This window comes from Cinclus cinclus, chromosome 26 (assembly GCF_963662255.1).
Source record: "Cinclus cinclus chromosome 26, bCinCin1.1, whole genome shotgun sequence".
Classification (NCBI taxonomy): domain Eukaryota; kingdom Metazoa; phylum Chordata; class Aves; order Passeriformes; family Cinclidae; genus Cinclus; species Cinclus cinclus.
In genome coordinates this window covers 2661362-2804200 of record NC_085071.1, presented here as the reverse complement: position 1 = coordinate 2804200, position 142839 = coordinate 2661362, and the positions used below count along the sequence as shown (strand labels likewise).

Here is a 142839-nt window from a genome sequence, read left to right as displayed (position 1 = left end):
TACTTCAAGCAAAGAAATGGTGTTAATTAAACTGAGACCAACAAAGCTCTATTGTGTGACACTTGCAAAGGAGCCTGTGAAATAGGAAATGTCAAAGATTAAACGAACCTCTTTTAGAGCCAGCTAAGGGGAGAGGTGCCACTGTTTATAAAATCAGAGCCAGGAAAAATATAATAATTAGAATAAAACAGGTCATATGGAAAAATAATATCCAACTTGACAATTTTTCATGCAGATATGATTTGAAGTTCATTACTCATTGTATTCCTGTACAGAAGGCTTTTTGTTATTCTTTGTGCTAAGTAATTTTTTAATTTAAATGGAGATGGAGATGTGTTCAAAGGAAATTTTTAAACAAATGAACCTAGATGCATTTCATGTCGTTTTTGATATAAAGGTTGAATGAAGCTGCAGGGAAGAAAAACTGCATCTAATTAATTTATAATTTTTTTTTTCACAAATAGATCTCTTTCTGACCACTTTCTTTAGTATTCATGTGTGGTTGGTACAGGGACTACATGAGGTTATTTCCCCATTTGAAACCTGGTTTAATTACTTCTGAAAAACATAACAGTTGAAATTAAGCTCTGAAATGTAAATATGTGTATTAATGTAGAAGGAGATGATGGGAGATTTTTCACTGGCTAGGTCTCCTCACATGGAGCCAAATGATATTGTAATCTGAGATGCTCATTCAGACGTAAGACACATATCATTAAAATGCACTTTAATCCTCTTCTTTGGTGCTTAGAGCTATTTTCCACCCCAAAAAGTTGCAGTGCAAAATATACAAAGAGACAGTTCCCTCCTCCCTGCCGCTGCCCATGGCTGGGTGCAGTGAGATGAGGTAGAGCATCGCTCCAGAGCCAGCCCTGCCAAGAGTGTGAGGTCCAGCCGGACAGTGGGGGAGACCTCTGCCACCCTCTGACATCCCCACTCGTCACAGAATTCACAGAAATCACAGAAATCACAGAAATCACAGAAATCACAGAAATCACAGAATCACCAGGATGGAAGAGACCTTCAAGACCACCAAGTCCAACCCCTGCCCTAACACCTCAACTAAACCACAGCACTGAGTGCCACTTTTTAAACACATCCAGGGCTGGTGACTCCACCAACTCTCCAGGCAGACCATTCCAGTACTTTATTACTCTTTCTGTGAAAAACCTTTTCCTAATATCCAACCTATATCTCCCCTGGCACAGCTTGAGGCTGTGTCCTCTGGTTCTGTCAGTGCTGCCTGGAGAAAGAGACCAACCCCACCTGAGCACAGGCACCTTTCAGGGAGCTGGAGAGAGTGATAAGGTCACCCCTGAGTCTCCTTTTCTCCAGGATAAACAACCCCAGCTCCATCAGCCCTTCCTCACAGGGTTTGTGTTCCAAACCCCTCACCGGCCTCGTTGGCTCCTCTGGACACACTCAAGTGTCTCAAAGTCCTCCCTAAACTGAGGGGCCAGAACTGGACACAGCACTCAAGGTGTGGCCTCACCAGTGGCAGGTACAGGGGAAGAATGACCTCCCTGCTCCTGCTGGCCACACCATTCCTGACACAGGCCAGGGGCCATTGGCTTTCTTGGTCACCTGGGCACACTGTCCCAAACTCTTCCCCCAGCTGGGGCCATGGGAGATTGTGTGACAATCCAGCACAAGCCTGATTCCCGTGTCCTGATTCCCGTGTCCTGATTCCCGTGTCCTGATTCCCAGGTCCTGGAGAGCGAGGCCCTGTGTGGCACAGCACCCTCACCAAAAGCTGCCCCAAGTCTGCAGGACCATCCAGCCTGGATCATGGACTCTTCCCTTGCTGGGGAGCAGCTGAATGAGCTGCTCTGCTCATTTCTCTCCCACAGCCCTTGTGTTCAGCACCCTTAGACAACACCATCCTCTTCAGTCCACCGGGATGACCAGAGGGATGCAGCACCACTGCTGGGAGGAAATGCTGAGTGAATTGTTCAGCTTGGAGAAGAGAAACCACTGGGGAGAAACTTTGTGGCCTTTCAGTACCTGAAGGAGGTCTAAGAGAGCTGGAGAGGGCTTTGGACAAGGGTTTGGAGGGACAAGACAATGGGCAATGGCTGCCCACTGTCAGAGGGCAGGGTTGGATGGGATATTAGGATAAATTGTTATTTGTGAGGTGGGCAGGCCCTGGAACAGGCTCCCCAGAGCAGCTGTGGCTACCCCTGGATCCCTGGAAATGTCCCAGACCAGGTTGGACAGAGCTTGGAGCAACCTGGGATAGTGGAAGGTGTCCCAGCCATGGCAGGGGGGTTGTATCTAGTTTATTTTTAAGGTCCCTTCCAACCCAAACCATTCTGTGACTCTCATGCTGAAAGATTTTGGCACTGGGGCAGATCAGTGCTCAGTGGCCAAGCTTTGGGAAGGCCATACCTGCCTTAATGTGGGTCATTAACAACTCCAGAAAAGAGATAAACATCTGCACTGCTTTGCTCAAGGAGTTGCTTGGACTGAATTAGCTCACTCTATACTCTCTAACATGCCATTGTGTTCAACTGTCCTGAAGCAAAATATAGGAAAATAATCCACATGTTTGGATTCCTGATTGCTGAAATCTGTCCTCCTTATTAGCGGGTGCTTTCCTTTTTAGCTGGAGATATGAGTGGGAAAAGCCTTTCCATTTGGAAGGTGTGAGAATTGACAAGGATTTAATTAGAACCTCAGTCCTGGAAAAGACTCCTGGGTGCTTGAGTCCAGGCCTCAAAGAGCACCATGTCCAGAAGTCCTTCCCTAGGCTCACTTGGATAACTAGCTGGAGGTGGAGGGGCTTCAACCAGTGCTGGTGCTATTAAATGTAAGGCCAACAAATTGACAAATGTGGCATAAATTATTATGAAAATGGCAAACAATAGCCCTTGTGGCATGGAGGTAAAATTATACGAAATTGCTCTAACAGTGTGTGGCACTGATCTCCACTCAGTCTTGAGTGATGATGATCTCCTTGTATGTCTAAGCAATCAGTTGATTGATTAACTGATTTGTCCATTCACTCCAAGCAGAAAGTATATTTTAGCCCACAACTCTCATTTTAACCCATAACTCTAATTTTAAAATTATTCTTACAGCACCTAATGGCAGGAAATGATTTGTTACTGTACTAACCCCCCAGTATTCACTTCTACCACAGAGCAGCAGACCATGGCACACACATGAAACAGAGCCAGCAGGCTGCCAGGGTGACACCCACCTGTGTGAGTGTCAGCCAGGGCCCTGGGCTGGGGTTCAGACAGCTCAGCCCAAAGCCCTTCCTGGACACAGCAGCTGGAGCCTTCCTGGGACTGCTTTCATAGAATCACAGAATGGTGTGGGTTGAAAGAGACCCTAAAGATCATCTAATTACAACTTTCACAGAATTCTCAGAATCACCAGGATGGAAGAGACCTTCAAGACCACCAAGTCCAGCCCCTGCCCTAACACCTCAACTAAACCACAGCACTGAGTGCCACTTTTTAAACACATCCAGGGATGGTGACTCCACCAACTCTCCAGGCAGACCATTCCAGTACTTTATTACTCTTTCTGTCAAAAACCTTTTCCTAATATCCAACCTGTATCTCCCCTGGCACAGCTTGAGGCTGTGCCCTCTGGTTCTGTCAGTGCTGCCTGGAGAAAGAGACCAACCCCACCTGAGCACAGGCACCTTTCAGGGAGCTGAATGGAACTCTGGATGGATCCATCCTGCTGCAGAAATCAGGGAATTTCATCAGACAGCACGGGCTGATCACAGTGTCTGAACATATTTCCAGAACTGTTAGAGGCACTGCTCAGATGTAGGTGACACTGATATCTGAGATGTTCTTCCTGTTGGCAGCTGTCACCTCAGGGTGTCACCTCCAGTTATTTCAGGCCAGTGTTCCCCACAAAACTGCCTTGTTCTTGCTCCACTGCCTTTCCACCTTGGGTTCCTGTAGATGTGCTGCTCTGTACGATGCTGTCTCACTCCCGGCAGACAGAATTCCCTCTGGATCAAGAGTGTGGAGTGATGAGACCACCTGGCACCTTCAGAGGTCTCTTCTTGCAGGGAGCTGTGGCAGCTCCAGCACACACCTCATCTCTTCTGCAGAGCCATCTCACCTGATCCAGCATTCCACCCACACTTCCTGACAGTGTTGTAATTCCAGCTTTGGGGCTACTGCTACCAAAAAAACCTCTTGGGAGTAACCAAGCAAAAAATACTTGGGTTAGGAAAATATAGAGCTGGTGGCCCCTCCTTCTCCTTGACCGTGTCCTTTTCCAGGTGCCAAACCTCTCAGTACCCTACATCTCATCAGCATCCTTCCCCTGTCCTGCATTTCTCTGAAGATGTGTTCAGAGCCACCCAGCTGGGTCAGGATGGAAAGAGAACTTCCAGAAAACTGCCAGTGTTCCTCACTAGGGCAGGCTGGTGCTTTGGAACACTTCAGTGGGACTCCTACATCTCCAAGGCTTCTCCAAGAATGCAGCTGATATTGAGAGGGCTCTTCCCTCCTTGCCAGGGGCTGTTCTCTTGCTGCCTCTTAAAGCAAAGCCATTTGGTCATGTCAGCACTTCTACATGGCAGGGCTCTATCAGGGCTTTATCCTGCTGCAGAAACAGCTGAACATTTTCCATCAAAATTATTTTCAGCCAAATCTGATCTTCATCACCACAGAAAACTCTGTGTATCTTGGGGGAGGGGCAAAATGTCAGAATCTCATTATGCAAATTAGCATTAAAAAAAAAAGGAAAAAAGAAATCTCACTTTTGGTTTAGATAAAAGCCCTGGCAAGCCTTGCAGAAAACCATCAGCAAAAATATTTGCCGTGAAGCTGTATAAATTGCTTTGAATGTACATTGCTCCAAATGAAGCCAGCTCCAGGGGAAGGGGTGCACAGCCCAGGTGCTGGCAAGCCCTAACAGACATGTTCCCTTCATGTTTCCTTTGTTTGTGTGCTTGAGGTGCCCTGGGGCTGTCCTGGAGGCAGAGGATACACAGAGATAACACACAGATTCATTAGTGTCCCTGCTCATTAACTGAGACTCCTGTGTCACTGATGTGGCTCCTCCAATTTGTGTCAGTGGTACAGGGAGTGAGGAGCAGACCTGCTGCCCACCCAGCCTGTGACACAAAGCTGTCACTGAGTCCTCGAGGGCAGCTCCTGCCACCCCTGCCCTTCCTGCCAGCCTTTCCAGGGGTTCAGGGCTCCTCTCTGACCCGGGCATGATGTGTGCCAGGGCTGTGCTGACCCATGGAGTGCTCCTGCTCCAGGTCAGATGCTAATGAAGGGAAGTTGGTGCTGGGATGAGGAGGAGGAGGAATGAGGAGGCTGAGCATTACATTGGGGACAGGAGTCAGGGGAACCCAGGGTTTAGGAAACACAGCACCAGATGTTATTTCATTCTTGCCAGGCAAAGCCCTCAATCCGCTCCCCTCCAGAAGAAACCAATCCTCCTAATCAGAGGTGTCTGTTTGCAGGGATTAAGTGAAGATCAGGCCGTCTGAGGACCGTACTCCCTTTCCTGAAGAGGTCCTGATTATTTAAAGAACTCTAATTTGCTGTCCTCATTACCAGGGGCTTTGTGGTGCTGTGCAGAGCCCGTGCTGTGCTGCTGGGGCTGCTCTGTGAGTCCTTTCCTTGCCAGCCCAGGGCTGACCCCACTCAGGGATCAACACCTCCTGTGCCTGTGGCAGTGGCAGGGAAGGGGTTCTTCTGTTGGATCACTTCCAAAATTTCAGAGAGGCTGAAGGCAACCAGTACACAGCCCTGCTGGGATGCAGGACAGGTAGCCCCAAACACCTTTTCCCATTCAACTATTCTGTCACTGGTCTGTCACTCAAAGGACAGCAAAGGGCCTGTGCTGCAGAGACTTTGAATCACTCCAGCATGAGTTCCCCACTGATTCCAAAACTCCCTGCCAGGACTGAGTACCCATGGTTAAAATATGTTCCTGGAATGCTCCTGGGAAGTCAAGGCTTTCCTGGAGTGTGTGTTGCTGCCTTTTCCCTGGTGCCTCTGCACCAGCTCCCATCAGCCCTGTGTCACCTGAGGAGCACAGAGGCTGTGAGTTCCCAGAGCTTCACTCCCAGTTCCCCACAGTCCCCCCTCTCCAGGCACACTCTTGCAGCTGCAAATAGAATAGAATACCCTGAGCTGGAAGGGTCGCTGAATTCCAGCTCCTGCAAGGTGCAAGTAACTCCCTCGTGCTGTGTCCTCCTCACCTGGCTTCCTCATGGCGCAGAGTTTGTTAAAAGTTGGCTCAGTACTGACACCTTCTGCACTCTGCTGCAGGGGCAGTTCACTCTTCCCTGAGCTAAGAAATTCAGAGGCACGTCCTGTTCATTAGGATGCTTTGGTCAGATTCCCTTTGTCCACTGGTGCCTGTCCAGGGCACAGATTACAGAAGTTCATGGGGAAGAGGGATCCTGCCTTTTCTGCTGATGGGAACACTGGAGCTCCTGTGATGCTGTGCTGATGCTGGATGTGGTCCTTGCTGTACTCTCAGGAGATGGAGCTGAGACCTGTGGGACAGGATACCCACAGCCCCACAGTGCACAGCCCTGGCAGGACAAGAGGAAAGGGCTTCAGACTGAAAGGGGGCAAATTTAGGCGACATATGCAGAGGGAATTGTTCCCTGTAGGGGTGGTGAGGGCTTGGCACAGGGTGCCCAGGACAGCTGTGGGTGCCCCATCCCTGGCAGTGCCCAAGGCCAGGCTGGACACTGGGGCTGGAGCAGCCTGGGGCAGTGGAAAGTGTCCCTGCCGTGGCTGGGGGTGGAATGGGATGGACTTTTAGGTCCCTTCCAACCCAAATAATTCTGTTATTCTGTGATTCCATGTTTCTCCAATTCTATGATTCTGTGATTCACCTCCTGCAGCTTGATCTCTGCCACGGTGTGATTAACAATTAACCCTTTGAGGAGCATTTGCTGTCCCTTCATTCCACACCATCAGCCCTTTCTCCAGCCACAGGCTCTGCTGTCATGACAGGCTCCTCTGCAGGTCCCAGCAGGCTTTTCTGAAGGGTGACTGTCACCTCTCTGTGCACGTGGCACTTCACCTCCTGGTCAATGGCAAATGCTCCTCTGCTTTTATGGCAGAGACATCCCAAAGAACCATTGCACTGCAACAAGCAGAGGAATTTTCTTGTCCCTCCAGGCCCTCCTCCCACTGACTCCTTGGACTTTTTGGATCAGAGAGTGTTGAACATGCATCTTCTGTGGACAGAAACACAGCCAGGGTAACAGATCAGTGCTGGAAATGGTCCTGCTCTGAGTGGGAGGTGGACTGAAGGCTTCTAGAGGTCCCTTCCCAACAGCACAGGAACGATGAGAACCATGAAGTAGAAGGAAAGAAACATTGGTGAGGATCATAGTGCACAGGCCCATTTTCTAGTGCTTCAGCATAGAACCAGAACAGTCTGAAATCCATGCAGGACAAGGAATGGACACATTCAGCACCCAGCTATCTCCTCCCAGCTGATAGAGGTGATTGATGTGCATTCACTTCCTTCAAACAGCACCTGGGACTGTGGCCTGTGAGGGCTGGAAAGGTTCAGAGCTGGTCTCACTCACCAGCGCAGGTGAGCAGAAACAGCTCCCGTGGCATCATTCCTGCAAGACTTTATTTTTCCCTCGTGTGTAAATGATTAATGAAGGATATTGTGGGAAGCAGATGTACAGTAACTTGGATGAGTGGCGGGCAAGGCTTGTGCACACGGTGAGTGCTGAAGTGAGGAGCTTTGTGCATGCTGTAGTTATTTTAGAATTCATAAGACTCTGGTTAATTATTAACACTGTAAGTCCTAGCCTGGGGGAATATTTATGAGTGAGGATAAGTTCATAATGAATACCTTTCAATTTTCTGTCCCTATTGCCCTCCCTCCCTGGATACCATTATAACTTTATCTCCCTAAAATCTCCCCATTATCTCACTTTCCACTACAGTAACCTATTACCATCTTTAATTTTTAAAAAGGATAATAACACAGAAGAAAATGTGAGCATGGGGATTATTCACAGTCACTCACCTACAGTGGCATTTCCTCGCTCTTTTACCTGTTGTTTTCTTCCAATTTCCAGGACTTGTACAGAAGCTGTGTCCCAGGAGAGGGAATCTGGATTTTGCTTTTGACTCCCTGAAGTGACTTTGCATGTGCTTGGGAGAGAAGCAGAGAGTTAGGATTCATTTGAAAGACATAAAGAAAAAAAAAAATAGAGCTGTCCCTGCCCCACTGCTCTGCTGCAGGGCCCTGGTGGTGCCACAAGCAAGGGGCTCTGTCACTGCTCCCCATGGTGAGCCAGCAGATTCCAGGGAACTGGGACATTCCAACATCTCAGTGACAAACCCAGATCTCACCTTCTTCCAGTAGGGAGGGATGTTCCATCCAGCAACACCATTGTCTCCTTTACTGTCCCCAGGCAGCTCTAAGGGATGGGATGTGCTGGGCTGGGCTGCAGCTGCCTCTGGACAGGGCTGAAGAGAAGAAGCTCTGGCTGGACACCTTTGGGTGGGGGGGTCACCCTGGTGCTTCTCCCAGCCCTGGAGCTCACAGGGAAGCTGTGCTGGGGAGGAGTCAGTGCAGGCACTGGTTTATAGGATGGGGTTCTGAGGTAGGGACAAGCAGTGCTTCCTTCTCAAGGGTTCCCCAGGGCTGGAACTCTTCCTTCCTGTTGGAGTCACCAGGGCTGGACACATCCACAGTGCCAGTGAGAGGGGAGATCCTTGGGAAGTCAGCAGAAGCCTTCCTCTGCTCCCACAAGTCCATACCCATCAGTAACCCTGACATATCACAGCTCCCACTGGCCTTTCCCTGCCTCAGCCCCTCCATCTCCTCCCTCTCCTCGCCCTGTGACTCCTCTCACCCCACACTGCTCCAGCGACCTGCCCCTCACCAAGCCCTCTCAGAGCCTGCTGGGCACAGCTGGATAGAAGGGAAGGGTCTCTGTGCCCCCCTCTTCCTCCATCAAGGTCCCCCAGCCTTGCCCACACCATTCCCACTGATGGTTTCTGCCTGGGAAGGTTGGGTCCACTCTAAGGGCACCTTCTGTTCCCCGTGTACTTACAAATCCCATTGATGCCTCCAGCTGATGCTTTTATCTGGAGCAGATGTTTTATCTGGAAGCAGTGCTCAGATTGGACTCCCAAACCCATCAAATGAAGGTTGAGAGGGAAAAGTGAAGGGCATGTTGGCTGGTCACAAATGGAGGGATCTGGGAGTGCTGCCAGCAGCAGAGGGGCTGACAGGAGGGCTGGGCTCTGCCTTGCATTATGGGCAGGGTGAGACAGATGGCTCGGGAGCTCCAGGCTCCTGGTTTATCTTGCTTACAAACCTCAGTGCTGCCCACCTTTCTCCCCTGAACACAGATTCTGGCTGTAGGACAGGCAGCAATGGCAGGGCAGGATCGTGTGAGATCAAGGCTGGGATGGAGGGATGTTTGTGGGGCTAAGGGCAGAAGTGGTTCACACAACACCGTGCCTGCCCTGTTTAAAACACTGGGAAAGACTCACTGTGTGATGAAAAAAAAATAGCCTTTCAAAAGGTGCTGCTCACCTCAATTCCCCTCAGGGCTGTGTAGAGGGAGTGTCCCCACCTGGTACACCTTAGCCTTGCATTTGCTTTTTACCCATGGACTCCCTGAGCTGAGAACAGCAGCAAACTGTGCTCTTACACCCATGCTCCTGGCCAACAGGCACCAGTCTGTCTGGGAAATGGAGTCCTGCTGTCCCCATGCCTTCCCTGAGGGCTGTGGGAACACTGGAGCTCCTCAGAGCAAGTGCCACATGCATGGCCTGGCTCCTCCAGGTGACAGTGGCCAGGGAGTGCCAGAGCCCTGTAGCAGCAGTTGCAGGACACCTCCTTCTATGTCAAGCACAGTCCAGCCTCTGAAGATCAGCTTAAATGAGGTTGGCTTAAGTCCTGAACATCGCTGTTGTGTTTCTCTTCGCTGTCTGTTTCTATTTGCTCTCTATCACAACAGGGTACTCCTCTGTGCAGAAGAATTTTCACTTCCTTTAATGAATCTTCCTACATTCTTGTTCTCAGGGATAAGCAAGATTTAAAAGGAGGTGGGATTCTCAATGGCTTGCAGAAAACTGAAGATCAGAATTAAGAACAAAACTTCTCAGGATGGGACCTTTGTTAAGATGAGGCACAGATAATGCAAGACGTGCTTCTTTTGTGAGTGATGTTCAAAAATGTGGTGGGAAAACCACGTGAAAAAACACACACAACGGGCACGTCAGAGGAGATATTTTAAACCTTTTACCACTTGCTCCTCACTTCTGCACGAAGGCATTGCCAAGCAGGGCTCAGCAGCACAGGGTGTGTGGGTTGCCTCTGGCAGGCAGGTGGATCAGCTGAGGGACCTGCAGCAGGAAGAGCTGGGAGCTCTACCTGGCCTTTGCTGCTCCAGCTGCATTTCCAGGCTCTGAAAAGGATGGATGGACCCCATGGACCCCTGGCTTGTCCCAGCTCATGCTCCAACCTGTGCATGTGTCTGTAGTACCTGAGTGGAATGATGGATTTGTCTTTACAAACAAGCTGTGGGTCTGCTGGTAGATAAAACCAGCACTGAGAGATAAAAGAAACAATGGGTGGATTCCACTGATTGATGAATGGAAGAAGATATTTGCCTTTACAAACAAACGGGAGGTTTGCTGATAAATGAAATTGGATATTGAAAGATAAAAGAAGCAATGGGGAAAACCATGAATTCTATAAGAATTAGAAATTAAAAGGGAGGGTTGCACATTAGAGGGGAATCTCAAGTATCAGGTGTTCTGGGAAGTCTGTGCCTCTCAAGTACCTCAGCCCATGGGGAAAGAGAGAGGGAAATTGGGATAAAAGGGAGGCTTCATCCTCCAAAAATCTGAGAGATCCCAGGGGAATGCCCCATGGCCCCTCCCTTTATTTGAATAAAGTTACAGAACTCCTCTCTCTCCCTTTTGTACATAAACCTCTGGTGTTTGTGGATTAGTTTTCCTGACACACCTGAGCAGTTTCACCTGGAGGAAGGACAGACTGCACTGCAGGGCTGTGGGGGCTCAGTGCCTGGGGTCACCAGAGCTACCAGGTAGCCCTGGCTGGTGTTCTGACCCAGAGAACTGGGTGCCAACCAGGAGGACAGCTGAGGGGGGCACAGGAGCAGCCCCCTTCCCACACTTCAGCCCTGACAACACTTATATAAAGACAGAAAAAAAGGCCCATCTCTAGCCAGCAGGCAGAACCAGGAGCAGGCTGTCAAGATGTCTTTCCAAAGATAATTTTTTTGCCATGGAAAATGGGATTTCATTAAAAAAGCCTTTTCAGACAAAGCTTCTTTCCTGGAGCTGTGCAAGAGTGCTGGGGAACTTTGTGCAAGGGTTCTGTGCTTTAAAGCTAGACAAAAAATTGGCAATTTGATAATCTTGTCTTGTCTCTCACATAGTTTTTTATTTTTCCAAAACTGTCCTGTTTTTCTCACTAGAAAAATGTGTCTCTGGGGTGTATTGAAGGCAAAAAAAAAAAAAATGAAGGAGCAGTGAAAATGAAGAGAGTGAAAAAAAAAATAGCAAAAGCAATATTTAAACTATATAATGCTTCCTGAGGAAGTAGCACATTCAATTTTCAATAGCCATGTACTTGCTTTAAGCTACCTGTGTCTTTAAATGAGTAAAAGACAAAGTACAGGTATTTCCCTGGTTAAATAATTAAAATGTGATGAGAGACAGTGTTTGTCTTTTAAATGTCTCAGTTCAAGCTGCTCTTCCAGTGGGAATAGAATATGATCTTAAAACAAGGAAAAACAGGAGTTTTCATAAAAAGCCCAAAACAAAGGAATCCACCTCAGGAGTGCAGCTAAAAGGGGCTCTGAAATTCTCAGAGAATCTGGGATGAACCCCAAAGCCTCTGGCCACCCTGTCCAGGGTCCTCCCCAAGGAATGGGCAGTGGGAGCATCTCCTGTTCCCTGAGCTGCCTCTGCCTCTGCTGTGCCCCTGCTCGAGCAGGTTTCCAGCCTGCACGCCCTTGCAGAACTCCCAGGAGGAGCTTGGGCTCTGCTGAGGGGCTGAAGTCGTGTCGTGTTCCCTCACCTTTCAGAGACATCCAGGAGACCCCCCTTGGATGCCAGGCTGGAATCCTAAATGCTGTGGGCTGGGCTGAGCTCAGCTGACACCTTGGAGCCCCACGAGCAGCCCCATGGGCTTTGCTGCTGCTCCTCTGGATTCCAGATGGTGCCTCAGTGACCTCCCCTCCTGATGTGCTCCCAGAGCAGAGCTGGGGTCCCCCCCTCGCTCTCCCTGCTGCTCCCCACGCTGACAGAGGCGACAGGGAGGAGCACAGGGAGGCAGCAGGTACAGAACACTGTGGAAGGGCCTCTTTGGGCCAGATGAGCTCCAGAATCCAAGCCCAGGGAGGGCTGGAGATGGGGTATGGAGAAATTCCACCTGGGATGGAAATCCTCTGCTTCTGCATTGCTGGCTCTAGAATCCTTGTCACCTTGCTGGGTGGGGAAGGCACTGCAGGACACACAGCTCTGGGAAGAAATCCCTTGGGTGATGCCATCAGTCCCTGCAGTTGAAGGTTTGTGTCTACCATGCATGGACTGATCCGTGATCCTCTATGGGATCTGCAGGTGGGATGGGTCCTGCCAACAGCAGGGCTGGAAATACCTTCCTGTGCTGGTGCTCATTGCTTGGGTCTCAGACTGGCCACAGCTTTCTGTTTCTGCTGTCAACATCTGGCCTCAACTAACTATGGGATTAAAAAGAACAGCATTTCTCCCTCAAGTCTCCAATAGCCAAGTTTAGTGTGTCTTGGGTTCTGCTTTCAGTGCTGGCTGTAAGCTGAGGGAAGGCACAGGAGGGATAGGTCTGGCTGGCTCTGAGCTCCAAGCCATGTTAACAAATATTTGCCAAGACAATCCTTCCAGTGGCTTAAGGGGTTTTACGCCTGATTTATGCCATTAGGAGGAGGAATTAGAAAGCTACTGCTGCGTGGGGTGATGGTATTACAGTGGCTATGCCACATTTTGACAGAAGGTCTTAGGCCTCAGAGCAATGTTTTGTACACACTTTCTCACCAGACCAGCAGCTCTGATTCAGCTCTTCCCAGGTGCTGCTTTTAGGAAAACAGGCCAAAATCCATGCCCTTCCCTGTGAGAATACTTCAGCATCAAAATGCTGAGGGATAACAGTGTATCTGGGAATCAGAAGAGAGAAAGGAAGAAAAAGGAAGAAGGAAAGTCAGGGAGTTTTCAGTATTCCCAGCCTAGTTGGAGAAAAGGCACAAGAGACTCTGAAAATCCCATGAATCTGCCCTTGTCCCTTTTTCCTGGTGCTTCGGGGCTGGAATTTGAGGCACTCGGTATGTTAGCACTGCATATACTGGAATGAAGACAGGAAATGTGGAGAGGATGCAGGCACTCAGCATGCTGGAGATAGCCCCTGCAGAGCTCTGTGAGAGAAGGAAAAGAGTCATTTGTGCAGCAAACTGCTCTTCTGAGGGGTTTTCTGCCTGTGGTGTGTGCCAGTGCAACGCTCAGCAGCTTGGCTAGGTCCCAGGGGATGCTGGCACCCAAGGGCTGGATGTCCTCCAGGCTGGTCAGATTGAGACTGCAGCCACAGCCATGGCTCCTTTAGGTCACAGGCAGGTGAGGAACAGGCAAAAAGCTTTTCCATGTCATCCAGACAAGGAGCTAGGAGATATTCTCCTCTTGGGGAGCAGGGAATTGATCCTGGAGCTCTTAGCACATGTCCACAAGGCTGGGCTTTCCCATTCCCTCTGTGGATGATGTTTCCACCACTACTGGTGCCAGTTATAGTTCTGGTCTGGTCATGGGCAGTCAAAGGTGCTCATTTGAGAAAGCAGCAGGAGAGGGAGGATGCACAGGACTACAGCAATAACTCATCTCCCACCAGACACTGGTAGAAAGGATTTAATAAACTTCCCAAGTGGAATTATAACATCAGTCAGTTCTTCTCTGTATCTCCAAGAGAAAAAAGTCCCTCTTCCCTCTTCACAGCACCAAAGACAGGGTTGTGATAAACCCAGTGCAGCCCAGAGAGAAGCCACACCCAGTGCTGGTAAGGGCTGGTTTGAGTCAGGAACACACAGCCCTGCTCCCATCTGTGGTCTGGAGCTGAGGCTCTAATCTGTGGGTTAGAAAAGCACAAACACACATGGAATGGAGACTCCTGAAGTTCCAGGTGTGCTCTGACATGTGCAATTCAAAATGTTACTGCTGGAAGACATCACAAGCTGTACCTCATCCCCTGTCTGTGTCCCGTGGCAAGGTGGGTGCATCAAACAGCCTCAGGTGTGGCTCAGCAGCCTGGCAGGGTGACAATGACATGAATCACTGATCTCCCCAGTTCCACCTGCAGGGTGACCTCTGCTTGTGGGGGCTTCTGGGCTGAGGCACCTGTAGCACCCAGAGCCACACACAGCCCTGGCAGGCTGGGCAGGGAGCTGCTGAGCCACCTGAACTTTCCATTTCTGCAGAGATCTTGGGTTCAAACAGTGAAGCACATGCCACCTGCACTGCCACCATGTGCAGCACCAGAGCTCTGGGTGGGCTGGGCGAGCTGTGCTGAGCAAGGGGCAGCAATGGGACAGCTGAGCACGAGCTTCCCAGGGCTCAGCAGGAGCCAAAAGTGAGCTGTGCAGGTAAAAGGTGTCAACCCAAGACACTGTGTCATGAAGAGGATGTTGTTGTGTTTGTCCTGACAACTCCATGTGATGGCCGGTCCCCTCCCTGCCTTTCTCCTGTCTCCTGGCTCACAAGAGCTGTGATAAGTTCGTGTGCACTCTTGTGCTTCCTCTACTTCCACCCTGCGCACTCTGCTCTACAAACACAGCAATGATTTCTGGCAAGCAGAGGAGGATCCTGAAAACACTGAGGCCAAGTGGCAGGAATTGAGAAACTGAGGAGAAACTAAGACATCTATCCAAAAGAACATGGAGAAAAGGCAAAACACGGGGATCCAGAGCCAAAACCAAAGTGGGTGTTCCAAACATTCCTTGGATTGCTCAACCTCTACCACAGCTTCCTGGTGCACAGAGCAGCTGGTGCTGAGGCCATTTGTTGCTTTCTCAACAAGGAAACTGTAGGGAGATAAACTCATCAGCATGCTGAGATCTCCAGGAATGCCAAGCAGTTATTGACATCTGGTTCAGGGTTCATTCATCTGGGTGAAAAGAGATAATGAAGGACTACATGTTTGCATTGCTTCCTGGCACTGAAGGTCTCTGAGTCACAAGCTTCCAGGTGGGTCAGAAGGATCTGTCTCTGCACAAGATCTGTGCCATCCACTGCCAGGGACAAATAGGGAAGGAAGTCCTCGTGATGTTAATGAAACCAAGGCATCCCATAATTACACCTGTGAAGGTGCAATTAAAATCTGCCAGGCTAAAAGCTCTTTGTTGGATCTCTCTTCAAGAGCACACCTTCCCAGGTGTGCTGCCATGAATGCTGCGGTGAGGGCTGTGATTACACACTTGTTTACAGGCCAGGGTAACTGATTGCCAAGGCTGATGCACTGCCTGGTGCTGAGAATGTCAGATCAAGTCACTCCAACTCCAGATCAAGGGTTTATAGAATTACTTCTCCATAACTGGCTTCTTTTCAGTGACTAGTTGTGAGAAGTTCAGCTGTTCAACTGACAGTAGTGGGACTAACCCCTGAAGAAACTTCCTGCTTGATTCAGACCATTTTGATTCATAAATGAGACTGCTCTGTCCATAAATCTGCTTTCAGAGGAAGCTCCATTATTACTCCTGGTGGAAGTTTGTTGGTCCTCACAGATGAAACCTCTAGGAACTGTGTGTGTGAAGTCATTCCACCTGGCCCCAGACCAGGCTCACCACAGGAGATGTGGAGCAGCTCATCACCTGCCTGGACTGTGCCCAGTGTTTTCATGGGCAGCATTTGGGAAGCCACATCCACAGTCCATGCTGTTATTGTGAGTGTTTCTTGGGAAGAGCTTCCCAGCTGTGGTAAACTCGGAATGGTCTCATTGCTAACAAGAATTGCAAGAGCCCCTGCTGTTCATCCCCTGTTTGAGACTCCTGGACTGCTGTGGTGGCTTGACAAGTGACACCTCCGAGGAGTACCTGACACAGGTAAAATCTGTCTAATTTGACCTGGCTCCAGTTTGTTGTACTATCCTCAAAGAAATCAACAGGCTGAATGAATGAAATGGAGAGATGGCTGTGCCTTAGAAAGAGTGACCCTGAGGTGCTCCCTGGGATGGTGGCCAGGTCCTTCATCACATCAACTCACTGCTCCTTGCTGAACTCTGCAGTCAGTTCAGCTGAACTGATCATGGACTGAACCTGAGAACCCACCTCTGACACTGTCTGGGGCTGTGTCTGATCCCAGTTCAGCTCAGCAAGGGCAGCAGCATTTCTGCCCTCCTGGAAGTCTCCAGTGATACCTGCTCTGCATGAAACAAGGGAACCATGAGAACTCCTGGGGTGTTCACACCGTGGTGTGGACAACAGGATTTTCCCATGCGGAAGGTGTTGGGGTGTATGGCTGGATTTCTCAAGCACAGTCTCTGCCCTGCACAGGAAGAGCCTACGGATGTCACACCCAGCTCTTCTCTCTCCACTCCTGCATCAGTGAGGCAGACACAGCTCTTTGCATTGCTGCTGATGAAATCATGAAGCTCATCTGCCTCTTCTGCTTTAGCACTGTCTGTTTTGTCTCACAAACACGACTGAGGGCATTTGGTTTGTAGGATAATTGTGCTTGGACTGCAAATGGAAGAGGTAGGACAGAATATGGAAAAGGAAATTTTAGTTTGGGTATCTTCAATCAAAGGACCATTCCTGGCAACCTGATCTAGAGAAGCCCTTAAAAGACAGAGTGGCTGTTCATCATGTATGACATTGACTGGGGCTGTGGCTGGAGACAAACACCACGACCCTCTGTGATCCATGTGACAAAAGCTTTCCTTATTGTTCTGCACCCTCCTTAAAAAGGGGGTCTGAATTTCCCAGGCATGCACATGTGATTGGTTACAGTCCCAGTCACTCATTTCCTTGGCAAACACATCTGCACTTTGGGTTCAATGGATTCTCTGTGTTTGTTAAAATCTATCCTATCACCACTTACTCAGGTACCTGCCACTTTCAGGCTGGTTGAGTTTCAGGCTACAGCTTTTGGACCAGCTGCAATGTGACAAACATATGGGGCATGTATACCTGAACCAGACAGCCCAAAACAGCCAGCCAGTACCACCCAGGCGCCAGAGACAGGAGCATGAGGATATCACTTTACATCTCTGTCCCTGGCATTGAGGCTTCAACTCTTTCCCAGTGCCTACAGGAATTCAGCACCCACCTCATTCCCCTTCCCACTGTCTTCCTGACTTCCCATGCATAGGTTTCATCTTCATTGCTTCCACACAATTTCTTCTCTAGTTCTGCGTGTCCTTCCCACCACTCCATCTGACTCACAGGAGCAATTAGAACACAACCTTTCCAGCCTGTCTTGGCTGGCATTAAGTCAGCTTCCAACAGCTCCTGTGACACTGAAGCATTCATTGTGATTCCCACAGCATTGTGTTCATCCTCAGAGCCCACTCTGGGCTCCAGTCCTCACAGTGAGGCAGGCAGCACAAATCCATGCTACCTGCTCAAAAGTGACATTCCCACCCATCCTCCTTCCTTAAAAGGGTGGAGATCTCCTGTGTCCCATCTCCTGCACAGGCTGAGGTCGGGGCAGAGTGTGTCTTCTACTCCATGTGGTTCTTTATGGAGAGCTTTATGTCATGACACCTTACCTAAGATTAGGGCTACCAGTCTCTAGGCTGGTCATTAATTCATTAATTAATCTTCATACAGCAACGTACAAATTCATAATTATCCTCCCTGAACAATGCAGTCCACAAGATCCTGGGCTGATGACTGGTTATATAACTGTGGTATTGCTCTCCTTGACTTTTCCAGTTTTTTCCAGTGTAGTCTCCTGAAAGAGTCTTCAGGTGCTGTTTTTGAAGCACAGGTGAATAGAACACACTAGGGGCCATTTCAGGATGTGAGACCCATCAAACGTAGAGTGATTGGTGCTTGGATAAGAAAATAATATTTTCTGGACATTTGGAGCACTGAGCTGCTGTTCTGCAGCTTTTCCCAGCCTTAATGCTTCTAGAGTCAGCACCTTTTGATACCTGCTCAGTGTTGCTCTCGAGGGCCACAACCTTTTCCCAATGCCATCCCTGCACCTATCCAGCCACCATAAAGCAGCCATGGAACAGTGCCATCCCCTCTGCATTTTAGTTCCTGCAAAGCCTGATCTCCTCAGTGCAAAGGGTGGAGCACAGCCAGCTGCCTTATTGACTAAACAAATGCCTGAAAGTTCCTTGGCCTTAAATCTCCCCAATCCCCAAAGTGACCCTGCAGCCAAGTGGGCCCACCCCACATAAACACACATTTTGCAAACTATGTCCCTGTCACTGGGAACTTCTCTGTTTTCCCTTTGGCTTGGTATTTCAATGTTTTGTTTTACTCTCTCACTCACATTCTCACACTCCTGGGTTTCCTGACTCTGCCCACACTTCACCTGAGAGCCTTGGTTGAGCTTGATTTGAATTTGTGCATGTTCCCTTTTATTTCCTCCACTATTTTTCTCTCCTTTCTTTAGGACATCATTACAGTGAAGATTTCCCCTGCTCTCTGCATTGTCACTGTCTGTGATTACATAGCCTTGATAACTTTGCATTATTTACTTAATGTTCCTTTCTGTGGCAGTTGTTACAGAATTCCCTGTTTGCAGGACACATTTCAGGGACATTCAGCTCCACAATTAATATAGTGCAGGTCTGGCTTGAGTTTTTTGCCAAACTGTTGCCAGTTTTTCTTGTCTTGCTTTGTGATCTCCTCTCAAGTGCACTCTTGAACATTGCTGCTGACAGTGTAACACCAGTCAGGTGTGTTGGCATTGCCTTGTGGGGATCTGCTTTTTGGTACTTAATAGTTCCTGCATTTCCACAAGGATCTGCAGCTGAAGGGGACATTCACACCACTCCTTTGACTTCTGGGGGTAATTCCCTGTGTTGCAGTCTCACCTAAAGTCCTGGGTGCAGTTTTGGGCATCACAGTGTAACAAGGATGTAAAGCTATCGAAGAGAGTCCAAAGGAGGGACACGAGGATGGTGAAGGGTCAGGAGGGGCCACGGGAGGAGCAGCTGAGGGCACTCGGTGTGTTCATCCTGGAGCAGAGCACACTGAGGGCAGAGCTCAGGGACTGCAGCTCCTCCCGAGGGATCTGCAGCTCCGATCTCTGCTCCCTGGGACAGGGACAGCACCAGGGAACGGCTGGAGCTGGGCCAGGGCAGGCTCAGGCTGGAGAGCAGGGAAAGGTTCTTCCCTCAGCCAGAGGGTGCTGGGCACTGCCCAGGCTCCCCAGGGAATGGTCCCGGCCCCGAGGCTGCCAGAGCTCCAGGAGCGTTTGGACAGCGCTCCAGGGATGGACAGGGGGATTGTTGGGGGGTCTGGGCAGGGACAGGGCTGGGCTGGATCATCCTTGGGGGTCCCTTCCAAATGAGATTCTGTGATTCCATGATTTGCTCCTGCTCATTCTGAAATCTCTCCTAGAAGCAGAGAATCACCCAGTCTGGCCTCACAGATTGCATGGTGGGCTTTTGAGAATTTGGGTGTCACCCAGTTCCTCTGATGAAACAGATCCGGGCTCCAGGCCAGAGCTGCTCTGGCTCTCATGGGGAGATGGATGAGGTCTCTGCTCCACTGAACTCCCAGCACATGGATGGTTGGGCTGGTGATGAGTCCCTGCCTCATACATTCTGTATGTTGTACAGTTACAGCAAAATGAAATAAACTGATAGATGTGTAGTAGATGAGAGGACACTCTGGGAGCAGTAAGTTTGTCATCAGTCCTGCTGTCAGCTGGCCTGGCTGGTTCATGAGTCTGACACCTCTAATCCAAGGGTTCAAAACCCTATTACAAAATGGTGTCTCTAAAGAGGAGGAAGGTATTGGGATGAGTCACAGAACACGTCCTCACTCCAAAATACTGAAGAACTCTGCTCACGGTATGGAGGATACACAGCTGCAGTTGTGCACCTTCATTCACAACAACATATCACAAAACTCTTGCACAACCAGGAGATGAAACCACCATCAATAGGTGGAGGAAAGCAGTGGGTGGAAGCTGCAAATGGCACCATAAACCACATCTGTGAAGGACAACTTGCAGCATCAGCACCCACTGGAACCACCATCAGCTGCCTACCCAATTTGCCTGGGATCACTCTGGGACAAGTGTTTCCTATTCCAGGGAAAAGGAATAGAAATTATTCTAATTGCATCAAAATATTCTGATGAAGCCAGAGACATGCATGAGCATAGGAGTTTGGGGAACTTGTGCTACATAATGAATGAGAGCCATTACATACATCCACTGACAGGACGAGGGGAAACGACCTCAGGTTTTGCTAGGGGAGGTTCAGGTTGGACATCAGTAGGAATTTCTTCACTGAAAGGGTGTTTAAGCATTGGAATGGCTGCCTAGGGAGGTGGTGGAGTCCCCACCCCTGGAGGTGTCAGAGGAATATCTGGACATGGCACTCTGTGCTCTGGTCTGGTTGACAAGGTGGGGATTGGTCACAGGTTGAACTTGATGATCTTGGAGGTCTTTTCTAACCCTGATGATTCTGTGATCCTATTCTATGATTCCATTGCAACAAGAGAAAGGAAATGCATTTCTAAATGTTAAATCTGGCACCAAGACTGTCCATCTCTAAATCAAGTAATTTTCAAGTGACATATTGACATATTTCTTGTTAAATTGGTGCTCTGAAGTCCCATAATCTCCAGGTGAACATCCCAAGCTTTCACACTGGAAGCCATCCCAGCTGGACCATCTCTGCTGGACAGAAGAGCCCTTGTGGCTGTGCCTCAGGGGGCAGCAGGGAAGGAAGCAGCATGGGAGGATGTCTCAGGGTCTTTCACTTTCTCTTTACACTCAGAAATGTTTTGCACCTTTGGAAGGCACTTGAGTGAAAGTCACCTTGGCAGATGCTTTTGCTTTGGTAGGGGTGGATGCACAGGTTTGCTCCCTCAAGCAGGGGGGACAGAGTTCTGAAATCAGGTCCTTTTCAGGGGACTGCAAACCCTTCCACCAGCATCTGCCCCAGATGTGACACTCTGCCATCAGGGCTGACTTCCAGGCAATCCTGCACTTGGCAGGGACTCCCCACCTCAGGACACACAAGAAAGGATTCAGCAAATCCAGGAGAGAGGAATCCTCACTCCCAGATGAGGAGAAGCTTCCAAATGCTCTGGCACAGCCACTGTACAACATCCTCTGTTCTAAGGACAACATGAACCATCCTAATTATCTGCACTGCCTTCCAATTAAAAGGGTTTTGCTCCATCTGCCTCATTTCCTGCCCTTCCTTCTGCTCAGACCCTCAACAGGGTCAGACCCTGACAGGCTGCTCTGTCCTACCAGCAGAGAAAAGGGTTGCTGGTTATTTACTTTGCTGATGGCTCTGCCTTATGTCACTTGGTCTGACTTTAGGTCATGTGGTGAACACAAACGGTGACTGGAGAGTGTGGGAGGATCCAAGGAACTCGGGCCCAGTTTAACTGGAATTTAATCCTTAAAATAGAAGGAGGTGGAGGAGGATATCCTCCTGCTCCATAACTTAGGGAAAATCTCCCAGGGCAAATCATTCATCATGGATACAGAGAGCATGATGAAGAGATAATGTGAGACAAAATCACTGAAGACATACATCTCAGAAAATCTATGCTTCCACGTATCTGTTCCTGAGCTCAGTTTCCCAGACTGGGTGCAAATCCTTCCCAGTCCCTTTGGGATCCTTCACTTTGCATCAGTAACATCCAATTCATCTCAGACTAGAGAGATGAGCTACAGGTACTGCCCAGGTAACATAGATAAAAACAGGAACAAGTCACCATTTCATCAGGTGTTCTTTATTTTCTAATTATTATACTCTCTGCAACCTTCCTCCAAGCCATGAGAGATGGCTGCTTGTTTGCTATTCACTTGCCACAGCTGAAGGGTGTTGGACCTGGCCGGTCCTGGCTGCCCGACCTGGCGCCGCAGGGATGCTGAGGTTGCTGAGCCGGGTAATACTGGTGAGCACCTGGCCAAGGCTTCCTCCAGCTAATCACATCCCCCTGATTAAGGGGAGAGAGACAATTACCCTTATTTGTCTTGTCAGAGCATGGATGTGATGTGTGGCTGATAGTAATCGGCAGCCACTTTGCCTCAGGGCTGCCCCGGGTACTAATTTACATAACCTGAAAATCCCACTAACATTCTCTTCTAATGATGCTCCAGGTATCTTCCTCAAAGCCGTGCAAGGCAGTATCCAGGCAACAAAGCCGGCTGTCCTGCCATGAGGAAGCGCTTAGCTGAACACCTCCAAAGGCTAATTAACCCTTGGGGCAGCGCTGAGCTCTCTCTGCTCTCAAGGCTTTGCATCCCTCGCACCGCGTCGGGCTCTACCTCAAACCTGCACTCCGGATTCTGGGGAGGGGCTCTTTGAGTAGGTATTTTTGCTGATGCGTGGAAGGAGATCAGCCGAGCCTGCTTTGCTGCTCCTTGTGCTTCCAGCTCCTCAGCAGCTCCAGTGACTGAGGAAATCGGATGTGAAGGCGTTAGTGCAGGAGGCAGCAGCAGCAGAGCTGCAGGATAAGGCAGGAGTGTCCTGTCAGCAGGCAGGGAGCAGGAACAGCCCTGCCCCTCACTCCAGATGTCCCACTTGGCTCCCTCAGAGCTCCATGGCACAACTGAAACACAAACTCGTGCAGCAGAGGAGCACCAGACCCCACAAGGTCTGACCTGGACAGTAGCTGGTGTGGAGCTTGGGTTTAGGATTGAAACCTGGAGAGGCTCCAAGAGGTAACCAAGCAATAACCAGTCAGGACAGGGGGGGCTCCAGATTCCCAGCAGGAATTAGTGTCTCTTAATTGGAAAAGCCTCACAGAGCAGGTAAGAGAAGATACTGAGGCTCAGTGTTAAATAGCCCCGAGGATCTGGTCTTAGTGATCTGGAGCTAAAGAGAGGAAATGTGAGCAATTAGCTCTGGCGCTGAGAATAGAACCTGCAGATGCTTGTGTCTTAAGGCCCTCCACAAAGAGATGCTCAGTGAAACCATCAGACAGCAGCACAGGCTGGAAGAGGCAGCATGAACAACCCAGAGAGGGGTCCACACACTGATGGGAACATTGCTCATAGACAAAGGGCCTAAAACCCAGGAGAGTGATGTGCAAATCCAGTAGAGGAACAAGGGACAAAAGAATGACAGCTGTCAAGTAGGTAGGTCCTGAAATGGCAGAAAGAATCACATCTTCATACCATTAAGTATAGAAACATTTAAAGGCCAAGTGTCATCTTCTAGTTCTGGCTTTGAACTGTTTTCCATTGTGACTCCAAATGATCTTGATAGGGTGGTTATGAAATGTGATATAACTCAACATGAATAAGGAGACCACTACTGAGTCCTACACAGTTTAATCCACAGTCTGAGAGGAGTCTCCACAAGGACACAGCCACACTCAAAACCCAGCAAGATTTCAGAAAACTAAAGGAATCGTCAAACAAATTGACAGTGTGTGAGGTGCATTAAAGGAGACAATTACATCTTACACCTGCCCATGAACTTGCCCAGCTTGTGAGTTTCTTTCATGATCCTCTTCTGCATCAAGGCAAGGAAAGGCCACCTGAACACCCAGGTGCCAAGTCCTGCCAAATCTTCAGAGCTGAATTTCAGTTGCAGGCACATATTTAGACCTAAGATATTAAAAGTTTTCCCCTGCAATCAGATGATGTGCAGGTGAATGACAGATGGAGGCAGAGATGAGGTGATTAGGCTGTTCAAGTGTAATGTAGAAGCCAAGGGGGCAAATAAAGCTTGAACAACTTTTCAGTCAGCATCTCTACACTTTGTCTGCTTGACTTTGCAGCCTTGTTGTTCTCGGCACAAACTTGATTTCTTAATTTGGACTCCACAGAGTAGACATCAGGTACGTAGGCCCCAAGGAAAGATTCAGCATGTGATGGTGAGAATTTGTAAATGTGCTCACAAGAACAATCCTGCCATGAGAGGTGTTCCTGTTACTGCGTCCCCAGATTTCTCTTGGTGAGTGCTCCTTGGAAATGCTACCATTGAAGTGACTCCTGACTTGCAAGGTGACTTATTAAAGGCATCAGTAAACTCCTTAGAGAGCCTTGGGGGAAGTCACAAGCAGCAGTTCACTTTCTCACACCTGGAAATTCCTCCAGAGCTCAGCAGACCTGCAGTTCAGCAGGACTGGATTTGATGTTGGTTTGGGAGGGGCAGCCTGGGGGCACCTCTGCACTATGGAAGCTTGTAGCTCTCCCTTTAATTGGAGGTGAATTTAATTTCAGTAATGAGCCTGGCACATTCCAGTTCCTGATTAGATTTGCACAGTGATTAACCCAGCAGATATTCACTTGGCAAACTGCCCAGTCCATTCCAGTTGCAGTGGACCGAAACCACTTCTGCTGCTACTCTCACACTGGGAAGCAAGGTCATCTGAAGGTCATTGTGGCAAAAGAGATATGGCAAGGCTCAAACCTATGGTTTTCTAACATTCTCCTTGGGAAGGGCCTGTCCAGTTCCTCCTCTTGGATCCCACTTAGACTGTGATCTACAGAGTGCAGTTTCTGGTGCTCCATGGGACAGGAGCAGCTCCTTGGAGAGGGTTCCCAAAGAGATAGTTGGGTTTGCCCAAGCTCCTGGGGGTGCTGAGCATCTCTCAGGAAGTGCTGCCAAGCTATTCCATCTCTGTGTCCTTAGGGTATGCAAGAAAATTCCTGTTGTGTTCTTTCCTCAAGTAACGAAGAGAAGAGAAGAGAAGAGAAGAGAAGAGAAGAGAAGAGAAGAGAAGAGAAGAGAAGAGAAGAGAAGAGAAGAGAAGAGAAGAGAAGAGAAGAGAAGAGAAGAGAAGAGAAGAAGCTGTGGGTACCTCCAAGGATGTTCACACCCCTGTGCTGGCCTGGGCTCCTGGCTGTGCAGCAGAGCTGGATGGAGAAAAGGGGTGAGTTATTCAGCATGTTTTGCATGCAAAGAATCCCATCCCCAGGACTTCCAGGAAAATGTTCTTTACCTTCACTAATTAATTCTCAGAAGAATAAACCAGAAGATACTTTAAGATGTAGAAATCACCTGTTAGTTGATCAGAGCTTCCAAGTGCTGTCCACGTTCTCCTGAAGAGCTCCCACCACTGCTCCACAGCAGGACAAATGCCCTCTCTGTGGTCACTGCCCTGTCCCTCTTGGACTCTGGGCAGGTGGGACCATGTCGTAGAGCAAACTGAGAAGGACACACAAAACATCAAAGGATTTCCTCTGTTGTAATTCCATTTACTGGTTATTGGGTGTCTTCACTATGATTAGTACCAGGGCAGAGAGTGAAAATGTCCAAACCCACTAAAGTTATTGCAAAAATCCATAGTTAGCTCAGGAGAGACACTGGGTGATGGCTCCACCCTCCCTCACACGTGGTTTATAAATTTTATTATGTTGACAAAACACATTTTTCTCCTTCTTCCATGGACTGTCTGAAAGGGAAATAAGCCAGAATCAAGAGATTAATTAGCATGTGTGGTTCACGTTTATAATTTGGCACTGATGGGTTATTATAATATAGTCCAGATGCCTGGGAAGATGTTTAATGTAAGCCAGAATGATTGACATCTCTCCATACAGGATCTGAAGGCTGTCAGATCTGAGGTTATTGAGTGCCCCACTTACTGACAAATACATGCACCAGCTAAGTAGGGCACAGACCACCAGCTCACCCTGCTGAGCTCAGGCCCTTCCCCTGGAGCTGCTTTTGGATGAGCTGTAAGGTGCTGATGCCATTAGCAGAGGATATTGGCAATTCCTAAAACCATTAACGGCCCCAAACCTACAACTTCCTGTTGTGCAAAGGAGGTTTGCTTTGGAAAGGGCATTGAATGAAGGAAACTTCAGTAACTCCCATTAATCCATGTCCTTGGGCTGCAGGAGCAGCACAAGGACTGTGCCTCTCTGGCAGAGCTCTTGGCACAGCAGCCAAGCTCCTTGGGATGGGGCACAGGTCATGCCAGGCTGCCTCCATCTCCCCTGGCCTTCAGGTGTGTTGTGTTGGGGTTTTGCTCTCATTTGGGGAGGCCACTGGAGTGCATTGTCTGAGATTTCTGATGTGGAGAGCTGCTGCAGGTGGCTCAGGAGAGCAGTGGAGAGGGGACAGACACAGAGGGAGGGGAGCTGCAGCACCCATAGATCCCTGAATGGCAGGAGCAAGGGGGACCAGGAGGGAACAGTGACACCTCTGCCACCCAGGACCTTCTCCAGGTTCACCAAGACTGTGATGCTTTGGGAATATTTTTGCACCGGGAGAATGTATCGCACCTGGCCATCAAAACATCTCTGTTAGCTTTCACAGGGGAGTGAACTGGGGGTAAATGACTTAATTACCTGAAACTATAATTGGAAAATTAACCCCTAATATTCAGAGACCAAACCTATATCTGTCTGAAAAACTCATCACCATATCCATTTTGGGTGTAGCCCCTTGGGAAGGCTTCATCTGCCCTAAATGTACCTGAAGGCACTCCATTAAATATATCCACTTTTACCTTTTTAACTTTGTCTGGTCTCTGTTTCTAGGTAAGCCTGATTGAAGGCATCAGGACTAGCCCCACGGGTTCCATCAGCACAGTGCTGTGCCACGAGGGTCAGCTGTGCTCCCACAGGGAGTGGGAGAAGCATGTCAGGAAGGTCTGGAATCAAGGCAGGCTCTTATGAGGAACAGAAGCCTTGAGCAGCATCTTTGCTGTCAGTCTCCTGGGTTTGCAAGACATAGAACAGTGCCCTGTCCTTTGGATCCAACTTAATGGGCTCAAGCAGCATTAACTGGGAATGGCATCCTGGGGATAATGAACAGGTGTCAGCCCAGACTCAGGGTCTTGTGTTGAGGGAGGATTATTTTATTATAATTAATATTCTTATTTCTTATATTGTTAATTACTGGCAGAAGCTCAGTGCTTTGGAGAACCTGCAGTAATGCCTCCATCCGTGCTCCAGATGATCCTGGAGACTTGGAGAGGCCTTGTCTGAGCTCATCAGGGTTTGCAGATGACTGGCTACTACATAGGCACCAGAGGTGAGTGGAAATATTACAGACACACAGGAAAATCTTCTTTCAGACTAATCCCCATGAATCATTTTGTTTGCATTCATGACCTCTTTTATATATGAGTATTTGGTAGAAAAAGACTTCCTTCTAAATAAGCACTTGTGAAAAACAAACATGTCCTAATTACTGGTGCAAATATTCTCATTTGAGTATTTATGCAAATATACTTGCCCATGTGAGCTGGTATATCTATGAATATGTATTTTCTTGAGAAAAGACATAAGCTAAAAAAACCAAAAAACTTTTTGTCCAACTTCCCTAAGATTCACTTCTTCAATGTGAGAACACTTTTGTTGTTAGCATTCAACAGTGACTGAATTTGATATTGCTAAACCACGGAGTAAATTATGATTATGTAAGTATATATCTGTTTAAATGATTGTGCAACTGCAAAGGGTTAACAGGGACATGCCAGGGAAAGATCATAGTATCCTTTAGTCAGAATTTGGTCCAGATTGTACAGCTAGAAACCTCTTCTGAAGAAAGAATTCTTTTTCTTGTACAGGCCTGTTGGCATAGCTGAAATGCACTGCACTGTGATGATCTCAGCAAAATGGCCCTGTCTGCCCTGGAAATGAGATTTTTACTCTGGGTTGGCTTAAACAGTTTCCTGATCCACTTCACATGAAACCTATCCAGACCCTGTGGACTTCATTGAATCTTTTAGGCTGGAAAAGACCATTAAGGTCACCAAGTTCAACCCTGAACTTAAGACTGCCAAGTCCCACAAAACCACATTCCTGGGTTACACATCTACACAAGTTTTCCATCCCTCCAGGGATGGTGGCTCCACCACTGCCCTGGGCAACCTGTGCCAGGGTTTGACCACCCTTTTCATGGAGAAAACGTCCTTAATACACAATCTAAACATCCCCTGGTGCAACTTTGGTTGTTTCTTCTTATTCTATTATTTTTCATCTGTGAGAAGAGACCAACCCCCACTTGAGTGCAGCCTCCTTTCAGGGGACTGTAGGGAGAGAGAAGGTTCCTCCTTCCATCTCTCTCTGTGGATGGGTGCCACATTTGAAAATCTAAAGTCATCTGGGACCTCCACAATGAGTCAGGAGTGCTGATACATGATGGAAAGTGGTCCAGTGAGAACCTCTGCCAGCTCCTGCAGTGGCCTTGGCTGGATCCCATCTGTCCCCACAGATCTGTGTGTGTCCAGGTGGAGTAGCAGATCGCTCACTGCTTCCCCTTGGGTTATGGGGGATTTACTCTGCTCCCCATCCCTGGGTACCCTCAGAACAACTATTTTTCCATGAAGGTAGGAGAGTGAACTTCCATAGAAGACATCCTTTCCTAGTCTCTTTTGGGTTTGGGTGGAAGATCAATGATACCTCTAGTATTTCCTAACCTCAAAAGAATCTGCTGTCATTTGTTAACCTTTTCCTCAGTGTTTACTCAATTCTTCTTAGTACTGAGAGGTATCCACTCTACAACAGTTCCTCGCAAAATGAACAGGTTCCCATGTATAATGGCCATTTTTCAACTTCTGGATTAATTTTCTGACTAGAAAACAGTATAAAATGGTCAAGTAACTGTTGTTCCAGTAATTTAAAGTGTTAATGAATGTCTGTTTGATCTGTAGCCTTTACTGGAGGAACACTGGTGGATACTCACCTCCTGCAGATACAAATTTTCATGCAGGAATTTCACATGTTTTGGACTTTGATTTCTTTGTGTAATGTGATCCATGTTAACCAGATCTGTTTTACCTCTTGTTGAGGAGCAGAGTCAATGCAGCTGAGACATCACCAGCACTGTTCTCTCCCCTCTTTTCCCTTCCCCTCCCTTCAGCAGCAGATGGGAGAGGAGAACTGGAGGCACAAAATTTAAAGATCAGTTTAATTGTAAACAGCAATGAGATAACAAAAAGAACGGTGACAGCCAACAACAGCGTTGACAGAGGGTACAAGAAAAGAAACAATTCACGTTAAAGTACTCCCTGGACTATAAACAATACCCGTGTCTCCCTCTGCATTTTCTTGCCTGGAAGGAGCACATTCTCCTTGGAAGATCCTCCCTTTCCCCTGCCCCTGGCAATGAGCTGAGGTGGCGCAGAATGACCTCGGGGTCCTGATGGTGCCTCCTCCCGGCTACTGCAAAAATTAATCCTGTCCTGGATGGAACCAGCCCAGTGCTAGAGGACCAAGATCCTCTGGAAGAGCTGGATGTGTTTAATGAGTCATTGAGCATGATGAGCTTATTCAGCAGGACCTCTTCTTAGGGTACACAGTTCTGCCATTTCTTTCATTGCTTCTGGCCCAGGAGAAAGATTCTGGTTCATTAACAAAGGACCCTTTGATCCCTACAAAGACCATTAAGGGACAGCCTCAGTTTTGCCATCAGCGTTTCACTGCTTTGACAGGAATTTCTGCAGGTGCTGTGCACAGAGACTGCCTCTTCCAGAAACAATGGTGCAGTGGAAATAAAATCTAGTGTTTTCTTGAATGAACTCTACTGCTGAGCAGGGCAGAAAGGAGTAAATATAAGCCAGGTATACCTCAATGTCTCAGTGCCTCTGCAAATGATTGCTGGGCAAGAAACCCCTTCTGGAGCAGTCCTGGCATCTCTGTGCCTGAAGCAGAGCTGGCATTTATAAACAAGCCTTGAGCTCTTCAGAGATGATAGTTTCTCTGCTTGGTGAGGAACATATCAGAAGTAAAATCTTTGCTGAAAAATCAAGGTATCTTTCAGTGACCCTTAGAAATAAGTGACGATTTTAGTCACTGGGTAAATGCTGCCTCTTCTTCCACAAGATATTGCAGAAGAGCAGAAATCCCTCGTGCAGCACATGGCTTTCCCTCAACTGTATATTGTCAGTGGACTAAATACAATTTAATTATGTCAGGCTTCGATGTATTCTTGTAAATGTATCCTGTTTGTTACATTTCAGAGCATCTATTTTTCAGCTAATTCATAAAACTCAAAGCTGCAGTGGGTTTGTGTCTGATTCCTATCTTGGTGTTAGTTAAATCACCCTGAGCAGGTTTGAGTTCCTGACAAGGGAGTGTCATTTCCACCCCTCACTGAGATAAGAATGAACACAAGAAGGTCCCTGTGTAAAAAGAAGGGAAGACCAGAGGTTTGAAGAAAAACATACATGAAGAAATCGAAATTGCTCCCTGCAAACTGAACTCCACCATCCTCATCTTTGTTACCCCTTAAAAGAGCAAAACAACAATTGGGCAAGACTCAGTGAATATAAAACAATGCTGTAATAGTGAGAAACTTATTTAAAAGTTTTTTAACATCATAGTCTGGAAAAAGCTAATGGCTGTGGTCATTTAGTGTTGGACAATTCTCTCGGGCACAGGGTGGGATTATTGGGGTGTCCTGCACATGGACAGGAGTTGGACTCGATCTTGATGGTCCCTTCCAACTCAGCCTATTCTATGATTTCTGTGTGCTAAAATCTGAAAAATTAAATCTGTAAAATTAAATGTAAATCTGTAAAAATGTAAATCTGTAATAGTAAATTCTGGAAGCTCGGAGAGATTAGGAAAATAAGAAAAGTAGATGAAAAATTGGCATAACAAAACATTGGAAATCAAATGGTAACGTTTTTGTGTTTCGCAGTGCCTATGCATTGTGTGAGTTAAAGACAATATTCATTCCCATTTTCCAGTAATTACTGGATAGAGCTTCTTCAATGGCAGTGTTCACATCCCCAGTTGCAAATGTCATATTTTCTAAGCTGAAGACATTTTCCTGCAATTCACATCCTAAATTTTCCAAGCTTACACTCCTCCATTGCTATGTTGAAAATAAGCAGCAAATGACAGATCACCTTGTTTTTTAACTATGCAGTAACCATTTCAAATATTTTGATATTTCCATGGTTTGAGGAATCATTTGCTACAAGTAAAATCACGGACTTTAAAATGAAATCATGATTTTGTCAATGGAAGAGATAATCAATACATTGCTGAGCACAAGGTTCTACTGCCTCTGTGTCAGGCACACAAACATTTAGCTCCATAAACCCGCTGAAAATCCCTGAGCTGCAGGAAGTCTTGTTGGGAGCAATGCCAGCACTTCCCCACCTCCATCTCCTCCTCCTTGGTGCCAAAACCTAGGTGAGGAAAACAAGCTGCAGATGCTTCTTAAGGAAACATCCAAGGTGTCTTCCTGACTGCCCTGGAGCTTTTTCAACAAAACCCAAGTGACAAATAATGTCCCCTGTGGTGGAACCTGCCTGGCTGGTGACTGACCAGGGATAGTGAAGCCACATTCCTTGGTACAATTTGTCCTGCAGTGATGGATCTGTGTGTCCATGGCTGTGCAGAGGACTCAAAGTGAAAACTGGAATAGGAAGAGAAAAAAACCTTTTCTTAAAGGGATATCACATGAAGGGGTGAATTTCTCATTCAAGGATTTTTCACAGCTTACAATAGATGGGAAAAACTAGCATAGTGATTTCCCCAGTTTCCAGCAGCACAGTTGTCACTCATTTCCCACCTTGCATGCAGGTCTGGGAAAAGTGACCAGAAGGCAATGACAGGCTCTCTTGCCTGCAGTGAGGAGTGCTCGTCTCCAGCACCTTCACAGGGACCCCATGGAGCTTCTTGCCCATGCCTTGAAACACATTGCCTGGCACATTCTTGCACTTGGGTAAGGTGGCACCTTATGGCTTCCCTCAGTCCCAAACAGACTTCACAATGAAGATGTCCTTCCTGAGAATCACCCACTGTCCCTCTTCCTCTATTCCCCCCCCAGCTACACGCACAGGGACTGGCTTCTCTCTTCCTTTGTCTTGCTTTTAATTTACTGAAGCTGACATTAATTTCACTCACACCAGCTCAATACAAATACAGCTCCACCAGCTGTGATGGGTTTGATACAGCAAGGCAAAGGGTATCAGGACCTGGTTTTCTCCTTAATCCCTGTTTTTTTTCCCTTCTCCATTTTTAATTATTTTTCACTGATTAAGAAAGAAGAGGAAAATCTTGTCATTCCATCTGGCCAAAATCAATCCGTACTCCAGCCCCCTCCAGTTTCCTCATTTTCAACCAGTGCTGGAGGAATGGACCTCTGCCCATGCTGCACTAACACACCAGCTCTGCTGTGGAGCGCAGCTCAGTTGGAAATTGGGAAGCCCATTAGGTGCATTTGCTGGGTGCGCATTCCTGGAGTGAACACCTCACCTTTTCCTGGCAGCACAATCTGGCAGCCGTGGTGCCCAGACCACTGCCCTGTCCAGAGCACGGGCCAGGGAGCCCAGCACGAGGTCTGCCCATGGCCAGAGTGCCTTGTCTGCCTGCAGGAGTCAGTCCAAGGGGAATTTGGAGCTGAGGGAAGATGGTTAATCAGCCTTGGAGGTTCAGGTTATCCTGCACAGCACATCCTCGCCTTGGATGCAGCTGAGGCACAGCAAGTCCCCTGCCCACACCAGGCCCTGTGGGTGGGCAGCACAGCCTGCTCTGCAGACCCCACGTGGGACACTCTGTCTCCTGTGCATCCCTGTGCCACGCTTGGCACTGACCCATAGGCACACCCGGCACCGACTCGTGCTAAGGGGAGAGCCTGGTCCGAGCTCAGACATCAGCCTTACTAAGCTCAGCTCCTGCTCCCCCAGTTTGCTCCCTCCCCCACGAGTCTCTGAGAACGTCTCCCTCCTCTCCCCGCGTTCCTGCAGATTGCTTTGTGGTAATTAGCACATCGGTGGGGCTGGGAGTGCAGAGCGGGGAAGTGGAACAGGAGGAGAAGCTAACGAGGTCAGAAGACAGCATGTGGCATCCCCGTGAGGAGAGGGAAGAGGATTCAAAACCTGCTGCAATCAAAGACGCACCTGCCTGGGATGAATCCCCGGGGCCAGGAGAGCAAAAGGAGAGGGAGAGGATTTCATTCTGCAACATACGGCAGCGAGTCTTTCTCTCCCGTTTGTTTCGGAGACTAATTAGGTCAGTGCTGCCCTTGTAGATTCAGCCTGGAAACCTGAGGTCTGCCTGCACTGCAGATTGCAGGTCCTGGCAGGCAGGGAGGGATGGGCTGGACCGCAGGATGGGGACAGCTGGTTCTGGGTGTGTATGGGACTCTTGGACCCCTTGTACCTGCTTGATTTAAGTTGCTTTCAACAATAACATCCCTGCTTCCTCAGCCCAGGAAAAGGGAAGATGTCTCAAATGCCTGTCAGGTTCCATTGCAAGCCTCTTAGTGATCCTTAACTTCCACCCACCCCTTGCTGGTGATTAGTCGGGAACAGTCCTAACCTCTCAGCTGGGAAAGGTCACTCCTACCTTGCACTGTTGTGTGTTGAACACACAAATTCCTCCTGCTTTTATTTCCAGGAGGTCTCAGAGGGGCCTGAGGTCCCGTTGATATCCCCACAGTCACATCCATGGCAGGCAGCTGTGATGGCACACCCCACAGGCTGTTGGCATCCTGGCAGGATGGGTGCTCTCCTGCTGGCCAGCACTTACAGCCCTTGTGCTGGTGCAGCTCAGAGCCTCTGGCTGCAGTCAGAGAACAGTCAAATTGGACAAGTTTTAGCAAAAATGTAAGTACCAAGCCTGGAACATGTGAGTATCTGCATGCACAGCCATTATGCTGAGTGACTCCAGGCTGGGAGCTGATGGGTGAACTAACACCGCCTGTGAGGGCTGTCCTCAGGGCTGTAGACACCCACAGTCCTTGCTGCATATCCATCCTGAAATGGAAAACACTCTTCTGGAAGCACCGGGCTGTTTTCTAAATGCTTCCATGGCTCAATTCTCATCTTCCTTGGGCACGTACCATCCTGTCTTCATATCCCAGTACCTGGCTGGCCTGACTGGTGCCCTCCCAGTGCTGGACAGGCCTTGTGCTCATGCTGTCTGTGGAGTCTATTTGCTTGTGAGAACCTTTCACAAGGTGATTTTCTCCTTATTTGTGCCTCAGACCTCACCTCTGTGAAGTCTGAGATGGGCCTGGGAAGATAATCCAAGGAGTCCTGCTGTGGTTTGGGCTGATTTGTGCCTTGTGTATTATCTCTCTGAAGTGTTAAAAATTGTGTGTTCCTTGCTATGACTGCCTCATTCTTCGTAGAGAAGGACTTTGGACACGGGCATGGAGACACAGGAAATAGAGGCATGGCTTCACAGTTAGAGAGGGATATTGGAGAGAAATTCTTCCCTGTGAGGCCCTGGCACAGGGTGCCCAGAGAAGCTGTGGCTGCCCCTGGATCCCTGAAGTGCTCGAGGCCAGGTTGGACAGGGCTTGGAGCAACCTGGGATAGTGGAAGGTGTCCTTGTCCCTGGCAGGGGGTTGGAATGAGATGGGATTTAAGGTCCCTTCCAACCCAAACCAGTAGGTGATTGTGTGATTCTCCAGAAATTTAAACTCTGGTATTCTGAGAGGAAGAATGCACCAGCCATGTGACAGATGGAAGAGTTCGCTCTGATAGCAGCCCATGCTGGAGCAAGGGAGCTGCCAGGGAGCAGCAAAAGGGGAGTCAGGTCCTGGACTGGAGGGAGGGATTGATTGAGCCCTAGGGACCAGGAGCTGCAGTGCTCAGGGAGCTGCCCACACCCACAGCAGTCTCCAAGACAGGAGCTCAGTTTGGGGCACAGGGAAGAGGCTGCGCCTGTCCTGCTGCGGATAAATCACACAAATCCTGGTGAGGCTTTTCCCACTCGGAGCACGGTGACTGGTCAGAAGAAGCCAGTTCTTAGTGGCATGGCCTGCCCATCCCAGTCTGCTCTGCTGCCCTGGGTGACAGAACTCCCCATGTGCACTTGAGCAGGTGCTTCATCTGTTCCAGGAGAAACACCCTGAAATTTAGGGGGTTTGTTGCAATCTGCAACAAAATCCATTTTTTAGGTCTGGATTGGTTATTGCCAGTCCATCTCAGGTGACAACAATCACTGCTCTAGTTCAGAGGTGATGCTTAAATTCCTCTTCCCAGAGACAGGATCTGGTTGTCCCTGGGCACTGGTGGTGTTTTGGTTAGGGGGAATGCTTGTGGCCCAGGACCCACACTGGACACGAGTGGACTGGTACAGGAATCATGGTGAAGTGCAATTTGCACTCTTTATTTCTTATTCCCATCTCCCTGTCTGGAACTGACTCGAAGCTCTGCCCTGGAGCTCTTGCCCAGCAGGGAGCTCACTTCACAGCCCCGAAGTCAACAGAAACTTTGGGATCTCAGAAAAAGTATTTTTTTTTTTTTTTTTAAGAAAACGAAATTATTCTTCAAATGGCAGCTAATACCTGTAACTCGGCGACAGTTTCCCCAGTAGCAGGCACAGCGAAAGCTCAGCCTAAGGACAGATCTGAGGGTTTTGTGAGGCTGGGAATCAGCTTTGTGGGAACCGCAGGGACTCATTTACAAGTAATGAATCATGAAACAGCAGGAAGCGAACGAGCCAAGAGAAAGTGTGAGCTCTGCAATTAACTCCGGAGTGCTGAGGTGAATAACAAAGCGACGCGATACCAGGGCAGAAAGCAGGTCTCCAAGCTGGGAGTGTTGCAAGACTAATTTCTGTAAGTCACAGTTTTTCCAAGCAACTTTTAGTCAAAGAAATTGCTACTTTCTCTTGAACTGAACCAAATCCCATATGTATGCATTTATCAGGCAAAACAGCTGACAGCTTTTAACTCGAATTTAAATTTATGAGTGACCCAGATCAGCAAAAACCAGGAAACCATCTCCTTGAATAAATAGTCCTGCCGGCAGGTCCTGTGCTGAGCCAAGGTGAGCAGCGGGTATCAGATAAGCCCTAGGGGCAGGTGAAGGATGGGTTTCCACTGTAAGAGACACTGGTGGGTTATCAGGTTACAATGAAGATGAAGGAAAACGTGCTATTAATTATCCCCTGGTTATGGGGAGGGGTTGGAAGTCCAAGTGAGAAGGCAAAGGACACAGGGGAGCACAACGTGTGTGTGGTAGAACCACCATGAGCAGGACCCAGAGCTGGTGCACAGGACAGTGTGTGCAGTTCCCAGCCCTGTTAAGGACAGTTGTGGTTACACACTACCTGGGAAGGGAGAGTTCTCTTGGTGTGGAGCCTGGAGATAGAGACAAAACTCTTCCAGGACAACTATCTTTTATTAATGTCACCCAGGTCCCAGTAATCCATCCTCTTTGAGGCACCATGCCAGGAGCAGCTGTGTCACAGCAGCTGGCTCCCCCTGCAATTCCTCCTACGGTCATGTGGAAGTGAGGAAATTTCTCAAGCAAACATGAATTTCAGCTGATAAGCCCATGTTTTATGTTCCTTTCTCCCGTTTGATGTAACTGAAGAAATACAGATGAGCACAAACCATGCTGTTACCTCTCTTGGGTAGGCTGAAGTTCAGTGTTACCAAACTCTCTGGGTGTGGCACCAGACACCACCACCCTCTGGACAAAGGGATGGAGCCCATCAGGGACACCACAACCTCACTGGATCCAACAAAGATCCAATGGATCCTGAAGAGTGTACCCCTGCCATCAGTCCAGGCATGGCCCAGGACTTTACCTGCTGTCCCTTTCCTCCTGGTCTGTATCCATGCAATTTGGGTCACCCTGACCCTTCACGTGCCTCATTCACCCTTCTGCTGGCAAACATCAGAGGTACTGCTCTCCTTTCCCCTGTGCCTCTCATGTGGAATAACTGGAGCAGGCACAGGAGGAGCAGATGCTGTTTCTTTTTGTGTCCCTGGTGCAGCATCCCCTCTGAGAGCTGTCAGTTCACATGTGCAGCTCCAGTTTTTGCCTGGGCTCTGTGAATAACCACAAATGCCACTTGGCTGGAATAATTGCTTCCAAGCACTCAAAGGATGGAAGGCACTGCCAGAGGCACGGCTGAAAACTTGTTGGAAGTAAGTTTTCAAGAGACGTGAGCAGAAACCCTGAGTGGAGTCAGAATTTGTGGCCTCAGCTGTGCGGGGAAGGCAGGATTGTCACACAGAGTCCATCACACCAGCTAGTGCTGCTTTTGCACTGTCTCTCTGCCCCAGTGACCCCACCATGCCCACCTTTGATCTAGTGACTAGAGTTGCTGCAGGACAGGCACTGGGGGTGGGAAATGCCCTCTTCCCTTTGGATTGCTTTCCAAGTGGCATTTATGGAAAGCAATGAGGTCCCACACCTGCCATTTAGAGACCCTTGTTCCTTTGTGTGAGTTTTCTCTCTCTGCTTCTTCTCTGACCTCTTTTTGTTTTCTTTGCACCCCTTGCTGGTTTCCCAGACCCATGAGGAAAGCAGATCAAGCAGATGGGTGCTCTGGGCTTCCCTCCCAGTTGCTGGGAGGGCTGAGTTAGGCTGAGCAGGGAAGGTGGTGCCTGTCAGTGTGAGGCACCAAACCTCTGTGCAGATGCTGTCACCGAGCAGCAGAGCAGCACTCACTCCCTGTAGCTTAATCTCCTGACCCCAGACCTGCATCACTGCAGCCACAACATTCTTGATGTTTACATGGGTCAGCAGCTAGACAAGGACTTGACTGGGATTTTCCCAGCGGGTCACAGACTATTTGCCAGTCAGTGGTAGCATAAACACTGCCAGGCTCCTCATGGGTCATTTGCTAGGGACAGGCTAAACAAACCACCGCCAGAAGAAAAGCAGCATGGCTGAGTGGATGAGATTTGAAACAACTGTGTTGGAGTCCTGAGTCTGTGCCCTGGAGGAGTTTCAGGGCTTGTGAAATGGAGATGTAGTTAGCTGAGAGGCTTGGATCTCAGCCTGAGTCCTGGACTGAGCACATGAGCTTGAACCCACCAGGGATGGGAGCCTCCCCCTCCTGCAGGCTCACTGTGCCAGGCAATGCTCCAGGGAACTTGGTGATGGCTTCATCTCAATAACTACTCTGGTATGCCACTGCCGTGTGTGTCTGTTTACCTGGAGATGTGAACAATCCCTGGAAATCCCACCTCAGTTGCCCTGGCAGAGGGCAACTGTTGTGAAGGAGTGAACTTTACACTGCAGCACTACAGAGGAGACCTGGGCTCCCAGCTTACAGCTGCAGAGTGTGAAATTTGTGGTTCCTGATGTCTTGTTCCCTTCCATCCCTGTCCTGGGCTGTGGCACAGCTAAATGCAGGAGTGAGTCTGGCACAGACGTCACTGAGCTCTGCAGAGTGTGACACCTCCTGCAACGGGGTAACCCAACTGTGACTGGCACCTGGAACACAAGATCAAGGGCAAAGCCTGGGCCGAGTGTGTAAGATTTCTTGTTAAAGCTGCAGGAAATGTGAGACACCAGCAAAGTCTCTGTTCTGAAGAACCATATGAGCAAGACCTTTCCACAGGCATCCTGCTCCAAGCAGGGACACTTTCCTCAAGCAGGAGCTGAGTCTCAGGGCTGTCCTGCGTGTCAGGGCAGGGCAGGAAGGTGGCAAGGGAGTAATCTGCCTTCCCTTCACCAGTCCCCACTGTCAGCCAGAAGGGAAGGATTCAGGATTCAAAAGGCCAGAGAGAAAGGGAGTAAAAACTAAGAGTGTGGTGAAGAAAGGGCTCTCTGGAGATGGGGAAGTCCTGCCTTCCCTCATTCCCCCTACATGGCAGCAGTGAGTTGCTGTTGCCATCAGCCCTGAGGTGATGTGTAGTGTGGCAGAAAGAGAGCAGCAGAAGTGTGCAGGAAATTGCCCTGGCAGAGAGTGATGGCAGAGAAGGCCTTTCATTATGATGCCACCTGCCATCACTTCACGGTGACAGGTAGTGACAAGGGGACACGCACAGCTGCCCAAAGAGCCATCACCCGCTGACCTGGCTGGGCAGGACCCTGCAGGTTTTGCCAGCACCTGGGCTGTGTTTCTCACCAGCAGCCAACCAGCCAAGCTGGCTGGGAAGAAAATTTGCTTCTGGTTTCCAGAGCAAGCACCTTTGACTGAAAAGTCGAAGGGACGCTGCCAGCTTCCCAGGAAGTCATTTGCATGGAACCACTGTGACAGCAGGCCCGGGGTGAGCTTCTTGCAGGAACCAACCTGCTTCAGTGCCCAGCTGGGAGACCACAGAGGCTGAGCTGATAATGCAGGAGATAAGGACAGCACAGCCCAAAGGAGCATGGGAGGTGCTGCAGGGCACAGAACAGGTGTCACACAGGGCCTGGCAGGTGCCACAGGGCTCTACCAGCACCTGCTGAAATGGGAGGAGAGGCTGGCGGTGTGTGCACATGTGTGTGCAAAAAGACACAGAGAGGTGACCAGGATTCAATCCCTGTGGTGATTTAGCTGGGTTTTGTCAGCATTCAGTTCCTTTTCCCCCACGGAGCGTGGCTGTGCTGCACTTGCCCAAGGGGTTGCCACCTCCTGGTTGAATTCCCTTCTGAATGTGACTGCTGGGAGCTGCCTGGGCTGAACCTGACCCTCACCAGCACAGATCTGGGAGCTGCTGCCATCCCAACAGGTTGATATGATGATTTTATGGACCTAGGAACCAACATATTTTATCAAAGCTGCGTCCAGTGATGGAACAGTTCTGCTCTCCACTGTGCTCCAGCGGAGCCAGGAAGGATTTCATTGGGGTGGGTAGTAAAATCATAGACTCACAGAATGGTTTGGGTGGGAAGGGACCTTAAAGCTCCTTCTGTTCCACTCCCCTGTCATTGTCAGGAACACCTTCTACTGGACCATGTTGCTCCAAGCCCCATCCAACCTGGCCTTGGACACTTCAAGGGATGGGGCATCAGCAACTTCTCTGGGCAATGATAACCCCTGTAAGAAAGAATTTCCTCTTTTCTTCCCTCTGCAGCTGTTTCATACCTTCATACCCAGGGATTTAGGGTTTATATTTTTATATTGTTGTAAAATAAAATTATAAAACAAGATCAGGATATGTAATGTCTTGATTTTATCTTTTTCTTTCTGATCTTTTTGCTCACTCTTCCATGCTTATCCTTTCTGGCCCATTCTAGTTTTGTTACCTTCCTTGATCCACTGTTGTACTGTGCAGCTAGCTCAGCATTCCACCACTAAGAGCAAACACAGAAGAAAAACGCTCCCAAAATTCGGGTTTCTGGAGATGATCCCTAAGAACTTTCCCAGAATATCTGTGGTATGAAAGAAACATTTTCAAACAAGCTGCCTAACAGAGGGGTATGCACAGCTTTGATAGTGACTGCCATGGAATGGGTCATTGAATCCCTTCTCCTGGACTGCTGGTGGGTGATGCAGCCCTTTGTGCTCACAGCCATGTCCTGTTCCTGGACAAACTGTTTCCCCCTCTGGAATGAGTCCCAGGCAGCAGGCTGGCATGGCAGGAATCATCTCTGGACCCCTTCTCCTTTGTAGTCAGACAATGACAATGATTTCATTTTTGTTTCACTTTCTTCCTTGTCACCAACATTTCTTTTGTCCCTTTCTTTACAAATGTTAATTTCCGTCTTTGTCTCTACTGTAGCTGTTTAAATGCATTGTCTTTTGCCAACTGAAATGAAATCCTTCTTGATAGACAGATCTGAGAAAATTAACATCATGCTGCAATTTGGAACAAGCACAGCTGCAGCAGCTGAAGAGAAAGAGGCACAAGAACAACAGGAGTGAAAAGCACCTCCGACCCAGAAGAGCTCTGGGGCCATACTCTGCCTGTGTTCATCAGAGTGGCATTCCTTTATGATTTGCAGCCAGTAAAATTGCCTAGGGACAGAGTTGGGCAGGGTTTTATATTCCTGCTGAATTTGCGTCAGCTGGGCCAAGAAGAGGACTGGGAACACTGGGCTGTCACCTGTCTATGCCAAGATAGGCCACGGAGCAGGTCCTCTTGGAGTCCTTATCCAGATGTGTGCAGGATGAAGAAGTGACCACAAAGAGCTAGAACAGGTTGACTGATGGCAAATTGGGGCTTACAAAAAGGCTGGAGAGAGACTTTGTACAAGGGCCTGGAGGGACAGGACAAGAGGAAGTGTCTTCATGCTGACAGAGGGCAGGGACAGATGGGAAATTGGGAAGGAATTGTTCCCTGGGAGGGTTGTGAGGCCATGGCACAGGGTGTCCAGAGAAGCTGTGGCTGCCGCATCCCTGGAAGTGTCCAAGACCAGCCTGGATGGGGCTTGGAGCAACCTGGGATAGTGGAAGGTGTCCATGAAATGAGATAAACTTTAAGGTCCCTTTCAACCCAAGCTGTTCTGTGATTCTGTGTTTCTATGTAAACACAGAGCTGCCTCCTTGTCCCAAGACTATGCCATTATCTCATTCCCATTCACACCAATTTGATAAAGACCAGGATGGGTCCCCAAGGGTTAGAGATAATCGCACCAAGTTTTTGGTTTAAAATGTTACAGTTCAGGAACTCAAATTTAACAGAAGCGCTGTTATTACCTTCCAGCTGCATTCCATCTTACATCTCCAATGTGCACAAATGCACTGAACAGAGGTGGAAATCTCTCTGGGTATTGTATGATTTTGAGAACAAAAGCTGAACATCTTCCTAGACCACCAAGACAAATGCCAGAATCAGAGCTAATGAACAGCACAACCAGCTGCAGCTGCAGAACCAGAACCAGGAAGAAAAAAAGACTTTTCAGCACTTCTGCTTCCAAAGTGAACTTTCGTACTCGAGCTGAGCAAAACAGCACTCAAAGAAAGGCTGGCAAAAAGGATACTGATCCCTCAAGTTTCCAGCAGCCACCACTCCAGGGATTTTGGAGGAGGTTAATGGTATTTAGTTATTCACAGGACTGAGTCCAAGCGAACTGGAAAGCTCCAACTCTGCGAAGATGACTGATAATGTTGTGGTAACCAGCAAAATGCCTCAATTAATTCCTCAATTAAATCCTCAATCAACTTATCAGATGCAGGCCTGGCTGAGCTGGACAAGGCAGTTGATGCCTCAGCAGAATGCTTTGCCAGGCTGGAAGGAATGTGGAAATCATTCAGGATTAAAATTCCTCTGCCCCATCCAGTTACCCCTGTGCAAGCACAGCAGGACCTCAGCCCCAGGGCGATGGCAGGGACAAAAGCTTCCCTGATCTGCCCTCATGGCACATCCCCCCCTCGCTGCTGGACTCTTGAGGACATGCTCAGCATTACGCTAGAGGGATCAAGACTGAGAGAACAAATAAAAATGGCAAGTGCTTCCCTGTGGGGTGGGTACTGCTGAGTTTACACTGCCAGGGCTGCCAGGGCCGTTCACTGCTCCCTCTGTCCTGAAACACAGGCAATGGATGGCACTTGTTTACACCTGCAAACAACCCAGGTGTGCTGTGCAGAGCTTCCCTCTCTTCCTGAGCCAGGTCTTCCCACTCCTGACTGAAAGAAATAAATCTTCTTAATAAATAAATCCCCCACACTCAGCTCTGTCAGAGTTGTCTAACTTGCACTGTCCCAGCCTGGTGTGGGAGTCCAGCACGCAGGGACTGCCTCTCTCTTCACACCTTCGGCCCCTTTGAGCTCTTCATGCTTTTGTGCCTTTCACAATGTTGGCCTCTTCTCAGCAAGGATTTGGGTTTACAACCTGCTCACACCTCACAAGGTCCCGTCTTCGTGTGCAGGAATGTTCAATAAAACGAGCTGGAAGCTTTAGTCTGGCTGCAGCACAGCAGGAGAGAACACTCAATCCTTTTGACTTAAGGTTTCTTCTGTACTTGAGGGTTTCTTCTGTAATGACTCACTTTGTGCAAGGAAATGTTATAAATTGAGGCAGGAATTTGTAGCACAAGTGTGTGAGTACTTCTTTATTGTCAGTTAAGGAAAAACAGGATAAAAAAAATAGCTGTGAATTGGCCTCTAAGTGAAAAACTCATCACATCTCCATCAGCCCAGCAGAAGTACAGTCCAAATGGGTTTGTGTCAAGAATACAAATGGTTTTATTCCAGGAGTTTTGATTGAATTAAATAGAAGTTCAAATTATCCTGCAATTGAATTAATTGAATGTCACTGTATTTCTCACACATTTCATAAAGATTTTAAAGAGCACTTACATCAGGGTTTGGTGTCCTTAGGGCTGCATGAACAATGAGTGATTTGTCCTTTTCCATGAACTGCCTTTTGAGACATCTCACACTGGTTGTGTGACACTCTCACTACCAACCAACAAAGCATGTATGCACTCAGAAAAGGATTGAAATCTCTCAAGGTTTTGCCCCTTCAAAATCAGAAGCACATGACACAGCAGGAGGAAGAGGCTATCTACAGAATCAGGTTCAAAGTGTAGGAGTCCAAGCAAACCAGTGGGAGTAAAAGACCTTTTGGGCTGTTATGAATCCCAGTGCACATCCCTGCACTGTGGAGCTGTTGTGTCCCTTTGTGGTGGATACAGGGATGTCACTGGCGGTGACAGGCTGTTCTCAGGGGCTGTGCTGCTCAGTCGTACCACATACTATACCTGCAGTGCACATGCCCAGATGTTTTACTCAGGGTTTTATGTGTTTGATCTGGTGGCTGAAAGCCCATCCAGCTCCTGAAACAACCACTCCAGTTCTGCTGGTACCCTGTTCCTGTTACCTGCTGCAGCCAGAGGCTGCTTGTTAGAGGCAAAGGTTTTGTTGTGTTTGTTTGTCTGTGGACAATGACAAAAACACCCCACTGGATGCTGGCCCATGGTGTGCCCATGGAACTGCCATCTCCCCTGTGACACAGCACACCTGCACATGGCTGGGGCAGAGCAGGAGCTCAGCTGCCCTAGGAGGCTTCCTTGCCAGCTTAGCTTCACCTCTGTAGGAGTCCATCCAGGAACCCCTCCAGGGCATTCCTCCTCTCTCAGGGCCTTGTGTCAACCTGCATTTCCTTCATCCTCTCTCTGGAACCTTTGTGTCTTTCCTCCTCTCACCCAGCTTGCCAGGAAGACACTCACAGGAGTGACACTGTGGGACCTCATATTTCTCAGCCAGCAATGCTGGCATTTGAAACTCTTCTGCCTGCATATTTGCTCCATACTTCTCCAGCCCTCTGCTCATGCTCCTTTCCTCACACCAGTTCCTCTGTTTGCTTAGCACTTTGTCAGTGGAGCTCCTTCTGCCTGTGCTAAGCTCTGCTTTGCTGCTCTCAGGCCAAGGCCAGGTCCCATGGCTCCCACACATCACTGTGCTGGTGGCACACTCTCTCCTGCTGGTGATCACATATGCTCTGCTCCTAAAATTGAAGGATTCCACCTTTTTTTACAGGCATAAAAAAACCTGATGGAAAGGGACACTTGGGTGAGAGTCTGTGTCGGGTGTTCTGTGCATGAGAGCGATCTCGTCAGATTTGTGTTGCGAAGTGAAATATGGAGATCTATTCTCACCCCTCAACTCTGCCAGAAATCCTATGGGACCTCCAGCAAAACACTGAGTGCCTTCATCCCTAGATCATAGAATTACAGAAGCGTGGAAGAGGTTGGATAGAAAGGGACCTTAAAACTCCTCCTGCTCCACCCTCTGCTATGGGCAGGGACACCTTCCACTGTCCCACATTGCTCCAAGCCATGTCCCACCCGGCCTTGGACACTTCCAGAGATGGAGCAGCCACAGCTTCTCTGGGCACCCTGTGTCAGGGCCTCCCCACCCTCTCAGGGAAGAATTTATTCCTGATATCACATCTAACCCTTACCTGTGTCAGTTAAAAAACCATTTCCCCTTTTCCTGTCACTAGCTGCCTGTATAAAAAATCCTCCTCCCTCTTTTTTTGAAGAGGCATCTGCAAACTTATGGGAGAACCTAGCATTTTCCCAGAGCTTCCTGGCTGATTCTAGTCCCTAAAATGTACTTCTTGCACCCTGGTACCTGTTTGCAGCTCCAAACCTTCCTGCGTAGTACTGGGAAGAAGCAGATTCCTTATGCTTTGAATAGAGCTGAGTCCCACACTGAGGTGAGACTATTCCCAGAGTGAATGGGAAGACTCAGATGTTCTCTGGTTATGCAGAAATCACCTTTGCTACCAGGCAAATGTTGAGGGGAAATCAGAGTTCAATCATTACAATGCAAATATTATCAGTACGGGTTTAAAGACAGAAGAATGAAGCATTTGAGCAGAGCTTTAAATGAACTCCAGCTGAGCTGTTTTGTGTGGTCAGTGAGCTGATGGGACACTCACAGTTGTGACAGAGAAACAGTATTTTTAAAAATTCCAGTCTTTGACAAGTCCACAAAAGCATCCTGGATTAGGGACAAGTACAATTTCACATTCCCAAAGCTCCTCTGGGATTCTGGTGCTCCCTCATAGTGGTTTGTTATGACACACAGGTCTTCTGTGGATGGTCCCACTTGATTTTCTAGCTGTGGTGGCCTCTGTGTGTCTGGACTTGATGAGATGGTTCACAGTCCCTGTGTGGGGAGAAGGCTCAGGTCTGTCCTGGACTTTGTCATATGGTACCTGAAAATATCCCTCTTGGATCAAGGTGGAGTTGTGCTGAGAGCCAAAAAGGTGCTGGGGGAACAGTGACTCTGGTGTGTATTTTAATTCAAGGAAAAATGTTACAGAGAATCACTTTTATTCTTTTCCCTGACTTTTCTGTTGAGGATATGAACTCTGGGAGAGATGAGACCCCTCTGATGTGTCTGTGCAGTGCCTCACCTCCTGCCTTGGGCCTGGCACACCTGGCTGGCATTAAAGTAAACTTGGGCCACACTTTGTTGATGTATTATGTATGGCAAATAGTGAGGCCAAAACCTGTTTTGCCTCTTGGCACCTCAGTGCTTTGCTGAGTGTTCCTGCCCTGCAGAGCTCTTTTGGTTTGCTGAACTTGACCCTCCCTGGGTGACTGCATTATTTTTCTAAGCACTGAGACCCTGTTCTGTGGCTGGCAGTGACATTCTTGCCCCCATGCAGGTCCCACCACAGCGATTCTGCATTTACCAAATGCCCAGACAAGCAACCTGTCCTGCACTCTATGACAACAGCAAAACACGTATGACTGACAAGGTCACAAGTAGCAGAGATGGCCTGTGTTCCTTTGTAGAACCTACAGGCACATCCCAGGCCGAAGTCACCTCAACAAATGCTCCTGCAGATCTCTCACCTTGTCCTTTCAGCTCTCTGGACCAAGCCTTCTCTTGAACACTAGATTCATTACCACAACCATGACTGAAGATCAGCTCCATGAGATAATTTTATGATGGCCCCTTGTTGATGCTAGATAGAAAGGGAACAATTAGTCTCCTTGGCCAGTAAGAACAGAAGGTGTTACTTGACAGCACGTAAAATATAAGACTTGATAATCCAGACACAACAGTCAGTGAATGAAGATTTGGGCACCAGAGAAATCCCACAGACGGTCAAGCTCACAGCATCAAAGAGCCGGGTGAAAATGGACCTATGGAAATATGACAGGCTAAAAACATTAAAGGCAGATGACTGAATGGAAAAGCCAACCAGCACGCTTCCTGTGGGCAGCAGGTCTCTTTTTCTTGGATGACTCACTACGAAGTCCTTGTCCCAGCTTTCCCTGGTCTCTACTAGAGGCACCTTACAGGCTGGAGGGCTCACAGACCTGTCGCAGCACTGCAAATCGTTAGAAACCTAAAGCTCATGGTTCATGTACAAGGGCCAGACAGCTCTCCTGGGAGCAAAAGTAATTAAATTTTGCTCAGTCATGCAGGTAGAGAAGCAGCACTTGATAATCCTGCCTCTTGTCCTTGCATGTCTTCGTAACACACTCCGTGGCAGCTGGCTTGGCCTCTCCAGAATGCATGAGCTGGAAATGCACTCCTGCAGAGCACTGGAGGAGCTGAGGACACTCCTTAGGCTTCAGATGGTCTGTGTGGTTTCTCTCCTCAGAGAAAAGGTGTCAGAATCACAGAATCACAGGATGGTTTGGGTTGGAAGGAACTTGAAAAGTCATCTCGTTCCAACCCCTCTGGGTAGGGACACTTCCCCCTAGACCAGGTTATCTCCTGGTAAAACCACCACCAACACAGACCCCTCAGAAAAGGAAACTTCACTTGTCAAAGGAAAACATCTCATTCTGTTTCTACAGCTTCTCCACTCATCAAATCTGCATGAGTCTTTCTGCATACATGAAGGCCTGAAGCCTGCACCCTCATCAACATGGCCAAAAAGTGACAGCAGCTCAAGCAGCACCCATCACCCCTTCAGCGGCAGCTGGCTCTGGCAGATCTCCCTTTGCTGTGTGCAGGACAGGCAGCTCTAATTGAAATGAGGGAACCAGAACAGTGTAAGCTCAGCCCCCTACTCTGGACAGTGTCATGCACGAAGTTAAAGCCTCACCTCCCTGTGACTCCAGGTAGAGGACACAATCCCACAAGTCAACAGCAGAATCATTAATGAAAACAGAGAGCTCTGATGCCCACTTCATTGTAGATAACAAAAGACTGTCCCCAAAAGGTCAGACTCCTTGGCTCCATCTTATACAGGAGAAACTGAGGCGCAGAACCATGACATGACCTCTCAAGGCTGAGGACTGAGAGCTGGTGTCAGTTCAGCACTCTGTCCAAGGGCAGCACTGGCTCCATCACACAGACTTGAGAGCTTTAATCCCCATCACACACATCTTCTGCACCTGCAGAACTTTTATTCCCCACACCCCCCTCTTTGGTGACATGCTGTCTCATTCTTATTCACAGTCCTTCAGCCAACACATTACTTTCCTAGCATGGATGAGCTCTGCAGCACACCAGTGGGTCCACTCCTTGCCTCCTAGGAAAAAGGCAGCTCTTCTCCATGGAGAAAAAGAAGTAAAGAGGCCTGAAGGCAAAAACCCCCTACCTGAAAGAATGAAGACCTGTGGAAGGATCACAGTTCTTCAGTCCCGGTGGGTTTGGGATGGCACCGCAGAGACTGATGCAGAGGGGTGCTGCCAAACGTCCCCTAACACACAGGGCACTTGTGGTCCTCCAGGATCTGGTCCTGAGAGCAGCTCTGAGATCCCCTCGGGTGTCACCACAGCCTGGTTATGTCCCTTTGTTGTTGCACAAACTCTTTTACTGGTCCATTCCACCATCTAGTGGAGATCTCTGAGAGGACACAGTGCAGCAAGGTAAGAAGGCAAGAGCTGCCCCAGGACACAAAACCATAGGATAACTAAAAGTGAAAACGACTTCCAGGATCATCAAGTGCAACTTCTGCCTGAATCCCACCATGTTCACAAACCATATCATGAAGTGGCACGGTTACTCATTTTTGAACACTTCCAGGGACGGTGTCTCCACTACTGTCCTTGGCATCCTGTGCCAATGCCTGATCACTCTTTCACTGAAGAAATTTTCCTAATATCTGACCTGAACCTCCTCTGGCACAACTTGAAGCCATTTCCCCTTGTTCTGTCACTTGTCCCCTCAGCTTCTCCTCATCAGATTTGTGCTCCAGAGCAGGGTAGAAGAAGCAACAGCTCTAGTTCCTACATAATTTTGTATCTTATTCAAGATTTGCCCAGATCCTTTGGTTGCTCCGGGTAACAGATGCGTTACTTTGCATTTAGAAGAAAACTTCAGAGTACAAGTGTAGACTTGTAAAAGGATTCAAACATTTTACACAAACCCCGATTAATCCTGTGAATGGAGACCTCAATGAGCCATACAGAAGGTCCTCACAGGGAGCATGGCAGTGGGACTGGACAGTGCTTGACAGTTGTCAGTGACTCCACATCACTCCTGTGAAGTTTATATTAATCACAAACTAAAACCCAATGATCAGCACACAGTGGAAACAAACATATAACAGCTTCCCCAGTGTGTTCCAAGGCCTGGCTTTGATCCATGTGCTGCTAGGAGTTGGTTAGGAGAACCTAAAAATGGGGATTTTTACAGTCATCTCTGTAGAAGGAAGTCCAGCATCCTACCTCAGATGGTACACACCTGCATTACTAAGGAGGAACTTCTTAAAACCACTGAAGAAGCCTTTCAGAAGACATTTGGATCACAGCAGGAACTATTTCATCACTACTTCAGCAGCCACAGAGTAAGAACTGAGGGTGAATCTGGAGTAGGGCAGATGACAATCACCTTCATGCCTTGATTTTTAGCTGTCTGCAATATTCTGTATTTTTAGCCAAGATGCTTTTCACAGGTACTCAGAGGCAGAAATGCCCAGGATGCTTTGTCAGCATATGAGATGCTCTACCTGGAGGCGTTCAAGGTCCTTTCCCACCCAAACCATTCTGGGATTCCAAATGTCCTGTCTGTCCCTGGTGATACTAGACTTGTGCTGCAAAGCCCTCTGCTGCTAACAAGGGATAGGGTCAGGGTGGGTGGGAATGGTGACAGGGATGTCCTCACCCATACTGCTGCCTGCTGGGGCATGTGTAGGGCATTTGGAGTAGGCATCAGTCAGAAGAGCATGAGCTGACACCCACCCAACATTATATGAGTGGGACAGGTGCTAAATGTAGATATCAGACACCTGTGATGATAAAGCAACAATAAAGACAAAGAGTTTTCTCTGCTGTGCTGCCCAGTGGTGGGGAGGTAGCCATGCCCACATCCCATGGAGTCTGCAAGCTCCTGGATGTTCTGCCACTGTCAGGAACACTCAAGTGCAGGACCATCTTTAGCCACTTCTTTCACTGGTCACAGAGAAAAGACTCACTGAAGCTGGTATGTCAGTCTCCAAATCTTGTTGCAGCAGGTAATCCTGTCACCTTCAGGACATGCTAAGAGGAAGCTGTGAATGTCCTGACTGGAATAACTGCGTGTATATACATATCATACATATTATATCATTTATTATTATCAGTGTCTTTAATACTATATACGTGTAACACCACAATAAGCTTTTTCCTGTACAAATAGGCCCCTAAACTACAAGGAAGTTCAAGTGAGTGTTTAAGGATCCAGGCCTATTCATTCCTTGCATAATCCCAGTAACACATTAACATTCCCCAGAGCTATGCCAGTCCTCCCAGCAATGTTTTCCAGTTAATTTGTTTTGCTGTGAATCAAATCCTGTTAAATAAACAGTGCAGATCCATTTCATCTCATTTCACATTTCTGAAAGGAAAGTATTTGGTCTGTATTTAACTGAGAGCTGAGAACAAGGCACTGTGAGGGAAAAAACTTACTGAGGGCAAAATTAAGGGCGAAACGCACGCACCTACACATATCTTCACTCACTTCTGCAAAATGTTGATGTAATTCTGCATAACTTGAGACATTTGTGATCTGACTTTTCTGGGTCACTGTTATTCCACACCATTTAATGTTCACAATAGCTCCCACTGAGTGCAGCTCTCTCCTGAGAACCACGGGATGTCCAACCCCTGAGGCTTTTAATGAGGCACTGAGAAAAGGATTTGCGTGTCCTGAAGTTAATGCTCACATGGAGGTTACACACATCTTCACAAGAAGGGACTTCCCTTCAGCACAAGACATGTGTCTTGTGCTCCACTCATGAAATGGGAAAGGCTGGGATATCTAAAGGCAGTCCTGGGAGAGCTCAGCCTCTCTGTGCCTTATCAGGATATACCAGGCAGCAGTGACAGCCCAAGCACACACAGCCCTTCCCTGAGGTCACCCATCTCACTGCCACCAGGTCCATCGCTACCATTCTGCAGAAAAAGTGCTGGAAACTTTTTTGTTGTTGTTGTTTGCTTTTGTTTTTGTTTTCCCCACTTAGGAGCTACTTGTAAGACAGCAGAAAATATGAAGGGTGCTTTGTGGAGGAACAAATCAGCATGGCCAGGTAATTCTGAAAGCAGATGCTTCCTCCAAGAGGGCAGCGGGCACTGCACACCCATGCACTCCTGTGCAGGGTCACCATGGGCCAGGGGACAGCCCCAGCCCGCAGGAAGGCAGAGACATTTCTGCCCACAGAGCCACCAACACCCAGGGGACCATGTCCATGGGGAAATGTGCTGGCAGGACACAGGGACATTGGAAAAGGAGACCAAGAGCGACAGGATCCTCAGGTGCAGCTCAGGGAGCTGGAAAGGGGCTCAGCCTGGAGAAAAGGAGGCTCAGGGGGGCCCTTGTGGCTCTGCACAACTCCCTGACAGGAGGGGACAGCCAGGGGGGATTTGGGATCTGCTCCAGGGATCAGGGACAGGAGCAGAGGGAACGGCCTCAGGCTGGGCCAGGGGAGCTCAGGTTGAATATTGGGAAATGTCTTCACTCAAAGATTGTCCAGCCCTGGCCAAGACTGCTCAGGGCAGTGGTGGAGCCCCCATCCCTGGAAGCGTTCATAAAAGATGTGGATGTGGCACTTGGGGAACATGATGAGGAGGTGTTAAGTCACAGGTTGGTCCAGATGATCTTAAACTCCTTCCCCGACCCAGCTCACTCCGCGACTCCAGGAGCGTGCCCTCTCCCCGTGAGGTACTGAGGGGGCCGGGGCGGGGCAGAGGGCGGGGCTATCCCGCCTCCGGCCACGGCCCCGCCCCCAGGCTCTCGGCCCGCCCCCGGGCCCGCCCCGCGCAGGCGCAGAGGCGCAGCTGGGCCTCATGCGGTGGCCAGCCGAGCCGGCCGGGAGAGGCGCCGCGCGCGCTCCGCACCACCCGCCCGTTCCCCACCCCCGCGCGCGCCGTTCGCGCGCCCGGCGGCCACAGGTGAGAGCGGCGGGCGGGACCATCCGGGCAGCGCTGGGAGGGGGGCTCGGGCGGGCGGCAGAGCGGGACCACGCGGACCCCGCGGGCCTGGCGGGGCCGCACGGGCGGCGCGCGCCGGAGGTTCCGCGCGGCGGTGGCGGGAATTTCTGGCGGGAGGAGCGGGCAGGGCACCGGCCCTCGGGGACGGGCGCGGGAACGGGCCGGGGGTCGCCGTCAGGAATGGCAGCGCCCGGGGCGCGTCCCCCTCGCAGAGCCCGCGGTGAGGCCGTGCCGGTGTCTGTCGCGTCCAGGCGCGGGGCAGATGAAGTACATCCTGGTCACGGGCGGGGTGATCTCGGGCATCGGCAAGGGGATCATCGCCAGCAGCATCGGCACCATCCTCAAGTCGTGCGGGCTGCATGTCACCTCCATCAAGATCGACCCCTACATCAACATCGACGCCGGCACCTTCTCGCCGTACGAGCACGGTGAGTGCCCCTCGCGCTCGGTGCCCCGGGGCTGGCTTGGCTTGCTGTGAATCATCTCCTTTGTACGAGCCTTTGTGCCTGGTCCTGCCTGCGGGAGCTGCGGGCTGAGCCTGCCAGCGCTGCGGGCCGGCTGTGGGGCTGCTGTGCCCCCAGCCCACGGCACAGATGTGCTCTGACTGGTTCCTGCTGCTGCCGTAAGGCCTTCAGTCCCCAGTGCGCTGGTCCTCTCGGTTATAGAAGGCTTTTAGTTCTGTTTGCCACTCCTAAACTGTGGCAATCGTGGAAAGAGTTTCCTTAGGTTGAATTCTTCCACATGGCTGACACGTGCGCTTGTGGCTGTTTGTGTGCAGGGGAGGTGTTTGTGCTGGATGATGGAGGGGAAGTGGACCTGGACCTCGGGAACTACGAGCGCTTCCTCGATATCCGACTCACCAAAGACAACAATCTGACCACGGGGAAGATCTACCAGTATGTCATTAACAAGGAGAGGAAGGGAGATTATCTTGGCAAAACGGTCCAAGGTGATGCAAAACTCCTTTCCTGGTGCTTAGAAATGCATTCTCTATTTCAGTTCTGGCTGGATGCTTTTTTGCCTTTCATCTTCACTTGAGACTCTACACCATGCTGCTTGTGTTTGGACTGTGCTGGACTTGGGTCCAGCTGTCTAATGTACGCAGTGATAACTGTGAACAGACTTCAAACCAATACACTTTGGGGTTGTTTGTTAGCTGCTTAAAATGGTTAATGCTTTTCTTAACTCATGTCATTAGAAAACCCAAAGGATTTGTGAGTGTCACATCAGTTTCTTCCTTCTTAACCACTCTCTGCAGCTGACAGTAGGACTTTCGCAGATGGTTAAAAACAGAGCAACTTTTTCTGCTTAGAGCAAAGAACAGTTTGTGCTTGAATCCTTCAGCTTAACGGAAATGTTGCTTACATGTGTTTAAATTAAAGCAGGGTTCAATTTCCTGCCAAGGCTCTTCAAAATCACAGCCAAGAACAACGACTTCAAAAATGCATAGTTCTTGCACAAATTCCTGCTCAAGCCCTATGGGAAGTACTGGCTAGTGATTGTCAGTAGTTTGCTCTGTAATGAGTTAAGAGGGAGAAATTTGTGTGTGGGGGCTTTAACCCCTTGCCTGGGTTTTTTTTTCCAGTTGTTCCCCACATCACAGATGCCATACAGGAATGGGTAATGAGGCAAGCAAGGATTCCTGTGGATGAAGATGGCATTGAACCCCAAGTCTGTGTGATTGAGGTTTGTAACTTTTAAAGTAGGTAGTTTTGTTTCTTCTATGCAGTAACCTGGTCTATATGCATATTTTGCATATTTCTTCACAGAAATGTACCACTTTGCATATTATTGAATGGGTTAAAAATCCCCCTTGTTACCTTCACTTGCTCTAATATTTTGAGTTGCAACCTGCAGCTGCCTCATGAGGGTCAGCCCCACAATACCCAGGGAACGGCTGGAGCTGGGCCAGGGCAGGCTCAGGCTGGAGAGCAGGGAAAGGTTCTTCCCTCAGCCAGAGGGTGCTGGGCACTGCCCAGGCTCCCCAGGGAATGGGCACGGCCCCGAGGCTGCCAGAGCTCCAGGAGCGTTTGGACAGTGCTGCAGGGATGGACAGGGGGATTGTTGGGGGTCTGGGCAGGGACAGGGTTGGACTCAGTAGGTCCTTCCAGCTCAGTATATTCTATGAATTAACCTACAGAGTGAAATTTTTAGCTCTTGTAACTTAATATGCCAGTCTGAGTTAATTGTGCTGTGCCTTCTTCTTCCTTGGTGGATGGAGGGAAGGAAGGTAAATCCCCCTCTGGAAAGAGTTGTCTTTCCTCCTCAAGGTGACCAGTTCAAGCACAGACAGGGACATGTGACAGGGAATGGCACGAGTTAATGGTGGCAGTTTTCAGTGTGATTATGGAGTGTTCTGTTGCCAAAGGGAGATGGAGCAGGGTGAAGGTTCTGACACTGCTGAGCTGACTGCTGGGATTTGCTAACACAGGAGAGAGAGCTTGTCACACAGCCCAGGTCATGGTGACTTGAACTCTACCTGCAGCTTGGGTGCCAGTTTCTGTGCCAGGATCACAAGCCCAGATCTGAAGTACCAAGGAGGCACTGTCTGACAGGGCTGGGAGGCTCCAAGCATAGTCTTGTATCTGTTTGTGTGTGTGTATCCTACATAGTTCCTAAAACTTAACAGAAATTTTGCTTCTCAGTGCCACCTAATGTTCATAAATCATAATTTTCACATCTAAGTCTTTTCTCCGAAGAGAAAACAGAGATCAAGCTGATGTCTCTGGAGAGGTACTGCCCATAGGGGAAGCTGTTTTTCTTGTGGCTTTTTGATTTGTGGGGAAATGATGAAGGTGGAATAGAACGTGGAATAGATTGGAGGCTGTGAAAGTAGTGTATGCAGCTGGTAAATCCTGGTGCTTTGATTGGAATAGAATCACAGAATATCCTGGGATGAAAGGGACCCCATCCAGTTCAAATCCAAACCCTGCCCAGACCCCCCAACAATCCCCCTGTCCATCCCTGGAGCGCTGTCCAAACGCTCCTGGAGCTCTGGCAGCCTCGGGGCCGTGCCCATTCCCTGGGGAGCCTGGGCAGTGCCCAGCACCCTCTGGCTGAGGGAAGAACCTTTCCCTGCTCTCCAGCCTGAGCCTGCCCTGGCCCAGCTCCAGCCGTTCCCTGGGTCCTGTCCCTGGTCATAGCAGAGGTTGGAGCTGCCCCTTGGGAGAAAGCTGTGCTGGTGTTGATGCTCCTTTAGGTGACCAAAGGGATGTGCTGAGCAGGTGTTTGTGTGTTGTTATGTATATTTTCATGTCTTCAGGTGGTGTTTTGGCTGTAACTTTAGTTCCCACTCACTGTCCGTGTGTTCCCAGCTCGGGGGCACCGTGGGTGACATCGAGAGCATGCCTTTCATCGAGGCCTTCCGCCAGTTCCAGTTCAAAGCCAAAAGAGAGAATTTCTGCAACATTCATGTCAGTCTGGTTCCCCAGGTAAGGACCCAAAACATACTGGTGATCAGAGGCTTCCTCAGTCTAAAGTTTCCTAAATAGGTATTTCTGAAATGCTGTATCTCCGAGTGATGTTACTTTTGTATTTTTGTGTATATATATAAACTTCTGGCAGAAATGCAGAGATTATATGTTTATGTGTTTAAAAAGTCATGCAGGAACAGAACAGGAACTTTTCAAAGGGCAATAAAGGATTGGGAGTTGCTGAAATGCAGCATGAGCATTCCTTGTGTCACACTGAACTGGGTTTGACAGAGCATATCAGTGCATATCAGCCTTTGTTCTCCCTTTATCCCCTTCTGTCCAGGCCAGGTGATTTACAGAGAAAAATTACAAATACAAAACATTAGGTATTTGGGGAGAGCAGTGGATAAACCTTATGCTCTCTCTCTCTGTCCCTCTCTTTCCTGCACTCCAGTGGGCAGATTGGAACTTGGGTTCCTGCTGTTGCTTTCAGTCCTGGGGATTAAAATGGGTTACAGAGGTTCATGTGAATTGTCCAAGAACTGAATCAAAGTTTTTACAAGATATCTGAAAGTCCTGATTAACCTGCTGAATCATTGCTGCTTATCACAATCTGATACACCAACTGCTCTTCTCTGACCAGCCAAGCTCCACAGGGGAGCAGAAGACCAAACCCACCCAGAACAGTGTTCGTGAGCTCAGAGGTCTCGGGCTCTCTCCAGATCTGGTAAGGTTTGTGTTGCATGGCTTTGAATGTAAAAATCTGGCATGCTGCAGCAGCAGTCTTGTCAAAGTAATGCTGAAGTTGAGTGCTCTTGTGTAGTGGTGATGTGATAAATAAGGAAAAGAAATGGAGTTGTGGGGTTTTTTCTCAAATCACAGAGACTGCACAAAGGCTACTCTTTTTAGAGGTTTATTTTCTGAATGCCTGAGTATTTCTGTTTTGTATCACAACCCTGATGTTGCTGCTCTGTTAGATTGTTTGCAGGTGCTCCACTCCCCTGGATACCTCAGTAAAAGAAAAGATTTCCATGTTCTGTCATGTTGAACCAGAACAGGTAAGGATTGCTGTCTGTGCTTCCTTGCTGTAAATACTGGAGCTGTTTGTCAGAGGCGAGTTTTGTCTCAGTGCAGCAGTTCCAGCTCTGTCTTTTGGTAGCTGCATCATTAATTTGCTGCTTTGTCTCACCTTCCTTCCTGACAGATGAACCTGTTTACTAAACCAGTTTTTTTTTTGTGCCAGCACCTAGATTTTCATGTAAGGTGATTGGTATAAGCTTAGAGAATTCTGTGGAATCCAAGATGATTTCTGAATCATTGTTTTGACACTGTTTTAATTATACTTCCACATTCCTTCTGTGAACACAGAAGAATGAGATTTTTCCAGTATTTAGAGGTGAAAGGATTGCCCAGAATTAAAGGATATATGACTGTGCTTCATACACTGCTCTTTTCACAATATTATTCTTCTGCCCAAGAATTCTTGAGGAGAGATTTCACAGAGAGGTTGAAATTGTGTTTAGGAGAAGAATTACTTCATTTGAAGGTTGTGATGTGCACAAATTCCATGTTTGCACGATTCTTTCTGTCCTGAGACTCTTAACACACTGTACTGTAGACCTTGAAAAATAGTCAAAAGTATGTAGGCTGAGCATTAGTACTTTCCAATCCAGCTGGAGCTTGAAAAAAGTTGCCTTTTTGTGAAAAACTGAGTATAACTTCACAATCCCAGGTTCTGTCAAGTAATTTTTATTAATCTGCTCTACAGCGAGACCAAGCTTGAGTCCTGCAATTTCAAGCACTGCACTGCTGGCACTGTTGATGTGTCATCAGTAAAATATCTACCTCTTGTTGGCCGGGAATTCAAAATAAGCTGGCTCTTGTCCCTTTCCAGGAAGTTTAATGGAGTTCTGTGTAGTTGTTGCTTTGAGTGCTGTTGCACTTGGATTAAGAAGTAAACAGCACTGAGGCTAAAAGAGGAAAATGTGCAGCCGAGGAGGTTTGACTGCTGCAATGTTGAACTGTGCTTTCTTTTGAGTCAGTAGAAATGAGGATTTCAAAAGTTGTGCCAGTGTGTTTTGGATCCTTAAAGTACAGGTTCATTATTGATGGACAGGTGACAGTTGTCCTGAGCTATCTTTTCCCATTCCAGTGAACTAGAACTGTTGATGCAGATTTTCCTCATTAACCTAAGAATTCTTTGCTCGTATTTGAGTAATCCTAAATTTGATGAGGGGCACCCTGTGAAGTGTACTGCTGTACTGGGGTCACAGATTTCCCTGGGTGTCAATCAGACTGGGAGCCCTGGTTAGGAAGGACAGTGGTGGGAAGGGGGAAGCTGTGCCTGTGGCAGTTTGACTCTAGCTTCACTTGGGATTCTGTATCACAGGAATCTCTCTGGAGTGTTCTTTGAGCTCTTCTGTGTGCTGCTCACATAATGTGCTGGGCAGCTGACTGCTGCTGCTGGGTTACTGGGTTATAGCCCTTCCTTCCCAAGGGGCTCCAGGGAGCAGCAATGCCTTGGAAGTGCTGAAGAATGGCTTTTTCAAGGCATAAGGAAACCAGAATTAAGCTATTGATATGTTATGTTATTTAACATATTATTTGCCTGGAAGTTTAAGTGATCATATGGTTTTCTGCTAGAGACAGGAACACTCTAAATATCTGAGTAAAAATGATTACAGGGGAACTGGCTGCCTGTGTTTTAATGGCACCCTTATTTTATGAACAGGTCATTTGTGTTCATGATGTCTCCTCTATCTACCGGGTTCCTCTGTTGTTGGAGGAGCAGGGAGTTGTGGATTACTTCAGGCACAGGCTGGACCTTCCCATCGAGAGGCAGCCCAGGAGGATGCTCATGAAGTGGAAGGAGATGGCTGACAGGTGAGCTGCACTGCTGGGCACACTGCAGCACACTTCAGAATTAAAATCTGTTGTTGGTTGTGTGAGATGAGTGTTACTTCCTGTTCCTCAGGTGTTCATACATGCTCACATTGTTTTTTTCCTTTTGCTCAGAGCCCCATCCAGGCTTTGAATGTTTCCACGGTGGGGCATCCACAGCTGCTGCAGACAACCTGTGCCAATGTCTCATCACTCTCATTGTACAAAATTCCATCCTTGTATCTAGCTTAAATCTCTCCTCTTTTAGATTAAAACCATCACCACTTGTCCTGGCAAAACAGACCCTGCTAAAAAGTCTGTCCCCACGTTTCTCATAAATCCTCTTACTGGAAGGCTGCCATAAAGCCTCCCTGGAGCTTTTATTTCGTCAGGCTGAACCACCCCAATTCCTTCAGCCTTTTTCCACAAAATCCTCTGAGATAAACTTAGTGAGATCTTTATCTTATGTTGGAAGTTTATTGTCTGAGTCAAACCCAGCTTGAAGTAATTAAAAGCTGGACAAGTCTGCTCTCCCTTTTTATAAAAAAGCCTCTCAGTAGCATTACAAAGTATTGAAATCCTTTTGGAGCTATATGGAGATGTCAGGAGTGTTAATAAAGAATATATTTGAGTGTGGTTTCAGGCAAGTAAGACAAGTGTTTGGTGCCTGTCCTGAGACTCCTTGGACACTGGGGTTTATTCTTGTGAGGAGTAGGCTGAATGTTCATGGGGAAATAGTGAATAGAATCTTACCAGAAAGGGCTTGAATGTCAACTGAAGCTTTAGATATGTTCTTATAAGAATTTTCAACATCTAGATGCTTTCCTTTATTTTTGTGCCTGACATAAGCCAGCCCTGTCGATAACATTTCCTTTTGATGGGATAAACCCTTGGTCACCAGCTAGGCTGGAGGTATTCAGCAGTTCTGAGAGAAACTTGAAACAAACTCTTGGCTGTAGCCAGGAATGCTGTGTGAATCCTGTGCTGCCAGGTGCTGGGGCTTGAAAGTGTAGGCAGCACAGCCTTAGGACTCCAGGAATGTTTTCTGTGTTTGTAGCTGCTGATGGGAGCTCAGCAGCAGCATGGGAAGATGCCATACAGTACAAACATACACCAAGCTGTGCTTTGATCCTCTCCTAGGGGTTCACTGCAGCCTTTGAATCTAATACAGCTTCCTGGAAAGGCAGTTTGGATCTACTCAAAATGGCTTTTCATCATCAGGAGAGATGAGTTAATATTTTTGTGGCTTTCTGCAACTGTTTACCTCAGTCATTGTTTTGGTTTTCATCTCGCTTTTATGTTTCTAAAACATAATTATTATAAAAGGTCACTCTTCCAAAGGTGTCAGCTCTGTTGGACAGACTGTTCCTTTCAAAGCTGAAGAGAATGGAAGTTATTCCCATCCCTCTCCTGTTACTGCTGGAATAACCTGTGTGTTCTGGTGTTCTGTAGGTATGACCGTCTACTTGAAACGTGTTCCATTGCACTTGTGGGCAAATACACCAAATTTTCTGACTCCTATGCATCTGTCATCAAAGCCCTGGAGCACTCTGCCCTGGCCATCAACCACAAACTTGACATTAAGGTAGGGATGGGTCTGTGTGGGGAAGAAACTCCCCCTGTCCTACTTCCACCTACAGTGTTGCCCATCCTAATTCATATTTTCACAAACCTATAGACAGAAAGGGAGAAGTGATTGAGCCAGTTAACATCCAAATTGTCCTTGAATCAAAACAGCTGTTTTCATTTTAACAGCATTAAAATAACTGTTATCAGGCCTCAACCAGCTTCAGAGCAAGCCAGCCTCTCCTCCTGTGAACTGTATGAGGTATCTGGAGTGGATGGAAACTCCTCAGTGCTCAGCATTGTGTGCTGAACTGTGACAGTGGTGGATGGATTGGAGGAGGGCACTCTCTGCTTTAATTTCTCTGCCACTTGTTGCAAGTGATTCTTTTTGGGGATTGTTGCTATTAGCCTTGTGGTACTCAGGTTTTATTAAGGTTTTCATGCTGATTTGGCTGCTTTTAGGGGTCTTGGTCATAGCTGGATGCTCTGAAGAGGTGCAGTATATACCTGTTGCCAGAAATTTTATTTTCATTTCAATAGCCTTCTGAATGCCCAGCAATTTCATGATGTCAGAGAGTCATGGAAATAGGTGGTGGCTTTTTAACAGTACTGCTCTAGGTCAGGGTTGCCTTTCAGTTTTCAAAATCAGTAGAGGTGAAAATAAGCAGAACAAGTAGGACTGGTAAAGTGCAAGCCCTGCACATGCATCTGTGGGTATTCCTTGGCACAGCTGTGTCTGAGTGGCTCAGAAGTGAAGTGAGCTCTGGGAGCCTTGTGCATGGAGATCTTGTGCTAAACAACTGAGTAGCCATAGTTGGTTAAAGAACTGATTGGTAACTGATTGAAACTCATTTGCAACTTCCAAAAACCAACCAAAGAAGGACAAGATGGTTCTTTTAAAGGGTTAGCAGCCTGCCAGAACATCCAGAATTTCAGAGGTACTGGGATGCTGGAGATGAGAAAATGGAAAAATTGCAGGGTTTTTTTCCATTGTCACAACACCCTTTAATTACAGCACCCCGTGTTCCACCATACCCTATTTCTTCTTCAATGCCTTTTGAAGATGATGTTGATTTGATAAGAGAGGGATGGGATTTTTTTTTTCCTCTCTCTGTGGTGGTTTGTGTCTGCACAGCCCCATGTTCCCACCTTGCTGTGCTGCATTAACACCTCACATTTAACATTGCAGGCTGGGGCTCAGGGACTTGGTGTAAGTCACAGCAGAGCTGCAGAGGGGGCAGGACAGAGAAATCATGGCTTCTGTCTGTGCACCAAGGGTAGGGTGGTGAGGAAGGCAGTTTTGTTTGCTTAGCAGATGGGATATCAGCCCAGAGAAAACTTAAGTATCCATTAGGAAACAAATCCAGAGCTGTCCAGGAGGAATGATGCTGTCTGAATTTAAAGAGAATTCAGGAGGTCATGTACACTCCTGTGGCAATATCTCATCATCCTATTTTTGGATTTCTTCCCAGTACATTGATTCTGCTGACTTGGAGCCAGAGACTCTGCAGGAGGAGCCCGTGAGGTACCACGAAGCATGGCAGAAGCTCTGTGGTGCTGAGTAAGTCCTGCTCTGGCTTTTCCTTGGAGAATGTCTGATAAACCTGCTGCTGCTGACAGCTTTGGAATGAAGGGCCTCACTGGAGACTATTCTCAGCATACTCTGACAAGGCCCCAAACATCCTTCAGGGGCATTTAGGATAAGATATTAAATGGAGAATTGTTAAATAAGTGAGGGAGGTGATGAGAGACAGCAGTGGGGGAAATGATCCTGCTGAGGATATGAGCACCTGCATGATCAGGTGCAAACAGTGAGAGGAAATCTGGAGAAAGGAAAGGTACTGGTGAAGGCTGTTAAAGCCAGAGTGAGAATGGAATGTGTAAATGGGGTAACAAGTTCTTCAGAAATAAAGTTTGAGAGTGGGGAAAGTGTTAGTATGCAGAGGAGTGCCAAGAATTAGCACAACAACAAGCGGGGGCTGTTAGAGCTCAGGGTGGCAGGATTTGAGTGAGATCAGAAGAAAGAGCTTCCTGCAGAGTTTGGTGTTTGTTCAACCTGATACTGTAGCTAGAGGCTTCTCAAGCATGGTCCTGGCTGGGTGATCTGTTTGCAAATGTGTTTGGTGCGGGGTGTGTGAGTCCCACAGCATGAACCATTTCAGTATGGTAACCTGCAATATAGCTGGGATCTCTCTTTGGGAAGGTAAAATTGGCATTTATAGACTATTTCCCTGTAAATTCCAATTTGTGACAACTCATGTGAAGTCATGTGGAAACTGCTGTAGCCATGTCTTGCCACTCGGCTACTTCAGAGCCCTTTTCAGGGGAGAGGTCTTGTAAGCCCAAGACTTTATGGCAGGGAGCTGATACATGGGTGTGTGGCTTGGGTCAGCCATGCTGAATGGAATCTTTTCATCCTCATGCAGTGGAATTCTGGTTCCTGGTGGATTTGGTGTTCGAGGGACAGAAGGCAAAATTCAAGCTATTTCCTGGGCAAGAAAACAGAAAAAACCCTTCTTAGGTGAGAAACGTGTTTCATCCATAAGAAGAAATAAAGCAGAGGAAAGGAAGTTGAACAGCAGCCTAACTGGTCTGCAGCAGGAGCTCCCCTGATCTTCACTGGTGTCTAGGATGAGCAGTTTTGCAGCCAGTTGTCTGAGGAAGGCAGTGATCTGTGCTCAGCTGAGCTGGGAATGCAACCTTAGCCCTGGCTAGCTCTGAATTGGCCAGAGTTGGCTGGGATGTGCTGACAAGGAGTCTGTAATGAGGGGATAGCAGTCTGGGGATGTTTTAGATCAGGCTGTGGTGATCTTGGCGCCAAGAAATGCCTGAAGTGTTTGTGGTGAGAGACTGAACTGGTGTGTGAGCAGAGGGGATGGGAAAGGGAGGGAAGTAAAGCTTGTCAGGACTACAGACTCCTAAATCCCAGTCAAAGATCTGCCTCATCCAGGTTTTCCTGTGACTCAGGATAATCTATGAAGGTGTTTGTGCTTTGCAACATGGGCTCAGAGGTCCTTGTCCTGACCTGATGCATGTCCTGCCTTTCCTTCCACAGGAGTCTGTTTGGGAATGCAGTTGGCAGTGGTGGAGTTTGCTCGCAGTGTCCTTGGTTGGCAAGGTAATAACACAAAACCATTCCTGCTTTTGGTCATTTCTTGGGTTGCTTGAGTAATACCTGTAATTTTTTCAAATACCTGTGATTTGAAATTTTTCATAGGTAGGTTTAATTTTTTGCCTAGACTTGTAAAAATTCCAATCTCTTTTGCTAGTTCAAAGTAAAAAGAGCAATTTCCTTACCCTGTTTAAATAAAAATCAAAGGAGTAAATCATGCTTATAATGACAGAAAGCTTCCTATTGCTTGATGTGAGGTTCAGCTCCTGAATGAAACACCTCGGTGGCCTGTGTGTGCTGGGCATCCCAAATTCCCACTGCAGCTTTTTGGGAATGAAGCCCAAAAAGCAGTTCAGCCAGCCAGCAGCTGCAGCTCCTGCAGTGAGTGGAGTTACCTTCTGAGCCCCACTGCTTGAATTGAGCAGGTCCCTGTTAACAGAACTCCCTTCAGAGAGTGCTAAATTGAGTTCTCAGCCTGACTCTTGATTCTCTTCAGTAATGAGGGTTGGGAAAAAGGAGTTTCTCAGACCACTCTGCTCCTTTCCCTCTCCCTGCCTTTATTTCTGTATTTGAAGCTGTTGAATGCGTGTTTTTCCTGAATGAGGGTGGGTTATCCTAAGACTGCAGCCTTTGAAATGGATACCAAACAGTACTGACAGCCCTGTTCCTGCTGCCTGGGGTGTTCTGTGCCTGATGGAGGCTCAGCACAGTTGGGAATGAGGAGCTGCTGTACCTGGGGCAGGTGCTGTAGGTGATGTCATGGTGTGAGCCACTCGGGGTTTCTGATTGCTGAATGTTGCTTTGCAGATGCAAACTCAACAGAGTTTGACCCCAGAACTTCTCATCCAGTGGTGAGTTTATGGTGATTTACTTGTGATAATCCTTATTAGACTTTCCTGCACATCCCTGGGCATGACTGCCTGGAGAAGCTGTGGCTGCCCCTGGATCACTGGAAGTGTCCCAGCCAGGTTGGATATTGGAGCTTGGAGCAGCCTGGGACTGTGAGAGGTGCCCCGGCCCATGGCAAGGGTGGGATTGGATGAGCTTTAAGGTCCCTTCCAACTCCAGCTGTTGGATGATAGCTACAGATAGACCTGAATTCCTGGGAACATTTATGGAAGGCTCTGTGCTTCTGGTCCAGGGTCCACCATAATGATTGGCTTCTGCTATAATTTAAAATGCTACTCAAAGTGAGGCAGTTGCCAAAAAACAGCTTATGATGGTGTTTATCGAAGAGTAAGCAATTCTGATTTGGGGGTTTTGTTTCCATGAATTTGCTTGCTTGTTTAACATGCAACTCAGTAGACAGCACAGTGCTGGTGTGTACAGCCTGTGTGAACTCTGACTGAGGCCATTTCCTATGTGGAAGTTTCCTGAATATCCACAAACTCCCCATGTGTACTGTGCAGTCTGTATTGAGTAACTTGGCCAGCTAACCTAGTTCTGTTGGTCTGCCTTGTCAAGACAGTGTTCCTTGGGCTGCTTTCCTTGGTTTTTTGCATGAATGTTGGGATTTTTTCCTTTAATGTGTCAGAGTCTGTCTGTTATTGTTATTCGTCTCTGATTCCCACCTCCCTCTGAATTCTTTCCACAGGTCATAGACATGCCAGAACATAATCCTGGCCAAATGGGTGGGACAATGAGGCTTGGCAAGAGGAGGACACTCTTCCAAACCAAGAATTCCATCATGAGTAAGGCCCTTCTTCCCTCTTCTGGGAATGGCTTGTATGTATGGTGGGATGGGGAAGTGAGATGTGGGGGTGTTGAAGCATCCATGAATGGCAGGTGTTCACAGACTGTTCTGGTGGGGAATGGGGATCAGGGAATTTGATCTCCTCCACAAGTGGCAGATTCTGAAGGATGCTGATCAAATGAATCTGTTAGAAGCTGTGATCACTGCTCTAAGGAACCTCTTACTTCTGCTGCAGGGAAGCTGTACGGAGACCACGATTTCTTGGAAGAGAGACACAGACACAGATTTGAGGTAAAAAACTCTCACGTAGGTATTGAGCTTTCCTTGTAATCCAGACACAAGAGCTCATGGCTTGTTTTCTGGTTTTCTAGGTCAATCCACAACTGAAAAAGTGTTTTGAAGAGCAAGGTCTGAAGTTTGTGGGGCAGGATGAGGAGGGAGAGCGGATGGAAGTGGTTGAGCTGGAAGGTGAATCCTTAAGCAGTTGGTTGTGGGTGTGGGATGGACAAGGGAAAGTGTTTGGAGGGCAGTGGAGCAGGTTTTCATGTGGGACCCACTCAGACTGTCTTGGAATGATTCCATCCATAAAATTGTGGTAAAAATAAAATCCCATGTCCCTCTCCATTTATGGACAAAAGGTATGGAAATGATATTTCCCCATCATGAGGGCTTCAGCATAATCAGGATTTCACCTGCAGCTCAGCCACAAACTTGAGAGACTTGACATGAATGTTTTGTTTGTTCCTCTCAGAGCATCCTTTCTTCGTTGGTGTTCAGTATCACCCTGAGTTCCTCTCCAGGCCCATCAAGCCATCACCCCCATACTTTGGGCTCCTCCTGGCATCTGCAGGGAGACTTACCCACTACCTACAGAAGGGCTGCAGGCTCTCCCCCAGGTGGGTTTAAGACAGACCCAGGTCAGAGCTGTCACAGGACAGTGCTGCTTCCTGCAGGATAGCCCAGAGCATCTTCCTGGCACAGAGTTCCTGGAGATAACTTGGTATTGCACCACTCCTTTCCACTCTTCTTTTCAAAGCTCATGTCTAGTGTGTTGAGGCTGATTGTGGGGCCACAGAGCTGTCCTGCAGAGAGGCCCTGGCTTCAGGGAGAGGAGATCTGCAGCCTTATGTTGTTAATCAAGGTCTTTGGGGAAACTGAGATTGGGCCTGCTGTTTTACCTGACTGCAGACCTCATGGGCTTTTCCCCTACATTCCTCAGACAAGTCCCATGTACAGGTTGGTCCATAAGAAACTTGTTCCTGTTGCTGGTTCGGAGAACAGGTCCTGGTGGTTGCAGCCTCACCTTTTTTTTCTGCTGACTTCAGCTTTCTTTGTTTCAGTTTGCAAAACAGGTGGTGTTTTGGGTGGATTTAATGGTGCAGTTACATGGTGCTGCTGTTCCCCAGTGCCTGCAGTTCTGTTTGGCACTCAGGACTGTGCAACAAATAAAACAACCATTTGGTACTGAGCTGTTCTCCTCACAGAGGACATCAAGGGGTTGCTGAGTGTTGACTGGCACTAAACAAAAACGAGAACCAAATGCAGAAGAGAATTAGCAGTGCCTGTGTCAAACCCAGGCAAATGCAATGCCAAAAAGGAAGGTGTTTGCTTTGTGGGCTGAGCTGCAGTGCAGCTCACCACAGGATTCCTGTGTGGGTGTCGACATCACAGTGGTCAGGTGTGGTCCAGAAAGTTCCATGTGTGAGGGACTCTCATTTCAAAGCCTCCAAGGATTGAGGGATATTTTAATTCTCTGATTTTGCACATTTGAGTTTGAAATGGCTCCTTGCAGCAGAGGAGCCGAGGTTTTCCCTCTCCTGCAGCATCCCACATTAATTATGTGGAATTAATTATGTTCTTAAAGTACTTGTGCTCCCTTAACCCCAGATCTTTACTCCTGCAGGGACACCTACAGTGACCGGAGTGGCAGCAGCTCTCCTGACCTGGAGATAACAGAGCTGAAGTTCCCTTCAGCAAATCACGACTGATTCCTGGTAATGTTTAATGATCTCAACCTCTTCCTTTTGCAAAAAAATTCTTGGCCAGTCTTTGCTCCTGGCAACTGACTTGCACGTGATGTGGTAGAAAGCTGGCGCACCATGAGATGTGCTGGTGCTCACACATGTGTTCCAGCTGTGCTGAGGGCTGAGTGGTGCCTCTGTCTGGGTACCAGCTGGGCAAAGTGACACACAATAAAACACAAATACACACAGAGGAATTCGGGGTTACATTCAGATAAAAGCACCAGTGGAGCACACACTCCTGAAAATGGGGGCAGAGCTGTGCAAGGGCTTCTTGGGCTTGGGAAATTCAATATTTTGCAGTTCCTCACCATTGTAAAAGAACATCTTGGAAGTATCCATTGTGTCCATCTCCTGGGACAGCAGTTCCTCTGACCTAGGGCTCAAGTTCTGGTCTGTAAGGGCTGCAGGTGCTACAGGGATGGGAAAACTGGATGTACACAGTCCAGGGAAGGAGGAGACACTGAAACCTGCCACTCAGACTGCACCTGCAAAACAGGCAGACTTGAAATTTGTGTTCTCTGTCTGTGCTCAGTCTGTCACTCAGTAGGTGATCATGGATGTGACACCTGTCCCTGCTCTGGCTGATTTGTCTGGGGGTTTTGCAGGAACTGAGCAGCATCTGCACACACCTCTGGGGTGACGGCAGGGCTGCACTTCTGAGTGCCAGGGCAGTGAAGAGGTGCAGCCCTTCCCTCTTCCTTCTGTGCAGCTGACACTTCAGAGTGACCTGCAGATGGGAAAGCAGGGTCAGCCCCAGTCTGTCACAGGAGTGCTCCCCATCCCTGGGTGCAGGATTGGGACCAGATGTGATTGCTGATGTTGGCTGTTACACAGCTGGGTCAACATCAAGAGTTGAAGAATTGTCCCTGTAAATTTTTATCCTAAAGAGACACTGAACCTTGGTCTCAATGACAGTATCCCATGTGTCCCTAATGTGGCAGGTCTGGTGGCTTGGAGGGTGTCCCCACATGAGGAAGCTGTGGGGAGAGTGGCAGCATGCCTAGGACTTGACTCAGCCCAGCTCTCTTGGGGCTGCAGCACAGTGAAAATGTTGCTTTGGTGCTGCCATGAGCAGGGCAGGGGTTCAATCCTGGCTGAGCAGTGCTCACTCCCTGTGCTCTGTAATGTGGGTGTTGGAAGGAGTAATTCCGTGCCTTTGGTGGGGCCACAGTGTCCCTGTGAAGCTGACAGACACTCTGGAGCTGGGCACAGGGCTCTTGCCAGGGCCCACGTGTCACACTCTGCCTCCAGTGCTGTGCAGTTCTAGCCTGTGGCTCCTCCCTGTCAGTAATTCTGCTCCTTTTCTCTCTCCCTCTCCAGGTGTGTCCTTGCTGCAGAGAGGAGTCTCCATTAGGTTTTCCAGGTGTTCTTACAGCAGTAGCTTCAGCACCCTCAGCTTTGGGCTTTCCTAACTTACGGGTTTATAATTTCCATTCTGAGATCCTGTCCCTTATTTCCTCAGATCTTCTGTCCTTCCTTTATTTTCTGTATACATCTTGGTTATTTGTGGAGGAGAGTTCACAGAGGCCCCTCCAGACTTCCTTCAGTTGCACCAGCTTGGAGGTCAAAGCAAACTGGGGTGTGGGATTTGCTGTGTTGAGGGGAATCCCATGGCACACGTGCTTCCCAGTGCAGGGAGTGCTTGGCATCAGGGTGCCTTGGAGACTGACAGTGGAGTTGCTTTCTGCAGTCTTTCTGCTCCCTCCTCAGTCTTTACTTACTGGTGAAATTATGGATGGCACAAGATTTTGGGGGTTGGCTTAGTGTCTGAGCTGGGCTGTGCTGCTGAGAGGGCTCTGGGCAGCTTCATGCAGCCTTTTAGATTTTGTTTGTTTGTTTTTCAGGGAAAGGGGAAAGGGATTTTTAGTTTATTTTTTTTCAGTAGCATTTACAAACTTTTAGCACTGGTGCTGTTGGTGCATTCATTGTCACTATGAATTTGTAACCAGGAAGATCTTCCTGGAATAGTGTTACTCTGGAACATGCTCTGCTCTGGCTGACCTGTCACTGCAGGGATGTGATGAACTGAGATCAGGCTGGGGGGGCAGGAGAGCAAAGCTGCCAGGGAAGCCCTGACCTGAGGGGTTCATGTGAGCCCTCCCTGTGTCAGCGCTCCTGGAGCTGGGGAAACTCCAACCCCTTGCATCAAGGGGACAGAATGGACCACTGAACCACTTCCACTGCTGCCTTGAACTGTGCCCCTGCCCTGGGGCACAACAGCTCCTGGTGCTTTTTAAAGGATTTGAAGTGGAGCCTTTTGTTGCCTTTTTGTCCACGTTGGAGTTGTGTGTCCTGTGCTCCTGCAGTTCCCGAGGGCTGTTCCCGAGGGAGGGGCTCTCCCCTCGGTGTTACCTGCCTTGGGGATGGGTGTTGCTGTCCAGCTCTGCAGTGCTGAGGAGACTGAACTGCCTCTGTTCCCTGCCTGCTGCTGCCTTGGAACACCCAGTGTGGCCTGTGGTGATTAAGGGGAAAGGAAGGAAGGAAGGAAAGTGTCTCTGTGTGATGTGGCACACTCGGACTTCAGCAGCTCCGTGGAGTTTGGGGAGGGATGCACGGGCAGACCTGGCTGAGCCACGGAACCAAACCCTGTCCTGTCCCTCCTCAGTGATCGCCTCCCCAGCCCCCCTTGCTTTAGTCCTCAGTTGTTTTAACTACTCCCTGTAAAGCTGCTGTGAGCCTGGAGAGCTGAAAGCATTTCTCGTGTGCCAATTCCAGCTGCTGTGCAGGAGTTACTGGGTTGCAGTGCTCTGCTCCTGCCCAGTCCTGCCCTGGCCACTCCTGGGGCAGGGTGCGATCCTCCCTCAGCTGCAGAACAACTGTGGGGTTTTTTTCTCCCAAAATCTTTGTTTTGGCCAAAACCATGCAACTGACTCGGTCATTAAATGCTCATTTGTAACAAACTGAGTGAGGAGCCCTGAGCTTGTTCTGTTCATGCTGGCTCAGAGGGAGGGAAGGAAAGCAAAGGAGTAAAGCACAAAACTACCCAATCTTGAATTAATCCCCTTTAAGCTAGCAAGAACTCGTGAGCTGTTATTCACTGGATTTAGATGTGGAGTTCTGAAGTCTGAAGTTAAAGACCTTCCAGTAGTGGAGAAACCTGGGGAACCTGGGCTGAGCCTGCAGGCTTTGCAGGGCACAAAACTTACAATGCCTTTAAGCTGCCCCAGGAGTGTTTGTCCCATCCCCCTTCTCCACAGCTGGGAATGTTTCTTACTGGTGCAGGACCTGCAGCACCAGGCCCGTGGTCAGAGCTGTGTCCCTGGGCTGTGGGGTGGCTGTCATTGCCACCACTGCTGTCCCCAGAGCAGCCTCGGCTCTAGCTCTGCGTTCAATAGCAGCTCCCCGGGGACAAGTCCTGGGAGCACCCTCACCAGAAGTCAGCTGTGGTTCCTGTCCCTGCTCCCCATGAGGAGGGGGAAGTGCTGTTGTCCCTTCGATCCCTCATCCTCAGCACTGCGATGGGGCTGTCCCTGTGCTCCCAGTTTCAGGGTCCTCGTGGGAGAGCTGGGGCAGGGGTGCAGAGCCACCCCCAGGTGCTCAGCCTAGGCAGGACTGGGCTGTTGCCACTGTCCAGCCCCTGGGTTTGTTGGTCCCACAGCAGCCCTGAGCCCGCTGGGGCACTGCACCCAGTGGCAGGGGGAGCTCTGCTTTGGTGCCCACCCTGAGCTGCTGCACTTCACTCAGCTCCTGAGCTGGGACACAACACACAGGAGCAGTTAAAGAGGCACGCAGTGAATTTTACAAATAAATTGGGCGGCCCTGGGCCTTGGCACGGAGGTGTGGGAGTGTGGTGGTTTTGGGGCCTCACCCAAGCACTGCTGTGCCCCAACAGCAGAGTCCCAGCCCAAACCAGGGATGGGTCCAGTGCCCCCCAGGCTGTGCTGCCCCCCCTGCAGTGGGCCTGGGAGGGGTCCCTGTGCTGTGACAAGTGGCCCCCGAGGTGAGGCACCTGGACAGGAGCCCTGGGCTCCTCAGTGAGGCCTGCAAGGAGAGACCTGGGGGCTTCTGCCCCTTCACCTTCTGCTGGACCCCAAAGACTTTCCAGCACTCACCTCACTGCCCTCCCGGGGCTGGGTGCCCCTCACCTGCCTTCTGCCACCAGCCCTTGCGGGATGTCACCAGGTGCTCCGGGGGCAGTTGGAAGCTGGGACACAAACCCACGGCTCTGAGTACATGGAGGTGAGACCCATCACCCCTCTCTCCATCACTTGTCACTCTCGTCCTGTCGAGCCCCAGGTCTGGGGCCCGGCCAGGCCCTCTCCAGCCTCTGGTCCCTCCGTGTTTCCCTGTGGGATGGAGGAGCCCCAGGCAGCCCTCAGGAGCTCGTGTGGGTCGGTGCTCATGGCGATGGGGGGTGCTGGGGAGCAGCGTGAGGGACTCAGGGCTGCGAGGGCTCTTTGCCCATCTCCCTCACCGACACAGGGCCCCAGACAGAGCTCTGAGGGCTGCAGACAGCGATGGCGATCCCCCTCAAACTCCAGACTGGAACAAGGAATTGCAAAAGCCTCTGTACAGGGAGAGGAGTCAGCCTGGCTGGTGGGCACGATGTGTGCCTCGCCAGCCTCACCAAGCACCCCCGGGTCATTCTGTCCTGTTCCTTCACTTCCCTCAGCCTTGCCCTGGCCCTGCTGTCCCTCCCTGCCCGGAGGAGCAGCTGGGGGAACCCTGGGGGTCAATCCAGGGGGTCAGTCCTGGGGGGGTTCAATCCCAGGGGTCAGTCCCAGGGCAGCACCCACTGCCCGTCCCTATGCTTTCCCCCCCCCCCCCAAGGATGGGGCTCAGCCTGGTGCTGCCATCAGTGCACAAACAGCAGGGAGGAACTTGGTATCTTTTTATTTATAAACAAATCAAGTAAAATAAGTGCAGAGGAAAGCACTGGCTGACCCTGCTGGGGCCTGGCTGCAGCAGGGCTGGTGCCGGGTCACAGCGAGGGGCTCTGTGAGCAGCCCGAGCCCCCAGCCCCGGGGCCGGCAGCACAGGCTGCGCTATAGAACAAAAAGCCATTTTGCCTTTTATTACTTTGGGGTTTGGGGTTTTGTTTTTGTGTTTTTTTTTTTTTTTTTTTTTTTTTTTTTTTTTTTTGCAACTTTGCCCCTTAGGGGTAAACCTGACTCAGTGCAAGAGCCTGGAGGGTTGGTCACCACAGGGGCCCGTCGTGCTGCTGGCCAGGCCCTCGAGGCTGCAGGGGAGGGTGTGAGCTGTGGCTCTGGATGCAGAGGGTGAGCTGAGGACAGGAGAAGGAAGTGCTTGGAGTGGAGATTCTGTCCCAGCTCTTTGGTCACTGCAGAGGAAGCACGTGTATGTGCTTGTATGTGTCTGTGGGCACACACTGGGGACAGCCCGTGCTGGCCCCGTCAGCCCTGTCCTGTCAGCCCTGTCCTGTCAGTCCTATCCCAGCTCAGGCCAGGCTGGTGCCAGTGATGCTCCGGGTTTCAGGCAGCCCCCACTCCATGGGCAGCCCCGAGCTGGCAGCTGCTGTTCAGGGGACACTGCGCTGGCACAGCTGGTGGCTCCACTCTGACATTCCTCGTGCAGCTGCAGAAATGTGTCTGCCACCACAGGAACCACTCGAGTGCCATCAAAAATAAATACATTAAACTGCTTGGGACCAACAGGTGCCTCGGGAAGGATAATGCCCTCACAGGAAGAGCAACACCAGGACAGGTCACCACCCTGGGATGCTCTGGTCAGACCCAAAACCCTCTTGCACACACTTAGCTGGGACAGACAAACTCTAGAGGAGCAGGAGTGCCCCTGGGAAGACAAACCTTAGCAGCTCTGGCTAAAAATCACCAAAAGTTGCGAGTTCAACACAGGTAGGAAAATCACCTCATCATTTGAAACAGACAACTCATTAGTAAAAAAAAAAATTAAAAAAAAAAAAAAAGAAGGCGGCGAGAAGGATCAGCCAAGTCCTGCAGCATCCAGGCAGCCTCCAACACCACCCAGGAACACACCAGGCCCAGCCCTGCTCTCCCAGCTCACTCCACGCTCCCACACGGTCTCCCCAATCTGGAATAAATATGAAGCCCTCCACCCCAGTTCGGTGTGCCCAGCTGGAGCCAGGTCAGGAGCTGGGGGCAGGCAGAGCTGGGTGGACAGGTTCCTGCAGTGTGGAAGACGGGGTTGAGTGGTCAATGCTCTGAGCTCGCTGTGGTGCCACAGGGCTGAGGGTGGCTTGGGGGCACCGAGCCCCTTAAGGCTGGGCAGGTTCAGTGCCCAGGGGCTGCCCCGAGTAGGCGTGGAGGAGAAGAGGCAAACACCCAGTCCCTGTTCTCTGTCCCCACGGGCACTGCCTGGAGCGTGGCTCCATGCCAGGGAAACAGGAGCATGAGCTCATGGAGAAGTGCTGGCTGGGCAGCAGGGAAGAGACCCTCCGCTTCCAACGCCCACAGCTCGAGTCTGGTGCAAAGCCCGGCTGTGCCGGGCTCCTCCTGAGCGCTGTGGGGGCCTGGCCGGGCTGGGTGGGGCGCCCGGGGCCCGGCCGTGGTCGGGAGTGCCCGTCTGCGGCGGAAGGGGGTGTGTGCATGCGAACCTGTCGGCAGGTGAGCGCGGGTGGGGACGGCCGGGAGTGGAGCTTCCAGGTTCCATCCTGCCAGGAGTCCTCTCAGAACTTGCCTTGCTTTAGCTTGTCGATGTGGTAAGTGAGCTTCAGGGCTGGCCCCAGCTTCAGCCCCATGTACTTCATCATCATGTCACTCCGAAGCAAGAGCAGGGCTTTCCCATCGATCTCCTGCGAGGATGAACGACAGTGTTTGTGATGGCACCTGGGAGCCCCAGCCCTGCCCGAGCCAGGCCAGGCCCAAAATGCAACAGAAGGGCTGACTGTGAGAGCCCTGCTCAGGAGAATCCCAGTGTGGATGTCCCAGTATGGAGAACCCAGTATGGACAGCCCTACATCCACCCTGCTGCAGCCCCAGACCAGTGAGCGTGATGGGAATTCCTGGGTGATCAACATCCAGGAGCCATTATCCTGAAGGGAGGTGGGGAGGAAGGAAAAGGGAGGTTTCACTGACAGGGGAATGACAGAGGCAGTGGCAATACAGAGGAGCAATTGCTCACTCCAGGGCATTGTCATCCCAGCCCAGAAGAAATCTGGCAGAGGATGTGCCGGTGGTGGCAGCCCTGCTGTGACACACACAGCCCTGAAGTCATAGCTGAAGATGGAGGTGAGGGAATAGATCCCAAAACCCAAAAAGCCTGTGCTCTGTCGCTGGATATTAGGAAAAATTTCTTCCCTGAAAGAGTGGTTAGGCACCTGCATGGGCTGAAATCACGATCCCTGATGTGCTCAAAGCAAATGGATGGGGCACTTGGGAAAGTGGTTAGTGGTGGCCCTGGCAGTGCCGGGGGAATGTTGGACTGTACAACCTCAAAAGGCTTTTCCAACCTGAATGATTCTATGGTTCTATTTCTGGAGCTTCACAGCACAGTCCCAGCCACTGGCAGAGACTGGTGCAGCTCCTCATCCCCACTGGGGCTGATTCCAACACGGCAGCTTTCAAAGCATTTGATGCTTGACAGCAGTGCCAGATGTGTCCCTCCTGAGCCTAAGGAGGGGATGAATCATGAAGCTTAGAATAACCTGAAAACAGCTTTATACTTGGCATTTGAAAGTAGAAGTCTCACAGTTCCTTGCAGCACTCCTGTCCATGGCCCAGTCCAGGCTGGGTCCAGAGCTTTGCACTGGACAGTTTTCCATGAAGAAAATGTTAACGGGCTTGTAAATAAAAAATAAAAATCACAACCTCGAATAACAGAAAATTCTGTCCTATGTCAATGCTCTGTTGCTTTCAGGTTGGTGAGATCTCCAGGGATCTCCAGTACCAAGTCTGGTTATGTTTTTCCCATCCACAGACAAAAGCAAGGTTCTCCATAGGATTGACAATCCAGGGAACTTCCGTCCCTAGGCAGCTTTTGCATAATTAAACAAACATTTCTCAATTACTGGTGTTTCTAAATTAGAACAAATTAAAAAATAAAAGTGTTGGGTCAGCCCAGCTCAGAGCAGGACACAGCACTGGGTGTTTGCTCCCACTGCTGTCCATGAGCAGCACCAGAACATGGATGTTATCCTAAGGCAGAGGGAACACAGCTCTTGCAGGGCTCAGCTGCCAAACCTCTCTTTAGCTGTGATGGTACAAACTCCACGCTGTGTCTACAGCTGTTTTGCACTTAAAGATAGGACCAGAGCCTTAGGAGACTCGCTGTTACAGGAGCTGAGCAGCAACACACTCTGTGAATCCCACTTGGAATGTGTTTCTTGGAAGGAGAAATTTGCCATTAGACTCCAGGAGGAGCAGAGTTTGTGTTTTCAGCACTGGGATTCACTGCAGAGGCTCTGTATGCACCCAGGCTGCCTCTGAGGGGTTCTGATAAGGATTTAAGCCCAGACAGGGCATGAGCAGGACTTATGAGAATCTTTTTAAGTACAAAACTCCATCTGGTCTGAAGTGCTGCCGTGTTCTGACTCTCCTGCATTTTGCTTGTGTGATTTGCCCCCTCCCAGATGTCACACAGAGCCCCACACCCACACCCACTGTACATGAACCGTGGCACTCACATGTTTTCTGAAGAGGTCAGCATGGGGGCCCAGCTGTGGGTCTGACTCACGGATGAACTGCATCACCTCCTCCACTGTCCAGGATGAGGGGTCACGGCTGCTGAGCCGGGAGACGTCCCGGGAGCTGAGGTACCTGTCCGACCCTGGGGATGCCAGACAGTGCTGTTATGGGGGTCCCTGGCACTGCCCTACAGTCATCCCCCCTCAATCCATCACTCAGCTCCTCTCTCACAGCAGGGCAGAGACACAGCAAGGGGCATGTCCCAGGAATGCCCCACATTCCTGTGGTGCAGGTCAGGCACCAATGCCTTATTCCCTCTCCTTAGGCCTGAATTTTCAGGGCAGCCTTCTATGCTGAGCCCCTGTCCCCTCTCTCAAGCCCCACAAAGCCCTTTTTTGTCCCCAGCTCCCACTCCTCCTTGTCCATGGGCTGACACTGCCACCTGAGCAGAACACCCCCCTGCCATTCCTACATCTCTCCCCTTCCAACACCTGTAGCACATTTAACACAGCAAAGCTGGTTTATGTTTTCACTGGCTACATCTTCTGATGGACTGAACCCACAGGTGACCTCCCGTTGTCCAAAAGCACAGCTTGAGCTGGCACAGCTCCTGCTCCCAGTGTGCACAGCCCCTTGTCTCAGCTCTGCCTGAAAACCTGAGGGGGAGGCACCAGCAGCCTGAGCTTTTCAGAGGCTTTTACTGACACCATGCACCTCAAATGACAACCCCACATGCTGCAATGAGCAGTTCAGCTCTCCTGTCCCTCTTCCTCCATACAGACAAGTGCCACTCATGCATCTGCCCATCCTCCCAGCCTCACCAGGCAACTCCCCAGCCATTCCCAATCCATCTTTGCAGACTCAAGACACCCATTTATCACTTGGACACAGTTCAGCTCCTGCCTGTTCCTTTCTCCCCACTGACCTCCAAGTCCACCCAGTCACCAGCCAAAGGAGAAATATCACCTGTCCACACTGCCACCTGCCATCATGCCTAACAGACTTGGCTGGCTGTGCAGAGCCCAGCCTCTGGTACTTGCTGAAGTTAGAAATGTGTAACTGGAGTTACAATAGCCCTTTACTGCCCAATTTACAGCTGCAGGGCTGTTCTGAGCTCTTACCCCCAGAGCTAAGCCTGCGCAGGGCAGAGGTGCTGCCCTGGCTGAGGCTAGAGGGCTGGTGCAGGTGCCTGTATCCTGGCAGGCGATAGTCTCTGGAGCTCCTGCTGTGGCTGGATGAATTGACAGAGTTCAAGGCAGAGTCCATGGGGTCCAGGCGAGGCTCTAAGGGCCCTGGGAGGCCATCTCCCAGGACAAAGGTTTCACCTGGAATGCACCAAGCTGCAGTTAGCGCACCCGAACGCCACAGCCCCGTGCTCCCATGCAGGGCAGAGCCACAGCAGCAGCAGTGCTCACTGGGTCCAACCCCTGGCTGGTCTCTCCCCAGCACAGGCATCAAACCAGGACTGCCACAGCTGCCAATCTGCAACTGGTGCCACCATCTGCTAGTTCCAGTCCAACCAGTGTAGTGACAATGGTCCCAGACTGGAGCAGCAGCTCTTTTGTTCAGCTACTCTGTTAATGCCACCACCAGCTCTGGCCCAGCCCTGTGGCCTGGCTGCCTTGGGCCCCTCTGTGGCCAAGGGGCACCGTGGGAGTCACACGCAGCACCCCGAGGAGTCACACACTGCACATCCTCATCATCAACCTGCAAGGGAACAGCCCTGGTGTTTGGCACTGGGGTGTCAGACACACATGCAGAGCAGGAGGGAGCTGTGCCACCAGGGCCAGGCAATGCTCCCACACCGTGCTGGTTCTCTGGCCCCAAAAGCAACATGCTGGTGATGAGCTGCTCATCCTTCCTGGCCTTCTGCTGGGCCCTTTTCCAGCCTAACCATATTGAAGGCCTACTCCCTGTACTGGAACATGCACAGGAGAGCCTGGGCTGAGGGCTCTCCCCAGGCAGGTTATTAGAGAAATAGTGAGTGGCTTCCTCACCTTCTCTAGACATGCAGTGAATTTGCAGCTGTCCGTGGCACTACTGGGAGGGAGGGGCTGAGGAGACTGTCCAGGGTGACAGATCTGCCTCTGCTGTGACACTGTGACAGCTCCATTGCAGGGCCACCTTTGCAGGTTCTACTATGGCACAGCTGAGTCTCAGCCCAGGTGGTTCTTGTGCCTCGTGAGTCACCCTCAAATACCTGTGTTCTTCATTATGAAACACCTGCCAAGGAGGGAAGCAGCTCCACAGAGAGGGGCATTACCTGTGCACTCCAGACCTGCCAGCACACGTGGCTGGGAGCTGTAGCTCCTCCACCAGCATCTGTAGGGACCCAGAGGGCAGCTCACAGCCCTGAGCTGCTGCCACTCCAACAGCACAGCAGGTGACAAGGCTGAGGAAGCCTGTGCACTGGCCAGGCCAGGCCCTGGGTTTCTTCCCTGGCACTTCCCTACTACAGGAGCAGCAGGTGAGAAGCCAGCACAGCACTGCTGTGCTGAACTGGGATCATGGTGAGGGTGCAGGAGCTGCAGCCTGTGAGACCCAGAAGCTGTTGAAATTTTCCCAAATTCCCTTCTAAGCTGATGCACACTCCAATGAAGGGAAGTGCAGCTTGCCAGAGCCTGAAGAGGTCCCCAAGTGCTGCAGATGTTGAGTACCATTGACTGGGGCAGCCTCTCCTGGCTACACCTCATTTGCTCTGGTTTCTATGAACTGTGGCACTATTGTGAGAGCTGGGATCTTCTGGTCTCGTGTCCTGCTGCCTGTGATTAAGGAGAGATCCAGAGGCCAGTTCAGCTGGTCCAGCCCTGACCTTCCAGGGCTTCACATTGTAAGGATATGAAATGGGAACACCTTTGCCTGCCTGTTGGCCGCCCCAGTGTGGGGTTAGCACTGGGTAATTGCTGTTCCCACACCAGGGCTTTGCCACTCTGCACTTGAGGCACTGCTGCCTTTCTTTGCTTTTAGGTCTCTGGGTTGTGCCCAGAAACAGTACAGCCCTAAGTCTCACCTACAAGCTGCTGTGTGAAGACTGCTACTCCTGGTGACCTGTCCTGTGCTGGCCCACTTGTCACTTGCTTCCTGCATGGACAACAAGTGTGTTCTCACCTGCTCTGGATGCATAAAAAAAGTTTTGCTGGCTCGTGGCTATTCCTGAATAACTTCAAACCCCTCCTGCACTCCCACCATTGCATTTCAGCCCAAGACTGGACTCAAACCAGAGCTGGCTGCCCTGGCCTGAGCTAGGTGGAGATCCCCTGCCCAGCCAGACTCTCCTCTGGGTGTCATTACACCAATGGGTTTCCACTGTAGCTGCTTCCAACTACATTTGGTCTCCTGTTCAACAGGACAGATCCGTTTAAACCCCAAAACATTTCCCATTAAACATCTGGGAAGGGTGCTGACTGCCAGGGAAGGACAGAGGCAGGAGTGGGGTCAGAAGGCTCAGTGGGCACAGCCCTCTGAGCTGTCACAGGACAGTGGATGTGGGCATGGGAACAGGTCCAAGCTGTGCATTTCAACCCTCCAAGGAAACTCAGAACCTTCTGAGGTGACAGAGAGCTTCAGCTTGCCAGGACACTGGGACAATTCACCCAGATGAGCTGGGTCACACAAACACGTATGTGAGTGCTCCCAAAAACCCCAGAGCTCTCACAGCAGGGATTGGCATCAGCACAAGGAATTTCAGGCTGAGGCTGGGAGAGCACATGCACAGGTTCCTGTTGGTGCTAAGCTGAGGATCCAAAACTCACCCTCAGAAATTACTGCACTCAAAAATTAACAGTGTCATGACAGGAATGTGCTGTGATGCATTCTGCAAATATGTGAGCCTGTTCTCACATGCTGGTGATCACACACTCGAAGGCCATGGATGAGGCCCTGGGGGCATGATGTTTTTTTGCCCAGGAGGTAAAACTGAAGGCACACAGTGATCTCCAAGTTCCCTATCCCTGCACAGGTCAGTGTCTGGTTGGGCTGTAACACTGCAGCAGAGCTGGGGGCTTTGTGGCAAGGTCAGTGCAAGAGAGACTGAGGGGCTTCCTAAAATTACAAGGATACAGGGAACTGCTCAGTGAATGATACCTCCAGGGAAGGGAGAAGGAGATGAGGCAAGAGGATGATTATTGCCCCTGGGAATCATCTGTAAACAAGATGCTCTTGCAAGTGGCAGGGTACAACTGCACTCAGGCAAGATAAAGGATCCTTCACCCTTGATAACCAGAGTTGGAGGAGGAGGAGGTGGCTGATCCTTAGGCAGATTTCCTTACATAAACCGTTGGATTTAACTAAAGGCTGGCAGTTGGCACTTTATAGGGAAACATGCCACAATTAGTGGTGGAGAGGCAGGGAGCAGATAGTTAAAGTTTAATTAAACAAATAGTGCTATAGACTCAACAGTGTCATTTTACTGCTAATACACAGGAGTTTGGCCACAAGCACAAATGTGATTTGCACTGCTCCTGAACACACACTGCTTCCAGCAAGTGATGGGCTGTGAAGGCAGGTCCCCACTGTGCTGGAACTGCAGTGTTTCAGGAAAAAGCCACACAAACACCACTGGATGCAAGAGGAAAAACGATGTAAGATGTGAGATCCCCTCCTCATGTCTCTGCTTCTTGCCAAATGCAGGGTGAATGGAGATGTCCCACTGCTGCTCACAGCCTTTCATATGGCAAACTGGGATGTGTTCAGGAGCTGCTGTCTGAGCCAAAGCTCATTCCCATGAGATGATGTACCTTGCTCAAGAAATACTCAATATCTGAGTATTTCAGGTGCATATTCTTAAAATATATCCTCTGAAATGCAAATATTCTTGCCTGAACCTTAATTTCATGGTGGAGGATGATGTATTCATTACAGCTTTTAGCTGTGGGATAAGAATGAATTTCTAGATGGAATTTGAGACTCATTGCTCCCTGCTTGGAGGAAGAACAGAACCAGACCAAGCTGCTGAAGGAAGGATCAATCCCCTCACATGCAGACACACTTCCTGCCACTTGTTTGTGTTTTTCTGGAAGAGCCTGGAACATTCTGGCATCCAGATGACACAACCCCTTTGAAGGCCAAGGGATAACTGAATAGACTTTCAAGCAGACTAAGAATCAATCTTGTAGAAACCTAAGGAAGGCTCCTCCTTGGAATTACCCATTATGGAAGCCTTCTCTCTCCACTGAAAACACAGAGTGTGCAATATTCACCACCCAGCCAAGGGATCTGAACCTTTGGAGCAATCCAGTGCTTCAAGAACAGGCTGAACACTCCATGTCCCACCTACTGGGGGAGGAGAAGGGGTTGGGCTGTGCCAATGGTTACCCAAATGCAGTGGCTCATGCATCAGAGGGGAATCAAGGAGACCAGCATCCATTTAGAGGTGAGAAACAGAAGGGGCCTCTGGGAACAGTTTTTGACTTGTCAATATGCTGGAATAGATGAGGCACTGCCACATACCACCTGTGTCTTCACTTTGACTCTGTGACAAACCTACGGTTTTAATCACTGCACATAATGAGGCCACTTAGAAACTGTCCATAAGAATCATGGAATGGTTTGGTTTGGGAGGGACCTTAAAGCCTATCCAATCCCACCCCCAGCCATGGGCAGCGACACCTTCTACTATCCCAGGTTGCTCCAAGCCCCATCCACCTGGCCTTGGAGACTTCCAGAGATGTGGCAGCCACAGCTGCTCTGGGCAAGTTCAGACCAGCTGTGCTCAGAGACAGGCTCAGTGATTCTGCAGAGCACAGGACACAGTGAGCAAAATCACCCACAGTGGTACCAGGCTGGGCACTCACACCTGGGATCAGCAACCTCAGCAAAACCAGGGAAATGGGGATTCTAAACAGACAGCAACAGAGCATGAAGCCACTGAACTGTGAGCCCACCCAGGAGTCTTCAGCAATTCTTCAGGGATTTTAGCCACAAACACCTTGGCAGATGTCACCATCCATTAATTAAAAGCCTCAGTAAGATTAAATCTTCAGTCTGCATCATGAAGGGTGTGTAGCTCAGAACAAAAGCAGGAGTGTATTAATTGAAGATGACTCAGTTCAGGGAGTTCTCCAGCTACCCAGACCTTCTGGAAATCTCCCACATGTGCATGCAAGGGACACCTGTGAATCCCACACCAAAGAGGACACTCCTGCAGCTGCTGCTGGGAGCATGGCCCAGCACATGTGCACCAATTGTATCCTGACAGACCCTGGGAAGGAGCAGCAGTGCGGGATGAGAATGGTGTGGCTGAGCTGGTGGAGCCAGTGACGTCCCCCGGCTGTTTTGGGGGGGCCTGTGAGGAACAAGATGAGATCCTGGGAAAGGGCAGCAAGTTCCTGGCTGTACAGCTGCACATCAGCATCTGTACAACAGAATGCAGCAAATCCTGAGGGAAAAATCCAGGGGCAGATTGACTGAGGCAGCTGGGCAGTTTGAGCACTGTTAATCCCATGCACAGCACAGGAAGTTAAACCAGATTATACAGTGTGAGATGATGACTGTCAGGGTTAGAAGGAATTCCCGCATTCCACATGCCTGACACATCTGTGTGGGGAACCTGTCTCACCACACAGCAGCTCATCCACTCCCCTCTGGAATACCAAGCACAACCCATGCCAGGGACAAGCAAAGCAGCTCCCTGAAGCCACGGCTCGGTTTGGCATGGCAGATGTGACCCTGCTGCAGCCAGGACAGGGTGCTGGGAACAGCCAGCTCTGGGAAGAGACACGCTGTGCTCACCTTCCAAGGGGTGACGGTCATTCTTTGGTAACTTGGGGGAGAGAGGAGCACTGTATGGAGGGGAATCTTGGGAATAGCGCTTTGTACCCCGGCCTGGTCCCTGCAGAGAGCCGTCTAACGAACTGCTTCTGTCTAGGAAAAGAGAACAAGCCCTCTTTAGGAGTGGAGACGTCCTGGGAAATGCAATCTTGACAGAGTCCCCTGAGCCTTGTGTGCATCGCCAGCCTGGGCACCCACCACCTGTTCAAGCTGCAATCCAGCACATCTGGCAGGGCTCAATAGAGCAGTTTGCAGGTTTCATCAGAGCAAAAGGGGGATGAGAAAACTAACAAAGAATCTTAGTAATGTTTTGCCATATTTAACCCAAATATCACCTCTAATTGACTTAATTTCATTTCTCCTCATTTTACACCTTGGCTCATGCCATACAATTCCTGCTCATCCCACTGTCACCTTTCAGATGCACATAACCCTTGGACAACAGGCAAACAAGCCTTGGATGATTTGCAACTCCTCTGTGCCATACACAGTACTGGATAAAACCCTACTCCAATTTTCAATCTCCCCCATCCATGGAGCCCACAGGTGCTGCCACTGCTGCTCCTCTCCAAACACATCCCAAGGATGGGACTCCTCATATCCTGCACAGCAGACAGGACACTGGGATGGGCTGGGACATCTCTGCACACACATCAGTGGGTGGATGGACAAGGAATGGAAGCACTGACACTGATGGGGACAGCAGCCAGGTAACAGACACAGGGGTGGCAGACCCTGTCCCAGCTGGGGTGACCCTCCAGCTGCCCCCCTGCCCACACAGGCCAGCAGCTCCCAGCTGGGCCCTTGCAGCCACCCTGAGCACGGGTGGTACGTGAGAGCTCACAGCATTCCTGGGTGTGGGCACAGAGGGGTCAAATGGTCCTGCACAAATGCCAGGAGCCACCACCAGCCCGGAGTGGCCCTGACAGCTGGCACAGGGCAGAAACAGGAGCAGGAGGGGCAACAGGTATGGCAGGGAGCAACGGCACTGACATCAAGGGAGATGCAGAATGCCCAACAAACGGAGGTACAGGGTGGGGGGAAGCACCAGATGGGCACAATTGAGTTGATTAAGGAGAAACACAAAGGTAGAGAAGGTACCTGTTCAATCAATATCCTTCAGGGAAATGAAAGAGCTGCTTGCACTGAGGCCCTGGGACTCCATAGGAATATGACCAAAAATCACTGTGACATTGCCAGAAAAACAAATTCCATCCTCAGGATGAGTCTCTGTAAGAAACACTCACTGCCCAGAGAAGGGAACACATGCTCTTGGTAATGTCTCTGGATAGCCCTGTGTCAAACTGCATGACCTTCTCCACCCAACAGCCACAGAACCACAACACAAGGTGATGCTTTACAAAGGTTTCATCAGGTTTTGGTTTATTTTTTTAAAGTGGTTGATGTTTAAAAGTAATGCAAACACAGCAGGTCAGAATTAACTTTATTATAGAAATCAGAAGTGAGGTCCGTGAAAATTAATGACTGAATAAACCAAAAAATAGAATTCCGCTTTTAAAGGACAAGTTTTAAGAAAATAAAGAAATGGAGTAACAGACAAAGCTGTACTCTGATCATCAGGAATAAGAAGAAAATTCCTTCAGTTAAAAAATGACATAAACCTCATGAATGTGTATCATCAAAGAGGAAATAATCTGAGAGGGAAGGATCCCAAATCTCAGTGGATAAATGTTCACTTTGAGAAGGATGCTGAGAACAAGTAGATCATTTACTCAGATGAAAAAGGCCCTGCTCAGCATGGAGTTGTGCACCTCAGAGGATGGGGAGTGCAGGGTTGAAGAGAGGTTTTCAACTCATTCTGTGTTTGGAGGCAGTGCAAAGGTAAAGATGAGCCTGAATTTTAGCTACAGAAGGAACAAGCCCAGGGGAACAGAGCGAGGGGACACTGTGCAGAAAGGAAAGGATTGAGAGAAAAGGAAAATGGGTTGTCCTTGCCTCTGAATGACAGGACAGCTGGGAGGGACATTTCACCTCCCCTGCCTTGGGAGGCTGCTTGGGGGGAAGAGCAGCTCACCTGCTGTGCCTGGTGGGCCATGACAGTGACAGTCACTCACCTCATCTTGTCAGACTGCTCAGGGCTTCTAATTTAGGACAATGCACCTTGCACTGACTGCACTGGCCCCTTCTCCCTGGCTGCAGAGCACACCTACACACCTGGCTCAGGTGTTGATGCATCTGTGACATCCACCTGCACTCAGTGCACTTGGAAGCGGAAAGATGGTAGATTTAGACTGGGTATATGGAAAAAAATTCTTCCCTGAGGGTGGGGTCCTGGCACAGGCTGTCCAGAGGAGCTGTGGCTGCCCCTGGATCCCTGGAAGTGTTGAAGGCCAGGCTGGATGGGGGCTGGGAGAAGCCTGGGACAGTGGAAGATGTCCCTGCCCATGGCAGGGGTGGAATGAGATGAGCTTTATAGTCCCTTTCAACCCAAACCACTCTGGGGTTTACTTCCAGCTGCAGCCATGCTGAGTAGTGGGGGCAAGGCTCTAAGGATAAAAATATCCACCATGGACCAAGTCAGACAACTGAATGTCTTCAAACTGGACACTTGAGGGGGCAAAGGAAGCCAAGAATGACAGTGCACCTGAAACTCTGGGTCTGCTGCAGAAAATTCTAACAGAGCTCAGCACTGCATTACTGAAATGTGATGCTAATGTCTGAAAAAAAAAGGTGTAAAAAATGCTTTTTACAATAAAATGCCTATGTCTGACCTTAGCAGCACCACAAGGCTTGTGGCAGGCTCTGAAGGAAAGGGCAGGAAATACACATGGCACATTCTATGGCAGGTGTTCATCAGAGGAGGCCAAACCAACAGCCTCCCTGTGATGGGGAAATCCTCGTCTAACACATGAGGGAAGAGAAGTCAACCTCATATACCTGGAATTCAGAAATATGTTACATATAGAGAGCCACCAGCTGAGACAGAATATGAATTACCAGAAGCCTTGTTCTATGCACAAAAATCTCATTTGAGAAGTAAAGCTGTTGGCAGCACACTGAGAAGGAACATGAGACTGGGAGCAACTACCAGTCAATCTGTCTGAGGACCATCCTTGAGTCCAGTGCCATTGAATAACTGTAATAACTCGGGCAGAAATTTTAGAGATTCACCAATGAAATCTGGTGATGTCAGGCCAGACAAAGTAGCATTTAAAAACAGGCAGGAAGGATATATATATATATATATATATAACCAAGAACCAGCAAGGAGGAAAATCCAGCAGCTAAATCCAGATGTGCACTTGAAGCACTGTCCCATGAGCTGGTGACCTGCAGCTGACAACAGTGGATGAGAAGACTGGTGTATGTGACCAGGACAGGCTGATCATCACCTGTTACAAGGACACAGGGACTAAAAGTGACTGCAGAGACATTTCCTGTGACCATGGTGGTGCCAGTGCCGTGGCACCAGGTCCCCATGAGCTCCTCCCCAGAGTGCTGGGTGGCACTCTGGCCACCCCATGAAGTTTAAGTCAAACCAACACTGTCTGAGGCAAGCGAAAAGCAGCCAAAAGATGAACTCCTCTGAGGGCTACAACTGCTCTGCAACTACTTCCAGAAGAAAGAGAACCAAGTTAAGCTAAAAGACAATGTTAAGACCAGGACACACAGACACCAAGTTGCCCAAGAATAAATTAGGGCTTGAAATTACAATATTGCTTCTAAAATCTCAGCATAGAACCCTGGAGCAGTCTCCAGTGGAAAAGCAAAATCCACAACTTCAGAGTTAATCCAAGAAACATCATGTGCTGTGATGCTGTAACAGCAGGAGCCAGGGCTCCAGACTCCAGGAGGTCTCTCCAGTCCTGTGTTTTCAGATGTCACAGTCTCCAGTTTCCCATGTTTTCAGGTCACATCATGTTCATGTTGCTATGGACAGCAATCTGCTGCCCAGCTCCCTGCAAACAGCTGTTCCTGATGTGCAACTCAGTCTGTTTCTCCTTAGCAAGGCAGAATGGCAGGACACTGCTGACCTGGGTTGCTGCAGACCTTCCCTCTGCCCCAAGCACACCCAACAATTCTCCATGGCACCCACAGGGGTGCTCCTGCAAAGCCAGTTTGTTCTGGGAGCTCAGACCAGCTCCCAGTCCTAACCAGCAGCCGTTTACTGGAAGAACCAGCCCCATACAATACATTCCTATATTGGAGAGGAAACAAGGCAGGACATGTAGAGCTGAAGGTGAGACCACAGCAGCCTTGATATCTGGTGTGATTTAAGGATGTACAACTCCACCCTCGTTCCTCCATGACCAGCCCAAACTTCCCAAAATCACCAGCACTGTTTCCCTGCCCTCACCAAGTGACTGAGGAAGGTGTTACATGAGCAGATGCCCAACAAGCTCAGACACCAGGATGAACTGCAGGACTAGGTGCTGTCACACTCTGACTGTGGTTCATTTTTCTTTAAGTGCTGCAAACTCTCTGAATCAGAGTTCAGGACGGGCAGGTCTTAGCATCATGTCAGATCCAGTGCTCTGCCTGAGTTTCCCTCAATTCTGATTTATACTTTTCCACTCTGCCCAGCAGCCCAACTCTCGGCACAACCACTACTAACCTTTCATGGAGGCTGGAAACTCTGTGTGTGTGAGTTCATCCATGCCCAGAGCTGGGTGCTGGGTGCTCCCACTCAGGTTTTGCTCTCTCTCATGATAACAGGGTACCTCCACACTGAAACATGGGTATTTCTTCTATTTGAGGATTCCTCAGGGGAAAGCCTCCAGTCCCAGTAACTAATCATGCTGCTCCTGTCCTTTCATATCCTACAGCTCCTCTGCTTCTGGCCCTGCTGGCTCCAGCTAGGAGGAAGCAGAGGATGGGAAGATCTTCTTGCTCTCTAGGCTCTGCCTAAGGTGCTTTGTAAAGTGGAATGAATGGAAGCACTGTGGCATTTGGCTGCTGCTCCTACACCTCATGCTTAGCAACTTCTCCTTAAACAGTTCTTCCTAAATGCCCATCCTTTTACATTCATACAACTTTTACTTTTCTTGCCAGAACCATAATTATGCAAAGGATTAACTTTGGAAAGACCTCAAACAACAGAACAGCTCTGCTGACTAGAGGGGGAAGAAAGCAAGACAGGAGAGGAGATCAGCAATTGTCAACCACCTAAGAGAGTGCAGACAGCTTTGATCCTCTCCACGACTGACATTCCTGGAGCAGGAGCTCCCCCAGAAGCCCCAGACAGCCTGTGGAGAAGCCACCACCCCAGGCCTGCTGCCACTGCCCAGCACTGTGGGGGAACTACCAGGCTTGTTCTCCACAGGTTCTACTTCAGAGCAGTTTTGCAGCCTGACAATCTGCAGTGTGGCATGAACTGTCTTGCTGGCGTGAGCTGCTTCAATGCCACGCCAAGGAAAACAAAACCACCTCTGCCTCGGATTGCTGCATGAGCATCATCCCTGAACCAACCACGCTGTCACTGAGGGCTGGATGCCCTGGCTGCTGCCAGCAGATCCATGGCTGGTGTGGAAACCACTCCGCTTTAATTAATTTCTAATTACAGTTCACCTGCTGCATGTTATCACTCTCCCTTCTCATGCAGTCTTTCACCTGAATTCCTAGCTGCATGAAATCACCATAATCAGATTACAGGAAGCAGGAAGGACTGGGGGACAAGGAGAGGAGGGAAGACAAGGAGACAGCACGGATGAGCGGAAACCTACAGCGGAGATGGAAACCAAACTGACAGGCAGAAAATGCAACTGGAATCCTACACAAGAGCCCTGCGGGCATGTGCACGACACTGGGTGTGATGTAATGAACCCTGTGAGAGGGCTCTGGGACAGGCGCCTGCCTCCGGAGATGGAGATAAAATCTGGGTTAAGACACGGAGCACCTGGGTCCCTACAGTGCCGCCCCCGCCCCAGCTCCTACCTGGTAGATACCTGTCGTGGTCGTACTCGTGTGAGCGCTGCATGTGGCTGTTCTGAGTGAAAGGCTGGTTCCCAAAGAGGTTGTCACTGCGCAGATTGTGGCACAGCTTCTCCAGGAAGCGGAGGACGTAGGTGATACTGTTTACTGCTGGCAGGTTCAGAGTGTGCTGTTCCCGATCAAACACAGCTGGAGACAGAAACAAACAGAGCCCAACACGTGAAACCCCCGCCAAGGCGGGAGGCTACGCCCAGGGCCGCACAGCCAGCTCCTGGATCTCAGCATCGCTGGGCTCTCGAGAGCCAACGAAGCCAGCGCCTTGCAGCGCCGGGCAGGCCAGGACCAGCCTGCTGCACCGGCACGGGGCCGCGGCGGCAGCACCGGGGAGCTGAGTCCAAGGGAACCCAAAGGATTCGAGGAGGGGCCTGCGCTCGCAGATCCAGCTACACACGGGCTTAAAGGAAAATTAAAACCCGGGGTATTTCTTGTGTTTCCGTGAGGAGTTGTGGAATCCCCCCTGCTGTGGCTCTTGTCAGGGCTGGGGCAGTGCGGGGGCCGGTCGGTGGGGCAGGATCGCTGCCCGGGCTGATGCCAGGACTGCCTGCTCCAGCAGCTGTGCCCGCAGGCCATGGGAACTGCTCCGCTCTGAGCCAGCTGCCAGCCGTTGCTTCACTGACACAGATGTGTGGCAAGAAAGAGAAGACAGAATCTTCTGTCTGCCCCTGGCCTGTGGCTGCAGCGAGCTTCAGGACAGACATCTTCCAACGGGAGAATTCTTGCAACAACCTCTCTGGAGGCAAAGTGCTGCGGGCCCGTTCTCACCTGAGATGACCTCTCCCCCGTGGCCTTGTTTTAAGAAGGAGAAGACTGTTTTCTGATGATAAGCACAATCAATGCAGGCCTGTACTGCTTGCTGCAGGACAACAGAAGCTCGAGCTGGTCCAAAATGGTCTGGCAGCTGCTGAACTTTCTTCTTGTCTAGGTGGGGCCCAGTGCTGCCGTTCTTGTTCAAGTAAATGCAAACTGCCAAGATGAGAAATGTGTTTGCCATTAACCCACTCAAGAAAGCAAGAAACAGATGCCTAAAATCCAACCTGAGAGATGCTGAGATTTTAAGACTGTCCAATCACTCCCAAAGTGGAATTCACCACGACTGCCTGAGTGCATCCTCACAGTGGAGCCTTCTAGAGGGGAATCACCTCCAAAATCTTCCTGCCTCATGCTCACCTCACAAAGTGCTGCTGTTTCTCCCATGCTCTCCCCTGCAGTCAGGCTGTAAAGTGGTTTCCATGACAGCCAGGTAAGGTGGCTGTGATGTCCAGAGGGGAAGAAAGAATGCAGCCCCACTTTCTATGGGTTCCCACTGCGTTTCCTTTTTAGGGAAACTGGCTTCTTTAGGTTCCTCTGAAAACTGGCCAATTACATTCTGGGGAAACAGCGGGCTCAGCCCATATCCAGTGCTTGACTCAACATGTCAAAAGCAGCTTTGCATTAGACTTTTCTGGCCAGATTCATCCTCAGCTGTAGGAGTGCAAATACTCTTCACTGCTGCTCCTCCTCCTCCCCTATTCCCTCCTGTCCCTGTGTGCCTTGATATCCTGGCTGGAGCTGGGCAGATCACAGTCCTTCAGCACTCCTCTGCCCCTTGTGCAGTTCCAGCAGTTGTGCCTTGCACGGTGTGGAAGAACTCATGCTCAGGGCTCACAAGGGGTGATGCAAACCCGACTGTCCCCGGGCACAACTGTACCTGGAGAGCTGTCACCAGCATGCAGGGGAAAGGGGTCCTTGCACTCAACAGGTGGGCTTGCAATCTTCCTACTTCATTATTTCCAATAGAAAGATAAATGAACAGCTGCTCTGGACTCAGGTGCCTCTCTCAGGCCAGCCTTTCTGCAGTGGCAAGGATTGCTGGGTTACAGGCTTAGGAAGAAATGGGACTCTCTCAGGTTGCTACTGTCTGCCTGCTGTAGTTCCTAACCATGCAATCCTGTCAAGAACTTGGTCCAAGACTCTCCTTACCTGTGGGAGCCTGCATGGCAGAGCTGGGGATTGTAGCAGCGTCCTGGGGCACAGTGCTTGTGTCTGGCTCTGGGGTACTGGTTGTTGGAGAGGTGGGTGCAGGGTTCAGCAATGTCCTAGGTTTCCTCTGCAGAAAAAGGGGAGATATTTCTCCTTTTACCACTGCTCTCCTTTACAACCCATGATCACTACACTCTCTCCTCTGCATCCAACAGACAAGGCACTGTGGAACATGACACATTTCTGATGGTGATGATGGGGTGTCTCAAGAACCTAGTAATCAATAAGTGTGTATTTTACAAACCATAACCCTGAAAAATAACAAGCCTGGTATCTGCCACCTCTCTTTGACTCAGACTAGCCACACACAAAGGACGGGAAAGCTTATTCTACCCTTTGGCCATCCTGTCACACTCCCAGCATCTGCCATGCTACTCCACAGCCAATGTACTTCCAAAGACACTGATTCTTGATGGAAATGATCTTTAGGACACAGACATTCTCTACAGCTCCAAGGTTGGGCTCTGAGGATACTCCCAGCCCACATACCCCTCTGGTCTCCTACTTGCTGCAGTCACACAGCCAGAGGCTGAGACAAACGTGCACAAACACACGCATGCACCAACCCATGGCAGGACCTGCAGCACCTGCTGCTCACCCGCCTGCATCAGCATCAGCTTTTACCTTACTGCCAGGCTTGGGACCTCTCTTTCTGGGGAATTTCAAAGGCTCCACTGACTTGGAGGGTGTAGGCATGGGGTGGTGGATTAGCGCTTTGGTCGTTCGACCACGCTTCTTCCCTGTTTTGCGACGCCTTTGCCCTTGTTGATGCCCCAAAACAGTCTTTGTGCTATTGTGCATGCTAGGTTTCTCCGAGTTTACTTCGGAGGCAGGTAAAGGGCTCTTTGGAATCACAACTGAAATAAAAAGAGAAAAAGCAAATGTAATTAAATCAGGTAAGAATCAAAACAAGAGCAGCCTCCATCTTTATACAGTGTCACATGGAAAAACCTGGAGTACTCCCAGACCCCTGGGCGAGGGAACTGCCCTCCATGCCAGAGTAAAAACCAAACACATGGATCCCTGGCTCAGCAGTCGAGCTGGGGGACACTGAGGCTTAACCTGGATGGGCTGAACTCCAGAAGGATCGTGCTTGCAGCCATACTTTCCTGCCTGAAAACAACTGGCACCTAGAGCTCTTCCTTCTGCAAGTGGTGACCTGCCATGGCCACGGAAAAGGCTCTGAGAGCATTCCTAGGGTGGGATCAGTCAAGACCTGTCTGACAGCCACAGAGCTAGTGCTGCAAACACTGGAAATCCCCTCTCCCAAGGCTGATGTCAAATCTGTTCTACCCCTAAACTTCCAGCAAACTGCAGTGGAAGGGAGCAGCTCCATCCTCGCTGCCTGGAAGGCTTACTGCTCCTGGCCCTGAGCAACAGCTCATCTCAGCTGGACCAGCCGCCTTGCTCCTCTCACATTCTACCAGAGACAGGTCTGTTCCTTCTTATCTTCTCACTCTTTCCACCACAAAACCAGGTTTCTGATATACTTGCCCACAAATGCCCTAAATTTGGTCAGTCATCTTTCCCAAGCCTGCTAAAGGCCAGAGATATGTTGGGCCAGCCTAGCAGACCAGTATTTCCTTCTGTTTTAAATTTCTGATAAAAAGAAACAAACCAAAGTGCTGCTGCATTTTGAAAACTGCAGAGTGTCTTTAGGACATCTGGAAATCTCAATGTGCATTCAGCACAGGAGCAAGAAATTAGGAAAAACCACAATCAAACACTTTTGAAATTGGGGTCTTTGTAGTTAAGGGAAAAAATCTTAGCCAGGGAAACAGAGTGCAATAAAAGATTGATACCAGGATGGCACAACTGTGGGGATATACAGACATTTTTAAGGTTTCTGTAATGAGGACTTCAGGAGCAGTTACTGTGAGCAAGGATTAATTTCCTGGAACAATGAAACTGTGGCTGCCCCTGGATCCCTGGAAGAGTCCAAGGCCAGGTTGGACAGGGTTTGGAGCAGCCTGGGACAATGGAAAGTGTCCCTGCCCATGGCAGGAGGTTGGAACAAGATGAGCTTTAAGGTCCCTTCCAACCCAAATCACACAGTGCATCCAGGATCGAGCCCCATTCTGCTTGTCATATGGGCATGTATAGTTTTAATTTTATTTCCTTGCTTTCATGCATTAGCATTCTCTATCAGAAGCTGGGAAGAAGCACACAGTCATCAGGATCTATTTGACTTCCTGAATAAAGACTATTTTGTGTCAGGCAGACACAGGGATTGTGGCAGAATCAGAGTTCTACTACTCTTTCTAACCTCTTAATGTTAAAAACAAGACTATTTTGCAGTTCAGAAAATGAATGTGATAGCTCATTCAGCTTCTTACAGCTGATGGTACTCCAGGAGTGTCACCTGCTCCAGGTGACATTTGACACTGAGTTGCAGGGAGGAATAGCACAGTAAGGCAGGTGCTGATCATGGAATCGTGGGGCCTCTGGCCTCAGGTGTGGAATGACTGATCTCAGCAGAGAAATGTTTGTATTAAACCATTTATTAGAATCCCACAAGTTGACAGAACAAGGATAAACACAGGTAAAAGGGAACAGGTTGCCCAGAGCAGCTGTGGCTACCCCTGGATCCCTGGCAGTGCCCAAGGCCAGGTTGGATGGGGCTTGGAGCAGTGTGGGACAGTGGAAGGTGTCCCTGCCCATGGCAGGGAGTGGAATGGGATGGGCTTTATGGTCCCTTCCAGCCTACAATTCATGATTCCATGATTCTAAAACTGTCCATACTTTAAAGAAACCGTTAAAGATCAAAGGGATGTGGAAACCAGGGCAGGGTGAGATCTGCACAATGCTCAGTGTCTAAACCAAGCTGGGCCACAATGACATTTCTCTAACGTGGAGGAAAAATTGAGAATTCTATAGACAAGCTGTGAGGCAAACCTGTGTTCTCAGTTTTACTAGTAACAAACCCAGAGAAATGGTGCTTTTGGGAAGCTGGCATGCAGTACAGTCAGAACAGCTGGACTGCACCCTTTGCTCCCAGGCTGGGACCACATCATCAGCAACTCAGTGCCAGGAAAAAGGACATTGCTGTCAGATGAAGTCCTGGGATGCAAGCTTTTACTATATAATTTTATGTTTAAAAGTGATTTAATCTTTTGGTGAAATAAATGCAAGAAAAATCTGTTGCCCTCTTCAGCTGTAAAGGCAGTACATGTAATAGTAATTTGCCAGGATTGAAGAATTGGTTTTGGCATTTGGGCAATAAAAGCCCACAACTGGGTGAATGCTGATCTCATGATGGGACACCCCATGTCATTTAGGCACCCAGAGGAGCTCCCACTGTGCCTGTGGCCCTGGCAGCACATCCCTGGTCCCTGCTACAGCCATGGATCCTGCAGGGGTGGAGGAGCTGCCACAGCAAGAGAGGCTGTTCACTGAAACAGGCTAAATTACATCTGAATGTGCAGCCAGCTCAGACTGTGACCTAGATTGGTGCTGTGTGCCCAGCAGTGCTGCTGAGCACAGCCCTGAGCACAGCCCTGGACAGGCACTGATGTTTTCCCTGGGGCTGATTCCATCAGACTGATGCAATGCACAGACATTTTTCTGACCCGAAGTGATTTAATTAAATGAGGTCTTATCCTCCCACAATCCAGCAGATTTGCCTGGCTTTTTGCTGGATTTGAACCAGGATCTGAGCAAACACCAGCCTGTGCTAATACATTTTTCTTGCCCTACCAGATGCACTGAGCTGTGTGAGGAGACACCAAGAGGCCCAGAGCAGAGTCCTCCCACCAGCTGCACCTGCACATCAGTGGTGCAGCTCCAAAACACAGGATTACAGCTGGCCATGCTCTGACTTATCCCCATGGCACCAGTTCCAGGGACTGGATGCTTCCTAAAGGAGTCCGCAGTTTCTCTTCAGGTGCCTGTTACTTTCCTGCAGGATTTCAGCCCCTGCCATCATGCAGATGTGGTCCAGAAACATGGGACTGCTATGCAGGGATCAGTGCCTAGCACTCAGCCCTGCCTACACCCACCCCAGCACCCACAGAGCTCCAGAGGTGGAAACAGCTGTGCCCAGCTAGCAGGATTATCTCACAGCTCCAACCACTGCCCAAGTCTCCTTTAACTGCCAAAAGCTTACATTTACTGCATCTTATTCTTACTATTACTACATCTTAATTGTTAAGGATCTAAAGCTATCAGTGTACAAAGATGCTGAAGGGACAGGAGGGGCCACAGGAGGAGCAGCTGAGGACACTCAGTGTGTTCATCCTGGAGCAGAGCACACTGAGGGCAGAGCTCAGGGACTGCAGCTCCTCCCGAGGGATCTGCAGCTCCGATCTCTGCTCCCTGGGACAGGGACAGCACCAGGGAACGGCTGGAGCTGGGCCAGGGCAGGCTCAGGCTGGAGAGCAGGGAAAGGTTCTTCCCTCAGCCAGAGAGTGCTGGGCACTGCCCAGGCTCCCCAGGGAATGGGCACGGCCCCGAGGCTGCCAGAGCTCCAGGAGCGTTTGGACAGCGCTCCAGGGATGGACAGGGGGATTGTTGGGGGGTCTGGGCAGGGACAGGGCTGGACTGGGTGATCCTGTGGTTCCCTTCCAACTCAGGATATTCTGTGATTCTGTGATTCAGCTGGTGACAGTGCCAGCCCAACAGTGAGTAGCTGCCAGAGACATCCTCACCTTCTTCTTCCTTGTACAAGCTACTGAGAGGAGCCACATTTTCAGAAAATCAAGTGGGGCCTCTCTTATTAAAAAATCAACAGTTTGCTGCTCCTGAGAAAAGCAGCATCTCTCTGTGCCACAGCTTTGTTGCTCACCTGAGCTCTCAGCAATCTAACCATGTCCAAAGCTGGCCTTGCTTTGAAGGAGTTGAGCCATGCAACCCTGAATCCCTTCTGACCTGAATTATTCACTGATCTGAACTCATTATTATTTCAGCTCATTAAGGGGACAGAAAACTAATAATTGGAAATTTTCTGCTGGCTGAACTATCTTGTTTTGGGTCCCACAGGCATCCAGGACAATGGCAGACATGGAGGAGGAGGAGGCTGGGTCCTTGCTGGCCTGGCCGGCATCGGATCCATTTGGCACAGTGAGAAACATCACCCTGAAGTTGCAGCTCAAACACGACTAAACTCAGAGCCAAAGGGAAGCTGGGAGCCACCGATGTTATTCATCACTGAAGGATTAGTTTAAACAAGAGTTCTGAGATTTCTGCAGAAACAAAGAGACTTGACAGAGAATTCCCGATTTCAGGCTCTACTTCCAAATGCCAAAATATTCCCTGTCAGCTGATACATGGCACCTGCAGCTGTGACTGAAACTTGCTTACAGGAGACTGCACAGTTGCCATCCACACTCTGAGGGTTAGTCAATGCTAGGAAGCAGCATTTGTCATCCATCAGCTTATCTGATGTCACAGTTAGCAGAAGACAAAAGTATGTCCTTGGGACAAGAATTACAAAGTCAAAACATGTAGAAAAATATGGAACAGAAAAGTTGAAGCTGCAGAAAGGTTTTCTGCCTTTCCTCCTATTTACAAGGTTCATTTACCAAGAGCTGAAGGAGCACAAATCCCGAATTCTCATTTTCTGTGCCAAGGGCTCTGTAGTCTCAGATGCAGCCATAGTTCACGTGCTTCAGCCTGGAGATCTCCATGATGGCCCCTTCAGTGTCCTGAAGCGCAGGGGGAGATTTCTGTGCACACCACTCATGCCCATTCCAAAGCCCCTCTAGTCCTGCAGGCCACCCCTCCAGTGGTCCTTTGGTGCTCATCGCCCCTTGTCCCATCTTCAGCACTTCCTGGGCAGAAGCAGCACTCAAAGAGGTGGGTTAAAGAGACCCACTTAAGATAAGCAAATCTGCCAGAGAGGAGAAATCTTGTTGAGATCTGGTTGAATCCTTCCCTGCATGAGGCATTTCAGTCGTAGACATCCTGAAGGTTAGAGCTGGACAGGAGCCAGAACTCATTGTCTGTCCCAGAGCAAAATGTGAAAGCTTCAAAGCTGTAATTCTTCCCAAAGCAGAGACCATCATCACTGGCCACCATGAGAACAACAGAGACAGAAATACAGGCCCTGGGAAGGCTCCAGGCTTGGATTGTCCTGAGCTCTCAGCAGACACGGCAGACCACAACGCAAGACAAAGGGTTGGAGCATGGGTAGAAGACATGGGTCCCTTGCAAAGACAGGGATTAAGAACAAGACTCTAAATCCTGGAATTTAAAGGTGAGAAGACAATTATTCTGATAATTCAGTATCTCCTGCAGGGATTTGTGCTGAAACACCTGTTTGAGCTAAGGCTGAGAGCAGAGGAGATCTCCAACGCAGCGCTGCAGGATTTGGCATGTTCTACCTGTTGTCATGATGAGCTCTCTCTTCTCCCAAAGATACACTTTCATTTTACACAAGATTTGTCTGACTGCAGGTTTTGACTACTGAAATAACATTATTTTATCCACTAGTGCCCTGGGTGGTGGTTACACAGTAGCACACAAAGAAATCCAAACCCACAGACCCCAAAACTCTCCATCCCGCTCATCCTCACCATGGGGGTGCATTATAATGTCATTTTTGGGCAGGACATCCACAGGCACAGGAAAAGCTGTACTTCAAACTAAAGCAATGCCTTGTGCATTTATTGAACCTGAGACAGGCTCTGAACATTCATCATCAGTGTCCCATTTCTAAAAGGCTTAGAAATCTGCATGGTTTGGAGCAGCACTTTTCTTAATTGTTGGCATACACTTAGATAAGCTCTGTCACTGCAGATGCCACTGTACATCCCCCTGGTACAAGCTGTGCCATTTTTTATTGTTATTTTATTGGTTCTTTTCAGTTGTTTTATTTATCAAATAAAACAACTGGGGAAAATAAACAGTCTCAAGAGTCACAGTGATACCAGCGACTGCTGTTTGCTATGTGAAGAAGTGTCACATTTTCAGTCTGACAGCAGCATTTCTGTGTGCCCTAAACCATATTGGCACTTACATCCAGTGCTCTCTGAAGCAGCTCAGATCCTGCAAACCTTGGCAGGTGGTCCCAGCACCTTGTACCATGTCTCAGAGGTGTGGGGCAGCATGTGACAGCCTGAGCTTCACTGACTTGCCTCAAGTGCCAGAGCAGTAACCGAACTGCAGAGCAGCCCAAGTGTCCCACCTCTGATTGTAACCACACATGGAGATGTGGAAAAGAGCTGGAGACTGCAGTTGGTGCCACTGGAACAGAAGACCTAAAAGCCCTATTCTGGACCAACAGAGTCTGCTCACACAATTAAACACCAGGACCCAAGAGACCTCTCCATAAGGGCATCTCAGTCTGCCCTATTCACCCAGACATTGGCTAAACCCAAGCAGGTAATTCTACCCAAGCACAAGGTGCATCTGCTAAAACAATTTCCAAAACAAAACAGAGGCTTTACTCAGTAACACAGACCAGAAGAGCAATCTGAGTGACCTGGGCAGTGTCAGTCCAGCTACTGCAACAGAAACCTGGAAGGGGTCAGAGAACATGTGGAAGAATGTGACACAGCTTCATCTACCTTCAAGATCCTCACCAAAGGCTTTTACAACACCTCCAGAGCCTTGGGATAAGAAGAAAGATTTCTAAAGGGATAAATCAAGGATTACAAGAGGTAGGGACAAAGAATTATCCTATTATATGTGGGGAATACAAGGATGTACACCAGGATCCACACTGCTCATCCATGAGGGGATGAGAGGTGAGAAAGTTTAATGATTCACCCTTCCAGGGCAGGCAGGACTGTGTCAGCCCATCAGCAGAGACTGAGTTTCAGGGAGAGAACACATCAGGTGACCATCCCACCCAAAACCCAGCAGTGAATGGGGGGAACCCACTCCTGCCTTCAGCTGCACAATGCTGGGCTCTGAGCTGCCTTGTGCTCCTTCAGGACAGAGAACTTGGGCTGTAACACTCGCTGCACAAGCACAGCAGCTCAACGTGTAACAGCTTCCACTTTGGAAAAACAAGAGACCACAACACTGGATGTCTCCAACTAATAAAAATCCTAAATTTACTGGTTCAAACCAATCAAAAAGCTCCCAGGCCTGCAGCCGATGCCTGGATTCTCATTTCTACAGAGTTCTAGACTTTCTGGGGACGTTTCATCCAGGGCTCAGCTCTGCCTTGCCCGCTGCACACCAGGACCCTCAGACTGCCCTCACTGGTCCCATTGAAACTCATCAGTCACACTGAACATTTTGAGAGTTCTTTCACACTGCTTTACCTCTTCTGCACACAACATCCAACACCTTTTAATGGTTTTGATCAGTTTCAGAGGCAGTAACTCTTATTGTTACTTAGCAGTTTTTGAGCTGTAGGTTATAAACATCCGTGTGCAGATATTCCTCAATGAGGGGAAGAGCTCTGAGATGCAGCACAGCAAGTGTCAGGATGTGCCCCACAACAGATGTATCCCCCAAACTGCCCCGGGGTCAGCACCACCTCTGCTCTGCTTAGGGCAAAATAAACCCAGAGAAGTGACTGGCTCGTGATCAGACATGCAGTGACAGCCTGTGCAGAACAAGGATGCCCAAACTGTTGTCCTCAGCAAAAGTCGTGTTCAGTTTTGTGCTGAGCACACAGATTTCTTTAGTCTCAAACACAGGTCTTAATTTCTCTTCCACACAGGAAAGAACTGCTCTGTACCCATTGAGTTAGCACTAGGAAATGAATGGGGAAACTGAGTCACATATCTTTCCTATAAAATCTTGCAAAGTCTGGCACTTGGAGAGGGAAATGGCCTCCTGTTCCACCCCACTGGAGCTGCCAAGAAAGTTCTCCCTCAACAGCAGCTCAAAGCCCCTCATGTGTCAGCACTTTTGCTGTGGAACATCTGCACAACCAGCCACAAACCTCTCAGGCTGGCAATTACATGTCTGGAACCTGGAAGAGCAGCAGCACATTCCTGCTTCTTCAGACCTTCTTTTCCCTACCATAGCCCATTCCAGCCTCCAGAAGGCAAAGCAAAGGAGCAGAAGGATCATGCTGGGAACAGACCAGGCCACAGGCATTTACACTCTGGAGAAGAATGGCAGTTCTGGACAGCAGCGCTGGTTCAAGGGTGCACATGAGGATTATAAAGGCAGCCCTCAGCAGGGCTGCTATTTATTCTCTGCAGAGTATCCTCATCACCCTCAGAGAAACACTCACCTGTAGGAGCCAGTGTGCAGCAACATTTGCAGCTCAGTTACACAAAGCTGGTGACCTTAGCTCACATTCTTCTGTGCATTGTTTTACTTCTCCAGTACTCAGATACTTAACTCTGGGTCCAGTTCTCAAGGTCAGCCAGATGTTCCTTGGCACAGGGGCTGCCAGCAGCCCCAGCCTGTCTGGAGCACGGCTCTTCCTCCCACACAACTCCCAGGTCAGACAACAAGCAGTGAGCCTCCTGCAGCATATGGTTCAAATGCAGAGGGCAAGGACATGCCAGGTTTGTCTACAATCACCCTCTTCTCATCCCAAATCAGTGGTTTTCCTCCTCTTCCCATCCCATCACTTCTTATTCCAAATAAACTGGCTGCCTGGGTTCTTGCTTGCTGTAATTGCTCTATCACAGCCTGATCTTCTGCACTTCACTGCAAAAATAAAGCTGTTGAAGCAGTGTGTTGTTTTAATCAGCTTTGAAGCAGCTTTGGAATTAAAACAGATTCTAAACCAAAGAGAGGAGATGAGAACTGAGCTGGGCAGCTCTAGCCTGAGAAACACATTTGCAGAGTTGAAACTCAAATTTCTGGCCAAGGGGGATGTACCAGTGGATGAGAGGAGAGATAGAGGGACAACCAGGAAGCTCCAAGAGCAATGGCAATGCCCAAGTCAGAAGAAAATCAAGTAGAAATCTGAACTTTAAGCCTGATTTGATTACCTCAAAGCCAGGCTTTGTCTCCTGCATGGCAGTGCCCATGGGCACATAGTGAGTACCCAGCAGCAACAGAAGAGCCCACCTGTGACCCCTGGAGCTGTTTGGCAGAGGGAACATGAACAAAACTGGCACCTTTGGTCCTGACACAGACAGTGACAACATAAATCAACTGATTTCACACCTCAGGAAAGCCATCATTGCAGCTCATCCAGGCTCAGAGCTTCAAGAGAGGCCATAGCAGAGCCTGCCCCCAAAAGCACCAGTGGTGGTCCTCAAGAAGACCCCAGAGCCAAATCTTAGTGAGCAAGCAGCCCACAGAGCCCTGTAGAACCTTCAGCCTGGGCACCATGCCCAGCCCACCTGAGCCACACCTGCAACAGGACAGAGCTTTGGATCTTCACAGAACTGCAGCCCCTGGGAAGTTTGCATGGCTCTGCTGCTATTGATACTCAGCTGTCTCAAGGACACTCAGTGAAAGCATATGCCACGAGAGACCACCACAACCACACTGATCACATCTTCTGCCCCTGGGAGGTAATTGCCAAGGGGTTTCCAAAAAACCCACACTGAGAATGATTCCTGCCCTATTCAGGACAGGAATTAATCAGGGTAGTTCCTGAGGTTTATGCTTGTTCTGATCTTCTCTGAAGCTCTTTTTCTAGCTTTGGATTCTGGGTTAAATATTAGCAGAACACCTTCAACTTAAAAGAATGAGGAGAGTGCTAGGTGGGTATGGTTTGTCCTAACTTCTGTTATTTTTTAAAGTTCAGAAGTTATAAAAATACCAAATATCAAAAGAACAATGACAAGTTGCAAAAGGTCTGATCTCTGTAACAAGTGGGGCTGTGTGTTCAGGATGAAGCTCCTGGATTCCATAAAAATGCACACTCTGGCAACTCAGGCCTGTTCCTCAAAGCCAGGGCCAGAGCTGGGCTCAAAAGCATTTATTTCTCCCCTCCAAAAAAATGAGGAGGAAACAAAAAACTTAAGAAACTCCCCAGCAGGTCATGAGAAGATGAGGTAATATTCTTGCTTCCAGAGAGTCAAAAATCCCACAAAAATGGGGCTTCCTCTGATCACACCCCACCCATTAACCATCCCAGCCACTTGACTGCTCCTTGGAAGTGTCCAAGGCCAGGTTGGATGGGGCTTGGAGCAGCGTGGGATAGTGGAAGGTGTCCCTGCCCATGGCTGGGGCTGGGACCAGAGTTTTAAGGTCCCTTCCAACCTGAAGGAAGTGGGGATTCACCATGTGCAGCCTTTACAGACCTGTGTGAGAGCAGACTGGTCAATTGTTCTGGCTCCTCCAGCACTTGCCCACATCAGAAGCAGGACCCCTACAAGGGACCAAGCTCCTGTCACCAAGCAGAATCAAGGTGTGGAGTGTGAAATCCTTGAAGCGAAGGTTTGTAAAACTGAGTGTTTAAACCTTTTCATCCTGATGAGAAATTCTGCTCTCCCTGTCCTACACAAACTGTCACCCTGGGCATACTTTAAGCTGACTTCACTCTGCTTCCAAACCTCACAGCAGAGGATGGTTGGACAGAGCCACCAGCCCTGCCTGCAGTCAACAGCTCAGGACATCCCGAGTCAGGCACTTTTAGACCCCCACAAACAACAACCCTGGCATACTCTTCTTCCTTGAGGTTGTCCAATTCCATTCTGAAAGAACTCAGACCTCCAGCCTGCACAGGCAGAGTCCTGCACCATGTCCCAGTGAACAGGAGTCTTGTTACTGGTCAGAGATCCTGCAGAAACTAAGTGATGACCCCAGTGCTGTTCAACCAAAAAGAAGGAAGATTCAACAGCAGGGTCCTGCTGAAACTTCCTGCCAAGACTCAGTAACACCCTGATATATTGAAAGTCTATTTTGAGCCAGGAAGCACGGTGGAAAAGGGAAAGAAACATCCTGAGCAAAACCCAGATTCTCTGGGATATGAAGTATTTCAAAATAAAACATGAAGAAAAGTCAAGTTGAGAAGCAAGGTCTAGACACTGAGAGTAAGGATATGCTGGAGACCAGAGGAAACAGCAAGTGCTTTTCCCAGGTCAGTTCATCTTCTCAGAGGCTCCTGCCAGCCCCGAGACATCACTCAGTAACCTCAGGTCTCTGACATGCCATGGTTCCCACTGAGCCACAGATCTGGTGTTTGCTGAGCCACAGGCACTGTCAGCACCCCACAGCCTCCTGTGGTGCTGGGCTCCTTTATCCAAGCCCCCAAACCTCCAAACCCCACATGTATTCCAGGACACACATCCATGCTGAGCCAGGGTCACTGCTAAGAGCCTTGGCTCTGTGCTCCAAACAGCTCAAGAGATTCTTCTTGGGATCTTCCAACAGCAGCCTCAGAGGCAGCAGCATCCAGGCTCCAGGGCTGCTTGTCTGTTACACTCATGGATAAAACCTGAACTCCTCAGTGCACACTCCTTCCTCCTGCTGTTGGTGCATAAGCTCTACCTGTGTGGTCCCAAAACCAGCCATGCCAGCACAAAGCAATGGCACCCAGCTTCTTAATGTGTGAGCTCCAAATCCCAGCTCAGTCCTGGAGAGACAGTAATTAATATTTTCACATCTCCTCCAAGCAGGAATGCACAGGAGCTCACCTGAGTGTTACCCTGCCAACTACTCCTGATGAGGTTCCTCTTCCCACCACTATGTTCTCACCCTGTAGAAGGAAGAGAAACCAGGCAAGACCCAAAATAAAATAATAAAATACACATTACCTTTCCCCCTGGGCAGGAAACCTAGCAGCTGATCATCATCTTCCTTTGAGGACACGAAGCAGTTAAACAACAAATCACATGGCAGCAATGGTGGTGAGAAACAAAGAACTTCACAAACTTTCTATCCAGGGACAGCATCTTGTAACCCTCTGGAGTCACTGCAGCACTGCAGGCAGCTCTGGTCCCAGGGTAACCCAGAGCTGTGAGCCCAGGGTGGATGGAGCTCTCCTTCAGCCTATCCCCACAGTAACTATCTACAACTATTCACATTTGCTTGCTCTGCAGGCAGAGGAAGCAGCAGCTGAGCCCAGGCAGAGGGAGCAGCGTCTGGGAGCCCACACAGAGCTGTGCAGGCACTGACCAGTGTCCCCAGTGCCCTCACCCAGCTCCCAGCAGCCCCAGCACAGTGGCAGAGGATGAGCTCTGTGTTAGCTCTGCCCTGCCTGGCTGGGCTTGGGGCTCTCTGCCAGCTGGGCTGGTGCCAAGGCAGCAATTCCAGCCCTCCAAATTCCAGAGCTGGAGCAGCTTCAGGCTCTGCCCGCACAACCTTAACCCTTTCACTGCTGCCCCACTCCCACAGCACGGAGTCACCCCTCTCTCTGTCACAGAGCATCCAGAAGGGTGGAGTAGGGAGTAGCAAACCCATCAGGAACTCTAGAGCAACTCAGCATCAGCCAGGGCACAGCCCAAATGGAAGAACAGCACAGGGACCTTCTGAGATACAGACACTGAGGCCTTTACCTGTGTCCCTGGGCAGGTGTGTCCCAGTTTCCTCATGTTCAAGGTGACAGTATTTCCCTGCCCTCCAGCAGTAACACATGAAACACTGGAGCAGACTTAAGGGACACTGTTACAGAGAAACAGGTGTCTGTATATGTGTGTGGGCAAGGTCCTTTCACAGGTATGGATTAAATCCAGATTTCTCAGGATGGAGAAAATGAGCTGTTTTTCAAGAGGTCAGGAAGACTATCACTGCCACAGCACCTCCCAGCAGCAGCACTGTTGGGATTGTGCACACTGCCACTGGCACTCAGCTGTAGGAGGGTCCTGTGAAGGTCTCACACTTTTTGAACCAAATTCCAGATAAAGTTCTCGATACTGCGGCATAAACCCTAGAAAAATGCCTGCATTTCTCCAAAACTTAAAGATGGCATTTAAGAGCCCTTTCTTGTGCAAAGAACAGACTCTGTGGAAATTCTCAGATGCCTGAGCCCACAGTCACATGCCCAGGCAGAAAGCCCCATCCCTCCTGCCCATGCCTTTTGCCAGCCCATGTGCCTTTACCTGGCATGGACAGACCCTTCAGTCATCACCTCCTCAGGTGAAGAGCCCAGAGCATGAAACCTCCATGCAGAGGTACCTGAGAAGACCCTGCTTTAGTTGCTCCTCCCCCAGCAGCTCACAGTTCTCCATCCCAAAAGCCACTTCAGAAAGGAAAATAACTTCCCATAGATCCTCTTTCAGTGTGTGCTTCTCTGACTTCAAAGAACTGAACTTTCCTCTAGTCTGTGATTGGCTGTGAACTCCCAAATTTCCCATGAATTACAGAAGCAGACACACTTCTGTACAAAACCATGCCTTGGCTGAGGGCAATTTCCCTCATCCCACCTCCCTGCTGAGGACAGGTGGCCCTGGAAACTACAATTATTAACCAGCCTCTTACCTGTTCTTTTTTCTCATCGATTTTTATCACAGTTATTTCCCTCTTTGTTTCCCTGAAGCTCAGCAGCAGCACCTCCATTTCTGTGTGCATCTCCCTCTCTCTTTCTCCCCAGTCATGATTTAAGATAACTAAACAACCATCCTCATTCTTTAGGTCAATCCTAAATATTGATTTTCTGCACTGCTTATAATGGGAAGGGACTCTCCAAAGCAGCCTCCCAAAATCCATTCTCCACTTATGGACATTCTCCACAACCTGTCCTAAGAGCCTACAGGCATCTCAAAGAGCAGGATGCTTAGCAAAGTAAAATGCATGCAAAAGTTTTTTCAAAGCAATGGGATTGGCTGGGCTGGAGTTCACTTTCTACAAGAACTGGCTGGATGGCAGGGCCGAGAGTGGTGGTGAGTGGTGCTACATCCAGCTGGGGATCAGTCACCAGTGGTGTCCCCCAAGACTGCTGGGGCCAGTCCTGTTCAATATTTTTATTGATGACATGGATCAGGGTGTTGAGTCCTTCATTACTAAATTTGCAGATAACACTAAGCTTGGAGCATGTGTCCATCTGTTGGAAGGTAGGAGGGCTCTGCAGAGAGACCTGGAACAGTTGGATGGATGGGCAGAGTCCAGTGGGATGATGTTTAATAAGTCCAAGTGCTCAGTCCTGCATTTTGGCCACAATAACCCCCTGCAATGCTACAGGTTGGGGTCAGTGTGGCTGGACAGTGCCCAGGCAGAAAGGGACCTGTGGGCACTGATGGACAGCAGGCTGGACATGAGCCAGCACTGTGCCCTGGTGGCCAAGAAGGCCAATGGCCCCTGGCCTGTGTCAGGAATGGTGTGGCCAGCAGGAGCAGGGAGGTCATTCTTCCCCTGTACCTGCCGCTGGTGAGGCCACACCTTGAGTGCTGTGTCCAGTTCTGGCCCCTCAGTTTAGGGAGGACTTTGAGACACTTGAGTGTGTCCAGAGGAGCCAACGAGGCCGGTGAGGGGTTTGGAACACAAACCCTGTGAGGAAGGGCTGATGGAGCTGGGGTTGTTTATCCTGGAGAAAAGGAGACTCAGGGGTGACCTTATCACTCTCTCCAGCTCCCTGAAAGGTGCCTGTGCTCAGGTGGGGTTGGTCTCTTTCTCCAGGCAGCACTGACAGAACCAGAGGACACAGCCTCAAGCTGTGCCAGGGGAGATACAGGTTGGATATTAGGAAAAGGTTTTTCACAGAAAGAGTAATAAAGTACTGGAATGGTCTGCCTGGAGAGTTGGTGGAGTCACCAGCCCTGGATGTGTTTAAAAAGTGGCACTCAGTGCTGTGGTTTAGTTGAGGTGTTAGGGCAGGGGTTGGACTCAGTCTTGAAGATGTCTTCCAACCTGGTGATTCTGTGAGATGCTCAGGAGCCCACAGACATCTGGCCACTGGCCATAGAGATCTCCCAGCAGGCTGCTGCACAGACAGCAGATAGCAATGGAACTAACAAGCAGGCATGCAAGCTGCCCCTCTTTGTTGTCTGACCTCTTTCCTTCTTTAACACACACACACACATGCCCTAATGAAAGCTCCCTGGACTGGCTGGGCCTCAGCTCCACCAGCTCCCTGCCCAGCCACTCCAGCTAAGCAAACACTGCTGGGAGTGGGAGGCCCTGGAGATGGAGAAGGACCATGCCTGGGAGAAGCCCTGCACTCCTCCAACTTCTGCTGGCAGCCAGCAGCAGACACAGATCAGAGCTAAATGGAGTTAACAACATTAAATAAACATGCCTGCCCTCTTTGAAGTTCTACTTCCCTTGAACATGAGCTCATTCCACAAGGCCTCTTTTTGCTCAGCCCCAGGAAGCCACGGGGTTATTCATTCTCCATGGAGTTAACTCTTCACAGGATTCTTCAACTTCCATAGAGTTAGCTCTTCACAGGATTCCCCAACTTCCACAAGGGCCTCACATGGTCAGTCCAGTACACGAGCACAGACCAGTATTACCACAGCAGCACTTGACTGCTCGCATATCTTTTCAGTTCTCTTTAAGAGGAATTCCCACAAGGAAAGGGAATACTCCACCACATGGTCCTGCAGGCTCCAGGCTGGCACATGGAGAGGGTTTATTGGAGCTCAAGGAAAGGGTGATTCCTCTGTGGTGATGGCTCCTCCAACCCTGACAAGAGCAGCACTCAGCTCTGGGAGGACAGTGCTCAAGCCTCCACCACAGCAGGGGTGAGGAGTGAGGAAACACAGGGGGAATTTCATTAGAGAAAGTTACCAGCACTCTGTTCTTCTGGTTTAATCACACGAAGTGGAAGTCAGCAATTCTTGGGCAGGAAAGGGAGCAGACAGTCACAGAGGGAGAAGTAAAACCACAAAGACAAGGCTGATCTCAACTCCCTGGCATTTTTGTGTGGCTCATGCAACCCCTGCTCTTGTCCCAGGAGTTGAAAAAAAAAAAAAGGACAAAGAGAGCAGAAATCTGCCTGGGAGCAAGGGCTGCCTCTGCCTGTGAGTGGGGAGATGTGACTTTTAGGGGCTCACTCTATTTGTACATGACCAGGAAAGTGCAGAGTCACTGCACATGGAGCCAGTGGGAAAGGGAGAAGACATCACAGCCACCTGCCAAGGGGGAAGCACAAGCTTCCAGGATGGCACGATGGGGTGTTGTTTCTGGAAAATTGACTGGGCTCTGCTCACTCACAGCTTCAGCCCCTAGCAAGAGGAGGCTGGGGAGGAACAGAGCTGCCTGTGCTGGGGCTGAGGGTCAGACAGAAGTTCCCATTTCTCCTTAGAGGGTGGTTCCACTGTGCTCCTGCAACCTTCCACTCCCAGAGCTACTGCCAGGAAAGCACCCACCAAACACAAACATGTCTTGAGCCACTCATACAGTACCTGAGAGACAGCCTGGGGATACCTGGTGAGAGTCCCTGACTCCAGGGCACCACTGGAGGAGTCAGACACTGGCTGACAGGGCCCCAGTGCTCTGCAGAGCCTGCAGGGCAGGAGCAGGTGGGACACAAACAACCAGCAAGAAGAGAGGGAGAGGCTGGCAACATCAAGGCAAAATGTAGAAATCCAAGATAAAGAGGAATCATCTTCAGCCAAGGGGAGCCCACAGCTTGGCTTGCACACAGGTCATGTGAGATCACTTCAGGCAATCCACTGAGATTCCTGCAGCCTGAGCACAGACCTGGCCCACATCAGTAACACAGGGCAGCACCAGCCTGACAGGGCAGCATGAGCTGACCCAGGATTTCCAAGAGGAATAGTCTTGTCAGAGAAATGCCTTTCCTAAGCAATCCTTCAGCTCTGGCAGAGAGGTTGTTCTCCTGCCCCTCATTTCATTGACAAGCACGTGCACGTTCCCAGCCAGCAAATGCCAGAGGGATGTGCTTGTGCTTGGGGACAATGACAGCCCCCCTGGGCCCAAACACAACTGTGATGTGAGAAAGTTTGAGACATGTCTGAGAATCAAACCAGCCATTGCTCAGGCCTTTGCAAGGCGCCAAGTTCCCCAGAACTGCTCCTACCCAACAATCACAGCCCTAGAAACAAGGCAGGTACGACCTGCTCCACACCTGTTTTGTCCACATTCACAGCATAAGGCACACCAAGAAAACTGTCCAAAGTACAAAGAGGTGCAGTCCTGCAGCTTCATAGTTCCCATTAGTCCAGGCCCCCTGAAAAAAACTGCAGAGGAAAATGTGGTTCAAAGGCGCAGGAAAAACTTCAAGGAAATTCCTGGAGAGAAGCAGACCTCAGCAATGTTGTAGAGCACCATCCCAGAGCCATCATGCTGCCCATCTTTATGGATAGCTGCTCCTCAGCACCTTGGTGCCAGGCTGTTTCAGTGCTACAGGTCTGATCACCTGTACCTTCACCACCTATGAAGCAGCACAAAAACCAGACAGGGCATACAGGTGTCCTTGCTGCCAGTCTCTGCCTGCTTTGCTGCTCTTTGAGAGCTGAGTGGAGGAGGAAGACAGCTAAGCAACAGTATGGGCCTTACCTTTTGTACCAGGGGGCTGCAGATTATCTCCAGTCAGTGAACACCAGCCTACAGGAAAGATGTCCCGGGAATCATATCGGCACCAGTAATCGAAGGCACCTCTCCAGCCATCAAATGTTATGAGGACCTCAGAACCTCTCACCTCCCCAATGGTGGCCGGGCAGATGAAGTGAGGGTTCTTCCTGTCCACTGCCTCCAGCTTCATACCTGTCTTGAAGAAGTTTTGGGAAGGAGATGGTGGTTCCTACAAGAAGAAATAGAATATATGCTCAGAGGGGATATGGCAGTGCCTCCCCACACCAGGGCTGTACCCTCACTCCACAAGCAGCTGAAGGGAGTTAGTAGGCTGGATTTGAACCCCAACAGCTGTGCACACACACGCTGGCTGGGCTACACAACCACTGCCCCTTAATCAAGAGGCAGCAAAGTCCACTACTGGCTGCTCTGCCCTCAGCTGGCTGCTGGACTGAACCCAGGGAGTGGGGCATTTCAGAGCAGTGCTGACATTCCCACCTTGCATTCCCTATTTGAGAAGCACCTGCAGCTCCAGTGAAAAAACAGCTCCTGCCTCAAGCCTGAGTGCTGAAGCCCAAGGCACTTCCTTGGCAGACCTCTGGCTACATCTTGACACTGCTATGACACAGCTAGAAAGGACACAGGTCTGTCCTAAAGCAGCCCCAAGGCAGAGCTGTGCAATGTCACCTTCTATGGGACCAGCACATGTCTCATGAGACACCAGCTCTGAGTATGGTGCTCTGCAGTGAAGGGGCGGTTGCCAGAAGGATCTGCACAAATAGCGAAATACCTTGTGAAAAATCCGGACAGGAGCCATCTCTGCTCCATTCAGAGTCTTCAGTAGGAACATGGGCCAGGAGGAGGCATTCAGCCGGAAGCCTGAGGGGAGGGAAGCAGAGATAGAGACTTTTAGACTGTGGGGGTTGATGGATCTGGCAGCACATGCCTGCTCTGATGGGAACTCACACAACTGTGATCCCATACCACCCTCCTTCCATGCTGCAGTCAGGTGGGATTTTATCCAGATATTCTTAATGCAAAGCATTTGTGTTATTGAAAAGAACCATCTGGAAACAGCTGTCTGACTGCAATATTCACTGATCATAACAATCCCATTGACCCATTGACCATCCAAGCAGAGCACTTCAGTGCTGCCAGCTCCAGTGATCCTGCTGCGGGGGAAGACATGAATCAGCAAGTGCACATTCAGGTTATGGAATTTCTTCCTCAACAGGGAATCACTGCTTCTGGGTGGCCTCCTCTACCTCTAGTGTGAGCTGCAGGCAAACTAATCTGAAGAAATAGAGGCTTTGACTTGGTTGGGAAACAGATGTAACCATTATAGGGAAGGATGTCAAGTTTTGGCTGGACACCTGCTGTGAAAAAAGTGGAGAAATAACAAGAGAAGGCTTATGGGAAGGAAAAAAAAAAGCAATTTCACATGTTCTGAAGTATGTGGCATTGACTATGACTATACAACCAACAGAAGGCACTGGGTATCAGAGAAATCCTTTTTACTAAATGTTCATCTTCTGCACAGGCAATTTTGGCTGCTCAGCTGTGTTTGATCTGTGTTTGAGGGGTTTTGAAGGTAATCCTGGCACTGGACCTGGACCAAAAACATGGCAAAACTTTGCCAAGGTTGCAGTGCTCAGCACAGGTCACACCACCAGCCCTGAGCTCTGTCAGATCAGCTTGGAACCAGCCCAAGCAGCCACAACCACAGGGGACAGGAGAGCTCAGCTCCCAGGGTGGCAGAGAAAATATTTTACATGAATCATAAAATATCCTGGGCTGGAGGGGACCTAACAAGGATGACCCAGCCCAGCCCTGTCCCTGCCCAGACCCCCCAACAATCCCCCTGTCCATCCCTGGAGCGCTGTCCAAACGCTCCTGGAGCTCTGGCAGCCTCGGGGCCGTGCCCATTCCCTGGGGAGCCTGGGCAGTGCCCAGCACCCTCTGGCTGAGGGAAGAACCTTTCCCTGCTCTCCAGCCTGAGCCTGCCCTGGCCCAGCTCCAGCCGTTCCCTGGGTCCTGTCACTGGAATTATCTGTGTAAAGAAAGAGCAGCAGCAGATGTGTGCACATGGACAATACTACAGGAAACAGAAAATCCTTGCTGGGTTTTCTAGGCCCTTGAACTGTGCAGACAGGAAGGACAACTGCATCACTGGCTTGGTTACCTGTCTTCATGCTGGGTGCAAAATCAATCAGTTCCACTCCCCTGCCATGGGCAGGGACACCTTCCACTGTTCTGGGGTGCTCCAAGCCCCGTCCAACCCGGCCTTGAACACTCCCAGGGATGGGGCAGCCACAGCTGCTCTGGGCAACCTGTGCCAGGGCCTCACCACCCTCACAGAGAAGAATTTTTCCTTAATATGTCATCTAACCGTGCCCTCTTCTCTGGCACAAAGTTTAGCAGGTGGCACAGACCAGAGCTGGGCACACGGAGCAGCTCTCCGGACCCGTTCCCGAGCTCGCCCCTGTCCCCCAGCACAGCCAAGGCTGTTTTACCTGCACTTCGTGCCCTCTGCTGGCCACACCTGGCCACGGCACAGGAGGGGACCCACCAGCACTGCAGCCGGGACAAGGCTTCGGAAGAGATGGGCAGCAGAACCACTGAATGGTTTGGGTTGGAAGGGACCTTAAAGGTCATCTCATCCCATCCCCTGCCATGGGACATCTTCCACTATCTCAGGTTGTTCCAAGCCCTGTCCAGCCTGGCCTTGAAATATTATTTAGGTATATGATAATTGAGAGAGAGATTTATGAAGACACTAAAACTGTTGGGCTGCAGAATGCAAAAGCAGGTTAATTTTGGAGGAAAGAATCAGGAAATCAGCTTGTCATTGGGCTAGCATCAAAGAAAAAGGAAAAATGTTGTGTGTTTAACAGAACACTGGAAGAAGTGTCAGACTGTCCAAGCTATTTATAATGTAGCCAAGCAAAATTACAAAGGTAAGTATGAACTATTGCAAGTGTCCCCTCACATGAGACAGGACTTTAATGATTGTGATCCTTTTCAGACATTATGTTTCCTGTTCAGGCAACCTGGCATTAAATCCTAGGATCACAGGGTAAGTTGAATTGGAAGGGACCATAAAGATTGACCAGTTTCACCCCTCTGCCATGGGCCAGGACACCTTCCACTATCTCAAGTTATTCCAAGCCCTGTACAACCAGGCCTTGAACACTTCCAGGGATGGGGCAGCCACAGGTTCTCTGGGCAACAATCCAGAGCTTGAGCTACAACCAGGGCAAGCAGCTCACCTACAGTCTGAAGGATCTCCCTGTCCCTGTGTCTATGTGGAAATCCAGACCTGGTGTGGTTTATATACCTTGTGTATATCCCAGTGTAGGCAGGTGCAGGCCACGGGCCTCTGTCCCAGACACACATCTATAAAAACCCCCAAGCTTTCCCCACCACCAATTTGACCCTGGCTGTATAGGTGAACTCCAGCTCACCCAGAGGAGGCTGCAGCATCCCTCCATTCTTCTCACAGTTCCCAATGGGCTGGATCTCAGCAGAGTCCACCAGCCTCCAGAAGTCGTTCTTGTTGTCGCTGCCGTCGAGGCGCAGGCGCAGGCGGGCGCCCGTCAGCCCCACCACGGTGGCGATGCAGGTGGACGTGGTGTTCCGGGGGTCCTGGGCCTCCAGCTTCATGCTGATCTTGAACTCGTTTGCAGGTGGAGTGTAGGACTGAAAATAGTGGAACAGGGGCTAGTCAGAGCCAGGATTGCCAATACAAGCACCAGCTCAGGTACTAGAAGCACCCAAATGGAGTCTGCTGAAGGCTGATCGCCCCACCTGACACAGCATGGACCAAGCACCACAGAGAACTCAGCAAGCCCTGGCAGGTTGAAACAGACCCCCCATTCTTCCATCCTTGCACCATCTAGGCAACTAAAGCCTGTTCTGTTGGAATCACAGAATCATTAACGCTGGAAAAAGCCTCTAAGATCATTGACTCCAGCTGTTTCCACAGTACTGCCAAGCTCACCATTAGCCCATTACCCCATAGCACCTCAACTACTTTTTTTGAACACTTCCAGGGATGGGGACTCTACCAGTGCCCTGGAGAGACATTTCCTTGGCCTGATCACCATTTCAATGGAGGAATTTTCCTGATATACAACCTGACTCTCCCCTGGCACAAGTTGAAGCTATTTCCTCTTATCCTGTCCCTTGTTCCCTGGGAGCACAGCCTACCCCCCACCTGGCTCCATTGTCTTGTCAAGGAGCTGTGCAGAGCCATCAGGTCCCTTTGAGCCTCCTTCTCTCCAGGCTGAACCCCTTTCGTAGCTCCCTCAGCACTCCTGGGGCTCCAGCCCCTCCTCCAGCTTCGTACCCATTTCTGGACATGCTCCAGCCTGCTTCTTTGTGAGGGGCCCAAAACTGATCCCAGGACCTGAGGAGCAGCCCCACCAGTGCCCAGTACAGGGGATTAACTCCCCCCCCCCCCCCGGTAAGACTCACCCAGCCAACCCCAAACCCACACAGATACTCCTGCTCCCCTCTTCCAGGACCCAGGTATACCACACTGATTCACTCCTGCACCCCCTGTACTCAGCACAATCACCTCTGGACTCAATACCTGCTGCCCAGGGGCTGCTGTTCTGTCACAAAAATTGGGTGAATTCTGCTGAAAATCTGATTGAGCAGGATCCACCAAAAGCTGGATCCCACCCTAACAAGGACACTCTCCAAGTGTCCACTCTTGACAGAGTAATAGCATACTTGTTTTCCCAACATACACATCTGAGAGGAAAATATTCTGTGCTACTCTACATGTATATTTTTAATCTTTGCTTCAGCACCTGGATTTCTGTTAAGTCTCCAATATCCTTAAGCATCTTCCTTGCCAAACCAGGGGCCTATCCCAGCCACAGAATTCTGGGGACCCCAGTGGACACTAGCCCTTGGCCTTTCTTGTTTTCACCCTCTTACCTGCTTGAAACAATGGGCAGGAGCTGGGATGGCACATGTCTCTTTCAGGTACTTCTCCCAGGTGAAATGACCTGGGAAGTAAAAACAAAAGGAGTCAAATAGGAACAGATGAGCAAAATTCTCAGCAAAAGAACTGGCCAGACTCCTAAGCCAGCAGTTCTGCACTTCTCACAGAGGAGGTGCTCACAGGCAACACGTTTTCACCAGGAACCTCTGATGTTTGTGAGCACAGAAGATTTACAACTGCAACTGACAGGCAGAACAAAGCACAGCGCTGCCTTCGGCATCCTCCTGCTTCAGTGCTGCCGAGAAGGGGCTGCACAGAGTCAGGATAACAACCTACAACTTCATGGAAAACACCCAGCACAGATGGGAATCTATGGGGGTTTCCAGACAACTGTCCCTTAAAAACCATTCATTAAACACATCACTCAGTCTGGGCATTGCTAACAGTCACAGTGGGCTATGAGCAGCACACTGTGGGAATTGGAACAAGATTATCTTTAAGGTCATTTTCAACCCAAGCCATTCTGTGATCCCATGATTCTAAACCATGGATTTAGAATAGGAATTTGCTTAGTGGTGACTGGATGGTCCCCCTAGTCCAGCACACACACAGTCCACCCCAGGGGCCAGAGATCAGCCCAACCCCAGCAATAAGTGGACAGGTCAGCAATTAACATCCTGAAGTGCCATGAAGTTCACAGGACAGGCAGGATGGAAGCAAGGATCCTTCAAACAGGGATTTACTGAGCTCAATATCTCACACCCAACATCAAGCCCCCTTCCACCGAGTGCTGCTGCCAGGGGAAGCACATTTCATCCTTGCCTGCACCTTCCTCATGTACAGCAGGAAGGGTAAAAGCAATATGCCACCCAGGGAAACCTGTTATTAAATGAGGAATTAAAAGCTCCTGTGATCCGAGCAAATCATGACTTTTGCCATTTAAACTGAGCAGCTGGGAGAGGAACCTTCCAGCATGACATTCACTTGTATTCATCCAAACAGCTCCCGGGAGACCACTGTTTTCAAGGCATTTCAAGAGCATTGGTGGCAGCACAATTAAAGCCAGCCACTGCTTCCCTGAGTCAAGGCAAGTTCTTAATCAGTCTATTTTCAAAACAAAAGCCACATTAAGAGCCATTTGAGCTACTGCAGCTCACATCACACCTCTAAAAATTGAGGCAGTAAGGTCAGTACACATTGCTTCAGTGCTGTCTCGTGTACAGAGGAGCCTTCATAATCTACGAGCTTCAAATAAATACAAGGAAAACTGCTTTCTCACCACCTCCCATGCAGATGACTAGTACACTGTTAAAAATGGGGAAAATGAACAGAAAAAATACAGTTTCATTGCCACACTGGCTGAATATTGCTGTTTCCAGACTGACAGCACTCTCCATGCCCCAGAGTGCTCAGCTCCTAGGCACATATTCTCCTTTCAGCCACAGTCTCACACTGGGTGAATGAAGAAATTCAGTGAGTTACTGCAATGATGCTCTCACAAAACCAAAATTCTTTTGCTTTAGTTGAAGATACAATTTTATACTTGGTTCTGTCAATGAAACTCTTTGTATGAATAATGTGGAGTAAACACCCAGGCAAAGAAAAGCTGGGCACCCTGGCCTGGAAATGCCTTATGCATCCCACCCCTTAATTCTGGTGGGTGATCTGGGCTCATCTCATACCAGGGTGGCCCTTCAGAGGCTGTTGTCCTGAAACACAGAGGATGCCCAGGTGAGCAGTGCCAGTCTTAGCCCCATGCCCTGAGGCAGCAGCTTGAACAGGATCAGCTGAGCTTGACAGTTTTATTTTAAAAAAAACAAACCTCCCCTCAGTTAGTTTCAATCCATCACTATTAAAAGTTGTCGTGGTTTTAATCTTTCCACTTTTCACTCCCTCCACACCAAACCAGGCCTTCCTCACCCCACAGCAGAGATCCATGCTGCACAACCCCAGCAGGAACAGAGAATTTCTGAGACAGCTGCAGGCCTCTAAAAATAGCGTTTGGACATAGGACTTATATGAAATTAATTCTAAAGCCTGCTGGGATTCAAGCACTGTATGAAGACACACACAGCACTAGAACTGCAGCTTCTCTATGACCTGAGGGAACAGCATGAAGCTGGGCCAGGGCAGGCTCAGGCTGGAGAGCAGGGAAAGGTTCTTCCCTCAGCCAGAGGGTGCTGGGCACTGCCCAGGCTCCCCAGGGAATGGTCCCGGCCCCGAGGCTGCCAGAGCTCCAGGAGCGTTTGGACAGTGCTGCAGGGATGGACAGGGGGATTGTTGGGGGGTCTGGGCAGGGACAGGGGCTGGGCTGGATGATCCTTGGGGGTCCTTCCAGCTCAGGATATTCTGTGATTCTCTGATTCCTATGACTAATGGTTCTGGTGATTTATTTTGCAAAGAAAAGCAGAAGCAGCAGAGAGACTTCTAAGAAAAGACAAAGCTGATACAGCAGTGTTCAGCCTTCCCTCCTTCCCTCTCTGTACACTACCAGCCATCCCCTTACACACAGATAGCAGGGCAGGCACAGGTAGAACCTGCACTACTTTTTCAAGCTTGCCCCCAAACCAGGGTAAAAACTGCAGACTGCAGCTGGAAGCTGCCACCACACCCTTAGCATGAGAGGAAACCATGCACTTCAGGCCCTTGTCCCAGTTCCCTCTCTGCCTCTCTCTAGCACATTGGATCTTCTTCACAGGAAGAAATGAGTGAAATACACTTAAATGAGAAATACCCTGTTTTTACAACTACATCTGTGAGCCAAACAAGAGCCAAGGACTGGGAACACGTGTGACTCCCTGTGACTTGGCTGTGGAAATGCCACTGGGGGGACTGTCACTTGTTCTTGCCTTGGGAAAGTTCCTTGTCGTGTGCTCATGCCAAAGGCAGATATACTTCCACGCAGAGAGTCAGATTTGGGCTCTGATGTCTTAACCTTCAAAAATATTTACTCCAAACAAAACACTCCACATACCCAAGGGGTCAAACTGCAGTAGTTGTGAACAATGCAGCTCTGCACCCTCATGTTTTGATTCTCTTCATGTTGCATTTAACATTAATCCTTTGCCCAGAATTTAAATTAAGATGGAGTTTCTGTTTATGTCTTTAACTGAAGTCTGGTTTGGGCCCCATTAGCATTTTGGCTCCCGAGGGGTCATCAATCCAACTGAAACAATACATGTGTGCTTCAGGTCACATCTGTGAAGGAGAACGTGCCCTACCCAGATCAAGGCATCCTATTAAAGTCTGCAGCCCATATGTGTGGCTGCTAAGGAGCACCAAGGCAGCACATGAAAGCAGCACAGTTTGAGCCAGCTCAGTATGAAAATGAGCAGAGCATCATCTGTGCAGGTCCAAGGTGACAGTGGCTGTCCCTGATGTCTGAGCATGGCCTCCCAAGGGGTCAGCTCTCCCACAGGCACAGCTCCTGGCCCATCCCAGGTACTTTGATCAGCCATCAATTCAGCTGCACGTGCTCCATGAGCCCCATTGCTCACTGTCCTGCTCAGTAAAAATGTGACAATGTGCCAGTCAAAACTATCAGCTCTGAAACACCACGGTGCTATCTGGTCTGTCCTGCTTTCCTCAGAGCTGTCCTAATGCAGCTTTGACCCAAAAATCCTTCCAGCCTGGACTACAGGGTGCTCCACACCAGAAAGATGCCACAGTTTTACCCCCTCACTGTGCAGAATCACGAAACTGTTTGGGTTGAAAGGGTCCTTAAAGCCAGTTCCTGTCCACCACCTGCCATGGGCAGGGACACCTTCCACTTGTGTCTCCACAGGTTGCTCCAAACCCTGTCCAACCTGGCCTTGGACACTTCCAGGGATGCAGGGGCAGCCACAGCTGCTCTGGGCACCCTGTGCCAGGGCCTCCCCACCCTAACAAGGAAGAATTCCTTCTCAATATCCCATCTAACCCTGCTCTCTGACAGTGTGATGCCATTCCCATTGTTCTGTCAATTCAGACTATTGTCCACAGTCCCTCTCCAGCTCTCCTGGAACCCCTTAATGCACTGGAAGGGGCTCTACATCTCCTCAGAACTTTCTTTTCTCCAGGCCCAAGTCCTACAAGGATGTGCCCAAGCTTTGGGCACTGATGAAGCACTCAGACTTTCTTGCAGTGACTACCAATCCTCACTGCTGCACTATGCACTTGTCAAAAAAAAATCTTAGGAAATTGCAAAAGGGAGAAGGGAGGGGGAAAAAAAAGCAGGGAGGAAGAAGGGAGGTCTCTTACCTTGGTACTGGGAGGGAGACTCTGACGGGCGGCTGTACTTGTGCTTTTTACCATCTTTCCAGTCTATGGCTGAGACAAGAAACAGAGCATTTGTGTCAGGGAAAGGAGCCAGGTAATGCAGCCTCCTGCACTGACTGTTTTACAGGCACTTCAGAGAGCACTGGCCTCCCTGTCGTGACCCCAGTAACGTGGATGATTTGCCTCTATCTCTGGGGTGTGCTCCCTTCCTCCCCACAGCTCATGCAGGTACCTGACAAGAGATACTACATCTGCACCTCAATCCCTGTTTAGCTCCCACCAGCCACTGTTCTCCTTCAGTAACAAGCAATAACAAAGAACAGCAAACAGCTAGAGCTCCATCATTTTAGCTGTGAGAAGGGCTTGAGAGGAACAAACATAACAGCTGCTAAACATGGCTCGTGTGAATCTTTGGTGCAGAATGGCTCCTCATGTATCAACTCCAGGTTATTCCACACAAACAGCCTCAACACTTTCTGGTGACAGGGAGCGGACTGCTCTGAAAATCTGCAAAAGTGCCCTCCTCACACAGTGCACTAGGTTTCCTGGTGTCCCTTGCAGCTCTGGAGAGAGGACAGCAAAGCAGCACCAGTTCTGAAGAGCAGCTCACCTGAGCTGTCTTTGTTCATGACAGCTTTGGGTCTCAGAGCTCCAAAAAAAACTGAACTTCTCAAGACAGCTCTGGAAAGTGATAGAGCAAGAATTGGGGAATGCTCATCCTAGCCTCCAGCAGCCTTCAGCCCAAAGGAGGGATGAAGAATCCTTGTGCCATGGCTCCTCAACCTGCTGCTGCCAGGCTGAGCACCCTGGAAGTGCTGCTGCACTCCAGCTCCTTTATTTCACAGACTGTTTTTAGGGCTATTGTAGACAGCAGCTTGGTAGTGTCCTATGAAATGTACCTTGCCTCCATGAATAGCAGTTCCTTGTGAAAGAAAGTTTTTAAATCTCCTGACAAATAGCTGGAAGAGGCAGGCTGAGAACTGATTCTAAAGTGGCCTGGGGTGTCTTAACATGTCTGGAATTGCTTTGGGACAATTATTTTTACAATCTTCTTTTCTTGACATATTCTTTTCAGTACAATGGACAGGACAGCATATAGCTTTTATTGCTCTGGAAAGTGATAGAGCAAGAAGTGGTGGATGCCCACCCTGCCTCCAACAGCCTCAGCCCAACACAGGGATGCCAGATCAGCATCCCTTACAGGAACACGAGGGACATATGGAGTGTGGCCATAGTGTCACTAGACATGGGCCAGACAAAGAGCCTCCTTGGAGAGACATAAATGAATGAAAAGGATTGAAGGACACCCTTCCTAATAAATGCATTACCACGAGGCACAGTATTGTCCCATCTCCCTAAGAAAGCAAGAATAAAGGACATAAAGTATTTAAGTCAGAAGCAAAAGAGCCCCCTGGGTGGGTAAGGCTCCCCTCAGTGGTGCAGGACAGCTCTAACAGCATCCATGCACTCAAAGGAGCTTCTCACCATACTCTGCAGGTGAAGGTACATTTTGTTCTTAACCTTTAACATGCAAAAATCCTCATTAAGCAGGATACAAAAGCAGCAGAGAGAGACAGAAACAAGAATTTCTGCAGACAAATAAAGAAACAGTGGAAGTTCAATGCATTATTAAAAAAGCAGGTAAGTAGGACAGAAACCCACACGTGCACGGTGCAGGTGTTGCCTCTGCAACCTAGGGCCTGGCATTCCAAGCACAGGTCACAGAGGCAGGCTGGTTGGAGACTCCAGGAGCACAGAGAACAAGCTGTGAGTGAGGCTGAATCCAGGCAGCCTGGGCCTCGGCCACGCTGCTGACTAATCAAGCAGCCTCCTTTATTGCCAAGCCCTCCAGCTGCCTCGCAGCAGGGTCTCCCCATTCCCTCCTTTCCTTCATTTATTTTCACATCATTAAAGGACAAGCAGTGTTAGGAAGAGGATAATGCTGCTGTAAGATGAACCATGACAGAAGCAAAGGAGACATTTTAAAAAAAAATAAAGGGAGGAGAGAAATTGAGCATAGAAATCTCCTGCAATAAACCTTGTGAGTGTGGAGCAGATGTGAACAAAGAGCTGTGGAGGATGCTCCATCCTCTCACTTCTCCCTTCCCCCCCTCTGGAGTGCATGTGATGAGATCATTCCAGTCAAACACACATGCATGGCACAGCACTAAAGGAAATCAATATTTTTGTTAAGCACAAGAAGCCAGAGCAGCTCAGCTGCAGGCAGCCTGCTCTGCTTCCCCCTTTTTGTTGGGGATGCAGGACCCAGGAAGCACGTGCTGCATGAGGGGGCTCTGTGGCTGTAACCTCCTGACAGATTTCCTCTCCACAAGGTAGGCTGGTCTCTGCTTTCACACCTCATTAGAGGGGGAGCCTGTGCCAGCACAGTTTGCCTCATGCTGGGAGCTCTGCCAGATGGTGCCCTGGGTTCTGCAGGGCACCCTCGCTGCTGACACTGCGCCCCATGAGCTGCATGGATGCCCCAAAAAGGACTCTCCTCTTCCTGGCACAGGGGTGGATTGATGAACTGCTCTCTGAACACCGACTGAGAAACACACAACTCTGTTTTGGGCTTCCAACCACAACCCTTCAGCTCCCACCCCACTGCCAGCTCGCTGAGGCACTCGGCCCTCCAGGCCACACCAGCTCACTGCAGGGCCCTTGGCTGTGCCAAGCATCACTGCTCACCTTTCTGAGGGCCTGGTTTCCGCATTCTACCACCTGCTGCTGTCTTTATCCTGGGAATGGGTTGCTCTTACAGAACTGAAGATGTCTAGGACAAAAGAAACAAAGATGAGAAAATCCCCCATTTTGGAGCACACCAACATCTGCACCATTAACTCAGCACACAGTGTGGGGAAAAACATGCTCTGTCACCTGTGGTTGCACAGAACACACACAACTCACTCCACCCCCTGAAACGACAAGACTTTCTCCAATTTGTGGACAGCATCAAATTCATGGCAGCAGGAACAGCGAAAATAAGCACAAGGAGCACATGTCTATCTCTGTGCTAACCCTACAGCAGGTCCAGACCCTGTGTGTGAAAGGAGGGGTTGCTCCCACTCAGTAACAAAGGGAGGCAGAGCTGGAATTTATGAAAGAAAACACATGGAAACATAACATTAACTCTGGCAAAGCAGCACAGCAATCCAGCTTGCCACTTACAATTCAAATTGCTCGCAGCAGTTCTGGGGAATAAGGATAAGAAATTGGACAATGACCCAGGAAATACTTTTGCTGTTAGTACTGCCATGAGTGTCCAAGCTGTGCTGCGTTTTTTTTTTTTTTTCCTGGTTGAAGGAAAACTGGCTGGACTGTGCCCAACAAGCAAAGGCATTTGCATTCCTGTTACAAAGAAATATTTCTGAAAAATCTTGAGCTCCTGGGAGATGTGTGCTGGACATGTACAGGGACCCAGTTCTCCAGCACAACCACTCTCACAGGGCAGGGGCTGCCACACCCACAAAGCCCTGCCAAGCCCTGACAGAAAACATCCAAATGAATGGCTGAGCCACAAACAAGCTCTTGGGAAAGCCAGGAATAGCATGTTTTGACACTTCACTAAGTAATGAAAGATTAATTGTATCAATATAATTCCATTTTGTTCACAGTGGGATAGTCAGGAGGAGGAGGAAGCTGTCTCAGGACACAGCACTGAGTAGCTGCTTAAAGGGTTATTTACAGATCTGACTTGGCAAGAATTTGGGGTTTTGAAAACCAGGCTTTTTCTAAAAGTAAGAGAAACAGTTTAATTTTCTATAACAGCTCTACAAACTATAGCCTCTTTACATGCAACACTGAGCAATACTCCGAGAAGAAAAATACTGAAGGAATATTAAATACTGAAGGAAAAATAACATCTGTTTTTCTTTTAATCCAAATCAAAAGGTGCACAGTAGTCACTTATTGCCTCTCTCCTAAATAGTGTATGTGTCTGCCCACACTTGTGAAAGGAGCAAGGTTGGTTTACCTTTCAATAGCAGAAGGTAACCTACATGTGAAAGGTTATTTACAACTTTTAAAGCTTCTTTTCATAATTTTCTTCAGTCATTTTTATTAAAGACTAGCAGTCATGGCAGGAAAAGTTCCCTTGATATAAAAACCCAGGCTGAAAGGTGTTTATACATAAAGGCACCAAACAAGCATTCGCCATCTCTGGCTCTGCCCCTCTGCTGTCTGTGGGACTTTCTCAAGTACTCACACACATAAATCTCATGTATTTGGCACAGGAGTTCCTGTGCTCCTCTGAGGGCTTCTGAAAACTGCTTCAGCCTGAGCAGCTCAGAGTTCTGCTGGGCAGGGATGTGTGACCCCTTCCTTTCAGAATTATTGTGAGAAAATAAATTGTGACTGTGTTTGAGCTGCTCAGACAGGGTTTGTGAAAGGTTATGGCCCAGGACAAGGGTGCACTACTGCACCCTCCATCCTCACAATGACAATAACCCTAATGAGCCTCAGGGGGACCTTCTCACCCTCCACAACTCCCTGACAGGAGGGGGCAGACAGGTGGGGGTCAGTCTCTTCTTCGAGGGAACAAGGGACAGTTCAAGAGCAAGCAGCCTCAAGATGTGCCAGGGGAAGTTCAGGCTGGACATCAGGAACAATCTCTTCACAGAAAGGGTTGTCAAGCATGGGAATGGGCTGTTCAGGGAGGTGGTGGTGTACTGAAGAAATGACTGGATGTGACACTAGTGCTCTGGTGTAGTGGACATGGTGGTGAGTCAGTCTGGATGATCCTGGAGATACCTTCCAACCTTAATGACTCTGTAACTCTGTGATACTGATAAAGCACAATGCTGACTGCTGGTATTCCTCAGCCAACACTGCAGCAGGCTCTCAGCAAGATCTCATGTCATGGAAAGAATCAGATGTTGTAAATGTGCAATTTAAATAAATAAATAAATAAATAAATGGTGACTCTTCCCCAAAGGAGGAGACTTAAGCTGCATAGGGAGTCCCACTTTGCTGAGAGCCACATGAGTGTCAGCTCAAGGACATTGCACTCCAAAACATGCTTCCAAGAAACTGTCCAGAAGCAGCAGCCCCAGCCTGACTCCTGCCAGTCTTCATGAGCTTCAGACACAGCTCTGTACCACCCAGATCCCCTGTACATCTCACATCACAGGACAGCAACATGTGGGTTAATCCTGCAAAATCATAACTCAAGGGGAAAAAAAGCAAAACAATTCTGCTCAGAGTCATGTAATGCCCAGAGAGGAGGCAGAGCCAAACTCCATGATGCACAGCTTCACCCTGCCTGCTCCAGGGGCAGCTGGACCTACACAGCCAGATGGGAGCCAGCAGCCTTACTGCATCCCAGGGACAGGGACCAGCTCCTGCCCTGGGATGCAGGGATGCTCTTCTTCAGCCATAGAGACAGACACTGCATACCCCAGCCCTCCTGAAACTGCTACAATCACAAATGGCAGGGATCCACAAGGATGACTGAATCTAACTCCTGGCCTGTCACAGACACCCCAATAGTCCCACTCTGGGGGTGTCTGAGAGCGTTGTCCAAATGTTCCTGGAGTTCTGGCAGGCTTAGGGTCATGACTATTTCCTGGGGAAAGAACCTTTTCCTTATATCCAGCCTGATCCTCCCCTGACACAGCTCCAGCCATTCCCTTGAGTCCTGTCCCTGGTCACAGGGAGTACAGATAGGAGCTGCCCCTCTGCTGCACTGGGCTTTACTAACACAGGGTTTGGGAACTGATGATTTCCACTGACTGTAATTTATAGTTGCCCTGAGGAGCTGTAAAATCTCCACCCTTGGAGATACTTCAAACATCACCAGCTCCCTCCCCTGCCAGCCTAAGCTAACCTTGTAGCTGACTCTAACTTCAAAATCAGCCCATCTCTGCATGTAGTATTGGACCAGACAACCTCCAAAAGCTCCTTCCAACCTGAAACACCCAGGGACTTTATCTCACTGACAACAGACTGGATAGCAAGAGGAATCACTCTATAGGTTTTGACAAGGCTGAAATGCCCCAGTGAGGACATTTCATTACAGAGAGAAGAAAGTCAAAGGTAGAACAGACAAGCTCACAGGCACTGCAGGACAGGACCACCGTGGTACCCATGGATGTGGCCTTTACTCCACTCAGGGACTGACGATTGAAAAAAATGTGAGAGTAATACATAGCAGAAGCTAGTCTGGTATCCAAGAGGCAAAACAGGGCTATCCAGAGACCTTCCAGAACCACCTCAGGCACAAACATGCCCCTGATGAGGACCTGTTGGCTGGATCCATGGCACAAAGGACACAATCTTACTGCTGTATCAAATAAAGCTTTGAGATTTCTACAGCCCCGCACATGCTGCAATGCTCCCTCTCCAGAGCCTGACACTAGCACAGAGCTGCACACCAGAGTTAAAACTCCCCTTGTTTTCAAAAGCTGTGCTTCTCTTGCTTGTGGAGATCAAGATAATCTCCCAAGCATGAACTACAGCATTACGGAGCGTTGGTTTCCAGAATTTATAACCTGAAAGGACAGATCAATGTGCAAATTCATTCCGGCAAGATGCTACCTTAAAAATGTAAAAAGACCAACTGATTTGCTGCCTTTAGTAGCAGATGAAGTGCCTCTCCCAGAGTTTCAAACAACTTTCACTCACCAAGATATCAAAAGTGCCAAGGGCTCCACTGAACTGTCATGGGCTCTAGTTCCCCATCACTCCTACACGACAGCAGAGTCAGTACAAACACTGCGGCATAGCAAAATCTGAAAGCAGAGAGACAAAATGAAAAAGTTTGCATTTAATTGCAGAAAGGCTACGTTACCAGCTGCATTATTCATGTTCATATTTAATTCATTTAAAACATCCAAATCTAAATTTAAAGACAGCTGTAACAAACATTCCCACTTGCACTGGCAAAGCAGCACAAAACTTGACACAATTTAAGTTGAGCTTGCAGTGAGTACACGGGACTGCGGCTGTTAAACACCTTTGATATGAGTAAGATCACATCAGCTGAGCTGATAGAAACTAGTTCAGCTTTTGTAAAATGAAACTATCACACAAAGGAGGATTGAAAAGACTAGACCTGATTAGTAATGAAAAGGAGAGAGACCACAGGAGAGGCATATAAAATAATGAGTAGCATGAAGAGAGAGGACTGGGGACTCCAAATTATCCCTTCCCAGTGCAGCACAGCAAACCTACAAAAGTAAAAAACTCCCAAGTATACAGCAGGGAGAAGGAACAGTTCATTGGAAACTAACAGACATACAACTCCCTTATGGAGGAAGCTATCAAAAGCAGTAAACGAGTAACTTTATAAATGACACAGACATTGAAAAGCAAACCAGTATTTGTAAGGGTATCAAAGCATGAGACCCACGGGCCATCAGTACCCAGGCCTCAAGCAAGAGCTGAAAGAAGGTTGGGTGCTGAGCCAAACCCTGCCCACCACATCACTGCTACAGCTGCTGTGCTGTGGCAAGGAAAAGCTGAGCCCTTGCCCTCCTGCCAGGCTGCTGACATGCTCAGGGCCAGGGGCAGGACATGGTTTGTTCACACTCTGGTGAGCCTTGTGCTGGGTTACACTGAGATTCACACCTCGGATGCATTTTCTTTTTTCTCAGGCAGCAGAGAGGCAGCCAGGGCTGGAAGAGCAGCCCAGGGCATCCCCAGCTCTGAGCGCTGCTCTCTCCAGCACCACACAGCCCGCAGCACAAACACTGCAGAGATGCATCTTAATCTAATTAAGTTCTCCCCTCACTGCTCTTGCCAACAGGCTCTTCCAAAAGCTCATCCCTAAGGGTAGATGGATTCAATTTACCTGTGCCAGATTGGAAGGGAACTGCAGGGTTAGAGGGGAACCCGCTCTGCAATATTCTTCCACAAAATGTGGAAACTGCCACAATATCAGTAAAACAAAAATGAGAAAATGTGGATGAAAGATGCTGTCCCATCTTTCCAGACCTCATGAGATGCATGTAATCCCTTTATCTCCAAAGCCTCCACTCCTGTGGAGTGCATAATTATAAAAAAGAGTTAGAGCTGAGGCTCTCAATGTCTCTTCTAGGCACTTCTTTATTCCACTCAAGGCACCAGTCACATCTGAATTATTTCCTGGGGTTGTTTGGACTTTTTATTATACAAGGATGATGACAGTGAATCTTGGGATGGAATCCAACTTGGATCTCAGCACTACCATGTTTGATTGAAAGGGAACCTGAAGGTTTGTTGATGGCATGCCAAGCTTCAAACCTCTCTGGACAATGCCCACTGCCAGCAGGCCAGAGGTTTTCAGAAGGAAGAGGAAGAAAACCACCAACAGTGAAGCTGGAAAATGATTTTATTAGGTCGGACACATACTCCACAGATTAAGATTGGGGGAAAAAAAAGGGAAACTCTGCATATTGACAGAGGACTGTGAGAATGATGCTTCTTGGAAATCCCATGGGGCTGCCACAAGAAAATCCTGACAGTTTCTCATGATGCAAAGTGCCTGCAGTCATTGATTTGTTCCCCACAAAAACACAGGTCTGGAGCACCACAACCACTGCAGCCACTAAAAATCTCTTCCATGTAACCTCTGCTTCAGTTGAGGTTTTCTTCACAGTCATGTTTCCATCAAACACCATCAATGTTTCCAGTAGTAAAGAGCTGTCCCTTACGGATTCCCTCAGGAAATGTGAGGGCAGCACTGTGAACTCCTGCCTGCCATGGGTGATGGCACTGCTGCCATTCCAACCTCCCTGCTGGAATGTTTCAGCCCCGTTCTGGAGCCCCTATATGACCATGTGTTACACAGGCACATACAGTGGCATCCCACCCCAATCAGAAAACCAGGCACGAGGTGAGCAGATCATGTGAATTACAGAATATCCTGAGTTGGGAAGGATCCACAAGGATCATCAGTTCCAACTCCTGACCCTACACAGGACACCCCAATAATCCCACCCTGTCCCTGAGAGCATTTTCCAGCTGCTCCTTGAGCTTTGGCAGCCTTGGAACTATGACCATTCCCTGGAAGCCTATTCAGTGCCCCACCACCCTCTAGGGGAAGAAGAACCTTTTCTGAACTCAGCCTGCTTGCTCATTTAACACCTTTTTTGCCATTTTTACTTTCTGTGGTGGAGAAACAAAAGCACTTTCAGCCTACCTGAGAAATCAGAGGGCTGTCAGTGCACCTCTTACTGCTTTTAGTTTTCACACCAGACTTGGCTCCTCAGATTTCTGCCTGACCTGTGGACAGCAGAATTTTTACTGGTCTAAACCACAGTTCTTGCTCTCAAGGCATGCTCTGATGAGCCAGCTGACTGACCCCTTTCCTGGGAAGAAGCCAAAGACCAGCCCCCAGGACTGAGCACCAGCCTTCTCAGAACCAGACATGCAGGCAAGGAGTCTTCAACCAAAATTCCAAATGAATGCTTATGTGGGAGATGAAGGAAACTCCAAGGAGTGAGCAGCTTCCAAGTTTGAAAAGATAAGTCAGAATTTATCTTAACCAGTGATTTTAGTTCCTTCCACCTCCCTGTTACCATCCTCCTGGACAAGACTGGAGTTTCATTTCTCCTTGTCTGTGCAAAGTCAGATTTTTGGCAGCTCCAAACAAAGGCTGATGAAGATACAGCACTTCTGGAAGCATCTCCCCTCATCAGGTCTAGAGACTCCTTACATTCATACCAGGGAATATTTCTAATTAACACTGTGCAATGAATGCTGGTACTTCCATCTGCAGTACTGATCCCCTTGTGTGATCTGAAATACCTGATGGCTGCAAACCATTACTCCTCTTTCTACCCAAGGATTTTCTGTCATTTACAACATCTTTTGTTCTCTGGAATTAATTTTATCTTTCTGCCATGTAAGAAGTGGGCTGATGAACTCCAGACTTCATGACAGGCTCCTCACAAACACATTCTTGTGTTAACACACTGAGGTGTCTCAAAGATGTGATCACAAGTAACACACTTCCTCAGCCCCTGAGCCAAGTCTCATGGGAGTACATATTTTAAAAGACAAAAACATGTGGAAAACTTGGATAGACCATGTTTCTACAATGAAAATATTGATTTTATAATTTCCTTTTGAACACCTTCAGGTTGGTGGGGAGAGGAGGTAAGTCAGCCTCCCAGGAAATGGCAGCTGAACCACCAGACACTGCTGAGTCAAGCTCAAGAGAACCCTCAGGGTGAGTACAAAAACAAGGGACCAGAGAGAGGAACCATCACTGTGAGCAAACCTACAACAGCTACCACTGCTCATGATCGTGGAAGAAATTACATAAAACCTTGCAGGATTTCAATGAAGATTTCCTTCCCTATCCAAAAAAACAAAAAAAAAACCCAAAACAAAACAAAAAACAAACAAACAAACAAAAAAAAGGAAAAAAAACCAAGAAGAAACCCACACAAAAACAAAAAAACACCCAAAAATAAAATACCCCCCCCCCCAACAATAACCCCAAAAACAAAACAACAAAAAACCCCAAAAAACCCAATAAAATCATACAAATCCCCTGTGGTAACAGCTAGGGTTAAGGAAGCTTCACTTTGTTCCAGAATTATTTCAGCAAATCCTTTGTGGCTGGTCCTACTGTTGAAGTCACTTTGAGGTTCTGCCTCTGAGGTGAGCAATGCCCATGTCCCACATCCCAGTGTGAAAGATGCCAGCATGCTCGTTGCTCTCCATTAAGTGTTCTGAAGGAGTTTTGGGAAAAGCTGCAGACCTCTGTTTCTGGGTGTTAAGCAGAGACATTTCTGACCTGTACCACCACTGCACCTCCAGGGAGCTCTCCCAAATGCACTGTAACAGAACTTGACATGGAGACTGGCTTTTTTGGGCAGGTAAGGTGCTCATTACATATAGAAAAGCAAAGGACTGATGGATGGACTTCAGTGCCATATGGGAAGAACAAGCCAAAGCAAGGAACTGAATGTGTGTGCCCAAGGCTGCTGTTTCTAACACTGAACCATCTGTGCCACAGCTATTTGTGTCAGCAGGACTCCTGTAGCTAAAAGTTAAAGTCTCCTGACTTCAGAAGAGGAATGGCCTGGGTTATAGACTGGCACAGCAGTGTACCCAATCCACTGAGAACACCTGGAAGTAGAGAGGATTTATCACACATGAGGCTCTGTAGCCTGATCCTGGCCAGCATATTCTGACTGTACGGACACCCTGGTGACTGGGAACCAGGCCACAGGCCAGGTTTGCACCTACCCGAGTTTCCTTTCATGCAATCCCAGAACATGGGGAGGTGCAGGATATGGTGCATCCCACACTCCTGTGCTGGGTCATGCCCCCCTTGCCTGGGGAGAGCTGGAGGGTGAATTTCAAGGACAGGGTTGATGCAGAGCACCCCGAGGAGGGGAGGAGGGTGCACCAGCCTTCACAGGCACAGTGGGAAGCCCAAACCGATGCAGGCAGTAAAGAAAGTTTCGCAGCAATGTGGCTATTTCAGCCTGCACTGAGCCACATGCCAAAGCTAAGAGCTATTACTGAAAGCAGATGGCTTACAGAGACCTTGAAATGGGATTCTGCCCAAGGCACTTACAAAGTCACCCCTCACAAAAGCACACAATAGGATGCTTCAAAGTCTTTAAATAAGAATTTAAACAGAAGCACATTAAAAACCAGTGCATGGTTTCCATATCACCCCCAGACAGGCTAGTACAGCCCCCCTTGCAGTCAGCCATAGCTGCTTTCCCAGACAGCAGTCACACGGGTGATGGATGTGGCCCCAGAATGGGCTCCAGTGTGTAAACTCTTCATGGGTCTCTGGTTGACACCCAGTAGATATATGTATATATAAAATATTTAATCAACCTTATACTTAATTAAAAAATAAACTCTTTATGGGACGGAAGATATGGGAGTACAATGTATTCCTGTGTCCCTATGGAAGGAGAAACAGCAGGCAATCCAGAAGGAAAGAACTGACTTCCAGTTGTGTCTCTATGGGAAATGTCATGACAGACTGTGCAGCGATGCTGCAGGATGTGAGAATTCCTCAAAGAAAATTTTGCATTAACTATTTCTAGTAATGCAAGTTTGATAAAGTTTCAGCAGAACATCCTCAGGAGACCACAAGCAGAGAAAGGCAGCTTGAGGGGGAATAAAAAACCAAAGGGATGGTAATTAGGGGACACAACAGAAATGTAAATGAGGAAAACCTTGGAAAGAGAGGGAAAGGAGACAACCCAACCCTTTAAAGTACCCTGTATCTTACAAGCACAAGGGAGGAGGGTGATCCTCAGGGAGGCACACGGGGCAATGGCAGGGAGGGAGATGAGAGCTCAGGGAGCAGAAGAGAACAAACCAGCCCTGAAGAAAAGGTGAGGGACCAAATCACCACTCTCTAATGAGCTAAATATTGAGACATGGGGGATGATGACAGCTACATATATCTACCTTCTGCTTTCCTTCTGTAACTAACCCTAACAATTAAATGGAATACTTAGCAATATCCCTTGGGAAAATACACTGGATGGAAAGTCATCCTCGAGGCTCACATGGCAATCACTAAACATGTTACTGGAGTGCCTAAAGTGCTCACTTTCCCCATCCAGCACAAAGGAATGACCTTCCATGGAGTGAAGCATTTCTTACCTTCCTGAGGTCCAGCACCAACACAGACATGTCCCTACTGACAAAGGGGAGGAAGGAGGGGGGCACGACTCCAGTCACACTCAAGGCTGGATCCTTCATAGATCCATATACAAATCCCTGTCCCTGACTCAACATCCATACAGCAAACTTTCCCAAACCTTCCAAATGCAACTCTCTCTGCCCTCCTGAACCTGCTCTCTCAGAGAAGGCAAGATAAAATGATCTCTTTAATGTGTATGTATATATATATACACTTATATATATATATAATAAAAAACTACCCTTAGAGTGACAAAACTCAGGGCCTCCTTGGCAGGAAGCACAGCCAGACTCCCCTCCAACACATCCAGCAGCTGATTCTTCTTATGCAAACAAAGGACAGATGAGAAATAGTTCCTGCTGATCTGCCCCATCTGCTAAAGAAATAAGAAAGATAAAATCTCCTAACCCTCAAGGTATGGAGCCGAGCCACAAAACTTGGATTTACCCCTGTCAGAGCAGAAGAGGAATCAGACTCTGCTGCTTGAAGCACTGAGACAGAGATAATCCAGCCATGATAGAGGCAAAGAAGGATGTCTGGGAGAGTGAAGGGAGCTGCTGGGCCATTCCTCCTGGTGCCTGCTCTGCTCCTGCCAAATCAAGGCAAAGGGCTGCCCAGGAGAAGAGCTCCTGAAAAGAGCTCTTCATTGTACCCCAAGGGAATGGTATGCCAAGGCAGGAAACAAGCATCTTTGTTTTATTTTCTCTGTAGACAGATATTAATTCATCTATTTCTTAGGAAAAAGAAAGAAAATTGCTGCAGTGCAACATATCAAGAGAAACCAGAAGAGCCAGGCTTACTGAGGATGTGTATTAATTACTGCTTGCTATTTTTAATCTGTGTATAACTCTGGTCTTGTCTGTGACTTAAGAAGATAAAATCCCAGTATTCAAAATCATGTATCTACTCAAATAGAAGAAATATCTTCTACTGGGTACAAAGTCTGGACACAGAAAAAGTATAACACACCCATCAAGATTACACTCAATTTTAATAACAAAAGAAACAACAATCTAGACACAGAAATATTAGCTCAGGAGAATTACTCCCAGAGACAAAAAATCACTGGCCAGATCCTGCACGAAACCCTGAACAGATTGCTGTTAATTATATAAAGAAAAAGTTATTAGGCTGCTCAATGATTCCTAAAGGGCCAAGAGTTTGGACAACTAAAAAATATACTGTGAGGCCCTTCACTGTTTTCTGTACAACACACAGTAGACGCCAATAAAAAAAACCCCAAACCATGACCACAAGCAACCAAAAGTCCATCCTGCAGCTCTGCAAGTATGTTCAGTGTCTGCCAAGGAACTAATGAAAACAAGGCTCTTTTACAGACTGTATCTGCTCCACATTCAAGTACCTGCTGGACATTTTGTACAGCTTATAAAGCCATGAAATATCACAGGGCATTTACAGATTTTCCAGCTGACAACAACATGAAATAACTGAGCAGCCCTAGAACACACTGAGTTCTCTGGTCAGGCACAAGATAACTGATACTACCACACACACACACACAGCTGGAGACTCTGCCAGCAGAGTGCAAAATGAGACCAAAGCTCATGATGATGGAAAATGAGCCAGGATTCAACAGCCATCCCTCAACCCCACCATAATGCTGGAACAACAATGCTGGAACAACAGCCCCCATCTGCAGTGCAGGGCTTGGATAATGCCCATGGGAAACAAGTTCTTCCTGCCCTCTCCAGACACAGCAATTCACCATCAAGTAAGCTGCTACCTCCTGCTATGCTGGAGGAGACGTGGCATTTACAGCCATGCAAAACTCTGCAGTGTGGGGCTGTGGAAATGACAACATGGATTTCACCTCTGGACTCATGTGACAAGCCAGGAGGTCAGCTAGCTGCTGTGCTTTACTCCACTGGTGGTAAGAGTTAAGGGCTCCAGGTGAGCAGCAAGGTGGTAAAACTGACACCTGCTGCCAAGCAGGGCAAATAACCTCTGGATAATGTCAACTGTACAAAGCAAGCGGTACAGCAGGGATTCAGCTACAGAAAAAAGCTCACATTTTACTGAGTAATCTGCACACAAGGACAGGAATACTACTAGCACCAAAACCTGAAAGATCTAAACTTCTATCACACAGGGCATTACATGGGAACCATGGATTATACACTGTTACTGAACTAGGAACCACTCCTGACACAGATGTAAACTAACAACAATCACAACACTTGATGGCTGATGAGGTTACAGTACCCTGCTTGCAGCTGATACTCCAATGAAGACCACACCTGAAAATGCTTTTCAATGATGCTGTACTGCCTCAAGAGTTACTTTCTGTAAGAGTCTGACTAATAACTTAGGACACCAGTTGATGATGAGAATGTGTCTCTAGTCTTTTTGAAGACAGGCACAAAAGCTTTGAGCTGAAATTGTAAAACTGCAATCAGCACTGCTCAGTGCAAAGGCAGCATCACACAGCTCCATGACTCCTGGGTAAGGGCTGCCTCACACTGATGTGTTACCAGCAAAAACCACGGAGTTTGGCACCTGCAGGTACTTCTCACCAATCTCATGGGTCTGGTGTATGCACACACGGAATCACCAAATGGCCTGGGTTGGGCTGGGCCTTAAATCTCATCTGGTTCCAACCCCCACCATGGACAGGGACAACTTCCATCATTACAGGTTGTTCCAAGCCCTGTCCAACCTGGCCCTGAACACTTTCAGGGATGGGGCAGCCACAGCTGCTCCCAGCAACAAAACATGTTTTGAAATAATGCAACTTATAATGTCACCTTGTTGATTTTTATAAAATGTATCACTAGCAAAAAGCTCTGTAAATGTTCAAAATACACATTTTGCTATAGAAGACAACTTGGGAATTAATAACACACAATTTAATAAACTTCATGCCACCTCAAGCACCCTATTTTCAGTGACATCAGCACAGATCAAGAACTTTTAGTCATGGCCAACACAACAGGGGGAAGTGGGACTGGGGCTGCCCAGCTGCCACACACGTGTCATTAAATCCACTAAAAGCACTGCCCAAGAGCCAGTAGATGCTCTCTGAGCACAGAAGGGAAAGGCAGAAAGGAAGATCAAACCCTACACAATGATTACTTTTACATTTACAGATTTTTTCTTCTTTTTGGTAGCTCGCCAGAAGAGAGGGTGATATGTCAAAATGATGGGGTTAAGGTACAACAATACCAGCCTGAAATCAAGCTAAGCTCCTTAATCTCAGAACAGTCAGGCACTGCAGTGAATTTCTGAGGAAAGCAGGAATCAACATCACTGGAAATCTTAGAACACCTTAGAGAAACCTCTAGGAAACATAATGTATGGGTGGTTCTTCAAGGTCACTTCTAGAAACACTGAAACCACAAGACTTTCTCCATAGGTACATCTGATCACACAGCCACTGCACAATTTTAATGGACTGCAGCATCTAAGATTAGCTGTAACAGGACAGAAAAAAAATAAAAAAAGCAACCACAGTCAGCATACAGAGAGCAGCAGTCTCTGGGCTGTGTGAACAGCCACTCGACTTATTTTTAGAAAGTGGAATTGGTACAACTTCCTCCTTGGTCCACATCAGAGTCCATCAGCTCTTCTGCTGGCTCTCTGCACCTTCACTTAACTAATAAGTATAGAACAGAAATTTCTCCTACCTTATGTGTTGCAGCTGAGCAGGAAAGGCAAAAGTGGGGAGTGAGGGGCCCTGCAGCAACAACTGCAGGGAGTGAGCACTGGTGGGAGATGCCCAGCACGCTGCAGAGCTCCTCCAGCACGTTCAGCCTGAGCTCAGGTAGCCACCCTCACCCTGAGCCATCACCTCTGCAGACCAGCTGGTTTCAGGGACATTCCATTGCACTGTTGGGACATTTTGTGCTATCTGGAGCCAGAGTCAAGCCTGGGTCCCTGCCCCAAAGTGCTGCTCGTCTGTGTCTCCAAAGTGTGCGCAGCTCAGCCCAGCTCCCTGGCCTGGCCTGGCCTCCCTGCAGCTGTGGGGATATGGGGAGGGCAGGCAGGCCCTGGCAGTGGCCCAGGGAGGCTCCCACAGCCAGGAGGGAGCAAGGGGGAACAGGGAACACAGGCTGTCCTCCCGCTCACCGCAGACACAGCTGGATGTGCATCCCACCGCTGCGGGCTCAGCGTGGGGGGAGGAGGCAGGGGCTGCTCTGAACGGGAAGGGAGGGAGGCCCAGGAGCAGGGACACCCTGCAGCAGTGGCACAGCAAGGGCAGAGCCGATGAAAGCTGGTCAGGTGCTGGCTGCAGGTGCTCCAGCACCGCCTTGTCCAGGCAGGCAACAGGGAGGTGACTGCAAGCAGCAGCTGATGGGACTTCAGCTCACTCAGTGGAGCACAGGTGGACTTCACCCTGTGCAGCCTCTGCCAACACTGAACTCAAACACTGTAAGTGTCCCCAGCTCCCCCCAGGCACAAATCCTATTTTTCCTGGCAGGATCTTTTCCTGGAATCAAACATCAGCAGCACCTTGAGGAATCAGAAGGGTGCACCTACTCCTCTCCACACCCAAGCAAACTGCAGCAGATGTCACTCCAGAAAGGGATGAATGGGTGAACCAAACTTGTTCCCCTGCCACGAGGTCTAGGAAAAAGGACTCGGAGCAGTGTCCAGTGAAATCTGAAAGGGCCAGGAGAGGGGAGGAATTGCATAAAACTCAGTGGGCAAACACTGAGCTTCACAACTTTCCACTGGCATTTACTCCTACAGCTTCCGTTGTTGAAAACAAACCTGAGCCACGGGGAGGTTTCTGGGCTGTTCCCACTGTGGCAATCTGGAAAACGTACAAGCTAATTGGAGCTGGGTAACTCTGAGCAGATCAGCAGGGAGGAGGCGACTCCAGCAGGAGTTTAGTTTCTGACTGGTGATAACACCATTCAATTTATAATACAAACAGAAAAAAAACTTCTGAGCAAGAAATGGAGAGAAGCACAAGCTTGTCCCAGGGAAAAACCAGTACTGCCCTGAACTCCCACGTCAGCTCCTCTGTGTTGGCAATGACCTCATGGACTGCTGTTTCCTTATCTCCAGCGACGTTACCAGCCAGCCCCCGGAGCTGCAGGGGTCACATCCCTCTGCTGATCAAGTCAGCTCTCAGGAAGCTAAGTGCTTTTGACTCCTCTACAACGGCTCAGACATCACCTGTCCATCTGGCCTGTTGGACAAGGCTGCCACGCAAACAGCAGAGGCAGCAAAACAGATGTTCATCTTTTCCTCCAGTTCTCAGCCAAATTCTTGATTTTTTTTCTCAGAATGAGTCTGCATAAAAGTGTGAGATTCAGACCAGTTAAGAGCAGAGGCACAGACACAAACTGCTTAAATCCCTGCTAGAGAGGCAGAAGAATTTGGTAGATGCCTGAGTGAACCCTGCAGACTGCAAACTGTGTATGACAGTGTCTAAATCTTCGAGAGGTGGTGTGCGTAAGAAACCTCAGTTTTTTTACTCTGTTTTTAAGGGAATTGAAGGAAGATAGAGATCTCTGGGAGTTAACTGTTTTCAGCACCAGCCAGGCTGCAATGTCATCCCTGTACTGATCTCTCCTTCTGCTCACAGTTGAAACCACCTCTGAAATGGCCTGCTGAGGGAGATTGCCACCCAGGACAGAGCACAGCTTTGCAAAGAGGAGGAGGTGCTGATCTCCAGTGCTCAGGTGTCCCCACCAGATACCATCCTGACACCACCAGTTCAAGTCACTGGATTTGTCTGCTCCAAGCCCAGTGAGACCTGGTGATACACAGGGAAGTTTTCTTGTGCTTCCTGCTGCTCTCAGACTTGTACTATCAGGTTAAACATAGTGTAAATGTTTTAAAACAGCTTCCACTGGTAGATATTTAAGCTGGGTAAGAAAGGAACTTTTTACAACTGTATTAAATGCAGAAAATGCATTTCTTTTAGGATTAGGCTGTGTTATTCTGCAAGTAAAGTGGGATGAAACATTCATGTCCCAGCGTGGAGTGCAGGTGCTACACCAGGATGTAGTGCTGGGGTGATAGAGGGGTCAGGGTAATTCTGCTACACTGAGAATTCAGTTGTGGAAATGATTTTTACCTTGGCATGTCTCTGAATTACTTACATGCAGGAGATTAACCACTTCACAAGAGAAGCTGGCAGCCAGAGTTGCTGCTCTGTTCTCAGTGCACCTTCCCTCACTTCTCAGGGAGCCCTCCTTGTCAGGAAACTTCTCAAACATAAATGGATGCATAAACAACTCATCATCTTTTTGTCTCATTGAAAAAACTGAATTTCAGTAGCAGGCAAGAAGGAGAAAAGACAGGGTGCTAGATGAAAACATTACAGCTCAAACATGAGCCCCAAACATGCCAAGATTTAACTCAGCACAGCTCTAATTCACATTGCTAGCACACTACTCCAGATTTGCAAACAGGAGCTCACCGAGCACGCCAAGTCCTCTGTCACAAACACACAGTTAAAACCACAAATACACAAACATGTGATCTGCATTCCTCGTCACATAACAGTGCTGAGACATACCCAAACCAGGGTCATTTGGGCCCAGCTTATTACAACTGCTCTGCAGAAGCCCCACTGACACAGTCCTATCCTGACTGACCACGGCACTCTAGGTGAAGTGTGAATGGAAGCAGAACCCAAGTAAAAGACAGAGGTCAGCTAGGCTGACATGCCCATGGTGAGAAGACTGGAGAAACTGATCTTGCTCAGCTTAGGGAGAGGGGAAAAAAGTCTTCCAATACTTCTAACTGAACTGCAGACATGTAGGAAGTGGAGTGCTCTCCATGAGCTCTGGACATCAGAAAAAGAACAGGTTTAAAGTGCAAGACAAGGATTTATATTAAACACCCCAAAAAAATCTCTCTAATGATGAGGAGGCCTAAGTGTTGGCATACATCACCTGCACAGGATGTGGAATTGCCAGCACGAAGAGTCTTAAAAGAACTATTACTCAGGAAGGGTTTCGAAATCTACCTGACCTTACCCAGGGTTGGGAAACAACCAGAACATCTCTGGAGGTCCCTGATGTCTAAGACTATAAAACAAAGCTTCAGACATTTCTTTAAATTAGACATAGGGCAGGGACACAGCTCCCAGGGCATTCCTGTCTAGACTGAAGCACAGCTACTTGATGAACAAGATCATCATTTAATACCCTAACAGCATCTTTTACTCATAGACATCATATTGTCTGTAAAATTAATCAGGTTTACACAGAAGTGCCTCAAGAAAAGCAGGTTATCAAGGTGCAGAATTATAACTTGCTAAGATGCAAATACCAAACCAGCAGGACCAAGACTCAGCATATCTCTCACAAATAGAACACACTTGAACTTTTAACTAAATAAATATTTTAAATAGCACAGAAATACCTGTATTTCCCTCGTGCCCATTGTAAGGGACTCCCTGATTTCCATCTGCATTTTCATACCATCTACTGGGCAGATCCTGAACTACCCACCAGCACATGCAGGGTTCTATACCACGGCAGCTTGTCCCAAGCTGAGATCCCCACGAGCCAAGTTTTGTTGCCCATATTAACACCAAGCCACACGCCGTTGCCTGAGATGAAGCACAAGGAATGAAACCACCATCTCATACTCCAAATATTCCTAACAAACACATATGGACAGCACAGTCTGGCCAGCAGAAGCTGAGAGTAAGAGGAGAGGAAGGCGAGAGGAGGAGGCCCAGCCCGCAGCCGGCGCTCAGGCGTTGAACCGAGGTGGAAGAACATTTTCCCCCAATATTACTGGCTGCGAACTGCAGCGACCACATGGCTGTTCCCAGCCAGTCAGTGCACGCTGTTTACTATAAACAACAACAGTAAACAGAAACTCAGCCAAAAAATCAAATCTAGGGACCCCAGAGCTGGGTCTCCACATCCCGATGTTCCCCATGGAAATAATTAGTTTCATGTTCAGCTGCTGAACCTAAACCATTCGAGGCCCCAGGGAGCCAAGCTGCTCAGTGCATCCCAAACTCAGGCCGCCTGTTCGGATTTGCCAGCTCTACCTTCAGTCATCCAGACTCCAAAGCGCTGCCACAGTTTTACACAGGAGCTTCAAAGAGCTCACGGATTAAACCTGCGCGGCAGGAGCCAGCCGTCACCGGGGTTATTTTTAAACATCTCACTGTGCACGAAACGCTCAAATCTTGCCTCACTCCTAGCTCTATCCCAGCACTCGACTCGGGGCGGCTGCGAAGGAGGCGCAGCTAGCTTTTCCCCAGGCATGGTGGTTATGGCATTTCTCCGGCTGCTCCCCGGAATCACCCCTGCTACCTCCAGCAGCAGGATCTCGGGGGGACCTGCTCGGAGCACCGGGGACCAGCTCCACACACACACAGGGGTGACAGGAGGTGGTCACCGAGCCCCGAAGGGTTGGTGGGGGAGGAAGGGCACAACACCCCGTACCCCCCCGGCACAGCTCGCAGCCGTGGCCACCTCCTGCACACCTCCGGCAGCTCGGTCCCGCTTTCCCTGGCCAGCCAGGAGCGTCCGGCTCATACCGAACGGCGCCTGGGAGCGGGGCGGCTCCGGCCGGCCCAAGAACCGCTCCGAGGTCTCGGAGCGAGGCGGTACCGAGGCTGCCCGAGGCCCTCCCTGCCCGGGGACACCCGGCAGAACAACAAAGCCCTGGAAGAAGCTTCCCCGGGAGGCACAGCCCGGCCGGGCAGCCGCGGGGCCGGGGAGCCCCCGGGGCGCTGCCCAGCCGCGGGGAGGGCCGGTCCCGGACGGGCACCAGCAGGTGCGGGCGGTGACAGCCGCCCCCGGCCCGGGAACCGCGCTGAGGCGGCGGCCGGGCCGCGCTGACAGGAGGGATGAGATCCGGGCCGGGCTCCGGGCCCGACCTCCGCCGCGCCTCCCCGCGCCGGGCCGGACCGAGCCCATCCGAGCCGCCCGCCCCGGGCCGCCCCCCCTCACCTGCGCGGCCGCCGAGCGCTGGCGCTGCTCAGTCCCTCGCCGCCGCCGCCGCCGCCGCCGCCGCCGCCATGTTCGCCCTGCGCAGGGAGGCGGGGAGGGAACGGCAGGGAACGGGAGGGAGCGAAGGGGGAGCAGCGGGGGATCGGGGAGGAGGGACCGGCGGCCCGGCCCGGCCCGGCCCCGCGCTGCCCCCGCCGCCGGGACGGCTCCGCCAAGCGCCGGGGCTTCGGCAGCTGAACGGCCGAGGCTCAGAGGGGCTCGGCTGGGTCGGTGCGGCTCTGATCGCCTCGGCTCGTTGGGTTCGATTCGGTTCGGCTTGTCTCGTCTCGGCACGGCTCCTTTCCGGTTCGGCACAGCTCGGCTGGGGCTCGGGCAAGGCTCGGCTGCGCTCGGTCTAGGCCGGGTTCAGTTCCGCTCGGCTCGGTTCCACTCGGTTCCGTTCGGCTCGGCTCGGTTCCACTCGGTTCCGTTCGGCTCGGCTCGGTTCCACTCGGTTCCTCTCGGCTCGGCCCTCACAAACTCCCCCACTGTGGCGGCGCCCCGCGGGCCGCCCCGGCCGTGCCCGCTCGGGACCGCCCTCACGCAGGGACAGAACCCCGTCCCCATCCCGCACTCTGGGCACAGGGCAGACCCGCAGTGTCCTCAGACAGGCACAGGGCAGACCCCCACCCGTGATCTTCAGCCTGCGACAGCGCTCCCCATGCCGTCTCGGGACCCTTTGGGCACGGGGACAGACCCCCACTGTGATCCCCAGCCTGGGGACAGATTCCCCTGTACCATCCCAGACCCTTGGGACAAGACAGGCTTGCTCCACCCGTGAGCCCCAGCCTTGGGATAGACCTCTCATGCCCACCCAGGACACATGGGGACAGGGCAGACCCCTACCATGATCTCCACACCTGGGAGTGGGTGCCCCAGTGCCCAGCCAGGACCCTGTGGGCATAGGGCATAACCCCACTGTGACCTGCTGGACCCCCAGAGACTCTCTGGGTACTGCAGAGTGACGCCCATCCTTGGCTGGCTCCCCACTGGGGACAGCCAGGACTGGGCTGGGCTGTCCATGCAGCACAGCCGAATGCTGGGGACTGCCAATCCCCAGATACTCCCTTTCCTCCCAGCCTGGGCAGGACCTCTCCCTGCAGTGCTGTCCAGAGACACCACAGATGTAAAGCTGTATTTGGGGACTCACTGTGGAAGAGGAAAAGATGATTCAGTTCCACCTCTCTGCCATTGGCAGGGACACCTTCCACCGTCCCAGGTTGCTCCAAGCCCTGTCCAAACTGGCCTTGGACACTTCCAGGGATGTGGCAGTGCCTTTCTGGGCAACCTGTGTCAGGGCCTCACCACCCTCACAGGGAACAGTTTTTTTCCTGAATATGTTTTGCTACGTACCTTTGGAGTGACTCAGGCATGTGTGACAAATCTTCTCAGGGAGAAAGCACCTGAACAATTTCCAAAGTACCTGTAGTGACACAGCTAATATAGGAGCCTCCCCCTGAATGATTTCTTGTCCTGGAAGATTACATGGAGGTTTGATTGGTTTAGGTCAAAAGAATATCAGAAGGAAACATTCCTGGTGTGGACAGGGCTTGGTGGAGTATGGAAAGGTTGTTCCTGGAAAGCTCTGCGATATGTGTGGTTTCCTGCAGTGAGTGGCTTTGTTATCTGTGACAGAGAGAAGGGCAAGCCGTGATTCATCTGCTCAGTGCCCACTGCCAAACTGATGCTAGCCAGGGGGGCACAGGGTGGGCAAGGGCTCCAGGGTGGGACCTTCCCACCACTACCCAGCCTTTCAGGAAGGGCTGGAACCACCTCAGCCCATTCCTCTGTTCCTCCCTTTTCCTCTGGGGAAGTGAATGGCTTCACTCTGATGGGCTGAAGGCTGCAGTATTCCCAAGGGACCAGAACTGATGGCTGGACTGAAGGCAAGAGGCACCCTGTAGGTGTTCATGCTGTCATGGTTCAGGTGCTGGGCTTAATTTAGCAGGTGCAAGGCCGAAAGTCCTGCCCAATGCCAAAGGAGCTTCTGCGTGATCAGCAGCTAACTTCTGGGGTCCAGCAATTTGTCCACAGCTCTTTGACCCCCTTCTCAAGGGGAGAAAAAAAGGGATCAGTACTCTCAGAGCAAAATAAACCTGTATTTGCCTGTCTCTCACCACAAAGAAAATTCTAAATAAAGACATATACTTCGTCAAACAGGGTGAGATTTCTAATAGTGGGAACTCTTTGAAACTTCCAGAGCTGCTGTTTGGATGTTTCTCATGTCTTCTTCTGAATGGTGACACTGGCCACTGCTGAGGGCCAGCACTGTCCTGGAAAACCTCTTGTTCTGAAATACATTAAGGGATGGACAGTTTGAAATGCTGGTGAGGGCTTCTGTTTTAAGATCTGGAGTACTTGGTTGAGGTAGGACATGGAAGCGTGTTTGTTTCAGCCTTGCACCTAACCACCTTCTCAATAAATTGATAAGTATTACCAATGCTTTTTATGGGTGTCATCAGCTCTGGTATTCCCTCATGTCCACAGTAATCAGATTTCATGAATGGAATAAATGCACAAGAGCTCAGAGCTGCAAGATAGAGACAGGAGTGAAATTTCTCCATTGGCTTTAATTTGGAATGAGCAGTGGGATTTCCATATGACATCCATATGAGCACCACAGGAATTCAGTTAGATTAATACTACAATGGAAAGGAGCTGCAGAAATGGTTTGCCATTTATTCTGAAGTGTTGCCAGAAAAGCTCGGCACATTTGCAGCCGGGCTTGGACCAGCTCCCAGATGAAGGGCTGGAAGGGAACCCCTCAAAGGGGTACTGGTGCCCTGATGCAGGGGGTGCTGGACACGCTGGAGTAGGACCTGCAGGAGGAGAAGGTGGAATGGAATATAAGGCAACATGACGGGAAGAAAACCTCCTGCTGTCTTCCCTTGTCCCCTCCCTCTTCCTCCCTCATTAGTGCCTTGCAGCAATCTGGCATCAAATGCCCTCCTAGGCTGGTTCCCACTATTTGCCGTGTTCCCATTAATGAACTTTGTTTTCTGCCACAAATTGATCCTCAGTCTGGCATGAAAATACAGAGCATGTTCTGCTTGAAATAAAAAGCCTGTTGTCCCCTGGTCCATGACCTTTTTATCCTGAATCTGATACTTCATAAAAAGGTGAATAAGAGGGCACGGGGATGGATGTAGAGGAGGAAGATCTAAAGGAACATGTGCACCCAGTATTCCTGCTTCTCTCATAGATATGTACTTTGACCTGACATCTTTCTTGGAGTGGGGAGGTGGGAATCTTCTCCCCATGCCTCAAAAAGGCAGAGGAAAAGGTTATTTATGGAGTTTAAAGCCCCAGCAATCAGCAGATCATTTTGCAGGGCCTGCCATAAGTTTCCTTTCCCAAAGCAATCTCATATTGAGACCAGCTGTTGAATTTACCAGGGTCTGTCTGCCCAAAAGGGTCTATTTTTGTTCTGCAGACTTCATGGCCTGGAAAATCACCTTTGTGAATACCAGAATGCTCTCTTCGTAGTGGGAAATCTCCTGGCCTCATGTCCCAGACATGTGCAGGTAGCTCTGCCTTTCCCTGTCCAGTTGCACAGCGACCTTCTGAAAAAGGCTGCCTGCTGCAAACCCCTATGAGCCCTCAATATCCTTGTGAGGCAAAATAACACATTTTCTCATCACAATATATATTTATTTCTCCTGTCTCTCAAGGCTCTTCATAACTATTTCTATCTTCTATCTATTTCTACCCAGGTGGATGGCAAGCCTGGGTCCAAAGTGGCAGGGTGTCACTGTGCCATGTCCAGGGCTTGCACCTCCTCTCCTGGTTAACGTACCCATTCCTGTCAGTATATACACCCAAATTTAAGCTAAAACCCCTCTGGTACAGAGTCACTCCTTGCATTTCAGGTCTGCTTTGCTCACCCTAAATTTCTTTTCAGAGTTGCTGCTTACTTGATCTCACCCCGTCTTTGCTGCTTAGCACCTCATCAAGCTTGTGCACATATTTATAATCCTTCTGTTATTCTAATATGAAATTATTATCTATTTATTAATTAATGTCAATATACAACCCATCATTATCTGTTTTCAGGCTGTCACAACAGCTCAGTCCTAACTTGGCAGTTGTCTGGTATTTTCAAAACCTGTTATACACCTCCATCAGTACTTTAAGGATGATTGTGTTTGGGTTATCTGGGTGTAGGTGTAAAATATCAGTTTATTTTTAGGTATGTTGTTTAAATTTCTTGGCTAATAGCAGTCTTGCAAGTCCTTCATCAGCTTTATGAAAAGAGATCTGGTTTCTCTGCAAAAGCAGAATTTAGGAAGTTATTGAACACTTGATTTGTTGCCGCTGTTAATAAATTTCCTGTGTCTATTAATGGACTCATATGGGTT

General features: G+C 49.4%; 2 protein-coding genes across 3 annotated transcripts; one reads left to right on the top strand and one right to left on the bottom strand.

Annotated features, from left to right (window-relative positions):
* The first annotated feature begins 51393 nt into the window (after positions 1-51393).
* On the top strand, positions 51394-69129 carry CTPS1 (CTP synthase 1). Of its 2 annotated transcripts, XM_062509078.1 has the most exons (19): positions 51394-51469; positions 51760-51936; positions 52287-52457; positions 53094-53194; positions 54823-54939; positions 55565-55648; positions 55899-55979; positions 57653-57804; positions 59254-59386; positions 60840-60928; positions 61794-61888; positions 62423-62485; positions 63287-63330; positions 64074-64170; positions 64408-64463; positions 64544-64640; positions 64924-65068; positions 66076-66166; positions 67517-69129. In XM_062509078.1, the coding sequence occupies exons 2-18, from the start codon at positions 51771-51773 to the stop codon at positions 66158-66160; spliced, it is 1776 nt and encodes a 591-aa protein (XP_062365062.1). In that variant the 5' UTR covers positions 51394-51469; positions 51760-51770; the 3' UTR covers positions 66161-66166; positions 67517-69129. The 2 variants fall into 2 exon arrangements, with proteins under 2 accessions (XP_062365062.1, XP_062365063.1); XM_062509079.1 differs by lacking the exons at positions 51394-51469; positions 51760-51936; positions 52287-52457; positions 53094-53194 and adding an exon at positions 54643-54732.
* A 1869-nt stretch (positions 69130-70998) lies between these two features.
* SCMH1 (Scm polycomb group protein homolog 1) lies at positions 70999-112741 on the bottom strand. The gene is made up of 12 exons (XM_062508878.1): positions 112675-112741; positions 111192-111426; positions 108518-108606; positions 107713-107956; positions 90124-90356; positions 89440-89566; positions 88243-88443; positions 87424-87609; positions 81490-81621; positions 75882-76085; positions 74760-74902; positions 70999-72929 (listed from the first exon to the last, which is right to left on the bottom strand). Exons 2-12 carry the CDS (start codon positions 111388-111390, stop codon positions 72804-72806), a joined length of 1884 nt encoding a protein of 627 aa, XP_062364862.1. The 5' UTR covers positions 111391-111426; positions 112675-112741; the 3' UTR covers positions 70999-72803.
* Positions 112742-142839: the final 30098 nt, after the last annotated feature.

Coding starts and splice junctions, on each gene's coding strand:
- CTPS1 (XM_062509078.1), top strand. CDS start 51,771: ATGAAGTACATCCTGGTCACGGGCGGGGTGATCTCGGGCATCGGCAAG. Junction 57,805..59,253: donor TGGAAGGAGATGGCTGACAG/GTGAGCTGCACT, acceptor GGTGTTCTGTAG/GTATGACCGTCTACTTGAAA. Junction 64,464..64,543: donor GACACAGACACAGATTTGAG/GTAAAAAACTCT, acceptor CTGGTTTTCTAG/GTCAATCCACAACTGAAAAA.
- SCMH1 (XM_062508878.1), bottom strand. CDS start 111,390: ATGAAGCTGGAGGCCCAGGACCCCCGGAACACCACGTCCACCTGCATC. Junction 90,357..107,712: donor GCAGCCCCCTGGTACAAAAG/GTAAGGCCCATA, acceptor TTTTTATTTCAG/TTGTGATTCCAAAGAGCCCT. Junction 76,086..81,489: donor TGACCGTCACCCCTTGGAAG/GTGAGCACAGCG, acceptor GGTGCATTCCAG/GTGAAACCTTTGTCCTGGGA.